This window comes from Canis lupus, chromosome 24 (genome assembly GCF_011100685.1).
Source record: "Canis lupus familiaris isolate Mischka breed German Shepherd chromosome 24, alternate assembly UU_Cfam_GSD_1.0, whole genome shotgun sequence".
Classification (NCBI taxonomy): Eukaryota; Metazoa; Chordata; class Mammalia; order Carnivora; family Canidae; genus Canis; species Canis lupus.
In genome coordinates, this window is record NC_049245.1 from 22,623,702 (window position 1) to 22,750,671 (window position 126,970).

The following is a 126,970-nucleotide window of genomic DNA, read 5'->3' on the forward strand; positions in this document are numbered from 1 at the left end:
ATCTTTGGCATGTTTCTTAATACTCATTTTTAGTCATTGGCCTATTGGTGTGCTTTTTAGTATTAGATTACAAACCCAGGAAAGCCTGAGGTTTAGTGTATCTATAGCCTCTTACCAGGCCTGGTGGAATCCCATGGAGGAAGCTCTTGGTATATTTGGTTGCCATCTGCCATTAAGTCCAGCTTGGCCCTTGATCTAACAACTGGCTTTTAAGATTGATAGAAAATGCAGGCTACATCAGTGTACTTACGGTTAATTATCTGAGCATCTAATGATCCATTTCTACAAATGCCCTTATTTCTTATTTAGAAAATTGCCTAACTTTTCTCCTCTTGTTGTTTGAAAGCAGATACATGTCTGTTTGCTTGCTGTCTGGGTTTCTTGGCCTTCATTTCATTCGTTCATTCACTCACTCAAATGGGGAATATCCACTGAGCTCTAGCTATGTGCCAGGAGCATAGTGCTAGTGCTTGGAGATGCACAAAACAGGCATCCTCATAGAGGAACAATGCCCTCTTGATTGTCACTTGTGTTCTGAAGAACCTGTTCATCTGACCTCTGGGGGTCAAGAGAGGGCTCATGTGAAGGCCCGGTTGGCATGATGGAAAGGATGGGACAAAGGGCAGAAAGAGCAGTGCCATGCTGTTTATCTGAGGATCTCCCAGAGGCCCTAAGCATGCTGGAAGGGGCACTTCTGACTCCCTGTCTTTTTTATTCTGGTGCCCTCCAACCCACCAGGATCTTCGGCTTTCCTGTACACTACACGGATGTGTCCAACATGGGCCGTGGTGCCCGCCAGAAGCTGCTTGGGAGGTCCTGGAGTGTGCCTGTCATCCGACACCTCTTCGCCCCCCTGAAGGACTACTTTGCCTGTGAATAACCCCCCAGGCACCCAGAGCCCAGTAGCACTGGGGTATGTGGGGCAGAGCCAGGACCCAATAGGTACAGCCCAAGCTCTGCCCTTCCTCTGCTCAACATTGTGGGGTCATGCCAGATAACTTTGGCGGACAGTGCCGCGTGACCCCCCTCCTGGCAGGGGCAGCCTGAGGTGCCACCTCCTTGTGCACAATTCAGACCTGGCTGCTAGGAGCGGCCAAACACGGTGCTCATTTTGTCTAATCCGAAAACTTTTAAAACTTGAAGTAGGTAGTAAGATGGCTTTTTTTTTTTTTTTTCCCTCCTGGGTTTATGGCTCAGAGAAACAATGGCTAAGATACCAAAACCACAGTGCCGACAGCTCTCCAATACTCAGGTTAATGCTGAAAAATCATCTAAGACAGTTACTGCAAGACTTTGATTTTTTAAAAACATCTGCAGCTCCTCTTTTCCAGGAGCATGCAGTGGTAGACATGTAGCTAAGGGACATTTTAAGAGCCCTGGGTATTTTTTTCCTCTCAGGCTAGCAGAAGAGGAAAGGATGCCTATGTCTTTCTTGAATTTTTATCTAGCAAGCACATTCCTCTGGCCTCAGCATAAAGGGCTGGGACCCACTACCGGGTTCCATGTAGAGTATTTTCCATGATGATGATTTCAGCAGGGATGACCTCATCATCACATTCAGGGCTATTCCCACCCCCACCCCACCCCACCACAAACCCAAGGGGGCAGACACCCTTAGCTAAATCCCCTCCCAGTGACTGCAATAGAACCCTCTGGGGAACTCAGGACCTCAGGACTGGGTGGGCTGGGTTATCTGCTGCCTTGTGTTATGCAGGTGTGGCTTCTCTCAGTCTCCCTCTTCCTCATGTGAAGGGAGCAAAGGAGGAAGCTAAGGGAAGATACCCTCCTCTGCCCTCAAAACGGACCCTACAGACTACTCTGCAGGCACAAGTCCCCAGTCGAGAAGTAGGACACCCCAAATCCTCAGCCTTTTCCTAAACTGAGCAGCAGTGACAGCTGGGGCAAAGCACATTCCCCACACTTGCCCCTCATCTCAGAGACTGCAGGGGAAAACTGCAATAACAGCTCGACTCTCCCTCCAGTGATTTTAAAGTCCTTTTGTATCCCATGAGAGAAGTTTTTAGGGGGAGTGGGAGGTCGGGAAAGCTGCATTTCAGAAATGCTGTCGTAATGGTTTTTAACAACTTTTATTCTTCTTACTGGTGCTATTTTGTAGAATCAGGATCAATGTTGACAGGTTTTGTGGGGATTGTTTTATACACTTTTTTTTTAAATCACAGACTTCTATTTTTATGTTTTAACATTTTCATAAAAAAAATTTTTTTTTAACTGGAGCCACATAACAAGTATGGGGAAAATTGTGCCTTGTTTCAACAGTTTCGCTAATTCTTAGGCTGAAAGATGACAGATGCCTAGAGTTTACCTTATGTTGAATTAAAATCAGTATTTCTCTAACAGCATGGTGTCCCTTTCCTTCTTTCTGGGTCAGTTGGGTGGGGTTTGGGAGGGCCTGGGAGTTGGAGGTATTGGTTCCTGCAGCAAGCATTTTGCCAGTTACCTGGGTGACCCCAGGGATCTTAAGGTCTTGTTCACTAGCCCTCAAACTCCAGTGTACCAGCCTCCCCTGTGAGCCTCATTAAAGCAGAGCTTTCTGGGCTCCACCCTGTTTCTGATTTTGTTGTCTGGAGTAGAATCCAAGAATTCTATGCTGCTGGTCCAGGGACTGGGCTAGTGAATGAGTTTCTAAGCCTTGGATCTCAAATCAAGGGACTGGAGCCTTTGAGTTCACTTAAGGCTTGAGGTCTGAAACAGCCACTTGACAGCTCTTGGGGAGTTGATCAAGATGGCTGACTCCAGAATGCCAGGGTTGCTTCTCCCAGTGCTCTACACCTTTGGATTCCCTTGCACCTGGTTCCACTGTCCCCAGTTGTCCTGTCTCAATTAAGTTGGGACTGGTTGGAGTGATCCCATGATTTTTTTTTAAAGATTTTATTTATTTATTCATGACAGACACAGAGACAGAGGCAAAGACAGGAAGAGGGAGAAGCAGGCTCCATGCAGGGAGTCGGACGCGGGACTCGATCCCTGGTCTCCAGGATCACGCCCTGGGCCAAAGACATGGCCCCATGATTCTAATCTAGCTCCCTGTGGCCACAGCTCTTTGGGTGGGGCATATACCCATTGCTGTGCAGTTAACTTGCACCAGCTAGGCAGGTGCCAAATCCCCTGCCCCAACCCATCCTGCCATAGTCCTGTCGCTAGGTCTAGCATTTGGTCAGGGACAAGGAGGCAATGAAGATGTCCATGCCTCTCCAGAGGTTCATACTGGTCAGCTGATGCAGACAGAGGGAAAAGGTTGTGGGAAAAAGTATGCACATGTGATGGGTTGCTTGGAGTTAAAATAGATACAGCAACTACATGTGCCTCAGTTCTTTCAAATTGTTAAGAAAGGCTCTAACACTGGCCACCTCCATGACAATAGTTGTGTACCTTATTAGATACTGGAGTGGAGGATGAGAAACTCTTCTTCACGTTCCAGTTGCCATGGTGAGACTTGGCAATTAGCAAGTGGGTTGGCACTCCTATGAGGTGTTTGGGCCCCAGGGACCTCAACTGTCCTATTAAGCCATCTTGGGTACAGTGGCTCACCAAATACCAGGACAAGATGAAGCAAAATAAACAGCCCCGGCCTCGAAACCCCAAGAGAGGAGGTGGACTATCTCTCCAGGTGAGGGGATCTTGGGTGTCTCAGTCTGTGAGGCAGGCCCAGGGTTGACTTTGGAGGGGCTGTCAAGGCAGCTCTTTGTTTTTGCAAGATGGGAGTTTGGATCTACATGATCCCAGGTACAATGCAATAGGGAGGACATGAATCCTCCCTATTCTTAACTTGTGGATGAGGTTAGGTAGGCCTTTTCTTAAGCAGTCTTCTATAGCCTGGGGCTGTAGTCGGGGAGATTTGCATCTCTAACAGGTAATGACTTCAGGTCCTGCCTGTTTCCTAGGGCTGCTGTGAAGGTTCAGGGCATGAAGTGGGTAAAGAGCTTTGCCTGGTGCATGGCATGCCATAAACCCTCATGTCTTATATGGCATTGTGCTAACAAAAGCCATTAGTCAATGCTGTGTTAATGCTTGGGTGCTGGTGGTGGTGGCATCCAGTGTTTATTCATGTTTAATAACATCTTGAAGGGCAGCACAATAATCTCTCAGGTGTCTCCCTGTAGCTGGGCTGATGCCAACTGTAGCAACAACAGCATCTGATGTGTTCATCATTGCACCCCATGTCCTGTTGGGGTCTCCTTGGTCCTTGATAGGGAGACTGGGTGGGTGTGGCTTTGGCATTTGCCACCCCCAGAGGCCTGTAGAAGGCATCTTGGTGGGACTGGTCCACAGCTGTTTGGCGGGCGGGAGTGGGGGGCAGGGTGGGTTGGGCAGTCAGTGTTAGCTGTACAGGGTCTCCTACCCTACCTTTGTCCCTCTAGTTTACCAGCTAATTTTTTTTTTAAGATTTTATTTACTCATGAGAGACCCAGAGAAGCTGAGACACAGGCAGAGGGAGAAGCAGGCTCCATGCCGGGAGCCCAATGCAGGACTTGATCCCAGGATCCTGGGATCACGCCCTGAGCCAAAGGCAGACGCTCAACCGCTGAGCCACCAGGCGTCCCAGCCAATTGCTTTTTGAATGATCCAGTGTTCAAGGCCTGTACCTGGTCCTTGATGACTCTTTGCACCCCTGCTGGGGGTCTGCCCACTAACTTGTGACCTTGGGGGTGCTCCATATCCACTCGGTGCCTCAGTTTGCCAAGTGTGAAATGAGGATGATAATATCAACCTCCTAAGGCTGACCTGTGGATCAAATGATTCAAGGCATGTGAAGCATGTGGAAAAGTGCTTGTAGGTAGCAAGTCTTGAGTAAATGGTAGCTGCTCTGTTGTTACTGGTGGAGAAGCTTCCTAGCAACCCCGAAGTGAAGCCCTGATTACCATGATTTCTAGGAAGGGAACTAAGACTCCAAGAGGTCCCATAACTTATCCAAGGCCACCCAGTCAGTGGTAAAGGAGCTGTAAGTCGGAATCTGTTCTGTGAATCCGAAGTAGTCTATTTCTTCTTGGTCCCAGCTGCACCTATTTATTTTGGTGTGTATGTTTGTGTATGTGTGTTCTGCTGGAGTTTGTTTTTGTTCTGCTAGAGCTTGAAATTATCTGCTGCCCTTTGCAGCCTGGGGTACAATTTGCCTACCTTACTTGCTCTCCCTAATTACCTTCTTCCAACCTACCCCCCATCTCCTTCCTTCCTTTCTGCCTTTTCTCCTTTTTTCTCCTTTCTGAGATTTTTTAGTGTAAAATTTCAGATTTACCAAAAAATTGCGAGGATAGTACAAAGAATTCCTAAATACCTATCACCCAAATTCCTCAAATGCTAACATTTTGCCACATGTATTTTGTCATCTTTTTTTTTTTTTTTCTGAATCATTTGATAGCAGGTTAAGGAGATGATGTCTCTTTTGCCTTTAAATCCTTCAGTGTGGGATCCCTGGGTGGCTCAGGGGTTTGGTGCCTGCCTTTGGCCCCGATCGACTGGGCCTGCTTCTCCCTCTGCCTGTGTCTCCGCCTCTCTCCCTGTGTCTCTCATGAATAAATAAATAAAATCTTAAAAAAATAAAATAAATCCTTCAGTGTGTATTTCCTAAAAACCAAAGCATTCTTTTACATGACTACAGTACATGTATCACAACAGGGAATGAACATTCATTTACTTCTTACCTAATCTGTAGACTATAAGTTTTTTTTTTAATTTTTTTTATTTATTCATGATAATCACACAGAGAGACAGAGGCAGAGACACAGGCAGAGGGAGAAGCAGGCTCCATGCACTGGGAGCCCGACGTGGGACTCGATCCCGGGTCTCCAGGATCGCGCCCTGGGCCAAAGGCAGGCGCCAAGCCGCTGCGCCACCCAGGGATCCCTATAAGTTTTTTTTAAAATATTTTATTTATTTATTCATGAGAGACACAGAGAGAATGGCAGAGACACAGGCAAGGGAGAAGCAGGCTCCATGCAGGGACCCCGATGTGGGACTTGATCCAGGGACTCTAGGATCATGGCTGGAGCCAAAGGCTGACCCTCAACCACCGAGTCACCCAGACGTCCCTGTAGACCGTAGTTAGATTTTGCCAGTTCAAGATGTCCTTATTGAGGAAGAGAAATAAAGATCTATGTTTTCTAGTCTGGTTTCCATTCCAGAACCACACATTGCACTTGGTTATATTTAATTTTAATTATTATTTTTAATTTTTTTATATTTAATTTTTAAAACTTAATTGCGAGGGGCACCTGGGTGGCTCAGTGGTTGAGCATCTGCCTTTGGCTCAGGTTGTGATCCCCGGGGTCCTGGGATGAAGTCCCACATTAGGCTCTTCATGGGGTACCTGCTTCTCCCTCTGCGTATGTCTCTGCCTCTCTCTTTGTGTCCCTTATGGATAAAAAAAATATAATCTTAAAAAAAAAAAAAGTCTTCACAGCTATTTCTCCTGCTGGGTAGAAACTTACTACTCTCCGGCCTTTTGCAGTCAAGGCCTTTTGCTAGATAACCTTGGCTAGCCCCCTCCTGAAGGAGGAAAGTAGACTCTAAGCAGATCACGTGCCCCTTTCCCATCTCTTTGGGAGCAGATCCTGGGAGGGAAATGAGTTTTATTTTGGAGACTCTTACTCAGAAAACTTAGGTGACACCCTATATTCCCAGAATCAGGTCCAAACTCTAGTCTGGCACTTGAGACTCTACTTGGCTTGGCTTTCTTTATTTGTCTCATCCCCCCACACTAAGGCTCCCCGCCCCCCAACCAAAATGGCCTTTAGGTAGTGCTGTCAACTAACTGACATTATTGAAATATTGACATTAATCGAAAGAGATTCAGAAACCACTAATATTTATTGAGCACCTACTATGTGCTAGGAGTGGTCTAAGAACTTTATATACATCTCATGTGATTCTAACTCCTAGCAGGGTCAAGATTTGAACCCAGACTTGCTGGCTTTGTTACTAATGAAATTCACCTAGCCTGTTGCAAATTTTATGTCCTCCTATATAAAATGGGGGTACTTTACATTGCCACAAAGCACTGGTGAATATTTTTACTCAGTTACCCATTCTTCCTATCAATTCCCTCTGATGCTGATACTACTATTATTGCTGTAACCATTAGGCTATTGGGTTCTTTGCTGTATCCTCTTGTTTGCCCTTTCCTACTCTAAACAGACTTAGTTGTTGGGTTAACATTTCACCTTTTAGGGCAGCTTTCTTCCTTTCTTTCTCTCTTTCTTTCTTTCTTTTTTTTCTTTTTAAGATTTTATATATTTATTCATGAGTGACAGAGAGGCAGAGACATAAGCAGGCTCCATGTAGGGAGCCCGATGTGGGACTTGATCCCGAGACTCCAGGATCATGCCCTGAGCCAAAGGCAGATAGATGCTCAACCGCTGAGCCACCCAGGCATCCCAGGCAAGTTTCATCTTTGGGAAGCCTTCTCACACTGCTCAGGGTTCCTTATGATGTACTCTTAGAGCACTACATTGGAGACAAGTAGCATTCTGGTGGTTAAAATATTGAAATGCCACCAGACTGATTGATAACTCCTGCTCCCCGTGGACTTTGACAACCAATTGGGTAAGACTTCCATCTGGAAGGAGGCCTCCAGGACCCTATTTCATTCAATGTAGGTGCTGTCACCCCTGCCACACATTGCTCCTGCCTAGCACTAAATCTGATTCATAACTTTCTTTTTAATATTTTATTTATTTATGAGAGACACATAGAGAGAGGCAGAGACACAAGTAGGCTCCATGCAGGGAGCCCGATGTGGGACTCCATCCCCAGACTCTGGAATCACATCCTGAGCTGAAGGCCGACGCTCAACCACTGAGCCACCCAGGGATCCCAGTCTGATTCATAATTAAACAGTAATTGGAGCCATCGGTTTTGTCCTCTGCCTCCCCTGCCAGACTGGAAACTTTTGTTTATTTTTATTTACTTTTTAAAGAAGATTTTATTTATTTTGTAGAGAGAAAGAGAGGGAGCACAAGCAGGGAGAGCAGCAAGAGGGAGAGGGAGAAGCAGGCTCTCTACTGAGCGGGGAGCCAGATTCGGGTCTCCTTCCCAGGACTCTGGGATCATGACCCGGGCTGAAGGCAGTTGCTTAGCCGACTGAGCTACCCAGGTACCCTTATTTATTTTTAACTGCTTATTTTTTAGGATTTTTACTTTTAAGTAATCCCCTATACTCAACATGGGGCTTGAACTTAATAACCCTGAGATCAACAGTTGCAGGCCCTATCAATGAGCCAGCCAGGCACCCCCTATACTGGAAATTTTAAAAGCTGAGAGGCTCTGGGCGCCCGGCTGGCTCAGAGGGTACAGCATGTGACTTTGATGTCGGCTGGGGAGACCCATGTTGGGGGTGTAGAGCTTACTTAGGACACACACACACAAGCTAGAGGCTATGTCTGATTTTTGCTCACTATCAAATCCCTAGATTCTGATTGACCAGGGGAAATAAATCTTTGTGGAACACATGAATAAATGACATCTAGACAAAGACCCCGCTCAAGACCTTGGTCTGCTGTGATGCTGGGCAAGTCAGTTGACCTCTCTGAGCCTCAGCTTCCTTTTCTGAAAAGTGGGTGTAACCATTCTTTCAGCAAGTCGGGCAGTGGGACACAGGACTGAGAAGATCCTCGCTTCTGCGAGACTTAAGGCCGACAATAAAGCCATAGACGGATAAACAAGATGACTTCACAGGTACTAAGAGGAAAATAAACAGATGACGAGGTCATTACAGCGTGGTCACAGAATGTGCCTCTAAGGTGACTTTTAAGTCTTTCCTCAGAGCGCCTATCAAGTATCTTTATTATCCAATAAACCCTTTTTTGTAGAAGTTCATCGCACAGCCCATTTTCCTGGCTCCTGAGGTGGAGATTTTGCAGCGGGACCCCGCCCTGTAGGAGGAGTCACAGCCGGCCTGGGGCGGGATCTCGTTGGCTTCCGCAGGCCACGTGGTTGGGCTCCTCAGCCGTCGATCATTGGCCGGGCCCCGCCCCCGGCGCGCGGCGAGTCCCTCTCTATAAAAGGAGCCGGCGCGGAATGACGAGCCCGTACGTCGGCGCGTAACGGGGGGGTGCGTGTGAGGTCATCGCGCGGGCGGGCGGGCGGGGTCGGGCGGTTTGAACGAGACGAAGACGGAATCGAAGCCGGGCACAGGCAGTGGACGCGGTCCCGCCGAGAGCCGGTAAGCCGGCCAGCGGGCACGGGGCGGCGGCCGGGGGGACGGCCGGGTGGGCCTCGGGCCGGGCGGGCGCCTGCGGGCCTCGCGGGCCGTGCCCGGGCCGCTTCCCACGGCCGTGCGGATCGGGCCGGGTGGGGGAAGGGCGGGGCCGTGACCCGGCGCGCGCGGGCTGGGCTGGGCTGGGCTGGGGGCGCGCGCTCAGTCCTGCCGGGGGCGGGGCTTGGGGCCGGAAGTGGGGGCTGCCCCTGGGCGGCGTGGGGCTTCAGGGCCGCGGCCTGGGTGCGGGGCTCGGACAGCGGTGGCTGGAGGTTCCGGGTTGGTCGGGCCCGGGTGGTGGGTGTGTGTGGTTGAAGTGAGAGCTGCCGAGAGCTCTGGGGATCCCCACTGTAGGAGGCGGTGTCGCCTGATGGTCAAGAGTTTGTGGTTTTGAATTCAGGCCTGTGTTCATTCCATGCTGTGCGACCTTGGGCAGGTGCTTGAACCTCTTGGCCTCTGTTTCTTCATCTGTAGAACGGGGACGGTGGTAGGACTGCAGGAAGCTCTTATCACAGCACGTGGCAAGAAAGTAAGCCGGCTCAGTGGACTGCTTCCTTTCTTCGCTGGGTATTCGTTGAGCGCATAAATGCTGGGCGCTGTGCTGAGCAAAGGCCTGTCTCCATGCATCTGCATTGTGGTGAGGAGACAGATAGGAACTAAGACAATGAATACCTGGGCAAGATAATTTCGTATAATTACTACGAAGACAATATAACAGGGTGATATGAACAGTGCTTTTCCCATCCCTGCTTCCAGCTCCCCTGAGGTGCTTCAGGGCAGAGTTTGGTCTCTCCCCCATTTTAAGGATGAGGATCCTGAGGCCCTTTGAAGGGAAGGTACACCAGGCCTGGCATTCACTTCCCTGTTGGGACGCTGTAAGATAATAATAGCAGTTCTTTGCTAATTGGGCACTTGCTCTGTGTCAGGCACTGTGTTAAGTGCTTGATGTGGCATTGTATCATTTAATACTACACTATCTCTAGGAGATCCTATCCTCATTTTACAAATGAGGCACTGAGACTCTGAGAAGTTATGTGATTTGCTTCATGCTGTTCAGCATTTGGCTGAAGCCACATCTGTGTTCTGAGTCCAGGCTTTTTTTTTTTTTTTTTAAAGAATTTATTTATTTATTTATTCATGAGAGACACAGACAGAGGCAGAGACACAGGCAGAGGGAGAAGCAGGCTCCATGCAGGGAGTGCGACATGAGAGTCAATCCCAGGACTCCAGGATTACACCAACCGCTGAGCACCTAGGCTGCCTCTGAGTCCAGGCTATTAACGTCTGTATTATGCTGCCTTTCTTGAGAGCTAGTGTGTTTCATACCAATGTGCCTTTGGTGGTGGTGTGTCAAAGTGCTTAGCACAGTTTCTTGCACATAGAGAGGCTTCAGACATGATGTGCTTTTCACTGACGTGTTTTCACTTAGATTCTCATTTAATCCTCACCACCGCCTTGTGTGGAGTATATTGTTCACCTTTTACAGGTGAGCTATTTATGATCCAGAAAGGTGAGGTGTTTACTCAGGGTCACATGGCTTTTTTTTTTTTTTTTTTTTTTTTGGTGGTATCTCCCGCTCTATTTTTCCATAGGTATCAGTATGGTGCCTAGAAAGTAATAGGGTGCCTCTCAGCCAGCATTCAATCATAGTGGGTTTGAGAACATGCTAGGAGAACTGCTGAAGGAGGAGAGATACCTGGGGAGGTAGGTAAGAGAGCTTTTTTAAAGGCAATTGAAACCTGGATCACAGAGCCTTTTATACACACAAATGTGTGCTTGCATAGTTGGCATGGGTCTTCCGTTGAGGTCAAGCAATGGAATCTTTATGAAGGAGGAGTAAGCTGTAGCTTGCTGTAGCTTTGAGAACTAGACTGTTTTGACTGCCTGGAAGAGCCAATTAATTGGTTGAGTCAGTGGATGTTTATTGCATATCCACAGGGTGTCTAACCCCATGTCTTCAGTGGCTGCAGAGTTTGCGGAGCACAAGGGACCAGGTATTAATGTACTGCTAATGAAAGAGTTTTAAATTATATGATGATGAAAGGCCATTAACGTTTTCTGAGCTGGGGTGTGGTCAGGAGACACACGTGGCTTAACCAGCTGCTTACATTTTATGGTAGCATGACCCATACAATACCCAGTGTATGTACGAATGTCACCAAAATAGATTACAAGAGCTGAGCCTGGAGCGTGTTTTTTGTTTGGATATGTCTCTCCTTGGTACCTGGTAATAGTGTTTTTCTTTTCTTTTTTTTTTTTTTTTGGTAATAGTGTTTTATACGCAATATGCATTTCATTTATTCATTGAGGGGTTTTAAGCAAGGGAGACTTGATCTGATTTGTGATTCAGAAAATTCTTGTGGTTGCTGTGTAAGGATAGTTTGAAGCACCGAGATTAATTTGAAGGCTGCTGCAGTGGGTCCGGATGATACAGCAGGTCTTGGGCACTGTTTTTGGTACTGGAGATAGAAGGATGAGTGGTACTAGGTCCCTCCCTGCCCTGGATCATGTTTGTTTAATGATACCACACCAGGTATTTCATGTGCCTTATCTCATTTAAACCTCACCTAATAATTTTTTTTTTTAAAGATTTTATTTATTCATTCATGAGAGACACAGAGGCAGAGACACAGGCAGAGGGAGAAGCAGGCTCCATGCACTGGGAGCCCGACATGGGACTCGATCCCACGTCTCCAGGGTCGCGCCCTGGGCCAAAGGCAGGCGCCAAACCGCTGCGCCACCCAGGGATCCCTCACCTAATAATTTTTAATAGGTAGCATTAACTCATAAGATGACTGAGGTATACTCAAGTAACTTGCCCAGGGTCATACAGTGAAAGAGTGACAGCCTCACACTCAAACCGGGTTGTCTTGGCTTGAAATCCTCAGCTTTTTTCATAGAGCAAATTGCCTCCTGGCCCAAAACTGGTCTGGGAATGATTCAGAAATGAGAGATAATGACAATCCAGTGTGATAATGCCTATCTAGAGGTTTGAATGAAGTGCTGTGGGAACAATTAATTTCCCAGTGGAGTCAGGAACTAAATTGTGTTGGCTTCTTGTATGAAATGGTTTTATCATCTGAGTTTAAAAATGTAAGAGTGTTGTTGGTTTGCTTTCTGAAAAACGCTTATATAGATATAGTTTTTCTGTCTTTGACAGTATCCTGCCAACTGGAAAACAAATAGCTTTTACCCACTATGTGCAAGGCACTGTGCCATGTGCTGTGGGGGGGATGGGTGAATGTGGGATGTGAGGGCATAGACCTGATAAGTTATTTATCTTGCCAGCCCTCAGTCATCCCACTTATAAAAAGATTGGTTGGGTAGATCTGTCTCTTCCAGCCCTCACATTCTGTATGACTCATGAGGCTTGCAGGAGATGGGTGTGGGAAGACCAATTCATGTACTAGACACTACGTGGATGGAAGGAAGTGCCACAAGAGTGATATCTCATGATGGCTCCAAATCCTAACATGATCTGGTGGCTTCTTTTCCTACTTCTGTTCCTGCTCTCCTCTTGCTTATTGGGCTTACAGCTACCTTTCACATCTTCATGTGGCTGCTTCTTTCTGATTGTTAAGGTCAGATGTCAACCCAAACTTTACCACATTCCCCACCTCCCCATTTCCTAAATGGTTGATATGAAATGATATTTGTTTGTTCATTTGACCCATGTCAGCCTTCCATTACTAGAATATGAGCTACCTGTGGACAGGCAACTTGTCTCTTTTGCTTAACCATTTCCTTGGCCCTACAACAGTGCTTGATAAACATTTATTGACTGAATGAGGATGATGATGGCATCCACATTTAATAGCATTTTAAGCTACTGTGTTTCTCTGTGTTTTGAATTTGCAAGCCTAGCAGAACAGTGAGGGGCAGCATTTTCTAGTGGCAGGGAAAGAAAGTGGCTGGCGAGGCTGAGCAGGTTTGGATGCCAGTCCTAGGCAGGGCTTCTAGGTTGAGCTTCTCTTTCCTCACCTCTCATTCTCAATGAGGAGAATGAGGTGAACCTTGTGGAGAGTTGTCAGGGTAAATGACAAGTGTCTGTAAAGCTCCTCGGATGTCTTCCTGTTCCCAGGTGGTTCAGGAGACCATTATTAGTACCAAGGACCCTTCACTGTAAGGTCATTTCCCACCATGTTCGTACTTAGGTTTTTGAAAGCTTATTTACTATTTTGATTTTAAAAGTGGATATAGTCTTTAAAAAAGAAGTTGGAAAATAGTGGAAAATATAAAGAGGAATTAATAAAAGCCCACCATCTGAAGGAAATTCTTGTGAACATTTTGACATGTCAACGGATAAGTTTTCTGAACAGAGAACATGTTTGTGTGTTGGCCTCCTTCATAGAGCATTGAGTCATCTCTTTACATAGTGTCTCTGATACCTTAAAATTTAATACTAATCATATTAGAATGGGGCTAATTTTTAGGCTGGCAGGGGTTGGGCCATTCAGTTAGGGTCATGCTTATGTGTGGCAATCCAAGCTCATGACTGGAATCCTAGTGATTTGGCCTCTTGGGGGTAGAAAGTAAGCGTTTAAAAATTGAGCCTACTACAGGTTTGTTCTGGGTTACTGACTCCAGGAAATGTTTCCTCTCCCTTGCATGCCTAATAATGTGAGCCCTTCTCTTTTCCTCACATGCTGTAGAAGATGGCAGTGAACGTATACTCAACGTCCGTCACCAGTGATAACCTAAGTCGACATGATATGCTGGCCTGGATCAATGAGTCTCTGCAGCTGAATCTGACAAAGATTGAACAGTTGTGCTCAGGTAAGAGAAATCCACTAGATCATTTTTCCAGGAAAGCCTGTAGGTCTTTCAGGAATGCACAGGCCTGTATCTGACTGCAGAGGCCACTGGTTTAGGTTCTGTGTCAAGGCTGCCTCATTTCCTTCTTTCAGCCTCGCACCAGTTCCTCTTCTGGAAGGAACTATGCTAAGAGAGTGTGCTTCTGGCCCACGTACCACCATCTTTAAATTCTGAGGCCTGCCGCTTAGCCCAGTTTCTCCATCTGCACTCTTGTGCATCCAGATTTTTCTTTTTTTTTTTTTTTCAGATTTTTCTTTTTTTTAAAGATTTTATTTATTTATTCATGAGAGACATGCAGAGGGAGAAAGCAGGCTCCATGCAGGGAGCCTGATGTGGGATTTGATCCTGGGACTCCAGAATCACCCCCTGGGCTGAAGGCAAGTGCTAAACGGCTGAGCCACCCAGGGATCTGGAGTGCATCCAGATTTGAAATGTTTTATTTGAGGATGACAGTTGTAACAATTCTAGATTTATTTATTTATTTATTTTCTGTTCTAGTTTTATATTAGTTTTATCAGTGGCATGTTTTATTCCCAAGTAGGACAAGACCAAAGTCAGGCAAATGCCATGTCAGCCACAATTTTATTGAACTGTTTTTTTTTTTTTTAAGATTTTATTTATTAAAAAAAAAAAAAAAAGATTTTATTTATTCATGAGAGACACAGAGAGGCAGAGACACAGGCAGAGGGAGAAGCAGGCTCCACACAGGGAGCCTGACGTGGGACTCGATCCTGGGTCTCCAGGATCATGCCCTGGGCTGAAGGCGGCACCAAACCGCTGAGCCACTGGGGCTGCCCTGAACTCTTGTTTAATAAGAATTTAGAGAGGTAATGACTTAAAACAAAAACAAACTTTTTTTTTTCTGTGTATACGAATTGATATTTAAAAAGTTAGGAAGAAGAAAATAAGAATTGTTGGTAGTTCTAGTATTCAGAGAAAGCTGCTGTTGGGATATTTTCTTTCACTTTTCTGTGCACATATATATTTCTGTATATCCCAGCTTTTTTCACTTAACTATATTGTGAATATTCTCTAGTGTCATTCACTATCATAAAAATAACTTATTTTTAATGGCTATGTGCTATTTCTGTGGATATGCTGGAGTTGTTTATTAATCTTCCTGATTTGGGGACATTTATGTGGTTTCTAATTTTTCCATAGTGATTTCTAGAATAGAAATGGAGTTACTAGGTCAAGGAGTATGAATTTTAGGTTCTTGATAATTATTTTTCATAAAGATGTTACTGGTTTCTATTTCCTCTAAAGACTTCTTGTCTCACCTTTTGCGGGTTCTGCTGACTGTCTTAACATGATAAGGATTGTGTTGGGATTACCAAAACTGGGTCTACCACAGATAGAGGTGGGGTCAAGAATATACCAGAAGGATGAGATATGTATCCTGCTGCTACTTCAATTCTTCTCTTGTCTGTGAGAGAGAATTAGAATTGTTCCTGGGTGTAACAATAATGGTCATTTAATTGAACACTTAGGTACCAGGGTCATGTAAATACTTTTCCAATATGGCTTCATGCAATTCTTACTATATACCTACATGAGGTAGAGATGTTTATTAACCCTAGTTTACAGATGAGGAAACGGGCTTAGAGAAATTGAGTAACAAGTTCCGGACTATACAACCAAGAACAGAATTGAGACTTGAACCTTTGTACAGATCAGCAGCTGATGTTCTTCAGTTCCCATGCCTTACTCGCTCTCCACGCTATTCCTTTACTGGTGCCATTTGGATTTATTTATTTATTTACTAATGATTTTATTTATTTATTTTGAAAGATTTATTTGAGAGAGAGAGTGGGGATGAGCAAGGGGGAGGGGCAGAGGGAGAGGAGGGGAGAGAAAAAGAGAAAGAGAGAAAGACTCTCTGCTGAGTGGGGGGCCAGACAATGAAGCTTCATCCCAGGACCCTGGGATCATGACTGGAGCCAAAGGCAGATACTTAACTGAGCTACCCAGGTGCCCCTATGATTTTATTTTGTCTTATTTTATTTATTTATTTTTAAAGATTTATTTATTTATTCATGAGAGACACAGAGAGAGGCAGAGACAGACAGAGGGAGAAGCAGGCTCCACGCAGGGAGCCCGATGTGGGATTCAGTCCCAGTACCCTGGGATCATGCCCTGAGCCAAAGGCAGATGCTCAACTGCTCAACCAGGTGCCCCTATTTTATTTTATTTTTTATTTATTTATTTAAGATAGGGCGAGTAAGAGAGAGACAACATCAGCTTGGGGGAGTGGGCAGAGGGAGAAGCAGTCTCTTTACTGAGCAAGGAGCCTGATGCAGGGCTCAATCCCAGGACCATGGGATCATGAACTGAACTGAAGGCAGACAGCTAACTGAGCCACCCAGGCCCCCATACTTCCTTTTTTTTTTTTTACTTCCTTATTTTATAGCTGGGTCCTAGTCTTGCTCTTCGTTTCATTTGGTCATCTTGTTATATCCCCTGTGAGGTTTAATCTCCACTTGCAGATGGTCATGGGGAGGCTCCATGCGAAGTTGTATAGTGAAACTATGGTGCCCATGTGTCATGATAGTTTCTCATTAGTTTAATTGTAGCAGGGCACAGGTTAGTTGTAGGCACAGGTTGTTAGCCTTAGATTTGTGCTGCCTTCCCCCAGTTTGTTTCCTCAGTCCCATCATTACATCCCCATTTGTTTGAGGCTCTTAAAGCACTTGTTTGCCCTGTGATTTGTGACTAATACGGGGATGAGGTCATCTCACTTTTCATTGGAGCTAGCTTTTTCACCAGTTTTCTCCCTAAAATTTGCCTCTTCCATAAATACACTCTGAAATATATTTTACTTAATTGCCAAATTAGACTTTTTTTTTAAGATTTATTTATTTTTAGAGAGAAAGGGAAAGAGCTTGTTGGGAGTAGGTGGGGGAGGGGCAGAGGAGAGGGAGAGAGAGAAAGACAATCTCCAGTAGACTCGCCACCAGGCTTCATCTCTTGAGATCATGACCGGAGCTAAAATCAAGCATTGGGTGCTGACTGAGCCATCTAGGTTCCCCTAAATCTCTTCAAGTGTAGATAAGTGGTAATGTGTATGATCTGGCTCCAGATTTAGCTCAGACAGGGAGCTATTGTGGATAGTCAGGACTGGGCATGGAGAGGCTTCAGTCTGCTCTGAGCCATGTGATTTTAGATGAGTCCCTTAATGTTCTAGTTTCTCTTCTGTAAACTGGGGTAGTAGGACTAAGCCTATCTGTTAAAAAAAAAAAAAAAAAAAAAAAAAAGCTCTCAGATACTGATTCTGTGCCAGACCCTGGAAATGAGTATAGATCTCTCAGGGAAGTGTGCAAATGCTCATTTTACAGATGGGGAGACTGCTTGTGGGGCACAGCTTATGCATTACAGAGCCTGGTTTTGAACCCAGATCTTTCTGACAACAGAACCTACACTTTTTCTGCTGCATACATGCTCTATCTTTTTTTCTCATGTCATATCTTTTTATTTATTTCTTATTTAAAGATTTTTATTTATTTATTCATGAGAGACCCAGAGAGAGAGAGAGAGAGAGGCAGAGACATAGGCAGAGGGAGAAGCAGGCTCCATGCAGGGAGCCTGATGTGGGACTTGATCCTGGGTCTCCAGGATCCGGCCCTGGGCTGATGGCGGTGCTAAACTGCTGAGCCACCCGGGCTGCCCATGTCATATCTTTTTAAAAGAAGCATTTGGAAGAGAGTTAAACAGATGTAAATTACATACAATTAAATACAATGATATTGTCTCATTAAAAATCCCTGTGAAGGATTTCAGCCTTGCAAGCTGCCTGCCATTTTTCTTATCTCGGATAAAGTGCTTTTCTCCTGCAGGACACTTAACTGTGATTTGTAAGCAAACTTTTATTCATTCATAGCTAGTTTTCCTCTGAGAGTTGTACGTGACTTCTCTCCAGGTATGTAGATGGTTGTGTTATGTCTCACATTGATGTTTAGAAAACTAGGTCTCTATTTTCTGTATGAGACCAAACAGGATGAGCTGCAGACACTATGTCCCTGGAGAAGGCCTGCTGCCAGGGGATTGGAGTCCTAGAGAAGGTGAGGTTCCTCAGATCCTTGCATTTTCTGAGGCCTAAGCAGCATCCCAGTAGCCTTTAACACTGGTGCCTGGTTCCTCCCGGTCTTACCTCTGATGAGCAGAGGATCAAGCTGACTAGAATTTTCTTTTTTTTTTTTTTTCTTTCTTTTTTTTTTTAATTTTTATTTATTTATGATAGTCACAGAGAGAGAGAGAGGCAGAGACACAGGCAGAGGGAGAAGCAGGCTCCATGCACCGGGAGCCCGACGTGGGATTCGATCCCGGGTCTCCAGGATCACGCCCTGGGCCAAAGGCAGGCGCCAAACCGCTGCGCCACCCAGGGATCCCTGACTAGAATTTTCTATGATACATGAGTCTTGAAGGATAGGAATAGGTTTTTCACTTGTAAGAGTGATGCTCTGAGGTCCTACACTATTAATGTGCTGGTTGCCTATGAAACGGCTGAGTTTTGTCAGCATTGTGAACCTTCCCAGTCCCGCCCAGGTCTGCACGCCCCAAAAGTAAAACAAGCCTTTGCTTGGCTTTTGTGAGGTAAGGTGAGGATAACTTTCAGTGACAAGTTGGCAGTTTGTTTCAAGATTCATTTCCATTCCATAGTCTCCCTGTTTTTGAGAGCTAGTCATCGAGTATTTTGGAACGGTAGTCTGAAGGAAAAAACCCTCTCATTTGGATGAGAGATTGCTTGTATCAGAAAAGGGATGTGGTTGCTTTTTGTTGACCAGTCTCTATTCCCTCAGTTCCATTTCATATTCAGGCCCTCTGTGTGTTTCCAAGGGCCCAGCACGGTACTTTCAACCTGTAGAGTGGCCCTCACTGTGTGTTCTTAGCTCTCCCTTGTCTTCTTGTCTTCTCCCCTCCAGCCTGGCCTTCATAGTTCCTGTGCTGCACAGAATAAGAGAGGTGTGTAGTGTGCAGACACTTCGCTGGCAAATGCTAGATTTCCTCTTTCCTCAGCTTGTTGTAGGAGCCCTTGAGTCAGTCTTGCTCGTGCTGTTCTGAGTGTGGCCACATCTCTAGCCAGGCCTCCTCTGCTTCATTTTCTTCTCAGGTTGTTACCTCCCTTTTCCAGATACTCCATTTTGGGCCATGATTCCACAATTCTTTCAGTGTTGCAGGCTCCTAAAGAGACTAATTCACCAAGCTCTATATGTCTTCTGATGGGTGTTTTGGATCTAGCCCTTTCTCCATTTGCTCACTGCTGGCACAGCGGTTGCCTCACCAGGCACGGGTTCCCCTGTCCCCACTCTCTGGCACCACAGTAGTATGCAGCCTTTCTTTCTTTTTTTAAATGTTTTTTTTTTTTTTTTTAATATTTATTTATGATAGTCACACACACACACAGCGGGGGGGGGGGGGCGCAGAGACACAGGCAGAGGGAGAAGCAGGCTCCATGCACCGGGAGCCCAACGTGGGATTCGATCCCGGGTCTCCAGGATCGCTCCCTGGGCCAAAGGCAGGCGCTAAACCGCTGCGCCACCCAGGGATCCCAGTATGCAGCCTTTCTTAGAGACCATTTTTATTGAGTTACTCTTCCCAAAGAAGGATCTCTTCCAACTTTACCTGACTCTTAAAGCACCTCCTTGGTTTTTCTTTGCCTTAGTTAAAACAAAACAAAAGACAAGGAACTTTTTTTCTAATTATAAGTTATTAGGATTTACAAAGCATATTAAGAAAACCATAGTCTGCTCTAATATCACAGTTTTGTGTGAGTTATTATCTTTTAGATGTATTTTGTCCCCTAATTATAGCTTTATTTATTGAGTATTTATCATAGGCCAGTTGCTTTCCAAAGTGCTTTACATATATAACCTGGAAGGTAAGGACTGTCATTTCCATTTTATAGATGGAGAAACTGAGGCATAGGGAGGTTAAACAACTTGCCCAAGGTCATTTCTTTCAGCTGTACTTTGAGTATTTAGCTATAATTGTTAGATATAATTGACATATGCTGTATATACAATTCTTATTTTTGAATATATTGAACTAACTGAAGGTCTGAAAATGGTTTAAAATTCAAAAGGAACAAAAAGATAAACAGTGAAAAATTTCCTCCTTAACCCTGTCAGCCAGCCACCCAGTTTCCTGCTCCAGAGAGAGCGTATGTATAAGCAAAAACATCCATCCATATTTTGTGTTCTTTTTTCCCCTTTTTTACACAGATAGTAGCATTTTTAATATGCCAGTGGGTGTTTCATATCAGTGTATCAGATGCCACTTTCCTTTCTTTTTTTAGGCTATGTAGATTCTAATTTCCTTGGAGAGCAGTCCCCTATGTGGACATTTGATTTCTTTCCAGTTTGTTGCTCTTATAGATCGTTAGGTTAAGTAACAAGCACATGTATGTGCCTGGCAGTTTTGTTTCTTGCTTTTTTAAAAAATTTTATTCATGAGAAAGAGAGAGAGAGAGAGAGGCAGAGGCAGAGACATAGGCAGAGGGAGAGGCAGGCTTCTTGGGAATCCCAATGAGAGACTCAGTCCTGGGACCCCGGGATCACACCTTGAGCCGAGGGCAAATGCTCAACCATTGAGCCACCCAGGCATCCCTGTTTCCTGCTTTTAAAAAATTGGAATGGGGGCACCTAGGTGGCTCAGTGGTTGAGCATCTGCCTTTAGCTCAGGTCATGATCTTGAGATCTGGGGATCAAGTCCCGTGTTGGGCTCCCTGCAGGAAGTCTGCTTCTGTCTCTGCCTCTCTGTCTCTCATGAATAAAAAAATCTTAAAAAAAAAAATAAGAGTAGGGATTATTTTTCCCATGTTAAAACATCTTGAGGCTGATTTCAATTTATTTTTTGAAAGAGAGAGCATGAGTAGGGGGAGTGGTAGGGGGAGTAGCAGATTCCCTGCTGAGCAGGGAACTGGGTGTGGGACTCAATTCCAGGACTCTGGGATCACTACCTGAGCAGAAGGCAGACGCCTAGCCAACTGAGCCACTCAGGCAACCCTTGAGGCTGATTTTTAATGACTGCATTAGTGATTCCTCATAGCTCTCTATTTCCAAATTTTATTCATCTTTTAAGATGACTCAAGCCTCACCTATTCCCTAAAGTCTGAACATGCTCACATTTTTTTTTTTTAAATTTTATTTATTTATGATAGTCACACAGAGAGAGAGAGAGAGAGAGGCAGAGACACAGGCAGAGGGAGAAGCAGGCTCCATGCACTGGGAGCCCGACGTGGGATTCGATCCCGGGTCTCCAGGATCACGCCCTGGGCCAAAGGCAGGTGCTAAACCGCTGCACCACCCAGGGATCCCCATGCTCACATTTAATAGTCAGTGTGTTTCCTGTGTGTTGTGTTAGAACTTGGGAGCTCTACACCTGGAGTCTTCTGATGGGGAAGTGTCTCTTATGTGTAGAATGTTGGCTACAGCTTTCATCTAATTCTCAGGGGTCTTTTGACCTGAAAGAGTTGAGTGCCAGGGCACTTGGGGTATTGTAAGCTTTTGGAGCAGGGGTTGCATTATGCCCTTGCAGCACAGAATTTGGTAAGGCGGGGCCACAGCAGTCAGTGAGGCTTGGTAGGTGATCAGTAACATACAACTGGTCCTGCCCTGCATCTGTCTGCATCCTCAGGCCACGGATTATGTGGGCCCATTCTGCCACAGATCATTGGGTCAGCAGCCATCTGAGAGGAACCCTGCTTGTGTTGTCAGCCTTTGTTATTAAGGCAGACTGGAAGGCAGGCCCCTTTTTAACCTATTCTGTAACTAGTTGGGACATTTATAGGAGTTTTCAGCCCTTTTGTGAAAAGCAGCTGATAGATTTTTTTCATTTCTTTTTTTCTTTTAAGGATTTTATTTGAGATCGTGTGTGTGTGTGTGTGTGTGTGTGTGTGAGAGAGAGAGAGAGAGAGAGAGCACAGGGGAGAGGGAGAAGCCGACTCCTTGCTGAGCAGGGAGCCTGATGTGTGGGGTTCAATTCCAGACCCTGAGATCATGACCTGAGCTGAAGGTAGATGCTTAACTGACTGAGCCACCCAGGTGCCCCAGATTTTTTTCTTTTCAACATTTGCTTTTTTTTGTGAGTGTTCTGATTTTTTTTTTTTTTAAGATTTTATTTATTTATTCATGAGAGACACGGAGAGAGAGAGAGGAGCAGAGACATAGGCAGAAGGAGGAGAAGCAGGCTCCATGCAAGGAGCCCGATGTGGGACTAGATCCTGGGACTCCGGGATCACATCCTGAGCCAAAGGCAGATGCTCAACTGCTGAGCCACCCACCCAGGTGTCCCTTTTCTGTGTTCTGATTTTTTCTTTTTTTTAAGATTTTATTTATTTATTCATGAGAGATGCAGTGAGAGAGAGAGAGAGAGGCAGAGACACAGTCAGAGGGAGAAGCAGGCCCCATGCAGGGAGCCTGATGTGTGGGACTTGATCCCAGGTCCCCAGGATCAGGCCCTGGGCTAAAGACAGCACTAAACCGCTGAGCCACCAGGGCTGCCCTATAGATAGTAAAATGGCTATTTTTATATTTATATGAAGATATTTAATTAATTAATTAATTTTTAAAAACTTTGACAGATGTCCATTTCTTCTTTTTTTTTTTTTTAAGATTTTATTTATTTATTCATGCGAGAAAGAGAGAGGCAGAGACATAGGCAGAGGGAGAAGCAGGTTCCATGTAGGGAGCCTGATGCGGGGCTTGATTCCGGGACTCTGGGATCACGCCCTGAGCTAAAGGCAGACACTCAACCGCTGAGCCACCCAGGTGTCCCAAGAACTGTGGTGATTCTTTTTTTTTTTTTTTTTTTTTTTTTTAAGAATTGTGGTGATTCTTAAAGCAAGCTTTTTTACTGAGAAGCAGATGACTGCTGTTTTTAAGTGGCTTTGATTGACTTTTGCTGGAATTCAATGGATGGCTTGAGAATAGTGTGTATTTAGTAAATGCACATTATTTTGCTGTTCCAGAAAAACATCCTTCATGTGTAAAGCAGTGCTGTGGGTATAGATGCCTAATAGATTATCATCTGTGTATGCACGTACACATGTTTTGAATTGATTTGTACACATCAGGATCCAAATGAGCTATACATTACAATTAATAAATTATGACTTTAAAATCTCTTTTAAAATATAACGGGGGGGATCCCTGGGTGGCGCAGCGGTTTGGCGCCTGCCTTTGGCCCAGGGCGTGATCCTGGAGACCCGGGATCGAATCCCACATCGGGCTCCTGGTGCGTGGAGCCTGCTTCTCTCTCTGCCTGTGTCTCTGCCTCTCTCTCTTTCTCTCTGTGTGACTATCATAAATAAATAAAAATTTAAAAAAAAAATTAAAAAAAAAATATAACAGGGGGGATGCCTGGGTGGTTCAGCAGTAGAGTGTCTGTCTTTGGCTCAGTGTGCGATCCTGGGGTTCCGGAATTGAGTTCTGCATCGAGTTCCCTGTGAGGAGCCTGCTTCTCCCTCTGCCTGTGTCTCTGCGCCCCCCCTCCCCGCCCCGTGGCTCTTCACGCCCCAGACCAAAGTTAGACACTCAACTGCTGAGCCACCCAGGTGTCCCACAAACTACCCTTTAAAAAGATATTTTATATATTAGAGAGAGAGAGAGAATGAGTTGGGGGATGGGGAGAGGGAGAAGCGGACTCCCCGCTGAGCAGGGAGCCCTGATGCAGGGTTCAGTCCCTGTTAGTTTGTTAGAGAAACTGGGTCATTGTCCTCTAGAATTTAGGAAGCTATTAGTGTCCCTCTCTATCTATCTATCTATCTATCTATCTTTATTTATTTATTTATTTATTTATTTAATTTATTTAATTTATTTTAAAGGTTTTATTTATTCATAAGAGACATGGAGAGAGAGGCAGAGAGACAGGCAGAGGGAGAAGCAGGCTCCACGCAGGGAGCCCGATGTGGGACTTGATCCCAGGACCCCGGGAAAAATGCCCTGAGCCAAAGGCAGATGCTCAACCGCTGAGCCACTCAGGCATCCCAGTATCCCTATTTTAAAAATATAAATATTGCTAATTCAGTGCCTGGTACCTAGAATTTTTTCAGTATATTTTTGTTGGGTGAGGAAGTAAATCAGGCACCTCAAAAACCAGGCTTCTACTTTCTGATGCTTCTTTCTACTCAGAATGTTTTTGATCATTGAAGTGCTTCTGCTCTTTGCATTTTTCCAAAAATAATGATAATGGCACTGTTTATGCTAGAACTGGCAGGGAGCCAGATTGGTTTGATTTAAATTAAATTGAATATGCATATGATGGCAGTCTCATTCTACAGAACACCTTTTGCTTAGTCACTGGATTTCTTGCCTCCTTCCCTGGCTGTTTCCTTTGGCACATTAGCCCTGCAAGGGCAGTAAGTGCAGTGAAGCCTGCCCTGTATTAGGAGACTGTAGTTCAGTAGGCATTAGAGAAATAACATTCATGGAAATTTTAAACACCAAGAAAATACTTCTTAGGAACGGAGATGGGGAAAAAATGGGCTAGTGCGGGGAGGGAATGGAATTGGAAAGCAAATGGGATGAGATATATGTGATAATTTTCTATAGTTGCCTTTAAAATAAAATGGAGGAACACAAAAATTTCTTCTGTTTAACTTTGTTTATAAACTGATAGGTTAAGTTTATTTAGACGTGTAAAACCTCAGGGAGACAGACATCTAAGAAAAACATTTATTTAACCTCGGTCAGAGGATAGATCTTTGAAATACTTGGGAAATCCCTACTGCCAGTGGGCAAGAGGATGTGTCCTTGCAAAAAATCAGACGAAGTCACTTGTTTCCCTTTTTTCTCTTCTAGGGGTTTTTCTTCATAGTGATTTTACTGTCATGCTAGTTTCTTACAAAGTTTAAAAATTTCCTAGAAACATTTCTTCTCTCCTCATCACAGGCTTCCAAATTGGAGGTATGTTAGATTTAGCTGAAACCAGTCTTGTTATAGATTTTGAGAAATGATTTTGACATTAAGTGGTAATGAAGCTTTGGGTTTTATAGGTCCACATTATTATTATTTTTAATTTGTTGTTGTTTTAAGTAAACTCTGCCCCCAACATGGGGCTGAAACTCATGAGACAAAGATCAAGAGTCGCATGCTTGGGAGGCCTGGGTGGTTCAGCGGTTGAGCATTTGCCTTTGGCTTAGGTCATGATCCTGTGGTACCGGGATAGAGTCCCGAATCAGGCTCCTCGTGGGGAGCCTGCTTCTCCCTCTGCCTATGTTTTTGTGCACCTCTCTCTCTCTCTCTCTCTTCCTCTGTCTCTCATGAATAAAAAAATAAAATCTTTAAAAAAAAAAAGAGTCCCATGCTCTACTGATTGAGCCAGCCAGGTGTCCCAGTATAGGTCCACTTTACAACATTTTATATTCTATGTGGGTTAAGTAGGTTTGGGTAGAAGTTCATCCTGCTTTATTTATTTTAAAGATATTTATTTACTTTGGAGAGAGAGTGCAGGGCTGGGGAGAAGCAGGGAGAGGGATAGAAAGAATCTCAAGCCAACTCTGTGCTGAGTGTGGAGCCTGACTGAGGTTTGCTCTGTCTCATGACCCTCAGATCATGACCTGAGCTGAAATCATGAGTGAGATGCTCAGAGCCACCCAGGCACCCCAGTTCATCCTGCTTTTTTAATAATAGTATGTATGTATGTATGTATGTATGTATGTATGTATGTATTTATTTATTATTTCCAGCAAAAGTGGCTCAACTTTATTACAGGGAAGCTAGGGAGGAGCAGGGCAAGTGAGGGTCTCTGTTAGGAACTGCCATCCTGAGCAGGACTGCCAGGCTCCAGGTCTGTCTGGAAGGCAGGAGAGGATCAGCGTCCTGCTTCCTTTGGTCCATCATGGGCCCAGGGGTCCAGGCCCTCACTACTTGGGGCCAAGGTAGGAAACGGCCTTTCCTGTTTTCTCCAGGGTTTCCAGCAGAATGTCCATGCTGTGCTCAAGAGTTGATGCAGACCTTCTTGTTGGACAGGTCAATGTCAAACCCACCTCCTCCCAACTTGTTGAGCACCCGACTGACTGCGTTAGAGCATCCTTCACATGTCCACAGAGAACTTGTGCTTCGGCATGACTGTGGATGGCTGGTGGTGGTGGTAGTGGCTATAGCGGCGACGCTTCTAATAATAGTTTTTAATGTCCTAAGTGTGTGTATTATTCTCTTGTTCATTCAGGGGCTGCCTATTGTCAGTTTATGGACATGCTATTCCCTGGCTCCATTGCCTTGAAGAAAGTGAAATTCCAGGCTAAACTAGAGCATGAATACATCCAGAACTTCAAAATACTACAAGCAGGTTTTAAGAGAATGGGTGTTGACAAAGTAAGTAAATTTTATTCTTTCCTTTGGTTGTTTCTTAATTAGTAACTGTTACTAAGGATGTAGATGCTGGCTTGTAATTTTGGACATTTTCTACCCCCTGCCTCACCAAGTTATATCATTATCTTTTCTCCAGGTAAAATAGAATTTACTGGGAGCAGCATTTCCCTGTACCCTCCAACCCCCAGTTCCCTTGCTGTCTTCTTCCTTTATTTTGAAGTTACTAGTATCTGGAGGAATCAGCCTGTAAAACTATACTCACAATTTTTCTTTTAAAAATAATGTTTAACGTTTATTAATTTGAGATCCAATCCTTCTTATCTCTGGATTTACTTCTGTAAAGCATACCATATGGTAGAATAAGTAGTTCTAATAGAGAAGATTCTAAATACTTGATTTTTATAGTAGGGTTCAAGGAAGATCCCTTATGTGTGCTGGCAAATTCCCTTTTGCCACTAACGGTATTTGAAAATACCAGAAACATAGTCTACCAAGCTTCATTAGGACAAATACTATCTTTGTTTTATTTATTTATTTATTTATTTATTTATTTATTTATTTATTTATTTATTTATTTATTTAAATTTTTATTTATTTATGATAGTCACAGAGAGAGAGAGAGAGAGAGAGAGGCAGAGACACAGGCAGAGGGAGAAGCAGGCTCCATGCACCGGGAGCCCGATGTGGGATTCGATCCCGGGTCTCCAGGATCGCGCCCTGGGCCAAAGGCAGGCGCTAAACCGCTGCGCCACCCAGGGATCCCTTATCTTTGTTTTAGTAAATAATGTATTATGCAAAATTAAGTATTTCCCCACCCTATTAGAATGGTTTCTATTTTTTTTTTTTTTAATTTTTTTTCTTTCTTTTTTTTTTTAAATTTATTTATTCATGATAGTCACACGGAGACAGAGAGAGAGAGAGGCAGAGACACAGGCAGAGGGAGAAGCAGGCTCCATGCACCGGGAGCCTGATGTGGGATTTGATCCCGGGTCTCCAGGATCGCGCCCTGGGCCAAAGGCAGGCGCCAAACCGCTGCGCCACCCAGGGATCCCTTTTTTTTTTTTTTAAAGATTTTATTTATTTATTAAGAGTGAGAAGCGTATGAAGGGGAGGAGGAGCAGAGAATCTCAAGCCAATTCCATGCCGAGTGTAAGAGCATGATGTGGGGCTCAATCTCAGGACCCTGAGATCATAACCTGACTCAGAATCAAGAGTTGGATGCTTAGCTGATTGAACCAGCCATGTGCCCCAGAATAGTTTATTCTTTTTTTTTTTTTTTTTTTTTTTTTTTTTTAGATTTTATTTGAGAGAAAGCACGAGCGCAGGGGGTGGGGGAGAGGGAGAAGCAGGCTCCTGGCTGAGCAGAGAGCTCGATGCAGGGCTGAATCCTAGGACCCTGGGATTATGACCTGAGCCAAAAGCAAGACACTTAACTGAGTAAGCCACTTGGGTGCCCCCAAAATGGTTTATTCTTTTAAGCCATTTATTGGGGAAAACGTTTTTTAGTAAAGCTTGTAATCACCCCTAAGTTATCTTGCTGGTGTATCTGGTCTTTATTTACTTTATTTAGTCTTTTATTTTAGTCTGTATAATATATGAAATATGCTTTTGTATTGAACGAATATCATTTAGGCACCAGTCATAGTTTAAATTAGATATAGTTTATGTGCAGTACTTTTTCTTTTTATAGAATTGTATTTTATTTTAAGAACAAGGAAAATTTATAAAGCATACAAGAGCAAATAGTGTGGTGATCCTTTATGTACCGTAAGGATTATCAAAGCATGACCAGTTTTTTTCCATTTCCCTTAACCTTATCTGTTGTACTCCCAGATTATTGAGAAGTGAGTTCCAGATAACATTTTGTTAATAAGCATTTCAGTATCATACAAAATAATTTCTTAAAATTGTATTTATTTGCTCCAAGGGGTGGATATAGTTCAGAATATTACATATATATATATATTTTTAAAACATTCATGACTATATTTTCTTTTTTTTTTTTTTAAGATCTTATTTATTTATTCATGAAAGACACACAGAGAGACACAGGCAGAGACACAGGCAGAGGGAGAAGCAGGCTCCATGCAAGGAGCCCGATGTGGGACTCGATCCCGGGTCTCCAGGATCACACCTCGGGCTGCAGGTGGCGCTAAACCGCTGTGCCACTGGGGTTGCCCCACATATATTCTTTTTTATAAAAATACCATTGCAGTTAGAATCCTAGAAGAGTTAAAGATAGTTAAATTCTGGTGAACAGTCCAATAATTTGAGGTAATACCTGATAACAGGTATCCTTGTACAATAAAAAAGTTGACAGGGTTGTATTTTAATGGGATTGGAAGTACTTGAAAAACATACCATTTTGTAGAAATCTGGGACAGGTTTATGTATCTTGACCTGTTTTTTTATTTTTTTACTTTTAAGATTATTTATTTATGCATGAGAGACAGAGGCAGAGACACAGGCAGAGGGAGAAACAGGCTACATGCAAGGAGGCCAATATGGGACTCAATTCTGTTCTGGGACTCTAGGATCATGCCCTGAGTCAGAAGGCAGACGCTCAACCACTGAGCCACCCAGGCGTCCCTTGACCTATTTTTAAGACAGAATTTTTTTCCTTTTTTTTTTTTTTTCTGGATGAATTTTTTCCCCCAGCTTTATTGGAATGTGATTGACAAGACAGATACCTGGGATTGGTTTGTGCTCTGGGCTTCATTCTTTGTGACAGGCACTATGGCAGTGTAGGTTGCATGTGAGATTTCCTCTTTATAGTGGAATGACATGTCTTACCATGTGTTTGGATGTGTGTATGTGACTAATATATGATACTTGTTCTTTTGCATTTCTGATTCCTTTTGATGGACTGGGAGGGGGGTTGACAGGTCTAAGTACTGTGTGGAAAGCAAATGAATGAAACTTGCTCTATAAACTTTCAGGGGCTTACTTACTTAGCACTAAGTTCTTGCCTCTAAAATTTTTTTTCTCCTTTTGGCAGAGCTTTTTTTTTTTTTTTTTTTTTTTTTTTTGGCAGAGCTTTATACTGATTTGATGCATGGACACGTATGATGCTTGCCACAACCTCTTGCTTTGGGCTAAATAGTCTTGATATTTTTCTGCAGATAATTCCTGTGGACAAATTAGTAAAAGGAAAGTTTCAGGACAATTTTGAATTTGTTCAGTGGTTCAAGAAGTTTTTTGATGCAAACTATGATGGAAAAGACTATGACCCTGTAGCTGCCAGACAAGGTCAAGAAACTGCAGTGGCTCCCTCCCTTGTTGCTCCAGCTCTGAACAAACCGAAGAAACCTCTCAGCTCTAGCAGTGCAGGTAAAACAACAAAACAAAAACACCATTTCCAAATAATAGTATTCTGAGTATTCATTCAGTCATTTGTGCATTCAGCCTTCATCTGGAGGTTTTTTGAGCAGCCATAGGCTTAGGGAGATGAAGGAGCACAATCCCAGCCATGTGGCAGGAGCATGGGTTGTGGCATCAGGCAGACCTGTGTTTGTTCTTAGGTCTTTGTAGCCCTGTGTAAGTACTTCATCTCTTCTCCAGTTTCTTCCTCTGTGAAATGGGAATTTCAGTACTTTGCCCAGAGGGGGGGTTCTTGAGGCCTAAATGAATTACTTATGTAATTTAATTTTGCCAGTACTCTTTAGTTGTATGGGATAGAAATTCCTCAGCTTGCAAAAGAGAGCTTTAGTTTGAACGCAAAGACTTTTCACAGGGCCCTGAGATGGGAAGTTACAACCAGACCTGAACCCCCAGGAACTGAAGGAGCTTTCTAGGTCTCTTAGGGACTATGCTTGGCCCTCTGCATCATCATCCTGTCTGCAGACCAGCTTCTTGTGCTTACTATGGCTTCTCTGCCCTCCCTAGAATTTGAGATGCTTAGAAGTGGCTTTGGCTTGCTGTGATGCCAGCAGAATCTGGGAGGCAGTTTTTAGAGACTGTCTCTAAAAGGTTTTGGCTTCGGGATACCTGGGTGGCTCAGCGGTTTAGTGCCTGCCTTCAGCCCAGGGCATGATCCTGGAGATCCGGGATCGAGTCCCATTTTGGGCTCCCTGCATGGAGCCTGTTTCTCCCTCTGCCTGTGTCTCTGCCTCTCTCTCTGTATCTCTCATGTATAAATAAATAACATCTTTTAAAAAAAAAAAGGTTTTGGCCTTGTACATTTCCCAAAACCTCTTTGCAGTTGTGTATTCATAGAACGTATGTATACTTAGGGGCAGGGCAGATGTTCTGCAGATGTTAACTTCTCCTTTTCCAGAAGTTGCAAAGAATATAGTTAAGATCCCATAGTAGTCTGCTAGGTAGAGAGAGACATTGCATAGTTTTTAATTTTCATTCTTTTTTTTTTTTTTTTTTTTAAGATTTTATTTATTTATTCATGAGAGACACACACAGAGAGATAGGCAGCGACACAGGCAGAGGGAGAAACAGGCTCCACGCAGGGAGCCCGACCTGGGACTCGTTCCCGGGTCTCTAGGATCACGCCCTAGGCTGTAGGCGGCGCTAAACCGCTGAGCCACCAGGGCTGCCTTGCATAGTTTTTAATTTTCATAACTTTATTGAGATGTGGCTCCTTCCCAAGCCAAGGGGTTGAGGTATGATTCACTTGCTGTATAATTCATTCATTTAAAATGTACAGTTGATTCTTTATAATATATTCACAGATATGTTCAACTAGCACCACAACCAAAATAATTTTTAAATTAAAAAAAATTTTTTTAAAGATTTTATTTATTCATAGAGAGAGAGAGGCAGAGACACAGGCAGAGAGAGAGGCAGGCTCCATGCAGGGAGCCCGACATGGGACTCGATCCTGGGTCTCCAGGATCATGCCCTGGGCTGAAGGCGGCGCTAAACTGCTGAGCCACCCGGGCTGCCCTAAATTTTTAAAATTTTAAAAGATTTTATTTATTTATTCCCGAGAGACTCAGAGAGGCAGAAACATAGGCAGAAGGAGAAGCAGGCTCCCTGCAGGGAGCTTGATGCAGGACTTGATCCCAGGATCCTGAGATCACACCCTGAGCCAAAGGCAGATGCTTAACCACTGAACCACCCAGACACCTCACCATGACCAATTTTAGAATGTTTTTATTAGTTCCTAAAAGAAACTTTTATGTGCCCCAAAGTGGTCACTTCCCATTTTCCCTCAGCTCCCCCTATCCCCCAACACTGGGCAACCACTAATCCACTTTATTTGGAGATTTACCTATTCTGAACATTTCACACAAATGAAATCATAGAATGTGTGGTCTTTGTATCTGGCTTCTTTTATTTAGCGTATTTTTTTTTTTTTAAGATTTTATTTATTTATTCATGAGAGACACAGAGAGAGGCAAAGACATAGGCAGAGGGAGAAGCAGGCTCTATGCAGGGAGCCCAACATGGGACTCGATCCTGGGTCTCCAGGATCGGGCCCTGGGCTGAAGGTGGTGCTAAACCGCTGAGCCACCCGGGCTCCCCTAGCGTAATGTTTTTAAGGTTCATCCATGTTGTAGTACGCGTCAGTACTTCATTTTTTTTTCTTTTTTTTTCTTTTCTTTTTTTTTTTTTTTAGTACTTCATTTTTTTTAATGGCTAAATAATACTCCATTGTACAACTATACCATGTTTTATTTTTTTATTTTAATTTTTAATGGGGGGGTGGGGACAGAAGGAGAGGGAGAGAAAGAGGGAAAGAATCTTAAGCAGCCTCCATGCCCAGTGCAGAGCCTGATGTGGGGATTGATCTCACAACCCTGAGATCATGACCTGAACTGAAATTAAGAGCTGGACACTTAACTGGCTGAGCCACCCAGGCATCCCTATATTGTATTTATTCATCAGTTGATGATGATCATTTGGGTTGTTTCCCCTCCTGAGCTGTTATGAATAATGCTACTTTGAACATTCCTGTACAAGTGTTTGTGTGGGCCTGTTTTCATTTCTCTTGGGCATAAATCCAAAGGGTATATGCTGTAGAGCACAATTCTTGGGTTGTATATGGTTCCTCTCTTTAACCTTTTGCAGAACCACCAGACTGTTTTCTAAAGTGGCTGCACCGTTACACATTCCCATCAGCAGCATGTATGAGAGTTCTGATTTCACCAATTATTGAGTGCTTAGCTTCCTAGAATGGGGATCTGTGTAGATAACCCTATGTATTTCATATTTCAGATGCTGATAACAGGCAAGTGGAGACTTGCACTAAGCATTTGGTTTTGGGGATGAACGTATACTAGAGATCATCCAGGAGAAGTGCCTGTACTTGGGGGTGAAAGGCCTTATGGTTATTGAACTGTTTGGGGTGTCAGAAAGATCAGATATTTCTAAACTTGGCATAATATATGGCTTTACAAAATAATTGCTAAATAAATGATTAAAATCATGAACGATAAATTTACCTCAAGATAGCCCATTCTTAATTATTCTTGATTGTTTTAACTTTACTCCTTTTTCCTTAACTTTGTCAGCTTTTGGCTCTGCTCACAGAGAAGTCTGTAAGTCCTAGTCAGGGCGCTGCTTTCCTCTCCTAACCCTCCTAAACACCTTCTAAAAGGTGAGCAATATGCGGGTTTTGAGGTAATTAGTGGTAAGAGCAGTCTCTACCACCCTTCTCTTCCCAAGCCAAGGAGTTTGAGGTTCTAAGATGGGGGGCATCTTACTTTCCAGATGGGAAACCTTGGGTACCTGGCAGCATCTGGGACCGTGAGCTCGTTCCTGGCATGAAGTTTGCCTTTGCTTCATGAAGTTGCCCTGTTTGTGGATTTGGTTGGAGCTAGGTTAAGATGGTCTTCGCCAGAATGACTGCGTCTCTTTCAGATGGTAGTCTTCTTTACCCCAGCGGAAAAAAGACCTCACAGAGGGAGTCCTTTCCAGCACAAAAGATGGTGGCTAAAATTGGTACTTAACTCTGCTGCCAGGTTAAAAACCACTTTGGGCAAACATGGGAATGTTGTCTTGCATGCTGGGCTCTCTACAGGAGGTCTCTTCACTGCATAGCTGTGGAGGGCAGTTGGTCACAGCCTCCTCTTGTCTGGTGGGGTTTTTTTTTTGTCTTGAAATTTCTCCTCTTAAAGAAAGCTCTGCTCCTCTCTCAGCTCCACAGAGGCCCATTGCAACACACAGAACTACTGCAACCCCTAAGGCTGGCCCGGGTGTGGTGCGAAAGAATCCTGGTGTGGGCAACGGGGATGATGAAGCAGCTGAATTGATGCAGCAGGTAGGCACCTCCTCTGTCTAAGATCAAAGACTGAAGTTTCTTCAGGAGAAAGAATGCTTGACAACACTGTTGCAGGGAAGGCCTGCCTGTCTTTTTGTAGGAAGGCCTGCCTTGTCCCTCTGCTGAAGCGGTCCTCATTATGTGTGAGCACTTTGAGTGCTGTGTGGGGAGTGGGAATGTGGAAGTGCAGGTGGAAGAGAGGGATCAGGTGTTTCTAAGATCTATTAGTGTGACAGAAACCAATGTCTTTGGAAACCCACCCATAGTAGAACCCTGTTGAAGGTCTCTGAAACACTGTCAGGGTTCTGTGGGATTCAGAGAGTGTCTCTTGACGTTTGTCTCTGACAAAAGATAAAGAAAAGTTCCTTTCTAAATAGTAAGGAAAAAAGAAGATTCCATAGTTTCTGTACTGAAATTGTGGGTCATTGGAGATGCAAGTTAGAGTGGAACTGGCATGGAAAGCCTGTTATTGATCTTCTGTTCTTACTAGTTCAGTCATTTGAAACATACTCTTTAGAATTAATTAAATATCCTGATGGTACACATCAGAGGTTTCTATGGATCCGAACAAAATTTAGACTTTATTTTTTTCTTAAAGATTTTATTTACTTGACAGAGCACAAGCAGAGGGAAGTGGCAGGCAGAGGGAGAGGAAGAAGCAGGCTGTCTGCATAGCATGGTGCCTGATGTGGGGCTTAATCCCAGGACGCTGGGATCATGACCTGGGCCGAAGGTAGACACACAACTGACTGAGCCACCCAGGCACCCAAAATTTAGACATTTTTGCACCAGTCCTTATAGTTTTGTTCTTTTGCTTTTAGGTGATTCTCTTGATTAATACCAGGTTTTTTTGTTTGTTTTTGTTTTTTTTGTTTTTGTTTTTGTTTTTGTTTTTTTAAATTTTTTTTTTTATTTATTTATGATAGTCACATAGAGAGAGAGAGAGAGAGAGAGGCAGAGACATAAGCAGAGGGAGAAGCAGGCTCCATGCACCGGGAGCCTGACGTGGGATTCGATCCCGGGTCTCCAGGATCGCGCCCTGGGCCAAAGGCAGGCACCAAACCGCTGCGCCACCCAGGGATCCCTGTTTTTGTTTTTTAAGATTTTATTCATGAGAGACACAGAGAGAGGCAGAGACACAGGCAGAGGGAGAAGCAGGCTCCATGCAGGGAACCTGATGTGGGACTCAATCCTGGGTCTCCAGGATCATGCCCTAGGCTGAAGGCGGCCCTAAACCACTAAACAGCCGGGCTGCCCCTAATTCCAGTTCTTTTTTATTTTATTTTATTTTATTTCTTCATGAGAGACACAGAGCACGAGAGAGAGAGAGGCAGAGACACAGGCAGAGGGAGAAGCAGGCTCTATGCGGGGAGCCAGACATGGGACTTGATCCCGGATCTCCAGGGTCACAACCTGGGCTGAAGGCGGCACTAAACCTCTGAGCTACCTGGGCTGCCCCTAATTCCAGTTTTAAAATGGGGGATGCTCTATGATTTCTGTGTGTTTGGGTTTGAATCCTTTAACTTTCTTGAAAACCAAGTCCTAAAACCTGGGGGCAGAGGCCTCACTTGAACCTGGAACCTCTCATAACAACCCAAGCCCTACTCCTCAGAGATCAGGATATAAGAGCCTTGCCAGAGATCACGGTTTTTTTTGTTTTTGTTTTTCCCAATTTTTGATTTGTGTGTGCCCTGTGATTCTAGGTGTCGTGGGGATGTCAGGTGACTGGGTCATCATCCCTATTAGTGTGGCTGCCTTGCGTACCCTCTTAGAACTGTCACTGTGAAGTACAGAAGTCCTGGAGAATAAGGAGACTTCCCTGTTAACTGTTGGTTTCTAGACAAGGATGTACACAGGAAGCAGTCTCAGGGAAAAACAGTGTTGCCAATGCCAGGGCTGGGTGGCTAGCCCAGGGTTGATTTTGGAATCTCTGGGAAAAGATGTGGCAGATTCTTTGGGACTGCTGTTCTTGGCACAGGTAGTGTCCTGTGTGATGGGGCACAAGCTTTGGGTTGTATAGATTTGGGGACTTTCCTAGCTCTGCCACTTCTACTTGGGGCAAGTCAGTTAACCTCTCTAAACTTACTGTGTTGTGTGAAGTTGAGCAGATTATATGAGCTAGTGTTATTTGGGTCCCTGGAGTGGTGTCTAGGATAAATGGTGAAAATAGCAATGGATAAAAGACAGTTGTGATTATTATAGTTCTTGTCCATGGTCTTAATAGAGCAAAATAGATTCTGCAGTGTCTTTTTGAAAGCTCACAGGTGTCAGATTGTCTTGACAAATGTTAATAAAAACAAAAATAACTGACATTTTTAGAGTGGTTTGCCATAGCTTTAGTGAGTACTTCAATTTCACTTTTACATTAGTCTGTGAGGTCTCACAGATAGTGACAGTGTGCTGGGGGAGGTTAAATGACCTGCCCTGAGAGTTGAGTCAGCTGCCCCCGTCCTGCTCTCTGGAGTACTTGGGCTTGTGCAGGGTTTCCATTTTGTTTTCTCTTTAATATGAAGGATTTTTTAAGTCCTCTCCAGGTTGCCAGAATTCTTACCTATAACACCCTGTTACTAACTTCCTTGGCTTATTTACCTGATCTGTCTGGCCCCTTGGAAGTATTTGAATTTGTGGCCCTTAGCAAAGGTGTGGAGGTCTAGGGAACATGACTGCAATGTGGGAAATAGAGCCAGACAGGCTTCTTGGGGCAAGAGGACAGCAGTGTATTCTCACAGATTACCTACTGGTATCCATTTCCTTAGGAGATCTGCAACAATTCTGCATTCCTAACACATCCTGGAGAAGTTTACTTTTAGTTGATTTGAGTCCAGAGCAGTTCAAAAGAGAACGTAAACCAGAGATATGAGGCACATACATAATTTAAATTTTTTTAGTAGGGATGTTAAAACAGTGAAAAGAAACACATGAAATTTCTTCTAATAACCCATTACGTGTATCCAAAGTGTTACCATTTTAACATGTAATCAATACAAATAATCATCAATGAGATATTTTACGTTTGAAGACCGTACTAGGTCGTTGAAATCCTGTGTGTATTTAATATTTACTGCCTGTCTCAATTGCATTGGCCACTTTTCAAGTACTCAGATACCCATTTGTATGGGCCAGTGCAGGTCCAAAGCATTCTTCTTGGGTTTCCTAAGTTATAGCTATTACTTTACTGCAAGAGAAGTTTTAAGAGTGACATTGATTACTAGCCACAGAGTTTTAATAACCTCAAAGGGTAAACAAGCGGGGAGTGAAAGCCAGTGACTTCATAGTGTGTACTAATTATTTCCTGTGGATACCTACTTAATGAGTTATGTCATGGAGGAATGCTGCTTTGGCCTCACAGGGAGGCCCAAAAGGCTGGGTTCTGGTGCCTTTGATGATGTGTAGGTCCAAGAAAGTTTGACTTGGTTTGTGAGGGAGGCACTAGTGAGCCATGGGTGATGGACTCCAAGGTGTAGCATACCTTTTGAAGCTCTTTTGACTTCCTTTCCCTCCTGAGTCACTAATGTGATTAGAAGGCCTCTTCCCTAGCTCTTGGGTCTTAGAACTGAAGATTTAAGGCAACTTCCTACTGCTGGGGTCAGTCAGCTCTTGTCCATCCCCCCCCTCCCCTTTTTTTAAATTTTTAAATTTTATTTTTTAAAAAGATTTTATTTATTCATAGAAACACACACACACACACACACACACACACAGAAGCAGGCTCCATACAGGAAGCCCGACGTGGGACTCAATCCCGGGTCTCCAGGATCACACCCCAGGCTGCAGGTGGTGCTAAACTGCTGCGCCACGGGGGCTGCCCCCCTTCCCCCTTTTTTAAAGAGTTACTTGTTTTAGTGAGAGAGAAAATGTGAGCTGCTAAGTGTGGAACCTGACTGGGGGTGGCTCCATCTCACGTCCCTGAGACCATGACCTGAGCTGAAATCAAGAGTCAAACACTTAATTGAACCACCCAGGTGCCCTAGGTTTTCCCTTTCCATCCCCTCGTCCACTTTGGGGCCGAGAGTTTAAAGAAGCAACAGCAGCAGTAAAATCAGGTTTGGGGAGAAGGAGAGGCAATAGATGATTTAGCTTTGCTGGCTACTAGGTGATGCTAGTATTTCATTGAAATTCTCAGTTATTTTTAAAAGTGATTTCTGTGGGGTATGCTTGGGTGGTTCAGTGGTTGAGCGTCTGCCTTTGGCTCAGGTTGTGATCCTGGAATCGAGTCCTGCATCAGGCTCCCCATAGGGAACCTGGTTCTCCCTCTGCCTATGTCTCTGCCTCTGTCTCCCGTAAATAAAATCTTAAAAAAAAAAAAAATGATTTCTGTGGTTGATAAAGGAATAATTGAAAGACTGTTTTCATCAGGCCTTTGATGATGAACATTGAAATTAAGTAATTGACAGAATGGTCCTTGTGGTTCTGGACACCTTTTCTCATTTCTGGATGCTTCTCGACTACAACTTATGAAGGGGGAGTTTTCCACCTTGGGACAGGACTTGATCCCTTTGGGTATATCTGGCTTCTTTGCGAGTCCGTGGGGGAACTAAAGAAGCTATTTGCTTCAGTTTTTGCCTTTAGTTCAGACGGCTGGACTTACATGTCTGTGGTGCCTCTCAGGCACTCAGAATTCCCTACTGCCTGAATTGTTCTCAGTAGCTGCACTTTTGATTTCCTTCCTTGGCCTTGCCTGTGGCCCCAGCCTGTGTGTCCCATGAGTATTTTATGCTGCGTGGTATGCCATGTAATTTGCATTTGTAATTGAGAGTTAAATTAAATTCACATGTCATAGAGTTGAATGTCTTGGAATGAAGATGTGCACTATGCTTAAAATGGCCATGAGAAGTCTTAGGACATTTATTAATCTTGGCTACATAGAGACCCGGCCTAAGCACTGAGATTTATTTCCTTTTGGCCTTTTGTGAGAATTAGAGCCCCTCAGCAGGATGCCTGGAGAATCCTGCAGCACATGTGGTGAGCTGGCGAAATGCTTGCTGGAGCTAGCAGTGGAACGTGCTGTGCTAGGTCTGCTCCCTGCTTCTGTGTCTTCTCTCCCTTTTGAAACTCTCTTGGGAGAGAGACAGGTGCCAAGACTCTTTCCTCTCCTTTTGAATAATGAATTGCTCCTCCCATCCCTAGCATATGGTAGCCTCTGGAGAATCATTGAGTTCTCCATGCTTGGGCCACTGTCACTTCTAGCTGTTTTTGACTAGCGTAGTCTTTTTAGTCAGTAGTCTTCTTCTGCCTTGCCATTTCTGCCTTGCTTCTCTGGACCAGACCCTTTTTTTCCATTGACCACCACGTGTAGAAAGACCTGGATTTCACAGACCAGTGCCCTGGTGAAAACTCAGTTGATGCTTGTCAGCCACTTTGCTGGGCAGGTTGTGGATTCTGCTTCTTTATTTGTCTCAGGATCCCAGAGTTTCTTTCCTTGATCTATTCTTAGTTCCTCATGATTTCTGGTGTAACCTGCCTCTTCCTGGGAGATGTTATAGTCAAGGTGGCCACGTTATTTATCTGGAGCGAAAGAAGACTGGTATTAAACTAAAGTGGGTTTTGGTCCATGTTAGTGAGTGTGATGGAAGACCATGTCTCCTCTCAGCTTAGCAGTTTGTCTGATATGTTGTTGGTACATGAATGCTTAGTATCTTATCCTTTTTAATGTCTTACGCAGGTCAATGTATTGAAACTTACCGTCGAAGACTTGGAGAAAGAGAGAGATTTCTACTTTGGAAAGCTAAGAAACATTGAATTGATTTGCCAGGAGAACGAAGGGGAAAACAACCCTGTATTGCAGAGGATCGTGGACATTCTCTATGCCACAGATGTATGTGTTGCCATTTTGCCATCTAAGACAAAGTAAATTTTATCTGGTTGGTTTCAGCGCTCAGTGCTGGTGCTCCTCATGTTCTAGGATAGCATTCATCAAAAAGACTTTGACTTCTGAAAGTCAGCCAGAAGGCACCTCTGCTCAGCCTCAGCCTCTGCCTTGAGGCCTGTGAGCCTTTGAGGCAGGAATAGGACAAGGAGGTGGCTGGCTTGCACTGCTTCTGTGGTTTATGGCCACTGATAAGTGATGAGTGCCACCAAATGCTCTTAACCCCACCATCCCTCTCCACCCCTGCAACTTGGACCCCTCAGCCTGATGTGCTGTCTCCCATTTTATCAGGGCCCCAGGCATGATATGGCCCCTTTCGGATGTCCCCTGCCCATGGCTGTATCTCTGTTCCTCCTCCTCAGGAGTGTGCCTGGTTCCCATTTCTTCATAGTACTTTATGGTCAAGTTTCTTGGGATCCATGTATGTTATTACACAGCAGAATCTGGTGATACTAATCATGACATGCTAGCTGATCAGGGAAGACTAATTTTTTTCCTACATTTAGGATTTGGTATCTTTCTATGTCCAATATTTAATGGCTTTACTTATTTATAAATCTGCATACCTAATAAGGTCTGTACCATCAAGTTGCAGTGTATGTCTGTTTTATAGTGTGTATAGCAGTATACAAATACAAGGTAATATTAATATTGGCATTAACACTGTTCTCTAAATCTACCAAGTAAATTTCAGGGAATGAAGACAGATGACTGAAGAGATGATACTTTGTTCCATAAATTCTTATTCTGGGCTTGCTCTATGCTAGCTTCAGTGAAAACAAAGATGATGAAGATGCAGAGGCCCTTGGTCTAGTCTGAGTATTATCTTAATGGAGTCTTAAGTAAATTCAGCTGTGGAGATTTAGTTAAAAATAAGATGGTGATTGAAGGAGAAGTCTGATTTTTATGGTGATCTAGCCATTATTATGCAAGAATGCCCTGGAGTGAGCATTAGTGGGAACCTCAAATCTGCTGTATTTCCATGCCACTAATGTTGGGTCAGTCTTGGAGGTTACTATAGGTATTGTGAGTGTTTTCGGTAAACCCACAACACCCACAATGGCATGCATGGTCCTGAAGTGCTGTCAAAGAAATGCATAAAGGAAAAGTTGGCTGCATAGACAGCTTATTGAGAAGAGATGATATGGTACTGAACTTTCATGGTGACATCAGGGGTTTTTGAGGGTACATTTTCTTTTTTTTAAACAAACTTACTGAGATAGAATTGACATGGACTGTACACATTTAAGTACAATATGATATGTGATATCATCACCATAATGAAGACATAATTAAGAAATCAACTTGTGCTCAGTTTTTTTTTTTTAATATTTTATTTATTTATTCATAGAGACAGAGAGAGAGAGAGGCAGAGACACAGGCAGAGGGAGAAGCAGGCATCATACAGAGAGCCTGACATGGGACTCGATCCCAGGTCTCCAGGATCATGCCCTGGGCTGCAGGTGGCACTAAACCACTGCACCACCAGGGCTGCCCTTGTGCTCAGTTTTTGACTGTTGTGAGATGTGTTTCCACTGTCTAATAAAGTAGTGGTCATGTGGCCTTGTACTATTAAACGATAAGGGTGTGGTAGAGATGGGAAGAGTCACTGACTTGAAGAGACTGTTAATATGAGACAAGTGACATCACAGTAACTGATCCTTCATTTGGTGCTGAGTAATAGCTTTCCCCTCTCGTTTTCCCATTTTAGGAAGGCTTTGTGATACCTGATGAAGGGGGCCCACAGGAGGAACAAGAAGAGTATTAACAGCCTGGACCAGCAAAGCAACATCCGAATTCTTCACTCCAAATCATGTGCTTAACTGTAAAATATCCCCTTTTATTATTCTTAGAGGACTCACTGGTTTCTTTTCATGAGCAAACAGTACCTCTTCTTAAAGTGCACTTTGCAGAAGTTTCACCCCTTTTCCAATGAGTTTGAGTTAGGAGCTTTTACCCTGTAGCAGAGCAGTATTAACATCTAGTTGGGTCACCTGGGGAACAGAGAGGCTGACCATGGGGCTCACTGTGTGGATGCTGGTAACACTCACTGCTGGAGAAGGTGCTTTTATGTCATACACTGAGGTGGAGTCCTCAGTAGAGAAATGTAAAGACTGATTTGAATTTTAAGCTAATGTGAAATCTTGGCAGAGAACGTTTTAATAAATAAATGCCTTAAGAGTATTTAAAATATGCTTCCATATTTCAAAATATAAAATGTACCATGACAGGAGAATTTTACATGTTTGACAGGGTGTCTGGGAAGGAAGGGCCAGACCTCTGGACCTTTGGAATCTGCTGTTCACAGGCCTTGCAGGGCTGCTTGAATCCTCAAAGACCTAGACCTTGGCTCAAAAGGGAAATTTAAAAAGTTGCTCTGTAAAGCCATTTGGTGTCCTTGACCAATCGTATCCCTCCTCTAAGAAGCAAGAGGCATTGTTGCCTGGATGAATAGAGGGCACGTTTCAGCCCTGAGATGTTGAAGAGCTTGAATTTCCTTGAACATTTCTCTGACGATTTTTCCAGTTATCCCTGAAATTTCTATGTATTGTGTTTTTGGGAAATGAGGTGTGTCCAGTTTCTAAATCTAACAACTACTTTTGGGGACTTGCCCACATCTCTGGGATTTGAATGGGGGTCATGTCCCATTTTACTGTCTTTTAAGTTTACATTGAACATGTTTCTCTTCTCTGCTCCCTGTGCCCACTGGGGACTCCTCTTTGGCTCCTTAAAGTTTGCTGCTTAGAGTGTAAGTTCAGCAGGCAGGTGGTCACGCTGCAAGTCTTTCTAGACCTCTGGCAAAGGGAGTGACCAGTGAAGGCCATCGCTACCTTAGGATCTGCAAGGCTGGGTGTTCTCGGTACCTGCTGTCCACCACCCTCCACTGTTATCGGAATACTTTGCCAGTGCACTAATCTCTTTGGAGATAAAATTCGTTAGCGTGTTACTAAATGTTAATTTTCTTTTGCAGAAGATACAGTACCGTGTCTGAATTAATTATTAATATTTAAAATATTTCATTCCTTAACTCTTCCTCATTGCTTTGCCCCTAGCCTATTCAGTTCCTTTGTTTGGCAGAATTCTGCAAAATGTGTGTCACCCACTACTGAGATTGTTCAGCCCCTGATGTATTTGTATTGATTTGTTCCTGGTGGTAGCTTGTCCTAAAATGTGTGTAGAAAGCAGATATTTTATGATAAAATTGTTGTGTAGTGCATGCTCTGTGTGGAATTCAGAGGAAAACCCAGATTCAGTGATTAACAATGCCAAAAAATGCAAGTAACTAGCCATTGTTCAAATAACAGTGGTGCTATTTCTCTTTTGTGGCCTTTTAGACTTTTGTTGCCCTAAAATACCATTTTATTGGGAACCCATTTTCCACCTGGTCTTTCTTGACAGGGTTTTTTTCTACTTTAAACAGTTTCTAAATAAAATTCTGTATTTCAAGAGTGTCATGTCTTCTGAAATTTGTCTTGCCCTGGGTATATTCTTTTAGGTTCAAATGGTAAGGTACTGATTCTTCTCTCTTAAATTCAGACTGATCTTTTCATCTTTCACTTTTTTTTTTAATGTACTTATTTCTAAGCCCATTCCTTTTTTCTCTGTTCTTCATATTTCATTTCTCAGCCTCCTGCTGTTAGATGTTCTCATGTTACTGTGAGAGGTCTTTGAGAAGTCTAAGGCTTGGCCCCGCAGCCTTGAAGCCTTTTCAGGTGGCTTCCTCCTGAGAACTACAGCAGGACAGTGCTTGCTGGATACCATGGGGAGATAGTCCCCCCCCCACCCCCAAAAGTATGTTTCAAAGGCAGTTAATAGTCTGACACTATGAAATAACCTGAAATTACCATCTTCCCCTCCCTTTTAAAATTCTATGCCGTAAGAAATGAGTTCAAAAGGAGACTTGCTGCCATTTTCAGTATGAAAAGAAGTTAAATGGGTAGGAATTGGTTTTCTATATAATTTTTTAGGGTTCTTATTACAATTATGGATACTCTGTAAACCCAACTTGATTTTTGCCTAGGGTTAAATCCACAAAACTTCCTCTAGAAATTAATGGTACTATACCTTCCGTGAAGTGTTGTGCACCTTCAGAAGGAATTTGACACCCCATGTGTTGGTGATCTACAGAGGATACACCTCCAGGCGTGCTTGGAGTTGGTGAAGATACCATGGAGTAATGTCACCTGAAAAATTACCTTGGAAGGAGTGAAGCTGATCCTGTGTGTACTTCTTAAGTCTATTGACCTTGTTCTTTAGGCTGAGCCCTATAAAGTCTTGATAAGACTAGTTCAGGGTAGGTCACTGGTGCACTTAACTTGAGGAAGCTTCTTGGTTTGCTTGGCAAGTTCTCTGTTGCTTGAGGAGTGGTAAACATGGGTCTTCTGGCTGGATTGGGATTTACGGTTCAGTCAGGCTGGTGTTCCTCAAGCTATTGGGCTTTAGAATCACCTGGGGAACTTGACTGACATAATCTATTTCTAAAGTCCATCTCTAGAAATTGAGTCAGGGGATTGAAAATCTGCATTTTACTTTGTAGCTCAGGTGACCTGGGCTTAATGTAACCCTCATACTTGTACTTCGGCCTTAACATACATGCCTGCATGTTCAAGTCTAATTCTGATGGGGAAACATCAGATTTGAGTTCTTGCAGGTTCATCCTAACTTTGACTTCCAAGCTATGTGATCTCTCTTGTTCTGAGCTGCCAAATGGGGATGATGCTGCCTGAAGTGCCTCCCTCACTGGGTACTTGTGATCAGAGTGAGCTGATAGAAAAAGCAGCCACAATGTTAGGAAGCCGAGCATAAGTTCTTCAGATCCAGTGGACATTCTCTAGAATTTCTAGATCAGAAGAGTTTAGAAACAGAGTTTTTGTATGGACCTCTGGCAAAGGGAGTGACCAGTGAAGGCCATCACTACCTTAGGATCTGCAAGGCTGGGTGTTCTCGGTGCCTGCTGTCCACCATGCAGGAGGGTATGCATAAGATAGGCTTCCAGTACTTTGTAAAATAAGTAACAAGTTCTTTTATTGTTTCTTTTTCAGCTTGGTGGTGGTATTGAGTCTAGCTCTTTGAGGTTTTCAGACTATGATTTTCATCCAGTTTCCTGAGTGAAATTGAAGTATAAATGCACGTTTCACCATTTTCTTTGAAATGAAAATTCAGTGATTCAGTAACTCAAATTCATTGATTTAAAAACTTGTATTTTCTTCAAGGTGTACTCTCTAGAAAATAATATGGTGTTGGGCAGGAAGCAGCTTTGTTATAACAGAGTGACTCTATAGAGTTTTTCTTTAAGTAGTATTTTACAAGGTTTGATATGAGGAGCTCCTTTTGTGATGTTTACTGCAGTTCACCACAGTACACAAACACAGCCTAGTCTTTAAGCCTGATGAACCTAATGAGATTAGTGCAGGTGATCCAAATCTAGCTGATGTCAACAGAGAGTGGAACTCGAAGTAATCACTCTGAACCACACTGACCCTGAGCTGTGGTCAGTATTGATGTAAAATTTAGGATGATGTCATACTTTTGACATACTTTCACACAGTGCAGATTAGCCATCAAAGGCTAGAACTTTGTAGATGGTATCGAGAGAGAGATTTAGAACTGCATAGTGATCTGTCAGCAGCTTGCAGGTCTGTCAGATGTCTTACCTTAAAAATTTTTAAAAATTCCCCCCTTATGCTGATTTATTGGAGTTATTTTCCTTAGTCTACAGGCATTGTTGGTAAGTAAGGGTAGGCTGCGTGCAAGCAGGAGGAAGAGGAGGAAGAGGAATTTATTTACTGAGGTCTTCAACTTTCAGTTCTGGTTGTAGAATGAGATTTGGGAAGTGCGATTTAGCCCATCTGGGTAAGTCTTAACAGAGCTGGCTTTATGGTTCTAGCTTTCAGAGGGGGCAGAGATGAGGTTCTAAGATTCAGTCTTAATGCATGACTCATTGCAGTGTAGACTATTAAGTCCAGGGTCAAGCATACAAGTGGGTAGACTGAATGTATGAAGGGGGTGTGTGGCTAGAGTCTTCTGACCTTTACCAAAATGAATGAAGGAGTTAGTGCTGTGGTCAGGAGGCCAGGGACCAGGAGTCGAGACCACCGTCCTCCTCCATGCCCTGTGTCCTGGGTTTGCAGAGTAGTTTTTCATTGGCTCATTGGGGAGTGGAGCAGGGATGGTTTCCCCAAGATCTCTTCTGGACCAGAGAGAGTTACTTAGGTCTGTGAAAAGCTGATCTACTGGATCTGAAAAGAATGTAGGAATGCTTCTTTCTGGCAAATAATGCCCCTGGGGCCAGGACAGGGATAGCTTTGATTCAGGGAGAAGCACAGTGTTTCTCAGCATCAGCGACATACATTTTGCATGTGAAAGTTTGAAAAAATTCTCAATAATGATGAAATTGTAAAGTGTACAACTTCTGTGCTCTAAGATAATTTTTGACTCTAGAGGTGCCAGGGTGGCTGAGTTGGTTAAGCAACCAACCTCTGACTTCAGCTCAGGTCTTTTTCTTTTTTTTAAGAGAGGGGGAGAGAGAACTATGGGGAGGGGGTGGAGGGAGAGGGAGAGAATCCCAAGCAGGTTCTATGCCCAGTGTGGAGCCCATTGTGGAGCCCAACATGGGGCTCCATCTCACAACGCTGAGATCATGACCTGAACCAAAACCAAGAGTTGGACCTAACTGACTGAGTCACCCAAGTGCCCCTCAGCTCAGGTATTGATCTCAGGGTTGCCTACTTAAAAAATTTTGACTCTTGGGCAGCCCGGGTGGCTCAGCAGTTTAGCTCTGCCTTCAGCCCAGGGCCTGATCCTGGAGACCTGGGATCGAGTCCCACATTGGGCTCCCTGCATGGAGCCTGCTTCTCCCTCTGCCTGTGTCTCTGCCTCTCACTCTCTCTGTCTCTCATGAATAAATAAAATCTTGAAAAAAATTTTTTTTGACTCTAAAAGAAGGAGTTTGACAGAAGACCAAGTGGTTCAACCTGTGTCTGGCTGCAAGCTGCAAGGAGAGCTTTGGTTATAGAGTAGTCCCCCTTTACCTGCAGATGATACATTTCCAGGGCCCACAGTGGGTGCCTGGAACAGTGGCTCGTACCGATCCCTAGATATACTACGTTTTTTCCTATATAGACATACTTACAATAAAATAATTTGTAATTAGTCATAGTAAGAAATTAGCAACAACTGAAAACAATAATTGGAACAGTATAAATCCTAAAAGTTCAATGAATGTGGCCTCTCAGTATCTTAATGTACGATATTCCTCCTCCTCTTGATGTGATGGTGAAATGCCTACGTGTGGAGGTGAAGTCAGATGAATGATGTGGGCACTGTGACCTAGTGTTAGGCTCCTGTTGACCTGCACATACATCAGGAGGTGGAGCATTTGCTTCTGGGCCGCAGAGACTGCAGAGTGAATCCCAGGGAAGGGGGCCTGCTGTAGCCATGTGGACAAGACTCAACACGTCGCACTGGGATCATCCGTGGCTTACCCTATTGGGGCTTGAGTGACCTGTGGGTTCCTTTCTGCCCTTGCTTGCTTGCCAGTAGTTTTATCATGTTCCTATTATTCATAGTTCTCATAGTGGGGCCCCATTGATAGATTTTGAAGTAGTTCCAGTGATTTTAAGGTCTGTCATACTTTATGGTTATTTGGATTTTAGCATTCTAAAGGTTTATAATCCAATACTGCCTTTTTGGGGGCATTTTACGTTTTTCTACAAAATGATGTGAGTTAAACATGTAATTATATATATAGACTGCTGTTTTTAGCTTAAAATTTAAATTCTGCATGGTGGAATGAACTATTTGTGTTTTTTATAGGTAGCTGTGGGCTATCCTAGCTTCCTCTATGTGCACCTCCCTCCCTATTAATTTTAAAGGCTGAGAGAAGAAATGATTCAATGTTGAATGAAATAAAAAAATTTTTAAATTTCCTCAGGATTTCTAATTCTGTGATTTACTATTTCCCCCCTAGTTTTGTTTTGTTTTTTAGATTTTATTTATTTATGAGAATACACAGAGAGGAGAGAGTCAGAGACGCAGGCAGAGGGAGAAGCAGGCTCCATGCAGGGAGCTCGACGTGGGACTCGATCCCGGTGCCCCGGGATCGCGCCCTGGGCTGAAGGTGGCGCTAAACCGCCGAGCCACCCAGGCTGCCCTCCTCCCTAGTTTTTAAGAAGTATTTCTGTTTTGAGAGAGGAGGTGGGTAAGTAGTAACTGACCACATTGAGAATCTGTCTTTTTTCTTGAAACATGGTATTCTGAAGTCTTTGGCATTTGAAGCTGCTTTCTCTTAGTGTGGTATGGATAGGAAGAGCATTGTTTTATTTATTTTTAAACTTATTTTAAAGATTTATTTATTTTAGGGATACCTGGGTGCTCTGTGGTTGGTTGACCATCTGCCTTCGGCTCAGGGCGTGATCCTGGGATCCGGGATCAAGTACCCCCTAGGCTGTCTTGTGGGGAGCTTGCTTCTCCCTCTGCCTATGTCTGTCTGTCTGTCTCTCTCTGTCTCATGAATAAATAAATCTTTTTAAAAAAAGATTTATTTATTTTAGAGTGTGAGAGGGTGGAGAGGAGTCACAAGGAGAGAACTCTAAGCTGACCCCTTGCTAAGATCGCTTCAGGACTCGCCACAGGGCTCAACGGGGGCTTTGATCTCAAGACCCATGAGATCATGACCAGAGCTGAATCAAAGAGTTGGATGCTTAACTGAGCCACCCAGGCACCCCAGGAAGAGCATTGTTTGCAATGTCACATCAGTGGGAGGAGTAGTTGACCTCAGATGAAAGTATGATCTTGATACTAATCTTTAGGGTCCTCTCCAGTTTGAGCATTCACTGACTTCCCTCTTTTTAATTCATGTTTGAAAAGGAAAAGCCTCTCTTGGCTGTCAATTTGCATCTGAAAATTGTTGACAAATTATATAAAGCTGAGAAGGATACAAGTTGTGGTTTTTCTTTATTGAGGAATAATTGACACATATAATTAGAATAGAAGTTTTAATGTTTTATTTATTTATTTATTTATTTATTTTTTTAAAATTTTTATTTATTTATGATAGGCACACAGTGAGAGAGAGAGAGGCAGAGACACAGGCAGAGGGAGAAGCAGGCTCCATGCACTGGGAGCCCGACGTGGGATTCGATCCCGGGTCTCCAGGATCGCGCCCTGGGCCAAAGGCAGGCACCAAACCGCTGCGCCACCCAGGGATCCCAGTTTTAATGTTTTAAAACCCACAATGGTAGAACTAGAGAGGACACTGTTGACTTCGCTGCTGAGTGGAATGGAGGTGCCATCCCTGGAGCAGTTTTCTTGATCCGTCATTGCAGCCCTGGCTCCTTCTGGCAGCATCCCTGGCATCTCTTGCTGTTAGGGACCAGAAACTCCTTAGGATTGACAGGGCATGCTGAACTAGTCTCAGGTAGGAGGACTTGAGCTTTTTTCCATGTATTTGTACAGAGGTTGGTCTAAGATTTTACTTTAATTTTTATTTTTTTTTTAGATTTTATTAGAGCACCCATGAGCTCGTGCAAGCATGAGCAGAGTGGGGAGGGGCAGAGGGAGAGGGAGGACCAGACTCCCTGCTGAGCGGGGAGCTCCACTTGGGGGCTGGATCCCAGGGTCCTGGGATCATGACCTGAACCGAAGGCAGATGCTTCACTGAATGAGTCACCCAGGCACACCCCTAGGATATTTTACTTCGGAACATCTCTCCCACTTGTTTTTAGTTTTTTGGGTTTGTTTTGTTTTGTCTTGGTTGAGTAGATGGTTATATTTTCACTTTTTTTAGGTGGGAGTTTTCTGAATCTTCTTTACCAAAAGAGTGGATTGCATCTTAATATTTCCCTCTTTTTCTCATGTTTCTTCCTGGGGAAGGAGAAATATATTTATTATGACAGAATTTAGCATTTTTTTAGGCCCATATCGGAAAACTGACAAGTGTAGGAACTGCTATATGTAGAAATGGTAACATTGGTTTGGAAAATGAAAGCCAAAAAATGAGTGGGAAACAGATGAGGGGTCATTAGCCTTGTTTTCTTTTTCAGTAAATCCTTCTAGTATTAATACCTAGTTTAAAAAATACCTAGTTTAATAAAACTGATTTTAAAGATCTGCACCTTTTATGACATTTCATTGAACCACTTTTATGACATTTTATGACATTTCATTGAACCACTTTTTGTTGTGGCAAAAGTGTGTCTCCATTACTGATGAAATGGGAGCAGACTTTTTTGTATGTTGTCTTTGTGGTACAGATCTGGGGAGAATGTTTGGTGGTAACATTTTAGTAACCTCTAGGTCATGAAATATGATTTAGTTTGGGTATCTTTAAAGCTGGAATCTATATCCCTGGTTGAAATCTTCCTAAGAGATTTACCTTTGACCAGGTCAGCCTGTTGTGTTGTGCCATAGACCAAGATGAACAGTGCTGCATCTAGTCCAGGCCTTTCTGAGGTTAGATTGAAGGACCCCCATCCACAATGCTCTTAGAGCCTTTCTCTTTTCACAGAATTGGAGTTTACATGGAGGACAGGGTAGAGAGCTGCTGTGCTTTCCTATTTCCCAACTGTCGGGGCCAGTTGGCCTTTTGTTTTTTTTTTGTTGGTGCTGACACCCTTTTTTGGTTTTGGTGAATCCTGCTTTTTCATAAAGCTCCCTGGCATTTTCTACAGTTTGTGTGAGAGATGGGCACTGTGCTATATATGTCTTATGGGCCATTTTGTACTCATACGTGTCCTGGCTGTGTGTGCTGTAGCTCCTGTCATCGCTGTAAGTTCAACTTTGTCAATAAAGAGAATGTCTCAAATTGGATGAAAGATGGCTGTGTGGTATGGTTTGTGGGATGGATTCTGATGTTCTGTTTTGTGTTCTGCACATGGAATTATATCTCATTTTCCTCATTCTAAACTTGGCCAACTGACTAGTCAGGTGGAAGCCCTTGGAGTTCCACAGTGACTTCATAGAGGAGCTAGTTTGGACTCAGGGACACCTGTCAAGATGTCTCAGTTGAGATGGAAGTCGAAAACCAATATATTTCTGTCAAAAATAGCCAGCAAGGTTACTTGGGAAGAACAACTTGGGTCAGGGTGAGTGAGGGTTTTGGGTTAAAGTTGTCTCCCCAAGATTGGACATGTGGGTCCTGAGATACATTTGCCTGCAACCAAAGGCTGAACAAGAGGGCATTCTAGCACAGCTGGAATGCGTTTGGTCTTAAGTCATCTGCCCATGATTTCTTACAAACTAATTCCTCAAACCAGTGACTCTCTTCCCATCCCTAGCATGCTCCCCTAGTGGCTGTTCCATCCCCCTTTGCCTGTTTCCAGGTTTGTGTCCTGCCCCACCCCTCCACTTCCCCCAGAACCAGTAAATGTGAGGGAGTAGATAAAGGCCAATGGGGATGATGTCTCCCGATCTTAACCTGTTCTCTAATGCTAAATAGAAATTTAATTTTTTTCTAAGATTTTATTTATTCATGAGCGAGCACGAGCAGGGGGGAACGGCAGAGGGAGAAGCAGAGTCCCCACCAGACAGGGAGCCCGATGTGAGACTCGATCCCAACACCCTGAGATCATGGTCTTAGCTGAAGGCAGACAGTTAACCATCTGAGCCACCCAGGTGCCCCTAGAAATTTAATTCTACATCTCAGTTTTTCCCCCCCTTCAGGAGTAGAGGGCCAATACGTTTCTCTGCTTCTTATTCTTACTCTTGGCTCTTTCTTGGGTGTCTCTTGTCCTCAACCAGTATTTTTTTTTTTTTTTTAATTTTTATTTATTTATGATAGTCACAGAGAGAGAGAGAGAGAAAGGCAGAGACACAGGCAGAGGGAGAAGCAGGCTCCATGCACCGGGAGCCTGACGTGGGATTCAATCCCGGGTCTCCAGGATCGCGCCCTGGGCCAAAGGCAGGCGCTAAACCACTGCGCCACCCAGGGATCCCCTCAACCAGTATTTTTAAACTTGTTTCAGTCCATAGACGTACACAGAGAAGTATGTTTTGATAGATACATACTTATCACTTATGAAACTTAGTAATTTGAAATAATTAAAAATATTTAAGTAGTTTTAGGAATAATTATAAAGAACTCCCCTTTGTCCAGATTGACTAATTGTAAACACTTTGCTTTATCATTCTATATGTGTGTTGAACATCTGGGAATAAATTATGTCGTGCCTCTTTGCCCTGAAATACTCGTGTGTATTTCCTAAGAACAAGGACGTTCTCATGGGACTCCTGGGTGGCTCAGTGGTTGGGTCTGCCTTTGGCTCAGGTCATGATCCTGGGGTTCCATCCTGGGGTTCCCGGATCCAGTCCTGCATCAGGCCCCCCCCATGGGGAGCCGCCTTCTCCCTCTGCTGATGTCTCTGCCTCTCTCTCTCTGCCTCTCATGAATAAATGGTAAAATCTTAAAAAAACAAAAACAAGGACCTTCTCTCTTAAAACCACAGTACAGTAGTCAAAGCAGGAAACAACATTAATCCAATTATTAACTAAGAATATAGAGTCCAGGGATCCCTGGGTGGCGCAGCGGTTTGGCGCCTGCCTTTGGCCCAGGGCGCGATCCTGGAGACCCGGGATCGAGTCCCACATCGGGCTCCCAGTGCATGGAGCCTGCTTCTCCCTCTGCCTGTGTCTCTGCCTCTCTCTCTCTGTGTGACTATCATAAATAAATAAATAAATAAATAAATCTTTAAAAAAAAAAAAAGAATATAGAGTCCATGTTCATATTTCACCAGTGGTCCTACTAATAGCCCTTAGAGCCCCCTCTTCTCCTAGCTCCCACAGCTCTAAATCCTGGAGTTCTCCTGCCCAAAGTGCTTTGAATCTGATTCTCTGTGGCCTGTTGCCCAGTGCATCATTTTTGAGGGCAGCCCACTAGGTTTGAGGTGGCCATGGAACAGTGGAGGTAAGGTGTCTTGTTGACTTGCCACCAGCCACAAGCCACTTAACCAGGGTGAGTCAGGTGTGCTGGGCGGGCAGAGGACTTGGGGGCTGGCTCTTTCCGCACTGTCAAATTCTGGCACTTAGCTGAGAAGTTAAGGAATTCTAAATCTGAACTTGGTTTTCCAGGTTGTTATGGAATGTATTTGTCAAGGTAGCAGAATAGATTGTGTTTTATTTAATAGTATATTGATTTCTAAGTACTTAAAAAGACTTGCTGTGTGGACCTATATTCTCTCTCTCTTTTTTTTTTATTATTCTCAGCCCCATAATCGTTAAATGTAGTCCTGTTTACAATTATGTGTATGTATGTGTGTATACATTCACACATGTTCTTGTGTGTGTAAATACATACCTATCTGTCATTTGTTCATAAAAATTGTTATCATACTGTGCACTCTTTTTTGCGTCTTATTAATATTTATTAGTACCTTATGGAAATCCCTGCTAGTCATCTGCTAAAGGCAAGATTCATCCTTTTGGGTGCTTGGGGGGATGTTCTGAGTGTAGGTGTATTGATGCACTCATCCATTCCTCTTCCATAGCCATTTACCTTATTTTTTTTTCTGCTATGAATGATGCTGCAGCAACCACTCCTGCCCAGTGGTCTTTCACAGAAGAGTGATGTAAATCGCTAACCACCACTTGATCTACTCCACCAAAATAAATCCTAAGGATTGCCATGAGTGTTTTCTTAATTAAAAACGGAGCAACGGGGCAGCCCAGGCTCAGTGGTTTAGCGCCGCCTTCAGCCCAGGGTGTGATTCTGGAGACCTGGGATCGAGTCCCACGTCAGGCTACTGCATGAGGCCTGCTTATCCCTCTGCTTGTGTCTCTGCCTCTCTCTCTCTCTCTCCCCCTCTGTGTCTCTCATGAATAAATAAGTAAAAAAAAAGAAAAAAATAGCAATGTAGGGCACTTGGGTGGCTCAGTCAGTTAAGTGCCTTTGGCTCAGGTCATGATCCCAGGGTTTGGGGATTGAGCCCTGCATCAGGCTCCTTGCATAGCAGGGGTCTGCCTCTCCCTCTTTCTCTCTCTCTCTCTCTCCATCTAAAATACACAAAATAAATAAATATCTTTTAAAAAATTGGAGAAATGCATAATTTAGACTATAAAAATCCCCCATAATCTCACCTACTCGAGATATCCACCATTAAATTTGGAGTGCATTTTTCCAGACATCTTTCTATGTCTGTGCCAACATATACATACATAATATTCTTAACAAGCAGACCTGTCAGTCCATTCCTGCAGCCTTTTTCCTCTGTGACCTTTAATGGCCATGTTTAGGGACCTTGTCTTTTTCTTACCATCTTGGTCCACTCTGAGGCATCTCTTCCTCCTGTCTTTTGTGTGTTTCCCCTCTTTCTATTCCCTAAATGTAGCCAATTGTCAGTTTCAGACCCCCATATTTCCTGGTATTTGTTTCTCCTTTTTCATTGGACAGCCCAGCATCACATGCATGAAGCCACTTTCTCTACTTGCTGCCTTTCCTGGAAATGTTCTTGGCATTTCCCCTAGTTACCCTGGTTCTTGAATTTCAAATCTCCTTTCCTTTGGCTCTTTTCTCTCCTTTGCTTTTTATATCTGAGCAGTTGCCAAGACAACTTAGGTTGGGACACTGTTGGCCAGTCTTCAATCTTCCCTCCACTTATGCGATGAATTTCCATAATTGCCCTTCATCCTGCTCAGACTCCCTGGCGAAATACTGGAGATTCTACATTTCTTTTTTTTTTTTAAGATTTTATTTATTCATTTGACACACACAGAGTACAAGCAGGGAGAATGATGGAGGGAGAGGGAGAAGCAGACTCCTTGCTGAGCAGGGATCCTGACACGGGGCTCCATCTCAGCATCCTGGGATCGTGATCCAAGCTGAAGGCAGATGTTCAAACTACTGAGCCACCCAGGCGCCCTGAGATTGTACATTTTGCTTCCATTTTTCTTTCATCTCTTCTCTCCCACTATTCCTCTCCTCCACGCACCTCTAGGAGCCCTTTGTCAAGCCAAGCGGGTTCATTGGCTGATGAACTGAGCCTGTTGGGGCTTGACTCTATCCTGGTCATTCCCCTGCCATCCTAAAGTGCTCTTTGGATTCTTGCTGGCTAGGCAGTTTGACACTCCAGTAATCCTAACAAAGTGCTAGCTTCCATCTTACATGGAGGAGCCACTGACCCAGCAGAAATCCGCCCTTTCTAACCTCAGAGGAGGCCTCCGTGGGCCAGACCTGTCCCATACTCTCATGTGATGCCATATTGCAGTGAGGAGGGTTCTGTCCTCCCTCCAGGCACACTGGAGGGCAGGTTGGGGGTGTATACAGTGCCAAGTGGGGCCAGCCTTCCCCACCTCTGGACTTTGTGTCTGACTCCGTGGACATGTGCCTGCCCGATATGTGAACTGTAGTAGATCTTCTAACTGCATGGCCTCCTAAGCCCCTTCGAATTTTGTACAAAGTGTGGCCTGCTTTAGGAAGCCTCTGACATTCACTTGAGAGGCCTCAGGGCTTCAGTAGGACAACTCCTCCTCATCAGGGAAATGAAGGCTCACAGGGACTGGCTTGGGAAACCTTCCTGGGGAGGAGCTCCTAGGGGAAAAGGGTTGCTTGTCAAATGCGTGCTGGGGGTATCTGTGGGTCAAGGCAGCACCCCCCTACCCGACCCTGACTTCTTTTCCACCCTCTTGGGAGGGACCTAGCTAGCTCAGCCTCTCATATGTTCGTAGAAGGTTGGAGTAAAGTGATCATGATTCCCTATTCTAGGTCAAAACCATCATCTTCTGAGGACTTAAGAGAGAGCCCTCAGTCTCAAGAGGTAAGAAAACCATTAGAGGTTGGTGAAGGGGAGGGGCGTTCCAGAGCTGCCCAGATGTCGCTCATCAGCTCAAAAGTCTTATCAGTTATCAGTCTCTGCGCCAGGGTAACAAACTCAGATATTCACAAGGCCACGTAGGTAACTTACCTGTGCATGGCAGCAGGCAGGTTTTCCCTTTTAAAGCAGTATATTGGCCAGGTACAACAAATCTGAGGCTACCAATTTGCAGTCTCTATAGGGACTATCCTTAATTTTGTCCAGCTAAGTTGTGGCAGTGGTGGGATAGGCTGTACAAATTACCATCATGCCTGAGATAAGTATTTAGTGTTTGTTGTATGCTTGAGGCTGGGAATAGAGGGATTATTAATACAAATTAAGATTAAATTAAGATAAATTAAATAATGCCCTTGCCTTCAAAGAGCTTACTAGGAGACCAGAGTAAACACAAGAGCCATCATTTAGTGTGTAACTACAGCCTGTGGAGCCTGCCAGTATATTTGGGGGTCATTTAGATACCACTGCAACCCTGCAAGGTGGGCACTACGGGTCTCTGTTTTGCAGATGAGAAACGCGGCTCAGAGAAGTGATATGATATGCCCAAGGTAAATTAGCTTGGAAGTAGGGAGCCAGGCAGAATTCTAACCCAGAACTCTTTACAGCTATGTGTTTCCCATCACACTGTTCTGTCTACACGTACAGACTGACATTCATGCATGTATGGCAGATGTGAACAGAGTTTAGGAGCATGGAGTTGGCAAGGATGATGGTCCCCTGAAAGTTATGGAAAAACTCCTTAAAGGAAGTGTCATTTGAGCCAGGCTTTGAAGAGTGGGTAGGAGTTCACATCAAGGGGAAGTGGTCTGCATTGCATAGAGGGAACATGTGAGTAAGAGTGGAATGCTTGCTGTGTTTGGGGAGGGTGGAGAGCATTTGGTGTGCCCAGACCATGGTGTGTGCAGTGAAACTAGAAAGATCAGGGTTACGATGCAAAGGGTTTTGAATGCTACACTCAAGAGTAGGGTGTGGCGGTAGTTGCCTGAAAAGTGTCAGAGGTGGGGTAAAGATATAATCAGATTTGCCTCCCAGAGGGTGATTGATCTCAATGTGGGGAGGTAGAGTGGAAAAGAAGGCCAAACTCTAGTCCCAGTTTGGGAACATCCTTGTACTTGTTCCAGCACAAGGCCAGTGTTTGCGGTGGACCAGGAATGTAGGGGAGCACGGCTTATGTGTAGGAGAAGTATCACAGTAAGAATCAGCAGGAGGGACAGTAAGAATGCATAGGAGAAGGGAAGAGCCAAAGATGGTACTGAGATGTCTAACCTGGGGCCTGCGTGGCTGCAGGAGTACAGACTAGCTCATATACTGGGCTCCGGGAAGGCCAGTCTTCACTATATTCACTCGTGTATCCACAGTCTGTGGCACTCAACAAATGTGTGCAGACCATAAGAGAATGAATAGAATTCACTCACATGAGGATGAGCACGTTTGCTCATTTAGTGGGGTTGGAGTGGGGAGAGTGAGCCACCCAACTTCCGCCTTGGTTTTGGCTTTTTGAACTAGTCTTTTTGAATGCCTGAGACTCAGTGCAGCGCATTTCAGTGAGCAACAAACACTCAATGGTTATCCCATGGTCCACTCCTTTAGAGGAAAGCAGCTTTTGATGACCTGAGCTTTTGGTGACCTGAAGAAGCATTGTGCTAAGTGTACGTAGGGCTACTGAGAGGAGGCATTCATTGTTGAGGTTGGGATAGGCTATGTGGGGGGTGTAGGGAGACAAGTGGGAAGAGGAAGCGGAATGTCCCTGTCAGGAGCTTTGATATGTGTGCAGATGATCTGATCTGACCCTGACTTAGGTAGGGGTCTGGGATGCTCCTGGCTAAATCAAACTGGCTGGAGAAGATGGAGCTGGATTCCTTAGGGTCTTGAATTATCAGCACTGAAGACTGAAACAATATAGTTATAAATGGAAGCACCTTATAAATTGGAGTCCTGGTCTGTGTGAGATGAGACCTTGGCTGTGTCTGCTAATCTCGCTGAGCCTCAGTCATGGCATCTGCAAAAGGGGAACAGTAGCTCCCCAAAGTCAGGAGAGCTTTCTTGGTCTTCCTAGGTCTAAAAGTGGTTAAGATTTATTTGTTTGCCTCACTGTAACCCTGCATACCCTGTCCTCCCCCAAAGAGTCTTTATTTCAATAAGATGTGCTTAGAAGTGTTTAGCTCAGGAAATCAACCCTCTCCCTCCCCAGTTTTTGAAGTCTTCTTTGTTTCAGGCATCCACCCCAGGTGGATTCCAGAAGAATGAGGAGGTTCTTAGCTCCCCAGCATCAACTGTCACTCTTAGCCATCATGAGTCTCAACTGTTTACCCAGCTACACATGGTCAAGATGGAGAAAATGTTTGAGGATGATGTTGACTCGACTGGAGGTAAAGCTGCCTTGCAGGCTTAGTTTCTGGTTTTGGCACAGGGTAGGAACCAAAACCTGGGTGTGTGGAGGGTTCAGATTTGGCAACCAGTTTTTCATCCGGTGTCTTAAAATTTTAAGACTTTCTGTCATTATGTATATTGTAAGCATATCAGAAGCTATTTCATATCTAGAGAAACAATACCCCTAATCTAAGCACCCAGATGTAACCACTGTTAGCATTTCGGTATATTTTCTTCCAAACAACTTCATATGTATGGTTATCTATTGCTGTGTGACAATATTATTGTACACTTAGTGGCTTAAACCACACATTGATTATCTCATAGTTTCAGTGGGCCAGGCATCTGGGCAAGGTTTAGCTGGTTCCTCTGCTTAAGGGTCTCACTAGGCTGAGTCTGTGGTATCATCTGCGGCTTGCCAGGGAAAGGATTGCTCCCAAGTCCACTCAGGTTGTCGGCAAGATTCAGTTCTTTGCAGCTGCAGGACTGAGGCTTCTGTTTCTTCCTGGCCTTTGGCTGGTGACTGCTTTCAGCTCCTACAGCTGCCCACTGTTCCTGGCCACATGGGACTCACCAACATGGTGGATTTCAAGGCTCAGAGTAGCCATGAGATAGCAGCTCCAGCAAGATGTGTGCTACAATCTTGTAAGTATGTAGTTATGTACACGTAACCCCATTCATCCTGTCACCTTTGCCATATTCTCTTGGTTAGAAGCGAGTCACGGGTTCTCCAGTCAGGAGGAGGGGATCACAGGAGGGCATGAACAGCAGGAGGCGGACACCACCTTAAGTATGTCTGCCACAGGTGGCTGTGTGTTTTCACATGTTTGTAATTGCCTTACACAGGTAACTTCAGATCCTTCTCTTCTTAATGTATAATACCTTAAGGGCTTTTACATATTGCTGTGTTATCTTCCAAACCATCATTACTAATGAATGCAAGTATTCTACTTGGGGACTGAGCCATTCCCCTATAGTTGGATATTTAGGTTTTACTGCGTTTATTTTTTTAAAAGATTTTGTCTGTCTATCTATCTATCTATCTATCTATCTATCTATCTATCTATCTATCTATCTATCTATCACATAGAAAGAGAGAGGCAGAGACATAGGCAGAGGGAGAAGCAGGCGTCATGCAGGGAGCCTGACTGGGACTCTATCCCAGAACTCCAGGATCACGCCCTGAGCCGAAGACAGACGCTCAACCGCTGAGCCACCCAGGAATCCAGGTTTTACTGCTTTAAATAACATGATGATGAATATCCTTTGTACATCAAACTTTTTCTGTCTTTTAGAGCTTAATTTTTTTCTTGGGGATGGTACACATAAAGCCAAATAATAGGAATACTTAAAGGCATCTTTGTTTATATCCAGCAGACTGAGTACCAGCTCTGGGGCATAGCTCCTTGTCACATTAATTTGAATTTTACAACCATACTGTGATGTGGGCTGGAAAGGATAACAAATCCTCAGTTCACAGATGAACAAAGTGAGGGCAAGAAGGGATGGTGTGTGTCTGAAGATCAGATGGCTCCTAACTAAAGTTATTTGGTATTGGTGTTTGACACCTGGGAGTCTTGGAGGACCCCAGATGTACCAGTTGTGGCCACAATTTTTATTGTGTTTAAGTTTTGAGTAGGCAGTGCATTCAGGCAGTTCAAAAGTCAAAAGGTACTTTTCCCATGATACTTTTTTGATAGAGCAAATGTCTCCTTCAGCCCAACCCTAGCTGCCCAGTTCCATTTCTTCAAGTGGTTACTTACTGCTTTTAGTCATCTGTGATCTGGAGAAACACAGACACACATGTGGTCACTTCCCTTTTGTATGCAGTGGCAGCCTGCCATCTGCACTGTTCTGTGCCTTGCTTTCTTTTCCTCAGCTTTATTGAGCTATAGTTGACAAGTAAATGTGTAACCATGCTGATTCGATGTCTGTATACGTTTAGAATGGATCCCCACAATTGTCTACTCCTGCTTTTAAGAAAAATAATTTTTATCAAGTTTCCCCTTTTGATTTTTTACCTAATTTGTCCTGAAACCTTTTCAGATCAATATAAAAAGAGCTTCCTCGTTAAAACAAACAAACAACAAGCCAGATTTTAAATGGAGGAAAGGAAAATTTACTATGTATTTTTGGTACATTGGTACTTTTTCAAAAATCTTTTGAAGATGTGGATCATGGGGGTATCTGGGTGGCTCAGTCGGTTAAGCATCTAGCTCGTGGTTTTCAGGTTGTTGATCTCAGGGTTGTGGGATTGAGCTCTGCATTGGGTTCCACACTCAGTGAGGACTCTGCTTGAGATACTCCCTCTCTGTCTGCTCCTCCTGCTTATACTCTTTCTCTTTCTTTCTCTCTCAAATCAATCAGTCTTTTTAAAAAAGAAGTGGATCACAAACATGGGCTCTATAGCATTTCTTGGGAACCTTGACCTGACTCCTCATCAGTGCCTGTCTCAGAGGGAAGAGGGGAGATACCAGAGTTCTCCTCTCTGTTCTACAAGTTCTCTTTCAGGGCCTTAGTTGTTTTATTATTATTATTATTATTATTATTATTATTATTATTTGTTTATTTGAGGAAGGTCCATGTTGTTGGGTTTGGTTTTTTTAGATTTTATTTTTAAGTAATCTCCACACCTAAAGTGGGGCTCTAACTCACAACCCTGAGATCAAGCGTTGCATGCTCCACCAGCTGAGCCAGCCAGGTGCCCTGAGGGTTGACCCTTCCTTCCTTCCTTCCTTCCTTCCTTCCTTCCTTCCTTCCTTCCTTCCTCCCTTCCTCCCTTCCTCCCTTCCTCCCTTCCTCCCTTCCTCCTTTCCTCCCCTCCTTCCTTCCTCCCTTCCCTTTCCCCCTTCCCTTTCCCTTTTTCCCTTCCTTTTTCCTTTCCTTTCCTAGGCAGAGGCACAGGAGGAAAGAGTACTAAGCAGACTCTGTGCTGAGTGTGGAGCTGGATGCAGGGCTCCACCTCCCAACCTGAGGTCATGCCTTAAGCTGAAAGCAAGAGTTGGATGCACAATTGACTATGTCACCCAGGTGCCCCTGGGTCTGTGTTTTTTTTTTTTTTTTTTTTTTTTTTGAAGGGATGGGTCTCTGGTTCTTAAAGGGGAGTGCCCATGCATCTCCTGTGAGGACTTAAAAGTGTCCATGTGCCCTAGTCCCCACCTCTGGGGCCTGTGTGTGGGAGCTTGTGGAGGACTGGGGTGGGGATCAAGAGAGAGCCACTGAGCTGGAGGCCCTGTAGCCTCAAGCCTGCAAGCCATTGTAGCACTGACCTTCTATGCAGATACTCCTGAGGCGACATGAGGGGCTCACATACCAAGTGTGCCCCTACTTTTGCCAACTGACATTTCATCCGGCGCTGCTGGGCATGGTAAGAATCAGTATTGGTACAGAGTTTCATGTGTTACCAAGCCCTCTGTCAGATTTGATTCAGTTGTTATGAAGCCCTGTGGCTTTCCGTGTGACTTTACACAGGAAGGGCCAGACACTAACAACAGGCCCAAATGCAGTGATCAGGTGTCCCGACATGGAAACTGTACTTCTGTGGGCACCCCACACCAAGTGTAGCACTTCAGATGCAAAGTAAATTAAAGAAGGCCCTTTCTGGGTGAGCCGGGGGCATGACCATGCAGTGCTCATGCTTGATCAAGCCTGTGCTCTAGGAAGGCAAGCACTGTAGGGCACACACATACTCCTACCCCTAAATGGCAGAGGGGAGGCTAGGAAACATTTTCTTCATAAATATTTTAAATATTGCATTTATTTAAAAAATACTTACAAGTCTTTGGGGATGCCTGGGTGTCTCAGTGGTTGAGCAACTGCATTTGGCTCAGGTCATGATCTGGGGGTCATGGGATCGAGTCCTGCATCGGGCTCCCCACAGGGAGCCTGCTTCTCCCTCTGTCTCTGCCTCTCTTTCTATGTCTCTCATGAATAAATAAAATCTTAAAAAAACATACTTAAAAGTCTTTTAAAAAAATAGAGATAAATAGTCCATAATCCTACCTCTTGGTGTTACAAAGAAAGAGAAAGGTAAAGTGGGAGTTTCCCAGAAGGGGGAGGGCAGTTCTTAACAGGGGATGGCAGAGGAGAGGTATACTGGGCCTTGCTGCGTTGGGGGAGCAAGGGGTGTCCTGGGGCAAGGCTGGTGGGGAGGTGACCACAGAGGATGGGGTGCACTCGGGTCAGGGGGTGCCCTGAGACCCAGCAGTGGGGCTGACAGGGAGGTGACACATCTAGAGCTGCTAAAGAAAGGGAAGTGTTTTGGCCAGGAGGGGATTGGCTCCTCCCATGACCAGTCACCCTACAGAGGTTGGTGAACAGTATAACGGAGATGAAGGAAGCCTTCTGGTTTCAAATCCTCCTGGTGCCATTGTGTGTTCTTGGGCAAACCACGAAGCCTCTCTGTGCCTCTCTGTCCTTATCTGTAAGATGGGGAGAATGACAGTACCCATCCTCTAGGACCACAGGGTTCTTGTGAGGATTCAGGAGGGAGGGCATTGGAAACCCCCTTCAGGTCTTCAGCCTGGATGACTGGCTGGAGGTGATGCTATTAGCAGAGATGGTGAACACAGGAAAGGCCAGCATGTATTGGAATAAAGATAATAAACCGGATTTTATTTTATTTAGTATTATTTTTAAGATTTTATTTATTCATGAGAGACACACACACACACACACACACACACACACATACACAGAGGGGGAGGTAAACACAAGCAGAGGGAGAAGCAGGCTCCATGCAAGGAGCCTGACGTGGTCTCCAGGATCAGGCTCTGGGCCAAAGGCGGCACTAAACCGCTGAGCCACCGGGCTGCCCTAAACCAGATTTTAAACATGCTGAGTTGAAGGAGCCAGGGGAATGGGAACACTTGGGAACAGTCAGAGACACAGGAGAGGTATTCTCTCCTGAGATGCAGAGATAGGTGAAGAGGTGAGGTCACTCAAGCAGAGAGTCAGAAAAGCAAGGGGACCATGATGAGGAGAGCTGAGGCAAATGCCAAATGACAGGGCAGGGTAGACAGTGGAGCCTGGAGGAGACCGGAGTGACCTGTGGGGTCACTGCTTGAAGGCAGGAGACCCCAAGGGCAAGGAAGGGCACCATGAGATGTGGTCTGATGTCTCTGGTGGCTGAGGAGAGTGGGTGGGCACAAGTAAGGGAATGGTGGGTGGAGGTGCGTCCAATGCTGGGTGCTGAAGGGAACGTGCCAGTGGGGCAGGCAGAAGAAAGAAAGGCAGGAGTGAGGATGGACCTTCATCCCTCAAGGAAAGAAAGGGCCCAGGACCACCCAGGCAGGGGAGAGTTGGCTGTCAGAACACCCCTCTTACCATCTGAGCTGGAAGGGCTGGCAATCAAGCGTTATGAGATTGAGTCCCACATCAAGATCCACACTAGGTGTGGAGCCTGCCTAAGAATCTCTCCCTCTCCCTCTGTACACTCCCCTCTCCTGCTGACCTGTGTTCTCTCTCTCTTAAAAAAAAAAAAAAAAAAAAAAAAAAAGGTGAGAGAGCTGGCTAAGCTCAGAGGCGCAGGAAAAAGCGGTTAGAAAGTTCACTTGGAGTGTAATTTAGAAGTAAAATAGGCACTTTTACAGTGAGGCATAATTTACCTCCCATAAAATGCATGGGTATTGGGGCCCAGCTCAAGGAATCACATGCATACATTCATGTAACTACCAGATCAAGTTATAAAACATTTCCTGCCCCCCCAAGAAAGTGTCCTCCTGCCTGATCCTGCTTGTGATCCCCCCTCCCCCCTCAAGGAAGTGATATATCACTTTGAGTGGTTAATTAACCATCTGGCTAGAGGTGGGTGAGAGTTGTTTTTTAGAGGGGAAAGGGGCCCTGCCTGGACCCCACAGTGTATGTTTCCTTTCCAAAATACCTTTGTGTCTATTCTCTTGCAATTTTCAAAAAAGTGTTTGGTAAACTTAATAAAAAATGTATTAAAATAACATGGTGACAAATAATCTATATGACTTCTTAGACAGCCAGCTCCTTTCTTGGGTGAGAAAGGAGCTGGTTGATCCCTGTAGTGCTCTCAAGAGGGATTTGTTCATTCATCGCTACACAAAGGCTCTTTGGCTCCTGGCTCCCTCCCAAGGGAAGACTCTGTGTCATGATGGCCATCTGACTGACACCCAACTCATACATGGAAGGATCAGATTGTGAGGGTCAGCCTCAGGCACCACCCCGTGACCCTGGACACATGACCTCACCTCTGCGTCCCACAGTTTTCTCATGAGTCTCTCTCATTAAATGGTCAGTGTGAATAAACACAGAGAAGCACCCAATATCGTCATGGCCACATCCTAGTGCCAACAGCAAAACTCGGGAACAAGTGTGTGTAGTGTGCCAAGAAACCAGTCACAGAGGGCACAGGCTCATCCTGTACTCGTGGAACTCATGGGCTAGAGCAGTGATGAGGAAAGTTGAGGAGGGGGGCAGTGGAGCTGGGTGCTGGGAGTAGAGGGCCTCCCTAGATAGTTCTCAGGAAGGCTTCCTCGTGAAGGGGCCCAGATGGTGCAAAGGCCTTGAGGTGGGAGTATGCTTGGTGGTGTGAGAAACAGCGTGGGGACATTATGGCTGGAGCCAGGAATGTAGGGGATGGTAGTGGGAGGTGAGGTCTGAGCGGAACCAGAAAATGCACTGCCTTCAGATTGTGGTGAGGGTTCCAGATATTTGGAGGGAACTCTAGAAGCACTTTTTATAGACTATGATTATTAAAAAAAAAATCTACGGGATATTGGCACATTGGCAGACAGATTCCCTTATAGTCACAAAACCCAGTGTGGAGAGAGTATTTTATCCCTACCCTCTGTTCCTCTCCTCTCCAGCTTTGCCTCTAGCCAAAGTTGGCATTTTAATTGCCTTTAAGAGACGCACTTCACCTCTTTATTTGTATATTTGAATTAATTTGTGTCTCTTTTTTTGCCATCATTAGTTTTCTCTTTCTTTCTTTTTCTTTTTTCTTTCTTTTTTGAATTTTCACCAGTTTTTTTTTTTAAGATTTTATTTATTCATGAGAGACACAGAGAGAGAGAGAGAGAGGTAGAGACATAGGCAGAGGGAGAAGAAGGCTCCCCATGGGGAGCCTGATACAGGACTCAATCCTAGGACCCCAGGATTATCTGAAGGCAGATGCTCAACCACTGAGCCATTCAGGCATCCCTCATCAATTTTCTTTGTCTCAGTGCCTGGCCTGTCTTAGAAATGGGATCTGATCTTTTTTTAGTATCCCCTCACCCAGCAGTGCTGTGGGGCCCACACAGTCCTCTGGCGTGAAAGGTGTGCACTGAATCAGGTGGGCTGATTGCTGAACAGATAGAGGAGATTCAAGGGACAGCAAACATTCTCTGTGTCCTCCCTCAGCACCCAGACATCCAAGGGCACCGTGGCTGCTGACAGGCCCAGTGATTTGCCATGGAGTGGATGATGTTTTTTCTTCTCTTTTGAAGCCCTGGACATGAAGACTTTCATTAAGGCCATAAAGAAGATTCTGAGCAATGCGTCAGATGAGATGCTAGAGGCGCTGTTTTTGAAGGTGGACACAGACTGTAATGGCTCCATTACCTGGGTGAGGAGGGTGCCTCTGCTGCCTCAGGTAGCTGGAGGGAGCCTGAGGGATCCAGGTGTGGCTGACCTGTAGAACATGTGGAGGGTTGAAGATGGGGAGGTGGTCAAGCCATCAGAAAGCCTCCTGTGGATTCTGGGGTGCTTGCTGGGTAGAGGGAACCTTTCTAAGACTTCTGTAAGTGGGGCTACTTGCAGCTCATTCTTCTCCTAGGGAATGGGAGGGTGTATGACAAATGTTAGTAACTTTTGCCTGAGGCCTCCCAGCACACAGGGAAGCAGCAAGGGTACCACCCACCTGCCAGGTGGCTCTCCTGCACACCAGCCCCCATTCAGTTCTGGAAGATGCCACAACCACCATAATAGACGGTTTCTGATCACTCAGCCAACAGACAGACCTGTGGCTGTTCAATCCCAAAATGTCAGGGTTCTAGAGCATTACCCCCCTCGATTCTATATGTTCTATGATGAGTAGATATACCATTTAAAAATATGAAATACAGAAGGATACAGCAAAGTGCAAAAAATTAGTCTGACGTATTGACATAGCAATGCTGACAATGATAACTAGCCTTGATGCCAAGCACTGTGCTAAGCACTTTATGTATTATTTTACTTAAACTTTGCAGGAATTGTACAGGGTGGGTGTTGGTATTTGCCTTAATTTGACAGATTGTGAAACTGAGGCATGAAGACGTTAAGAAACTTGCCCAGAGTTACAGAGCTAGTTAGCAGCTGAGCTAGTCTTCAGACCTGAGGAGTTTGCTTCAGGAAGCCTGTGTGTTAACTACTCTGTCATTCCTCCCCCCGGCTCAGGCAAACATGCTGTTTTGTTTTTTTCTTTCATTTCTCTTAATACTCTTTTTATTCTTAATAAACCTGTTTCCAGAATTCTTTGCTATCTACACAATGATCTTAATAACTCCCTCTTTCTTTATAGGTTCACGTGGTGGTCTGTTTTGGCCTTCATGAGGCATCAGTAGATTCTAGAGTTGCCGTAGTTGCCTGGCTTCTGGTCTTTCCCTGCTGTTAACTTGTTATATGAGCTGGGACAACTCATCTCTATTTTTATGGGCTCAGTCCTATTATCCATAAAATGTGGGTGAAAAAAGAGATTCAAACAAGATGCTGGATGTGGAGATGATGCAGACACGTATTTAGCATTACAGAAACGCGTTAAGGAGGGCGGTGCTGCTATGTACTTGTTGCTAGGCCCTTCACACGTCCCAGATCCCAGAACAGCTCAGTTGCTTGGCTACTCTCTTTGGCCAGCCCCAGGAAGCAGCAACCAGAGAGCCCCTTAGAAGAGGCTAGGAAAGATGAGGGAAGAACTGGAAGCCAGGCATGGGTTCCCAAAGCCCAGTGCTCTGATGGCTCAGCCAACACTTTCCTGTCTTGTGTTACTTCCCGAGGCAGCAGGAGTACGTGGATTACGTGATGCGGGAGTTACAGAGAAGGGAGAGGATGAGAACAAGCCAGTACCGCCTGCACTTCCACCTTCCCATGAGGATCATTCCCCTGTAAGGAGTGTTTCCCTGGACTGAAGGGGTGTGTACAAACAAGAACAAGGTAGGGACAGGCTCTGTAGTGAGTGCCCCTCCCTAAATCCCTGAGTCACTCCTTGTGGGGCCACCAGGGGTCTGGCACTCACTTCAGCCACTCAACCCTGTAGGCAAGCCTGAGCATTAAGGTAACCGTGTCCCCACTTTACAGACAAGGAAACAGGTTTGGAGAGGTCAAAATGAAAGTGGTGGGGTTGCCCTGTTTGACTCTCCCTGTCCCTGCAGCATATTCTGCTCCCCCTGCTTGCTTCCTCCCATTGCTGGTGCTAAGTGGGTCTGGGGGTTTCATCCAGAGTGCAGATGGCTCACATGGCAAGGAGTAAAAGCCATCACAGGAAATTGCTCCTGGAGGCTGCAGTGGGCCATAGGTCCCTCCTGGAGCATGTGGCTCTGCCTTTGCCTTGATTTCCTCCTCTCCCTGCCTGCTTGCTCCTCCTCATGGCTCTTCTCCACTGTGCCCTCTGGACCTTCATGTAGTCTCCTTTCTGTGCATGGTTCTGTCTACCCCCACCCCTCTGAACTTCCTAAGAAAAAGCAGCCCTCCAGTGGATTCTGGCCAGTGGCCCAGGCCTGTTCCCGGAGTTCCTTTCCCAGAGATCACTGGGGGTTTGCACACCTCCTGCCAGGTGCAGGCAGCTGAGGCCAGGGAGCCAGGTCCTGTGATCCAATGCTTGGTGGCCTGCAATTGTGGCCTGGTTAGGAGGGGCTGTGGCTGGGTCTGTCCTTGGGACCAGCCCCAGAGCAGGCTGTGGGGAAGACTGTAAACCTGAAGCAGTCTGCCCTGGAGCACCTGGAGATTCAGAGAGATGATATAATGAAAACCAGGAAAGGGCAACTAAAACAATTTTGGTCAATATTTAATTGAGGCCAATATATATGAAAGATGAAGGATTTTATAACCATACATTTTGACCTAAAAACTTCGCTTGACATAGCTGAGCCCTCACAGGTCTTTCTATTATTTCCTTGGAACATTTAGATTTCCAAGGGTGCTTAAAGAGCCAGAACCAAAAATGTCAAGAAGCCTGTTCCTTTCTTGTCCTTTTTATTTGTTCAACCTTCAAACCCGGAGAGCATTTCCAGCTTGGCAGAGAAAATAGCCAAATAATACTCAATTACCTTCATGAAAGGGTCATCTTAAAAGTTGGCTGCTCTTTCCTGATCCTGGGCCAAGATCATTGAACGACCCTCTCTGGGATCTGCTGCAGTCCAGCAGGTGGAGGCGCTGGCCTTCTGGGATAACACCTCCCGAGGGCTCCTCTCACTTTTCATGGCTTTTACCTTTCACCCCTCAGACCTGTGGCCCTGACTTGAGAGGTGGCAGTGGGAGAGGGGAGGGAGGGTAGAGAGAGGAGCCATGTTCAGACATACTGTCACCCTCTCTTCTGCTGAGACTGTTTCGAGGTAGAATTTCACAGTGATGTGGGTTAGCCTTCAGCCACAGGTCACACAGTGTCCACAGTGACATTTGGAAAAGGTTCTGGCTGGAGTAGGGATCGAAGTGCCTACGTTCTAGTTTATGGACAGAACTCCAGGCAAATGCTTCTCCCTGGGTCCCTGTGAAGTGAGGTAACACTACTGGCCCTGGTGGGGCCTGAAGGTGTGGGAACATCAGGTGGGGGAGCATGTGCCATGCTGTGTCCAGAAATCAAAATGGTGCTGCCAGCCAGCTTAGCCAACTTGGAGCAGGAAAGAAACCACTGGAATGCATCACTGTAGCTTGCTGGGAAGGCCACAGGAGCCGTTTCCTATGCTCAGGGCATGGCCTTGTTGATGAGGAGGCAGGTACACGGGGCTCTCTGTTGGATACATTGCCCCTTGTCCACTTTTATCTCATGCTTGCATTATACTCCCTTCTCCGAGTTGCCAGAAACTGTTATCATGAAGTTTTCAGTTGCAAGCCACCCCTCCAGTCACCACCTTCTGTAAGAAGAACTTAAAAGAAGGTTTGCAAAAGACCTCCATTCCCTGCCTCCTCTGACCCCATCCCATCACGAGGAAGTGTACTGGCTGTGTGATGGGAGAAGCCCATGGCTGTGGAACCCTATCTCATACCAGCGGCCTACTGGGGGAGCTTTCTTTCGGCCACAGCTGCTAATGGTAGAAAACTGCTTGGCAGAGTCATGCATCGTGTGCTTGCTAGTGGAGCCCCCCTTGCTTGCTTTGTCTTTCCTCCTCTGTGCTCCTCATTCCGGATTCGTTTGAATCCTTCTCTCTCCTGTCCCCTTCCTCAGGAACCATGGATGCGAGATTGTGAAGGTGCAGTTCTTAACTCAGCGGTTCAAGAAGATGGGGCACCTTCTGACTGTCACCAAGGACGGGATCTTGCAGATCTGGTCTGAATCCTTCTCGCTGCTTAACTCCTTTAGGGTGAGGGGGGCCCACCTGTGGAGCACATATGGGGTGGTCGGAGCACCTTTGCCTTTGTACCCAAATAGTGAAGGTGACCCGGATCCAAAGTGTGCTTATTCTTGGGGTTCCTGGTCTAAGCACCCCGCATGTGCAGTCACTGCTTCTGAGGCCAGGATTCTGGCTTCACTGTGGGACGGAGACCCTTACAGTTCTCTTCTGTAAGCAGGATGACATCTCAAAGTTGCATTCTACTTCGATGTCTAACAGAGACACCTTATACCCATTTTGTCCAAATAGAATGTCACTGGAGCCCTCCCTGGCCGCCAGGCTTCCCTCTCCTGGGCCCCAGGTCATCACCCACCAAGGTTTCTGGGTTAGAGATCAGTTCCCTGACCTTTCCCTGCCACAACGGCTCCATCACCAAGCACCACTGATTTGAATCCTTCCCTGGTACCGGGCAGGAAATCACAGCAGTTGTGAGTGTGGGCTCTGGAGCCCATCTTAGAACCTGACTGTGCCACCTTCCAGCTCTGTGACCTTGGATAGTTAGTATATAGCCCTCCATGCCTCAGTTTCCTCATCTATCAAATGGGGTCATGTAACCCCCTCAGGCTGTTGGGAGGATTTAATGACATAACAATGCCCATATGGCAGTCAGAGTAGGGTAAGGCTCACAGCAAGTACCAGACAAATTCAAGCTGACATCATCATTGTCTTTGTGCGGTCACTTCCTGACCAAAAGCAGTAAGTGAGAAAATGTTCAGGAAAGCTGGCTGTGTACTTAGTGTTGCCAGGCTAGTCCAGAATTGTCCAAAAAATGAAGGCACAGCTCCCCCGAGAAGGAAGGCTTACTGAGAAGGCTGCCAGCAGGAGGAAGGCTTTCATAAGCCTGTGAAACAGCAGTGTTTTGTAGATGCATTGGAGGGGGGGGTGGGGGGGTGGGGCGGGATCTGTATCCCAGGGGGCCAGACGGCTCTGGTTGGTCCCTTTTCAGTTGCCTAGGGAGACAACTCAGGTCCGTGGAGGCCCAGTGACTCTCATGGGTGGACTTGGTAGCCAGGACCAAGGCAGACTCACACCTGAGGTCCCGAGGCTAGGGTTTCTGGCATCCTCCACCCTCTTTTTCTCTGTGCATTTCTTTTGGTATTGAGGGGGCACATTATAGCCTGAACTCCTGGTTGTGGCTGCTACTCGGTCACGTTGGTGCCCCTCAGAGGCCAAGTCTGAGAGAGTTGAGGACAGAGGGAGGCTTCCTGGACGGCCCAGCATTCCTCCTTGAGGGGCTCCTTGGGCAAGTGGTTGTTGGCAGGAGCGATCTAGCAAGCACCTTCCGTGAGCACCCACTGCATGCAGATGGAAAACCCTGGAATCTGGGGGAAGAGGGGCTGGGCTTCGTTTCCCAGCTGTGCGACCTTGGACAAATCACTAGAACTCCTTGGGGCTCTGGGCTTCTCAGAGGAACATGGAGGCAGTGGCCTTACCACCCCCTCTCTTGTGTGTGGGTTAGAGGCCCATTGTCTTCACTGCACAGCCACCAGCACAGGCCTCTATGTTCTTGGTGTCTCTGAGTTGTGATGGAAAGGTCCACTTCCTGCTCCTGCCTCTGCACACCCATCTGGAGGAGCTGCCCTAAAGGTCCCCTTCCTTTCTGTGTCACACTGTACTCTTCTCTGCTTTCTTCAGTTTGGAGTCCGTGGCCTAATTTGGGGAGTAAACTACAAGTTCCTTAGCTGGCCAACCCTACCTCAGCTCTCGTCCTCTCTGACCCTGAGCCTGTTGGGCTGGCCTCCTGTTTCCTTGGCTTCCTCTTTCCCCCAAGCCCGCTACTGCTGACAGGCGTCTCTGTGTGGCCTCCCCTACCTGGAGTGCTGCTCCAATTCTGTCTGCATGGCTGTTATGTGAGCACGGAAAGGCACCTCACAACCTGGCGGGACGATTTCTTGTTCAAGCCACTTGAACCAGGCGACACCTGCAGATGGTAGACAAGATTCAGACAAAACAAAAACAAATACAATGTTATATGTCCCTTGTATCTCAATAAAACTAGGGTGGGGGAAAGATTCAGACCCACAGAGGGACAATGGAAAGTCCATTGCCCAGACCCTAATTCTATCCTGAGAGACAACTGCTATGACCAGTTTTGGGGTGCTTTCCCATGGTTAGCCTGTATGTACATCTCCCACCCCCTCTTTTAAAATATACACATGATAGTGCTGCGTTTTTTTATTTAATGATAGATCCTGGTGACTATTCTCTATGGCAGGTGCACACCTCCCTCATATGTAATGTCTGGGTGGAGATCTGTGGTGTGGATTTATATCAGCTCTCCTTTGCAGTCAGTCCATGGCCTGTTGCTATCCTAGCAGTGTGGCAGGCCCCGTCCTCACACACACTTCTTTGTGAGTATGTGTGAACACATCCATAGATATGGCTTGGAAATAGATCCTGGGATCATAAGCCATGCACATTTAAATCTTTGATGAGTGGGGCACCTAGGTGGCTTAGTTGGTTAAGCCCCTCACTTCAGCTCAGGTCATGATCTGAGGGTCCTGGAACTGAACCCTATGTTGGGGTTGGCTCCATGCCCAGAGGGGAGCCTGCTTCTCCCTCTGCAACCCCCTCCCCCACTTGTCTTCTCTCTCTCAAATAAGTAACTAAAATCTTTTAAAAAATACTTAAAATTTTTAAGTATTTAAAAATTTAAATACTGCAGCCCTGGTGGCGCAGTGGTTTGGCGCTGCCTGCAGCCTGGGGTGTGATCCTGGAGACCCAGAATCGAGTCCCACGTCGGGCTCCCTGCGTGGAACCTGCTTCTCCCTCTGCCTCTCTCTCTCTCTCTCTGTCTATGAATAAATAAATAAAATCTTAAAAAAATAAAAATAAATGTTAAAAAATACTTAAAACTTTGTCATATGGCTCTAAAAAGGGTTTGTAAGGATGAGTGTTGTTTAAGCCCATTTTACAGATGTGGAAACTGAGACTCAGGTTAGGGAACTTACCCAAGGCCCCATTGGTAGTTGGAAGGGGCGCTGGGCTCCATACCAGGTTTATGGCTGGCTCCAGGCCCTTGGGTGGCAGGAGAGGGTTCATGGGATCCTGGTGTGTTCTGCTAGCCAAGCCTCTCTGGCCCAGATCTCCTCTGCCTTTCCTCTGGCCAGCTTAACCAGATCCATCAGCCCTATAACCAGCAGATGTGGGTCACTGATATGGTGTGTCTCCATAACATGAACCTGATTGCGATTGCATCAACTGACCAGAAAATAGGTGAGTCCTTGACAGCTCCCTAGGCCTGCTCTTGGCCATTGGAGGGCACGTACTTGCACTTGGAGAGAGACCTGTCACCAAGCCAACTACGGGCATGGGTTAGAGTCCTCTGGGGGTACTGCAGCTGGGAAGCAGATGATGCATGTTGTCACCAGAGACCCCCAAGACTTGGGACATGGGCTTGGGTTCCATGCATGCCTCCCTTTCTGTCTCTTCCCCAGAGTTCTTTGATATTACCAACCATAATTGTGCCCGGGCCTTCACCTTCATTGATCTGGACAGCTGTGTCCTGACCATGGACTATTGGTGAGTCTCAGGGGAGATTGGTACAGTCTTGGCAGCCACATCACCCAGCAGCGTTGGGACTCCCAGAAAGACTCTTTGGAAACAGCCCAGGAAGGGTTCCCACCCAGTGTGCCTATGTCCTCTTTACCAAACTGACTCTCCTAGGAGGTCACTTGGTCATTGGTCCCTCTCTCTCCCATGACCTGACCAAGTCAGCCATCAAATCCTGGCAGAAACTTGTCCCTCTAGGGCCAAGGACTCTGGGAATAGCACATCCATCGGTAAGGGTGAGTTGATAATGAGCATCTGGAAGACCAGGGTTTCATTTGTTTTGGTTTTATTTACTTATTTATTTTTAAAAATATTTTATTTATTTATTCATGAGAGGCAGAGAGAGAGGCAGAGACATAGGCAAAGGGAGAAGCAGGCTCCCCATGGGGAGCCCTATGCAGGACTCAATCCTAGGATCCCCAGGTCATGACCTGAGCCGAAGGCAGAGCTCAACCACTGAGCCACCAGCTGCTCCCATTTGTTTTGGCTTATTTATTTTTTAATTTTTTAAAAGATTTTATTTATTCATAGACACAGAGAGAGAGAGACAGAGACAGAGACACAGGCAGAGGGAGAAGCAGGCTCCATGCAGGGAGCCTGACGTGGGACTCTATCCAGGGTCTCCAGGATCACACCCTGGGCTGCAGGCGGCGCTAAACCGCTGTGCCACCGGGGCTGCCCATGTTTTGGTTTAAAAAAAATTCATGATTGCTTTTGGACCTGGTTCCCCGATGATCTGGATCAGGGTGTTTAGGCCCATGTTTGTCAGCTGGTGAGGGCAAGGCTGGAAAGTTGTGCGGGAACTGCTCTGGCTCCCGGGTGGAGGAAGGTTGTTGGAGACTGGGAGCGTGGAGGGTTGTAGCTGGTGCACCCAAGCTGGCCTCTGTCTCCCCTTCCCTCAGGTCCGACTATCACAGAGGTGTATTCTGCTACGGGGACACCAAAGGCAATGTCATTGTCTTCACCTCTGACAATGTGACCCACGGGCTGTTCAACCCTCGAATCCTTCCCAGGACCTCCAAATGGGGTAGCTAAGATGCTGGGGAACTGGGGGAGGGGGAGGAGATGGCTCTGGGCCCAGGAGCACTTCTTTCTCCTGTCTCTCAGTGCAGGAGCCCCTGGCCTCTTCAGAAGCCCAGGCAGCAGTTTACCCATATGCTCAGCTTAGAGTGGCCTGGGGGACAGGGGGTGGTAAGGTTACAGAGGAGCCAGAGGGGGCTCAGGAAAAAGGCAAGCTCTCTGAAGGTGAGAGGTGACATGGTTGAGGGTGAGGGTGAGGAGGGGAGAAGCTTCAGGGCCCACTCCATTCCAGCAAGAAAGAATTTGTGCCAGCTGTGTGATCCTGGGGAAGTCGCTCACCCACTCTGGGTCTTGGGATGACAGCACTATCTATCTCCATGGTGGTGAGGAGGGTTCTGCTCTCCTTGTGGGGAGGGGGCACTGCCTTTGTGCGCGTGGGTGGGAGTGCTCCGTGAGGCCCAAGGGAGAGGCTGGTTCAACGTGGATATAAACATGCATAAGCACAGTGACATTTCTGGAACACTTGTGTGCTGAGTGCTTTGGGCACATCACCCCCACCCATGGCCAGGAGGGAGCTGCTGCTGTTACAGCCCATTAAGAGGAGAGGAAGGGTACTTTAGGAGGTGAAGCACTTGCATAGGCCCCACAGGGTAAGCCGCCTGATGAAGCAGGCAGTCTGCCCCAGAGTCTGAACCTTAGCTCCTCGCTGGGCTGTACCCCAGGGTACTGTTCGGGGCTGCTCTGCCAAGGGCACTAGATCCCAGCTCTGGGGCCTGGGGCTCTCGGGGCCTTGGCTGAGCTGGACCGCATCTAGAACCGAGACTTTGGTGTATACTGTCAGGTCTCTAGGTTGCATCACATCCATCTCGAGGAGGCCCTGGGCTACCAGGGGACCCAGCCCATGGGGACACTGACTCCCCTTCTATCCAGGACGCCAGAGCAGCCCCTTTGACTTCCAGTCAGAGTTTCTGAGCAGGACACTCTCCAGGGGTTCCCAGGCCTTGGTGATACCTCCTGCCAAGCTTGACAGGGCAACATTCCCCCCGACTGGCTGGATGGAATATGGATCCAGCCCCGGACACAGCAGTGGGCTGGCACCCGGTACATTCCTGCCTCATCAGCCTCTGCCCCTGGTGCTTGCCCTGACCCAACCAGGTTGGCTGCCTGGCTGTGGTCATGCTGCACCGCCCTGGGAATTGGCATGGGAGGTGGTGGTGGTCTTGGAGCTGAGTGTTAGACAGGAGATTGGAGCAGGTACAAAGGAAGCTGGAGTGTAGGATGGGAGTCCTTCCATGCCACATGCTGCCTGAAGGCTGCTATACACACCAAGGGGGCCATCAGTGTGCTGACTTAGGAGGAGCTGGACAGACCAGCTCTGTGTGACCTGAAGCCAGTTGCTTAACCTCTCTGTACCTCAGTTCCCTTATTAAACAAGGATGAGCATCCTCAATTCATGGCTTTTCTATAAGGTGGAAGGAGAGCCTGCAGGGTAAGGCATGCAGTAAGGACACAGTGACTACCTCCTCTGACCTCCCGGGGCTCAACCAGCCTCATGGGAGAAGCAGACAGGCAAACCTGCCTGCAGGCAGCCCGGCTAAGCTTCCTCCCTCCTGCACCCACAGAGCCTGCCCCACTTCAGCAACATTCCACCCCTTGGGGCTTCCTTTCCAAGCTTCTTCCTGCCCCTACAAGGTGGGGCTGGTGAGTTTGCAGCAGTGAAATGCTTGTCACAAGCCCCCAGGCCCCTGTTTCTTTATTCCATTTTACCTGGGAGTTTCTAAGACTTGAGCCCAGACTGTCTCAGTCCTGATCAACCTCTTTAAGCCCGCTCTGCAGGTTGACCTATACTTGTCCCTGTCACTGCTGGCTCTGTCCATTTCAACCCTTCCCGCTTGCACCGGGGGCCTTTCCTTGGAGGATCCTGGGCCTGTCCGTTGGCCATGAGTGGTTTCTTAGGTGCTTAGGGCGGTTGTTCCAGGCATGCTTGCTGGATGCTTCTCTTGGAACGTGTCTTTGCTGGACAAGGTGGGGCGTATGTTTTGAAGTGTGATAGTAAACTTCCAGATGATCCTTTTGAGAACAAATAGAGCCTAGGGTCTCAGTTTGTTCTCCACTCTAGTAGAGTTGGAGCTCCTTAAATGAGAATCAACTTGTGTAGATCACAGTACACAGGGGAGAGTGAGGAGCCCGAGATATGGGACCAGCTTTGTGCACACTGGCAGAGGAGCTCTGGGCAGCAGTGCTTATCTGCCTGGGTCTGTGTTCTGGGTGTCAAGTTCCCCCCACTCAACCCACCAGAACACGGTGAAGCTTGAACGAGCATTTGAATGGAAAAGACTTTTGAGACATACAGGAGCTGCAAACCAACTCAAGGTGTCCTCTGGGGTTTTGCTGCCAGGCAAAGGCAGGGTGGACCTTGGTCTTCTCTCCTATCAGATCACTGGACCAAAGTTTCTACACGGAAGCTTCTAAATGAGAAGTCTCCTTTGTACAGGAGTTATTGGCTAAAGGTAAGTTGTATCTTTGCTTGGCCCCTTACCATGGTAGTTATGTGGACATACACACACCCTTCAAAAATCAATACAGAAAAAGGATTTGCCCCCTGGGTTCAGTCTTAGGACATGGGGCTTGGTCACTGTGAGGGAGGGAGGCAGCTGTTGGATCCTGTGGCTCTCTCTGCAGAGAACATAGATATCCTTGGCATGGCTTGTCTCTCTCCCCACCTCGGTTGCTCCAGCCTGGTCCTGGCAGACTCCACCTCTCTGTTTCCTGGATAGCTGCAGTGGGTTGTCCCTTGTGGCTGGTTCTGCACTTCCCTTTTCCATGCAGTGCTTCTCTCCCTCCATTCAGCAGCCAGAGGAATCATGAGCTAGAACCAGCCTTGTTACTCCTTTGCTCAACCGCACCCTCCACCCCTCACCACTGCCGCCCCAGTAGCTTCTCATTGTGTTCAAACAGGATCTCCAGTGCTTACTGTGACCATCAGGATGTGAAGTGATCCGACCCCTGGCCTGTTGCCCATTTTGCTTCTTCGTATTTGCACCACCGCAGAATGCAAGTGACCTTGCTGGTCTCTCTGAACACGCCAAGCCTTTCCCACCTCAAGGCCTTGTTACAGTCTATCCTTCAGCTGCTGTGCTCTTCTCTGGGTCCCTGCACCCCCCTTTCTCTGCTTCCTCCGGGGCCCTCAGCAGCCAGCCTGGACCAGGCCTGTGTCCCTCCACGCAGCAGCGCTTCTAGGATTCTGACACCAATACCCAAGTGCTTTTCCCATACCACCATGCAGTTCTTGGACTTCAGCTGGGTGACCTCCAATTCAGCTCAGTTCTGACACTGTCTACCTGGAGATAGCATCAGAGCCTACAGGTTGAGGGGTGTCCCACAAGACTGCCCTTCTGCCTCGCAGGCCAGTCACACGTTCAGGATGTCACCTGGGCTTCTGACCCATTGGTCATAGATCAGAGGTTTGCATGAGCCTCTCTTTGGGTTTGATTAACTTGGTAGAGTGGCTCACAGAACTCAGGGAAATGTTTTACTCACGAGATCGCTGGTTTATTATAAAAGGAAACAACTCAGAACAGCCAGATGGAAGAGATGTGTAGGGCAAGGTATGGGGAAGGGGGGACAGAGCTTCCCTGCCCTCTCTGGGTACAGGGCTCGCCCCTCCACATGTTCACCAGCCTGAGGCTCTCTGCACTCTGTCCTTTTGGGTTTTTAGGAGTGGCATTACATAGGAACGGCTGATTAAATCATTGTCCATTGGCAGTCAATTCAATGTCTAGCTCCTCTTCTCTCCCGGGTCAGGAGGGTGGGACTGAAAGGTCGAACCCTCCAATCTCATGGTCGGTTCCCCTGGCAACCAGTCCTCATCCTCAGGGACTTTCCAAAAGTCACCTCATTAATGTCAACTCAGGTGTGGTCAAAAGAGTTTGTTATGAATATTAAGATACCTTTGTCTCATCACTAGGAAATTTCAAGGGTTTTAGGAGCTCTGTGCCAGAAATGGGCATGAAGACCAAATATATATATATTCCTTACTGTAAATCACACTATCACAGCTTACCAACCTCCCAACTTTGTATCGTCCACCTATTGCTTCCTTGTCCGGTCACCCTCATGGGAGTGGCAGCTCCTAAGGACGGGCACTTAGGGTCTCCCTGGGACCCTCTCGGGTACAGAAGCATAGAAGCTGGCACATATTGTATGAGTACCTTCTTTTCCATCTTCTGTAGGAATCTCATCTTGGGCTTGGTTTTCCACCCCAGGTACATGTCCCATGTTCTGTTAGGTGCCCTGGATTCGGTGTCTTCACTGTGATAGACCCTCGGTGAGGCAGTGCATGCAAAATCTAGCTCAGTGCCTAACAACCTCCTCCACGCTTGTCTTGAAAAGGAGACTCCCTGGATTGGGAGGCCAAGCACAGGGCTAAACCGCAGAGCCGGAGCTAGAGAATTGAGAGCCTATGCAGTCAGGCCACCTCCTTTATTGCTGGGCCTCAGCCTTTTGTTGCTCAAGTTGTACCAGAACACATTCACACATCAGGTCCTGAAGCACAGTGGGCAGCAGTGGGCAGGGAAGCACCTGCTCCCCCATGGTGGGGCTCCCTGTGGATAAGAGGGACTGTGGCCCTGACTGACTCCAATCCATCCTTTCTCCTGTGTGGGATGGGGTGACAGGCAGTGATGTCACATGGGCCTGACCTTGCCTGTCCTCTAACTTATAAACAAGAGTTCACATGCTAGCAGACTTGGCGCTTTTCACCTATCTCACTGACAAGTGATGGGTCAGGACTGGGCTGGGACCGGGAGTGGGGGGGCATGTCGCTGTGTTAGAACTGTGATCACTAGAGAGCATTAGACATGCTGACCTCCTGGCCTTGCCAGCCTCTACCGCTGCCACTCTCTTTCTAGGCTCTCCATCCCAACTGGTGCCAACAGGTCAAGTTCATTCCTCAGCTGAACACAGTGGCCTCCTGTTCGGCCATTGAGAAGTCCTCTCTGGTGCTAATAGCATTGCCATCTAAAGCCCCAGAGAGCCCCAAGTAAGGAGCACCTCTCTCTGGGCTGGAGTTGGGAGGGGGAGCATTTAGGAGAGGGGGGATGTGATGGTACAGTGACGGAGGCTCTGGCTTCATCTGAGCCACATGTGGCCACCCCTGCTGAGAGTGGGCCCACCTCCAGGACAGCAGCATCCTGTGGATCTCGGTGGGTCCGAGGAAGCAGCAGTTGTCCTGTGGGCCAACAGTGTGGTATGGTGGTTCACACCTGGGCTCTGCAGTCTTTTCTTTTTTTAAATTAAGATATAATTGACATATAACATTGTATTAGTTTCAGATGTGCTATATAATGATTTGGTTGGTATTTGTATATATTGGGAAATAATCACCACAATAATAGTTAACAACCATCCGCACACAGTTACATTTTCTTTTCCTGTGACAAGAACTTTTACAGAGTCTGGTTTTAATCATCACCACCAGCAGCAAAAATATAACAAGCCTCTTTTATCTACCAATACATACGTAAGTAAAACTCAGCACAGAAGCTGGCACATAGTGTAAAGCAGGCAGTCAGAAAAGTATTTTCTGGATGGAGGAATGAATGTAAGTTGCTTTATGTCTGTGCCCCTCAATGTCCTCGTCTGTAGAAGGGGGTGATAGCAGTGTTTCTTTCCCTTATCCCAGGGCTTACTTGAGTGACTGCTGTTTGTGGTATATGGTCAATAATTGGCAGCATTTACTCTTTGGAGATGGTTCTAATCTCTTTCCTTTATTCCGAGTTCCTCTACCACAAGATGGATTTTTTTCCATCTTTCCTCCTTGCTTCCCTCCCTTCCCTCCCTTTCCTTCCATCCCTCCTTCCCTCTCTCCTTCCTTCCTTGCCTCCCTCCCTTCCTTCTGTTCCTCCTTCCTTCCTTCAATCTGTCCTCCTTCCCTCCCTTCTTCCTTCCATCTGTCTTCCCTCCCTCCCTCCTTCCTTACTTGTCAGTGATTAGTCACACTAGTAAGTCCATGTACATGGGTTGACTCTGTAAAAAATAAAACATAAATAAAGCTCAAGCCTTCTTGCCCAATCCCCACTGTCTCACTCTGTTCTCAAGTGTCTTACTTCTATCATTTTCATGTGTACCTTTTTAAAAGTTATTTTTAAATTTTTTGGGGCACCTGGGTGGCTCTGTCATCGGTTAAACATCTGCCTTTGGCTCGGATCATGATCCACAGGGTCTTGGGATGGAGCCCTGCTCAGCTGAGAGCCTGCTTCTCCCTCTTGCTCTGTTGCTCACCCTGCTGGTGTGCTTGCTGTCTCTTGTGTGCTCTCTGTCTCTCTCTCTCCTCCCCCCACCCCTTCTCTCTCTCTCTCTGTCATAAAATCTTTAAAGAAAACAAAATTATTTTGATTTATTTATTTGTTTTAGAGAGAGAGGATGGGCAAGGGCAGAGGGAAAGGGAGAGAGAGAAGCTTAAGCAGGTTCCACATCAATGCAAGGCTCAATCTCATGACCCCAAGATCATGATCTGAGCTGAAATCAAGAGTCTGATGCTTAACGACTGAGCCACCCGGGTGCCTCTTATGTGTATCTTTCACTGTGCATTTCACAGTAGATATTTTCTCCTGAGGAATTCCCGCCCCCCCCCCCCCCTTGCCTTTGCTGTTTTCCTGTTTTCCTCCTGAGGCAGGTCTTTACCCCCTGGGCCCTTTGGGTCTGTGACATTTTGTTCCTGGGCAGGTTGAACCGTGAGCTGCACCCCGTCTTCTCTGGAGAGCAGCAGGAGATTGGATGCCTGTGTTGGGGGAGCAGCTGAATGAGACACAGCAGGACGACTGAGGCCATTTTGGCCCTGTCTCTGTCTGTTCCTTCCTGCCCTGGTTGTTTTCCAGAGGGAAATTCAATCCTGGGACGATAGGGCTAATTCATTCCAACTCCTCGTTTTACAGATCGGAAACTTGAGACTCGGGGGTGGGGTGGGGGGAGGAAGTGCCTGTGTTAGAGCAAAGGTTTGAATCGGGGAGCCTCATGGTTACCCAGAGTGCTCTGCACACATCCCCCTGCCAAGCCCTGGCACCAGTTGCTGGTTGGAGGGGGCCCCAGTGAAGGCCTGATGTAGTGAGGGAGCTTCAGCCTTGGCTTCTGTGCCTTGGGTGAGGCTGTGTGCTGCGATTTTACTTGGAGTTGATTTGCAGCAGGGCTCATGTCTTTGACTTTGATACCTCACGTCTGTGATATGTGTTTCATTGAGCTTCTTGTTTTATTTATGTATTGGGTCTCAGTGGCAGGTGGTTATCACAGGATCACCTCCTCCTGGCCATGAGGGTCTCCATTATCTGTCCCTGCTGCTCTCCTCATCTCACCTCTTCTACCTTCCTACTCCAGCCACACTGGTCAGCCACCTTGTGGTTTGGGCACGCTCAACTTCAGTTGTCCTGTGGGCCAACAGTGCCTTTGAATTGTTCCTTCCTGCCTGGTATGCCCTTGTTTCTTATTTGTTTTTACTTTTTAAACATTCTCATTACTAAAATTTTAAACACAGAGAAGTAGAGAAAATACTATAATACTTTAATGTCACTAGTACTGAGTCCAAGTTAATCTTCCCCCAGTTGACTCAAGCATATTTTTTTATAATTATGTTGTAAGAAATATAAACAAGTCTTTAGGTTTGGAGTACAGGAATGGCATGGTCTGATGTGCAGGAGCATCCTTCTGGCTGTTCGGCTGCAAGTGGAGTGGTCAGGTGCTGAGACGGGGGACCCCAGTGATGACGCCATTGTAACAATTCAGGCCACCTATGCTGATGGCCTGGAATCACCCAGTGGGGTGGAGATGGAGGGATTTGAGATGCATTTGGGGGACAGGTTGGAGAATGTATTTATACACATGCAAGCACGCATGCCCTTGGGGTTGTCTGCACGCAGTACACTTGCCAGCTGGCACCACTGACTGCTTGCTGCCCTCTAGTGCCAGGCCAGGACCTCTCAGCGCAGCCTCCATGGGTGGGGTCTGGCATTGTCACCCCAAACTCTGCCTCTAGAGTCAGACTCAGCCTCCAAGGCACTGTGGGCCTGAGAGCTTAGCTCCCTGGCAGCCAGCCCGAGCTAAATTTTCAGGCGCTTGCAGCCAGCAGTGAATCTGAGCAGAGGAGCAGGGTGGAGTTGTAGGAAACCTGTGCTGGGTGTGTGGACTGACTTATAGTATGTCCCCTGCTTTCCCCCTCTTCTCTTACTTCTGCCCCCACCACCAAGTCAAAGCCACCTGAACTGCTTGCCATGGCCTTCTTCTCTCTGACCTTCTGGTCCCTTCTCTGCACAGCAGCCATCTGCATACTGGTCCCCTAAAGCGACCCTGTCAAAGCAACCTGTTTATTTCCCTGCAGGACCTGCCACAATCTGTAAATGTCCGTCTCCTTTTCTCTCTGTTTATTTACTTTTCCTGCTGTTTCTCTCTGGAAGGAAAACTCCATGAAGGCAGGGACATCTCATTTATGCCCCTGGTAATCTGGAAGGGTGTAGATGCCAGGAAATCTTTGTTGCATGAGTGAGTGAATCAGCCTGAAGTAATTCCTAGTGACATTTTGGTGACCATTCTTCCAGAAGATTTCTCTGTGCATAGATGCATGGAAGGAGATGTATCTAGTTTGACAATAAATGAAATACATGTGTTTGATGTGTTCCTCTTGAAGTTTCAGTTTTTCGAGGAATCCTTCTTGTAATGGAAGGGAGAGCAGATTTGCAGTGGGAGCGTGACTGGAGGTTGAGAGACCTGCTGGGAGGCTGATGCAGACATGAAGGGGGCCTGACCTGAGCAAAGGCCAGGGCCCTGGTGGGACAAGGGCAATGAGGGTTGGGCTTAGCTGGATAATGGGAATGCTGGCGAGGGAGCCTCCAGGATGACCCCAGGCAACCAGGTTAGGCCCCCAGGGAGTGGCAGAGGAGCCAGTTCAGGGGCAATTCAGTGGAGGGCATACTGCATTAGAGGGCTGGGGAACCCTACAATGAGGGCCTCTGAATTGAGTTTTGAAGGGTAAATTTGAGTAGAAGGAGCTGACAGGTCAGGATGTATGGATAAGAGGGAACAGCATGTGCAAAGGCACAGAGCTTCCAGTACTCTTAGGCCTGACCTTCCTAAAACCCCTGCCTGGGTCACCCTGGCCCTTCTGAGCCCCATTTGGATGTACCTATTCCTTCCAGATGGAAAGATGCACCTATTCTTTTCCTGGACCACTGGTGACTGAGCCCCCTGCCTCTTCCTGCCATGCCCACCCTGGGTCTGAATCTAGATGCCCCATGCCTTTCTGCTTTCCGTATTCTCACTGTGGCATAGGGCTGATGACACTCTCTAGGGTTATGGGAGGAGTCCAGGTGATGCACGAGACAGCACCCAGCACAGAAACCAGCACAGAACAGCCAGGGGCACAGCACCTGGGAACTTCCCCTCCTCTGGCCCTTCTTTTTAAAAAGTTCGTATCATAGGTAGGAGGACGCATATCTCAGTATGGTTGAAGTGAGGATTAAGAGCACCCTTGGGATGAGGCAGATGTATTATAGTTGTCAGGAGTTGCTGCTGCTTTGGGGGTGCTCTCACCTACAGGGGAGAGGTGGGCATCTCCTCCATGGGCTTCTGGTTTTGGGCTGAGCTCCACGGCGGCCGCCCTGCCTCTGGTGCTCAGCCCTGACCCTTCTCCGGCTGCCCTGCTTGGGTGCTGCTTCTCTCCCTGAGTGGAAACGTAATGGCTTCTCCCTGGCCTCCCTGTGGCCCTGACTCCAGCTCCTCTCACTCCAGCCTCGCAGGCTTCCCTGTGGCCCTCCATCCCAGCCTCCAGCCCGACCCCTTTGTTGTTGTAGGTTTTCAGTGCTGAACTTAAGAAAAGGGATTCTTTGCTTCGATTACTGCCCAGACAAGAACTTAGTGGGTAAGCGATCTTCATATTCTGCAGAAGCCGCTGCAGAAGGTGAAGGCTGCCAGGGTCATGGGGATGAATAGAGCTGAGGAGGGGGCCCTGCAGTATCCAGCCTCTGTCCGGGCTCCGCTCCTGCCACTCTGGTCCCTGCCCGTAGGTAGGTGCCTGGGGCAGTGTGGTGACATGGGCTCTGCTTGGCATGATGGTATAGGCTGTGGGGGAAGGAGCAGCAAAGGGGCAGGTTAGAACCCTAACTCCCCACCTGCCACACTTGCTTGGGGCTCAAGGCCCGGTCCTAGGAGAAGGTCCCAGCACCCACCCCCTAGTGGTTGACACCCATGTTTTGACCTCAGTGACTGGTGGCTATGACCCCCTCATCCGCCTGTGGAACCCCTTCTTCTCAAAAAAGCCTGTGTGGATGATGAAGGGGCATCAGACTTCCGTGACGCACATCCTCGTGAACAGCAAGAACAGCAGCATCCTCCTCAGCATCTCCAAGGACAAGGTGCTGCTCTCTGGAGCCGGGCTCTCCCACTCCCACTGGCTCCTGTTCCCGGCAGAGGCGCTGGCCCCTGGGTAATAATGCAGTTCGGCCAAGCCAGACGCTGGTGTTGGCAGCAGCCTGTAGCCCAGGCGGGTGGTGTGACCTCCTGGCCCCAGGAGGTCCTGGCCTAGGCACAGAGGGAGCTTCCCCAGGTGGAGTCCTGCACCCCACTGTGAGCGGTCCAGCAGAGCTGGGTTCCCATAGAACCCAGACTGGCTTCTTACCCCGTGGGCCTTTTCTGAGCCTCAGTCCCTTCATCCACAGGATGGGGGTTGAGAGGTTTAGAGGAGAACTGGGCGGTAAAGCAGCAGTGTCGCGTCTGGCACATAGGAGGTATACAATACGTGTGAGGCACTCCCCTGCCCTCCCCCTTCCCCCAGACCCAAACTCGCACCTCAGCTTTCCTGGTGACCCTTCTCCGGCTGCCCTTGCTCTCAGGGCCTGACTAGACCTTCTCTCAGTGCCTGGGGCTTCCAAGTTCAGGGCCTGTCACTTTGCTCATAGGCATTGATTGGTTCAGGGTACCACCCCATCTGCTGGGCTGCTCGAGTGTTCTGGCCAACGTGGTGATGCAGGCCAACAGCTCAAGGTTCGCTCCTTCAGGGCACATTTTTGTGTCTTTTGGGACTCAGTAGGTTGAAAGTTGTCAGGACCCTTAGGTCACTGATTGCCATGTTCCCTGACACAGCACACACTTGCTATTATCTGGAACTTTCCTGGTAGCCCCAAGAATTGGGCGTCATGGCCTTTGCTGCAGGAGCCGAGGCTGGAGGGGTGGGGGACCGGGATGGGCTGGCCCAAATCCTCACAGTAATGATAGGCAGAGGCAGGGTATGGATCAGAGTCTGGTCGATTCCAGTCCAGGCCGTTCCCTGCTTACTGCTGATGTTTCCAAGCAATGAGCATCCTGGAGGGACTTCAACTTGGGCTGAACTCAAGGAGGCTGCAACTCTGTTGGTAGCCACTGTGTGCTATGGCTAGCTTTAGTTGAGGTAGGCTGCAGGAGGAGCCTATGAGGGTCTGCAGGGGCTCATGCTGTCTTGCGTGGTCTTCGTCCTCAGGCATCGAGAGGCAGCTGCTCCAGGAGGAGGCCCTGGGGGAAGGCTCTGAATAGGGGATGCCTCAGTTTCCTCTCTGAGTATAAGAAGAGCATCTCTATTGTACGGTTGGGACGTGTGCAGTAGGCATATGTCGAAGTTCTTATGCCAGGTGCCACTGGCCCTACTCACATCCTAAGGCATCAGGTGCCCTCTGCATCCCTGAGCACCCACTCTTAGCCTCTTTGCCTGTTTCTCACCACCTTCCCTAGAATATCCGTGTGTGGGACATGCAGGACTACATATGCCTCCAGTCCTTTTCCGGGAAGCTTTTTGCCCTGGGAAACTGCCCCATCACCAGTGTCTACTTCCACAAGAATGAAGACAGTCTCATCTGTAGCACCTTTTCAGTGAGTGCTGTGTGCGAGGGAGCAAGCCCCTGCTCCTGGGCAGGAGCAGGGAGTGTATTAATTAGACATTGCCTCATCCCTCAAGGAACCTAGGAGGTAGAAGAAGAACAGAGAATGTCAGAAGAAAATCCTCCATATTGTGATGGAGATTTATGTCAGGTGCTTCTCAGAGCGCAGAGATCCTTAGCCTAGCTTTAGGCAGGGCTTGGTCAGAGAAGGCTCACTGGAGGAGGGGTCACCAGATTGAGGCTGTAAGCTTCCCAGAAGTTATGAGGGTACCTTGGATTTCCATGGAGTAGGGTTGAGAGGTATCAGTAAGCAGGCTGACAAACCAAGAGGCCTCGCTGGGGTCAGGTCCATGCGCAGTCAGGATGTCTTGATGTTGCAATTTATTGGAAGTTTTTCCCCTGGGGCCAGTCATTGGGGGCGAGCTCTTCCAACTGCCCAGCTGTCTGCCCCTCTCCTCACCTACAGATTGGGATCCTAAAAGGGTACTTGGAGACTGAGGGGCCTGGGAAACCAAGGGAGAGGACCACAACTTATAGCACACCCCTGTGCGCTGTTCTCTACAGCAAGATTTTTAAGCAGGTGAGTAGGCTGGGGCTGGTGGTCTCTCAGGTTGACAGGAGTGCCGGGTGACATAGGGCAGGACTCAGACCTCCCGATGTGTCCAGAGCTGCATCTAAGGAGCAGTCAGCACAGTGGCAGGGTGGGGGTAGGATTTATAGCTTTGAAGGTGGTGTGGGGCAGTGGCCTATGGATGAGAAGCAGCCCTGCAGAGGGGTCAGCGGCATGAGGTGGGGTGGGAGCTCCACCACTTGGCCAGAGGATCACCTTACTCCTCTGAGCCTGTGTGCTCCTGCCCCTGCCTCAGCTCAGTGCTGGACACACAGTCTTCTGTACACAGAGGGTGAGAGGGAGCACCGGGTAAGGGCTGGTGTGAGATTCTCAGTGTGGGTGCTGTTCCTGGATGTCATTAAACAGGAAAGCCCCAGTCCAGGGAAGATCGGCACCCTGGTCCTGAGTAGAGATCTCTGGGTGGGGTGGAACAACCGAGTACATGGTATGGTCCCAGAGGGGGCTCCCCTTCCCTCTTCCCACTTCCATGGGGACCCCTTTTCTGGCCTGGGCTCTGGGCAGGACAGGCTGTATCTGCTGCGGGGTGGCACGAGGCCATTTACCTCTCTGCTCTCCTCTCTCAGGCCTGCTCCTGGCACCACCATCCTGCATACCTTAGGGATCTGGGATGCTTTCAAACACTTAAAATCCCCAGCTTTTCTAGATTATTCTCAGGAGGGTTGGTCTGAAATAGGCCCACCTGTTCCTGTTGCACTGACGTGGAGTGGCCTTCCCTTGTTCTCAAGTTTCTTTCTTGGGGACAATGAGTGGCTTTCCTATTGTCACCGCCACCCCAGTATTAATGATGCTTCAGTAAATATCTTTTCTGAAGTAGAGATTATTTTCTATGGAGATTCTGATAAATGCCATTTCTGAGTTAAAGGGGATTTCACCAATATGGTTACTTCTAAAAGAGTTGCGCCAGCTGACACTGGCCTCTGCTAAAGAGCCGAGGAAGGCCTGTCTTCGAGGGCTCTTCTGGCAGCAGAAAGGCCCCAGATGCCTGTCCTCAAAGTGCTTGGTGGGGAGGTGGGGGACTGGGCTAGTTCCAGTCACGACAGGTGGACGCCACCATCAGGAGTGAGGATGCTCTCACTCTAGGAGCCCCGGCTGTGTGCTCCCCCGCAGGTGGTAAGCGGCTGCCTGAGCAGCTTGGTGAGTGTGTGGGAGATCAAGACAGGCAAGAGGATGATGGAGTTCTCTGTGACTGGCGACCAGCAAGTGGAGCTGACCACCATGTGCCTGGATGAATCCGAGCGGTGCCTGCTCACGGGTTTGCGCGACGGCACCATAAAGATGTGGAACTACACTGTGGGTGAATGCCTGCTGACCTTCCCCAACCCGGACCAGCTGGAGGTCCGTCTGGTCTGTCAGCCGGGGCCAGGGGTGCTGTGTGAGAAGTGAGGCACAGCTCTCAAGGCTCTAGGCCTCCCTTGAAGGCTGTGACCATACACTGCTTGGCTTCAGGCTTTCCTGAGCCTTTGTGTTCTCCCCTATAAAGTGAAGATAGCCAACAGTGCCTGGCTTTATTAAGGATGAGTGCTAGCTACTCTTGTCCTTTCAGTTTGTTAGCAAGCCTTACCCCGGGTATGAGAGCTTCAGATGGGATTTTTTTTTCTTTTTTAAAGATTTTATTTATTTATTCATGAGAGACACACAGAGAGAGGTGGAGACATAGGCAGAGGGAGAAGCAGGCTCCGTGCAGCCCAATTCGGGACATGATACCAGGACCCCCGGGACCATGCCCTGAACTGAAGGCAGATGCTCAACCATTGAGCCATCCTGAATGGCATTTCTAGCAGTGGGGCCAGGTGAACCACATACTCACTCCTTTTTGGGAAATGTCTGAGAGCATCATAGGGATGTGTGTCTGTGGGGGTGGCTCAAAGCAAAGCCTATAGTTCCACTTTGGACCTAAGCCCCTTACTAACTCTTATGAAAGTCCTTTAACCAACTCCAAAGGAGCCCTTGGCCAAGTTGCTAGGGATCTGAGTACTGGTCCAGGTCCTATCACTTAGTTATTTGACCTTCTAGGTCAGTAGGTATCTGCATATTAAGTGGACATGGATACCTACCCTCTCTTCCTCCTCCAAGTCTATCAAATGGGATATTGTGAGCACATTCTGAAAAATATATGGTGGTATCGCTTCTAGGGAACTCTTATCATTATGGAGAGGTTTGACTTCTTGCTTGGTATGATTAGGAAGACATGCGGGACCCAGAGCCATTTCCTCTGAGGTGCCTTAGGGCTCTGTTTTCTTTCATCTTCACTAGATTAGCGGGATTGTCCATATGAACAAAGTGTTCTACGTGACTGGATGGAGTAAGAGAATCACCTGTTTCATGTGAGTAGCAAGGGCAGCTGACTGTTCTCTACTTCACATGGGGTCCTCCATTCCTAGCTCCCCTAGTGGTTGGAAGACCAAGCAAGAAATTCATGGTGAATAACATTCAGTGCTTCATCTGCTTACCCATCCATTCCTTCATCAGTCCGTGAGGCTACCATGTTCTAGATTTTGTGCTATGTGCTGGAGATGGGTATAAACAAGAATGATGGGGTTTCTATCCTCCTAGGGGGAGGCAGATGCTAATCAAATGACTTCATTTATGATGATAAAGTCTTTTTTAAAAAAGATTTTATTTATTTATTCATGAGAGACAGAGAGAGAGAGGCAGAGATATAGGCAGGGGGAGAAGCAGTCTCTGTGGGGGACCTGATGCAGAACTCGATCCCAGGACCCTGGGATCATGCCCTGAGCTGAAGGTATATGCTCAACCACTGAGCCACCAGTGCATCCCGATGATAAAGTCTTTTGAGTGCTGTGGGGAAAAAAACGTACAACTTTCTATGGGGAGGGGATGGAAATCTGATTTAGTCTCGGGGCAGTCCGGAAAGGCTCATCTGAGGATGTAGTGGGTGGAGTGGGATCTTCTCAGTGAAGCAGCAAAGGGCTTGGGGTAGGAGGGACATTCTAGGCAGAGGGAACAGAATGTGCAAGGCCTCTTCCTTTTTAGAGGGCTTTGTTAGGGCCATGGCTTCTCTCCTTTAATCCTTACTCAGATGTCTGAACAGGGCAATTCTGGAAGATTAGTTTATATAAAGTCCCTGGGACAGAGCCTTTGTAGTTGGCACATAGTAGGCGCTTAGTAAATGAGGTCAGTGGGGCAGAGCTTCAACCTGACTGCCTTCTCCCAAGTTGCCTCCCAGAATCAAAAGGCCTTGGTGTTTCCTTCCTGTGGAGCACTGAAGGCCAAGTTCCCTGCCCTCCCCGTTCTGGCCCTCTGTAGGCTCCATAAGACCAAGCCAGTCCTCCTGTGCTACCAATGGCAGAGCTTCCACAAGGAAGATGTTCTGAGCATGGCCAAGTACCAAAACCAGTTCCTTGGGACCTCTTCCTACAATGGAGATATTCTCTTCTGGAACATCAACCTGTTCAAGCCCATCCTCAATTTCAATGCTTCTAAGAGCCCCTGGCCTTTGCTGCCCAAGAAGGTATGGTCTGTCTCGGCTATGGGTGAGAATCAGCTGGAGGGCCTAGGGCGGGCAGGAAGCATTCCTGGGAAGGGGAGGGCACGTGATGACTTTGGAGGCAGTTGGAAGCTAGATAGTTGGGTGCTAGTTTCTATAATTATTCTTGTTTGACAGACAAGGAAACTGAGGCACAGGGAGGTTAAGCATCTTGCCTGAGGTTGCACAGCTAAGAAGTGATAGGTCCAGACCCAGGCAATCTGACTGCAGAGGCTGTGCTGCTGGTCGTGTTCCTCTGTCTCTCCTTGAAGGCGGTTCCTATCTTACTCATACTGTTAATCCGGGCTCACTGAGCTCATGGGAGGGATCTAGGAAACCCACACTATCTCTGAATTATGCTATCTTTGCAGATGAAAGCTGGAAGGGGCCTTCAGGGTCACCTCATCCAGTGACTTTCCAAACATGTTGGGGAGAGATGCTCAGAGGCTACTGTAGCAGCTTCCCCTAGAGTAGTTGGGCTTTTTACCTATTTTATACTTCGGAACTTCCCTTAAGATTAAAAATGACCTCACAAATATTTGGAAACCATTGTCCATTTTACAGATGGAGAGACCTAGTCCCTCATGAGAATAGTATCTGCCTGTGGGTACTCAGGGCATTCATGGTTGGCCCCGGGACAGGGTTATGAGCTCCTGTTTGATGACTGTAAGGGTACTCGGTTTCTAGGGAGCAAGCCCTGGGGCACCTGGAGGGCCCTTACTGGGCTGAGGAGGCCCTGCATTTCTCTCTGGGACATTACAGTGTCACAGGGGTGGTTGTCTCCCTGGCATAGATCCAAGAAGTGGACAACTCCCTGGCTGAGAGCCTCCAGTCCAGCAAGCTTTGTGTGAAACATAAGGAGTGGGCGTACAAACCATCAACGCAGCCCCTGGGCCCCAGAGCCAGGGCTGTAGCCAATGCCAACCTGCAACGGAACCTGATGTCAGCTCCCCCAGTGATGAAGCGCCCCAGAGACAAGGAGCCAGAAAAGCCCATGCCCCCGCAGGTGGGAGCGGAGGTGAGGCAGGTGACTACCCTCATTTGCTAGCTACCTGTGTGCCTATTGTGTGTTTGTGTCCTTATATGGAGCAGTTGATGGAGGGTTCATCAACTTGCTTTGAGCCTTGCAGTGAGGCAGGCCACCTCCCTGGTTAGATTCACCATATGCACCCCACTCTGCTGCCTCAAGCCTGGGCATGCTCCTTTCTTAGAGCATGGCCAGTACCAGACTGCAGTATTTACAAGCTCAGGGGCCAGACCTGGAGGGCAGACCACCCAAAGAACCTGGAATCAACCATAGGCTAGTTGCTGGGGCTACTTTTTCAGTCTCCCAGCAGGTGTGACTTGGCGCAGATGAGCCACTGGGGCCTGCCTACTTCTGCCGCTGAGCCTCATCTCTCTGGAAACCAGGCTTCAGGGGTCTGAGGCCCAAGTAGAGGCAAACTACTTCCCTTTCCCTCTGACCTCTCATCTCTGCCCCAGGATTAATGCTGGGGCAGCCTTGACTGATGATCCCATTGTGAGGGGGTAGGGAGAGAGGGGGATTTGGCTTCTGCAGTGAGTACAATATCTCTTGTGTGGGGCCAGGGGAGCCCATCAGACTGCTTCAGCCCTTGAAGCCTGATTCCCATTCCTGGAAACTGAGGTTTGAAAGAGAGTTCCCTCCCCTGCCCCCCACACCCTTCCACCAACACATGACACTTGTCAGGAGTAGGCAGAGTAGACCTGGAGCCCACGTGGCCTGCTCCAGCAGGTTCTACTCTAAGGTGCTCACACTACACTACTACAGGATGCTCGGAGCACCTCTGGAGTATCGGGGCTGCACCACTGCACTAACATCTTCTAGAGCAACCCTAACCCTCTCCTTTGACCAGCGGTCTCTTCCAGGACAAGGCTGGGGTGGGGGTGTACTCTAAAGGCAAACTCAAGTCTCTACCCTGAGAATGGAAGCTTCTGGTTACTTAAAATGGAGACTCCCCAGCGCTGGAGTGTCTTTACTGCAGAATCCTTTACATACTTGGCTGGGCCTTTTGCAGGGCAGTGGATCTACTGAGGAGGGCTGGGCTGGCTGTACTTCCAGCATCTGCCTCTGGTCTCTGTTCCCCCACAGGGTAGGGAGACACTCCCTCACCATGATGATCTGGGAGGCCCATTTTTCTTTCCAGAAACATGTCAGTTCACAAAGCCCCAAGCTGTTAAGAATGCCCCATGGCAAACAGTCCATCATCAGAGACGCTCAAAGGAAAAGAGGGGAATTCCAGAAGAAGATACTACTGCAATCCAACACATCGGTGGAGAAGGTGAGCCACGTGTAGGCAGGGTCTGGTCTGTGAGCTGGGCATGAACAGTCGGGTTGGGCTGGGAAGGGCAGGGCCGACAAGCCTAGGGGGCCAGCCTGATTCTCCCCAGGACCTGGAGAGGCGTAGTGGAGGTGAAGGTACCATTCAGGATTCTGGCTTGAGGGCTGCTGTGGTGGGGGTGTGGGGAAGCTCCTTGGGTGTGCATGGAGGGCTGTCAAGAGTCCACTTCTGGTTGGTGGGCTGGACTGGGAAGTAGGAGAAACAGCATTGCCAGAACCCACTATTAAAATGCCCTTCTGAGCTCTAGTAGGGTGTTTTGTACAGCATGTGAGTAGGGATTGGGTCATCTCTGTTCTCCCTCTTGCACCTTTCCCCTCACTGACCCTGGGTGCCCCACACTGTGTTGTCACCACTAGATGAAGTCATCACTAAGGTCCCTTCTAGTTTTTATCCACAAAGATAACAGTAATTCAGAGACTACTTGGGTTCCCTAAGTCCCTACCAGGGGCCTAGTGAAAATACACATCATAGTTGTGTCAGGGTGTGGCAGGACTGCCCCCTTTCCCAGCTCTAGGACACTGGGGACCTAGGAATAGGGGAGCAGTGCCCTGCAGAGCTGGGTCCTGCAGTGGTGGAGTGGAGAGCTGTGAGTGGTTGGACTGTCTGTCCTCCAGATTCTGAACGTACTTCTGTCTCTTTTAGAAACTGCCTTGGGGTGCCTGCCTGGCTCAGTTGGTAGAGCATGCAATTTTTGATCTCGGGTTGTTAGTTCGAGTCTCACATGAGATGTAGAGATTACTTAAAAAAAAAAAAAGCCTTAAAAGAAAAAAAAATTTCAAAGTAGTAACACTAGTTGGTTAAAAAAAAGAAAATAAAAGAAATGTGTATAAAGCAAAATATAAAGGTCCTAAACATGTCTCATTCACCCCACCCCACCCAATAAAACAGTAGCAGCCACAGTCACTTCTAGTGGATTGGTGAACTGGGTTTGCCTTTATCCTTTTTATTTTTAGACCAGTGATATGAAATTATAGTTATGTCCTACCATGTACTTTTTAGAAATTTAACTATGTGGCATGGAGATGTTTTCATATCAGTAATTTAGATTCATCTTATTCTTTTGTTAACTTGTCTTATTCTTTGTAATAATTGCAGAGTGCCCGTAGTTTGAATGTGTCACAAACGATTAAGCCAGCCTTCTCTTGATAGACATGTAGGTTAATTCCAATTAACTTTGATGAGCAGCTCTGCATTGAATGTCCTTGTATATATGCTTCTGTGCACTTTTGTAAGTGCACTGAAAGGATGGATTCCTGGAAACAATTGCTCAAAAGATCCTATCCCTTTCAGCCTCTGAGTCTGACCAAAGTAGATGACTCAAAGTCTGACCTTTGGCTGTGACCTAGTCCCATCAGGGCACAGACAGTTATTCATTGAGTGTTTACCACATGCCAGGCTCTGGGGGTGGCAGCAGGGAATAAAAGAAACAAAAACCTGTGCCCTCATGGAGCTGACTTCTAGTTGGGGTGAGACAATTAACCAGCAAGTAAAATAAACGGTAGGTCATGGGTGAGTAAATACAGTGGAGATCCAGAAAACTGAGGCTAGAGTAGGGAGGATGGCAAGGGAGATGGAGAGGTGTGGCTGTTTGCATAGGGTGGTCAGGGAGGGCTTCACAGAGGAGGTGGCATTTTCAGAGTTTGAAGCTCTAGTTATTTGGAAGGATGGTGAAGCAGGCAGAGGGAGCAGCGGGTGCAAAGGCCTCACAGGAGAGCTTATTTGAAATGTTCAATAAAGAGCACTTCTCTCTCTCTCTCTAATTAGAATATGGTACATGTCCTTCATTAAAACTGAAAACTTCAAGCCTTACAGGAGTGTATAAAATAAAAGAATGACTTGCCTTCTTCCTCAATCTCCAGGGGTAACTAGTTTTAAGGCATGTGGTATCCTCATAGATGCCTTTCTGTGCATACACAAGTACATACATATATGAAAATATATGTGTTCCTATAAATATTTTTTAGCCAAATAGTATCCTCTTATTTATACGCTACTCTGCAGGTTGCTCTTTTTCATCGACACCTCATGACATCTCTTCCTGCAGTATCTGTGGAGCCCTGGCCTCTCTTTTACTAGCTACATGGCATTTTGGTATATGCTATGCCTGACCTGTCCAGGCTGGCCCACTGTTTCTGCTAGAGGGGTAGATTTATAGGCTCTGCCTTTATAGCAACATTGGATCCTTTATAGCTTAAACATTTACATGAATTATTTTTCTTTCTCAAACAGCCCTGGTGGGTACGTATTATTACTATTCCCATTTTATAGATAGAGACTGGGGCTCAATGAGGTGAAGTGACTTGTGCAAGATTCTCATTGTCAGAAAATAATTGAGCCAAGGCCTGATTCCAGATCTGTTGGTTTTCAAAGTCTGTGTCCTTGACTCTTTGTCCTGCTACCATTGGGAATTCCTTGGGCTTTTTATCTGGACTGGTGATCTGTGTGTAATATACATATTTCTAAAGATTTTATTTATTTATTCATGAGAGACACAGAGAGAGAGAGAGAGAGGCAGAGACATAGGCAGAGGGAGAAGCAGGCTCCCCATGGTAAGCCTGATGTGGGACTTGATCCCAGGACCCCAGGATTACACCCTGAGCCAAAGGCAGATGCTCAACCACTGAGCCACCTAGTGCCCCAATCTGTGTGTAATATGATTTGTGTCATGAACCTTGACAAGAATCTTTGGAGATTGCATGCAAAGGGCTGAATGTCTATTGGTGAAATTTCAGGCACTGTGGTTTGTGTGTGTGCACATGTCCTGTGCAAGGCTGGTCCACATCTGATGTTGACCTTGCTTCCTGGCTTCTAAGTGCTCTGTCTTGTACCTCCACTGTTTCTGAAACAGCAAAGTCCTTTCCCTCTGGGGAATTGGGTGGCAGACAGAGTGGAATGTCTCAGGATGGTGCCCTGGAGAGGGTCCCGCTTGGTCCAAGCCTTTCCCTAGTGGATGAAAGTCAGGTGGACGGGGTAAAATGGGGAGTTTTACCTGGCAGGCTTCCTGCAACCATTTCTGTCTGGCCCTTGGAGGGAGATAAGGACATAGATCCAGGTGCAGCTGTGTCTCTTATGGTCTGTAGATAAAGGCCCAGTCCTTGACCCTCTCCTTTGCAGTGAGGGACGAGATGGGTGGGGAGTAGCAAACCCCTCCTAGAGGCATGAAGCCCAGCCCAGGTGTAGCTTGAGCTTCTTCTGCAGGGGTCCCAGGTAGACCTTTAGTTGCCCTGCTATTGAGAGCTGTCTGGGACCCCTGGGATGGGTGAGGCTGGAACACCAACCTCAATCCAGAAGCTCTTTCCAAATTGGGCAGGAGACTCTCTTCAAAGTCTCCGGGGCCACGTGCAGAGCACAAAAAGAATAGTGTTGCTTACCTGCCTTCCAACCCCACGGATCCTGCTCAGTCCTGCCCAGGGCAGGGCATCCTACTGTGTCCACTCCAGACACTGGCCACAGCCCTGACTATGTCCTCCTGCAGACCCATGGCCCTCTCTGAGCCTGCAGCAGTCTCTGGCCATCATGTACCTTCAGTCTGCCTGTTCAAGCTGTCCCAGGGGTGGTGCAGGAAGGATTGGGAAGGAAGCCTCAACTTTCCCCAATTCAGAAATGGGAGATCTTGGTGGCACATCATTTTGGTGAATCCTGTGTTGGTATGAGGAATCACATTTTATGAGAATACTTAATGATCTGGAGTCACCTTATGACAAAATTATCTTTTTTTTAAAATTTTTATTTATTTATGATAGAGAGAGAGAGAGAGAGAGAGAGGCAGAGACACAGGCAGAGGGAGAAGCAGGCTCCATGCACTGGGAGCCCGACGTGGGATTCGATCCCGGGTCTCCAGGATCGCGCCCTGGGCCAAAGGCAGGCGCCAAACCGCTGTGCCACCCAGGGATCCCCAAAATTATCTTTAAAAATGATAAATAGGGGATCCCTGGGTGGCTCAGCAGTTTAGCGCCTGCCTTTGGCCCAGGGCGCGATCCTGGAGTCCCGGGATGGAGTCCCACGTCGGGCTCCCGGCATGGAGCCTGCCTCTCCCTCCTCCTGTGTCTCTGCCTCTCTCTCTCTCTCTCTCTTTATGTCTATCATAAATAAATAAATATTTAAAAAAATAAAAATAAAAATGATAAATAATGATTACAATAAAAAATTAAGTGTGCCTGTTTGAGATTTATTTTTATATGCTTATTTGCTATATATACACACAGGTGTGTATGGGTTTTTTTTTTTTAAGATTTTATTTACTTATTCATGAGAGACACAGAGAGATAGAGAGGCACAGACACAGGCAGAGGGAGAAGCAGGCTCCATGCAGGCAGCCCGACGCGGGACTCGATCCCTGGTCTCCAGGATCACACCCCAGGGCCAAAGGCAGCGCTAAACCTCTGAGCCACCCGGGCTGCCTGTGGTTTTGGTTTTTAAACAAGATTGAGAACATTTGAGACTACAATCCAGCTATTTGCTTTTTTATTTTTTAAACCTAGCAGTGTAGAGCGGACAACTTTTCCTCTCTGTACTTATAAATCTATCTACTCCATTCTTATTAATGGCTTTATACAGAGGGCCAATCTTTGCTTTTTTGAACCTAAAACTTGCATAACTTGGTAGGCATACCTTATGAAAAATAACACAAAATTATGAATAAAAAACTCGATACAAAGGTGAAAATTTATTTAGAATGAGAAAAGAAATGACAATTCTAAAACTTATAGCTGACAATTATAACAGTCATCACATGTTGCTAATCCCTCCCTTGGAAGGGCTTTGAACTTGAGCTTGAGTTTTGCCTTAAGCTTTATGAACTTCACTGGCAGCCTACCCCCGGCTTCAGTACTTTTCTTTGGATTTGCCATGACTTATTTAATGAATGCCCAAATGATAGACATTTAACTTGTTCTTAGTTTTTTGCTATTATAAACAATGGTGCAACTGAGATCCTCATAGATTTGTCTATGCAGTTATGCTAGATTTTCCAGAAGTGGGATTGATGGATCACCAAATGAGCACAATTTATATTTTGATGGATGAAGCCAATTTGGTCTCTAAGAAGGCCGTGATGAACTGCCCTCCCTCCAATAGTGTGTGCATCTACCTTTGTCCTTACACTAAGTCAGTAATGGATACTAGCCTTTTCTTAATTTCTGCCAGTCTGGTAGGTAGAAATTTTTCTAAAAAATATCTCTTTATTTGTAATACTGAGCTTTCTATATGTTTGTTAGACATTTATCTTTTCTTTCTTTCTTTCTTCCTTCCTTCCTTCCTTCCTTCCTTCCTTCCTTCCTTCCTTCCTTCCTTCCTTCCTTCTTTCAGAGAGTGTGGGCATGTGCATGAGTGTGGGGGGCAGGGGCAAAAGGGGAGGCAGAGAGAGAGAGTGGTTTTTTTTTTTTTAAAGATTTTATTTATTTATTCATGAGACACACACACACACACACAGAGGCAGAGACAGACAGAGGGAGAAGCAGGATCCATGCAGGGAGCCCGATGTGGGACTTGATCCTGGGTCTCCAGGATCACGCCCTGGGCTGAAGGCAGATGCCCAACCGCTGAGCCACCCAGGCGTCCCAAGAGAGTTTTAAGCAGACTCCATGCCGAGCACAGAACCCACCCCGGGGCTTGATCCCATGACCCTGAGATCATAACCTGAGCCGAAATCAAGAGTCGGACATTTAACCAACTGAGCCACCCAGGTGCCCCTAGACGTTTGTATTTTTTCAATAAATTAAACATTCACTCATATCCTTTGTCCGTTGTTTTTCACATTAATTTCCTAGAGCTCCTTAAATGCTTTGGAAATGAATCCTTTGCTTGTTGTGTGTGTGTGTGTGTGTGTGTGTGTGTATATATATATATATATATTTTTTTTGCCTGTTGTATATTTGCAGATACTTTTACCTCATCTGCCTTTGTGCTATCACACTGAGGTTTTAGTTTTTATCTAGCTTTCTTTATTATTTTCCTTTGTGACACTAGAAAAAGTCATTGTTTATCTCAAGATCACAGAAAAGTTTGTTATATTTTCTCCTGGATACTTTTTTTAAAAAAAGATTTTATTTATTTATTCATGAGAGACACACACACACAGAGAAACAGAGACATAGGCAGAGGGAGAAGCAGGCTCCACGCGGGGAGCCCGATGTGGGACTCGATCCCCAGGACTCCAGCATCACGCCCTGAGCCAGAAGGCAGACGCTTAACCGCTGAGCCACCCAGGCGTCCCTCTCCTGGATACTTTTAAAAAGATTTTATTTATTTACTCATGAGAGACACAGAGAAGCAGACATAGGCAGAGGGAGAAGCAGGCTCCCTGCGGGGAGCCCGATATGGGACTTTATCCCAGGGTCCTGAGATCATGCCTGAGCCAAGAGGCAGATGCTCAACCACTGAGCCACCCAGGTACCCCCTCTCCTGGACATTTATAATTGTGTCTCTATTGAGTCATCTTTCTGTCCCATCTGAGTAGTTTTGTGTATGGCGTGATGTATGAATCCAAAAATTTTTTTCTAAATTAATAGCCAGTTTTTCAAATGCCATTTATGGCGTAGTTTCTCTTTTCTCCACTGACTTGAGAGTCTATCATTCTTATATAGTATTAGAGTCTTCTATAATCTGTTTCTGGGATCTCTCTTCTTCCATGAGTATTTTTGTCTATTCTTGCATGTATATTTCATAATTTAAAAAATTTTTTATTTAAATTCAGTTTGCCAACATATAACACCCAGTGCTCATCTCATCTTGTGCCCTCCTTAGTGCCCTTCACCTAGTTACCCTATCCTCTCACTTACTTCCCCTTCTGTGTATTTCATAATTTTAAAGTGATAAAAGTCTTTATAGACAATGCATTAAAATCTTCATGGAGATTATTTCTGGGTATTGGGATTCTGTGGATGATTTTAATTTCTTCTCATCTGTCTGTGCTATCCACATTTTGCACTGCATGCAAGTATACTTGCATAAAGTGGGGAAATGCCTGCCCTTTGTCTTTGGTTTAGAGACTCCTGGTTCTGTGGCCCTGGCACCTGGGCCAACAGGAAGCAGGTTAATTTTGTTTTGGACATGTATGATGATAGAGGGATAATCAAGAGTTTTTGTTGTAGGTGAAGTGTTTTGGAACACATAAGCCACCACACTGTAATTTTTTTAAGCTTTATTTGTTTAGGAGAGAACGAGCAAGCAGGGAGAGAGGAACAGAGAGAGTCTGAAGCAGACTCCTTGCTGAGCACAGAGCCCAAAGTGGGTCTTGATTTTACAACATTGAGATTATGACACTGTGAGATCACAACCTGAGCCAAAACCAAGAATTGGTTGCTTAGCCCGCTGCACCACCCAGGCACCCCAAACCACACTGTAATTTCTGACATAGCAGGAATGGGGCAGAAGGGGAGAGCCTCAAGTGGATTCCCCGCTGATCATGGAGCCTGACTCAGAGCTCAATCTCAAGATCCTGAGATCATGACCTGAGCCAATATCATGAGGCCACTTAACCAACTAAGCCACCCAGGTACCCCTTGTATGTCTTTTTTCAATAAACATTCACTGATCATGTACCACATGTCAGGCGCCATTACAGTTACTGAGGATAAAATAATGAACAAAAAAAGACACAAATCCTTGTGCTCATGAAGCTCATAGTGCACCAGAGCATTCCTTGGTTTCAGCTAGGAAGGAAGAGTGGTAGATGGTCAGCATTCTCACCGGGCATCTAGGAAAGTGCGGAACTGGGAGGGGGTGGTGACCTACCCAGGGCCCTCGGCACCACATGACAGTGGCCAGGGCGAGTCCCAGCTCACAGCACTGCTGAGTGGGCCTGCTTCTTTCCCACAGATAATCTTCCTGCAGACCAGGCCTCGCCTGCCACACATAGCTGCCCTGCTGAGCAGCTGCATCGATGGCTACATCTATGCCTGGTCCATCCACGGGAGCGGAGGCCTGTTGGGGAAGTTCCCTGTGGACTTCAAAAACCAGGGGGATGTGGGTGTGGGTGCCATGGCCACGGATGAGAAAGACTTGATCCTTGTCACAGGAGATTGTAAAGGGCACATCAAGGTGAGGAAGAACTGGTTTGAGATTGAGGGGCTGGCACCAGCCAAACTGTGGCCACATCTTTGCTGCATGTGGCGCCAGCCTAGTCCCTACTTCCCTGGGTACTGGTTTCATTCATACAACAGTGGACAGTAGAAGTCATCTTCTGCTCTGGTGAGCCCAGGAAATGAGTGAGGACATGGCTCCAAAGGGCCCTCCAACAAGCCTCTCCCAGTGGGTCCCCTGCAAAATTGTTCTCTTCCTGCAACCCCTCACCCCCAGCTGTGCATCTCTGCAATTAGGTGTCTCAGGAGCTGACTTCATGCGTCGTGGTGAGACGTGAGGCTAGAGTGTCTTGTCATATCCTCTCTGCATGCCCACAAAGGGGTCTGGCCTAGGAGATGCCCAGGGCCCCTTCTGACCCTGAGCATCTGGGTATTTCAGAGGTGTGAATGTTCACACCTCAGAGTGAAGAGAAATAGAGTGGGAGGGGCCCACAGTGTGAGTTGGTGTTGGGGTCATGGGGCGTTGGGCCACTAACCCCCACTTTATGCCTAGATTTGGGACATCGAGGATTATTGCATGTTCACCGACAAGACACCACTTCAACCCAGAGGGACAAACAAGTTCCAATTCTTAATTCCTGAGCAGGTCCAGATCAACCTGCCACACTACATCCCCTTGAAGGAGAAGGAGGTAGGAAGATTACCAGGGGAATTGGAGCCACACTATTGAGCTGGGGCCAAGGTTCTCTCCCTGAGGTTCTGAGTCTTTCATGTTTCCTGTTCAAGGTAGTCTGGTTGATGTAGAAAAGCTTTTAGCCAGAAGTCACCATTAACCAGTAAAACACAAGTATACACACACCAAATATACCCACGTGAATACACACACACATGTAGCCATGTATCCCTAGCCACCCCTTCCGTGGGCTTTAATTTTTCCAATGAGGGTCCTGAGGTCATGAATTCTTTTTAAAATAAAGAAAATATTTGGGATACCTGGCTGGCTTAGTCAGTACAGCATGTGACTCTTGATCTCAGGGTGGTGAGTTTGAGCCTCACATTAGGTGTAGAGATTACTTAAAAAATAAAATCCTTTAAAAAATAATGAAAATACATATATATTTTGTTGAGTAGGTAATATATTTACGTAGTCCAAAAATCACTTAATATTTCCCTAATAACGAATGAAGTCGAGCACCTTTTCCTTGGTTATCAGGAAAATGCAAATTAAGACCATAGTGTGATACCACTACACACCCACCAGAATGACTAAGACTAAAAACATAGGCAATACCAAATGTTGGCAAGGATCAACTGGAATTTCCACTGCTGGCAGGAATGTAGATTGGCATAATCCTTTTGGGGAACTGTTGGGCAGTAACTGCTAGACCTGAATATATGTCTACACTATGATCCATCAATTCCACTTTTAGGTTTATACCTAAGAGAAGCCTCTGCTCTGAAAGATAATGAATAAGAACATTTGATAGAATTACCATTTGTAATAACTCTACATTTGCAACAACCCACATGCCCATCAGTGGAAACTGAAAAAATAAATTGCACTGTACATACTGTATGGAACAATATCCAGCATTAGAAATGAATTATTTGCAACTTATTACAAAGTGGGTTATTATTTGAACAATATAAGTGAAAGAAGACAGAAGACATATTGTAAGTTTTATAGTTCCATCTATATAAAATACAAAAAACAGATAAAACAGACGTACCCTATTAGAAATGATTATTTTTGTGTGGGGCATGGAGTAGCTGGAAGGAGTCAGGTGGGGGGCTTTGTGGACTGACGATGCTCTGTTGCATAATCTGGGTCTGGTCATGCAGTTGTGTTCAGTTTGTAAAAATTTACTCTGGCATTTTTCTGTATGTATATTATATATCGATGAAGATTTTAAAACTCAGGAGATGCAAAAAGGCTTATAGTGAGAACACTTACTCTTGCTTCTGCCCGACCCCCCAAAATAGTTCTTGTTTCACTTCTATTGATTTTTTGTTATTCCTCCAGTATTTATTTATGCAAACAGAAGTGCAGAAAGTCCTTTCCTCCTTATTTTTATGTAATGGTAGCAGGTCATATGCACTGGTACTCATCTTGCTTTTCTTATTCCATAATGTATCTTGGAAATCTTTGCATATGATTACACTATTCTCTATAGCTGTGTAATAAGCCATAGGATATATTAATTATATAATTCCCTTTGAAGGGAAACTGAGGTTGTTTTCAATCTTTTGTTCTTAAATGAAAGTGAGTAGTGCATGTTATTTCATATGCGTGAAAAATATGTCTGAAGGATAAACTCCTGGAAGTGAGATTTCTAGGTCAGAGAGTTGTATGTGTTTGCAGTTTTGAAAGCCATCTTACAGTCTTATGTGCCTTTTGAATCTCTGCACAAAGATATTATGTCTGGTCTGGTTTTAGTAAGAAGGAAATTTCACTGCATTCAAATCTGTTGGCAACCAGTCACTCATAGGTTCAATATATGAGGCATCTGTAATATTAATGCAATCATTTTAGTAACAGCAAGAAGTGTCATTTATTTATTGCTTACTGTGTCTCAAGAATTGTGATAAGTACTTTCATGTATTCTCTCACTGACTCTCCATAATAGCTCTGTGAGGGAGTTGTTACTTTTCAGATAAGGAAGATAAAACTGAAGACCTGGGTAAGTTCACATGACTGTCAGTGCTGGACCTGGGAGTAAACCCAAGTAAACTCAAGAACTTGTGCTCCTGACCATGTTAGAATATATTTTAAACATATTTGGATTATATTGTATGTAACTAGAATTTCTTCTAGTTAATTCTAGATTCTAGAATCTAATTCTAATCCTATCTAATTCTAGATAATTCTTCTAGAATTATCAAACATTCTTAAAATCAGACTTTCTAATGGTTAAGTCATATTTCACTTTAGAGAGGTACAATCATTTATTTAACTTATTGTCGGACATTAGAACAGTTTTAAATTTTTTATTAGCAAAAAAGTTGTCAGAAAATGGATTAATTCTTAGAAAGATATGAACTACCAGAGTGCGCTCAAAGAGAAATAGAAAATCTAAAGAAATTGAAAATTTGAATATTGTCTATAAAGAGATTGAATTAGTAATAAAACTTTCCACAAAGAAAAGCCCAGGTACAGATGGTTGTATTGGTGAATTCTACCAAGTAATTAAAGCGGAATCATTGTCAATTCTTTAAGAAGTCTTGCCAGAGTTTTCCAAGAGGCCAATATTATCTTGATTCTCTAACAAGACAAGGACATCACAAGAAAATAAAACTACATCTCTTATTAATATAGATGCAAATATCATCAATAAAATACTAGCAAATTGAATCCAGCAACATATGAAAAGGATTACACATCTTGACCAAGTGAGACTTCCCAAGAATGCAAGGTTGATTTAATACCCCAAATCAATTAATGTAACACATTTTATTACATGAATAAAGAATAAAAGACACAATCATCTTGATAGATGCAGAAATAGCACTTGACAAAATCCAACATCCTTTCCTGATAAAAACATTCAATTAACAAGGAGTAGAAGGGGGCAGCCCCAGTGGCTTAGTGGTTTAGTGCCGCCTTCAGCCCGGGGTGTGACCGGGGATCGAGTCCCGCGTCGGGCTCCCTGCGTGGAGTCTGCTTATCCCTCTGCCTGTGTGGGTCTGTGCCTCCCTCTCTCTGTGTGTGTGTCTCTCGTGAATAAATAAATAAAATCTTAAAAAAAAAAAAAACAAGGAGTAAAAGGAAACTTTCTCAACTTGCCAAATTCCACCTGCAAAAAACAGCTACTATCATACTTAATGATGAAAGATTAAACTCTTTCCTCCTAAGATCAGGAACAAGACAAGGATGTCTGCCCTTGCCACTATTACTAATGTTTTACTGGAAGGTGAATTTGGCAAGAAAATGAAATAAAAGGCATCCAGCTTACAATAGCATCAAAAAATTATTTAGGAATGAATTTACAAAAGTCATGTAAAATTTGTACTGTGAAAACTTCAAAACACTGTTGTTAGGTCAATGAAATACAATTAGGAGTGGAAAAATAACTCTCACATTTCTGGTCAATTGATTTTTGATAAAGGTGCCAAATCAAATGAAGGGAAGAATAGTCCTTTTAAACAAATGATGCTGGGAAAACTGAATATCCACATCAAAAGAATGAACATATAACACAGAGAAAAACATATCTTATAGCATACACAAAAATTAACTTCAGTGGTCATGGACCTAAATGGAAGAGTTAAAATTATAAAACTCTTAGAAGGAAGCATAGGGAGAAATTTGCATGACTCTGAGTTAGGCAGTATTTCTTAAGTATGACACCAAAACCACAAGCAACAAAAGGAACAAATAAATTGAATTTTGTCAAATTTAAAAACTTTCAGCCTGCAAAAGATTCCATTAAGAAAGGGAAAAGATGACATATAGAATGGGAGAAAACATTTGCAAATCATATGTGTGATAGGGGACTAGTATCCAGACTATTCAAAGAATTCTTACACATCGACCATAAAAAGACAAATAACCCAATTAAAAATGGGCAAAAGGGGCAGCCCCGGTGGCGCAGCGGTTTAGTGCCGCCTGCAGCCTGAGGTGTGATCCTGGAGACCCGGGATGGAGTCCCGCATCGGGCTTCCGGCATGGGGCCTGCTTCTCCCTCTGCCTGTGCCTCTTTCTCGCTCTCTCTGAATGAATAAATAAATAAATCTTAAAAAAAAAAAAAACGGGCAAAGGATCTACATAGACATTTCTTCAAGAAGATATGCAAATCCCAATAAGTATATGAAAAGATGCTGAACATCACTAGCCATTAGGGAAATTCATATCAAAACCATAATGAGATCCCATGAGTGTGAACTCATTAGAATGTTTGTAGATAATAAATGTTGGCTAAGATGTGGGTAAATTGGAACTCTCGTACATTGCTGGTAAGGACACGGTGCTACAGCCGCTTTGGAAAACAGTTTAACAGTTAAAGTTAAACGTAGAGTTACCGCATGACCCAGCAATTTCACCTCTAAACATACAACCAAGAGAAATGAAGATATGTCCACACAAAATCTTATATACAGATGCTTATAGCAGCATTCATTGGAATAGCCAAGAAGTGAAAACTACCACATGTTCACAATGGATGAATGGAATAAAGTAATGAAGTACTGATACAGGCTACAACATGATATACCTTGAAAACATGCTAAGTGAAAGAAGCCAGTCACAAAAGACCGCATATTGTCTGATACCATTTACACCAACTGTGGGGTGATGAAATCGTGTAAAATTGATCATGGTGGTGGTTGCAAACTCTATGAATATACGAAAAACCACTGAAGTGAGCACTGTAAGTGGGTAAATTGTATGTGACTTATATTGCAATAAAGCTGTGTTTAAAAGCTGTAAAAATGATAGAGCACTTTTTTCCCCTACAAATCTTTTTGTTGTTGTTGTTTGTAGTTCTTTATCTGCATGTCTGGTAACTTGTCTCATGGAAATAGTATGTAAAACAATATAAATCTTTCCAAGGCCTTTAATGTATACTGCAAAACTGCACTCCAGGAAGCTTATAGAGTTTTGCACTTCTAATATTTTGCTTTATCCTTGCCAGGATAAAATATTTATTATTAGCAGTATTCATCTGAGTGGGGGTTCCTGGGGTTGATAGAATGCCTTGCTTATAGAAGGCATTAAATAGATAAATATTTGAAGTGAAAAAAAACTTTTGGCTGATTTTTAGATGCAAATTATTTCCTTTGATTTTAATGAAGATATCTTTGCTTATTAGTGATGTTGACATCTTATTTTATTGGCCATGTATAGTTTTGTGAATGATCTCTTCATGTACTCTGCCTATTTTTCTTTTGTCATAACTATCTTTTGTAAGTAATGTATGATCACTTTAAAACATATTTAAAATATTAAATTATCATATGTATTGCCGATATTGCCCCCCAACAGGTCATTTGCCTTTTAATTTTATTTATGACTATTTTGAAATTGCAACTTTATTTTGTGTCAATTTTTCTTCCCATTGTGGTATTTCCCATTTCTCTCACTTTCTTATTAAGAGGTAAGCTAAATGTTCATTCACATTTTCTTTTAGATGTTTTACATTTCGTTAAAAAGAATTCTTTGACCCTTTTAGTGTTTCTTTAGTTGTTTTTTTTTTAAGTAAAATTTTTTTTTATACTGGAGGGTATTATGCTGAATGAAATAAGTCAATCAGAGAAGGACAAAAATTATATGGTCTCATTCATTTGGGGAATATAAAAAATAGTGAAAGGGAATAAAGGGGAAAGGAGAGAAAATGAGTGGGAAATACCAGAGAGGGAGACAGAACATGAGAGACTTCTAACTCTGGGAAATGAACAAGGGGTGGTGGAAAGGGAGGTGGGCGGGGGGTGTGGGTGACTGGGTGACAGGCACTGAGGGGGGCACTTGATGGGATGAGCACTGGGTGTTATGGTATATGTTAGCAAATTGAACTCCAATAAATAAATAAATAAATAAATAAATAAATAATAAATAAATAAATAATAAATAAATAAATAAGATTAAACAAAGGAGGCTCCATGCCCAACATGGGGCTCGAACTCCAGACCCTGAAATCAAGAGTCACATGTTCTGCCAAATGAGCCAGCCAGGCACCCTAGTGTTTCTTTATTTTTAAGAAACACAACAATGATTTAAGTTTCTCTTGATAGTTTATCAGATATTCCAGCACTGTTTATGAGTCATCTCTCTATTACCACAGGTTTTCCTGCCACTCTTACATACCAATGTTTTTTATATAAATGTCTGTTGGTTTCCAAGCTTTTTTTCTATTATCTCCCATTGCTCTGTTTAAAGTTGTTATATTGTTTCTTAACATACTTGAGTATGGTAAAATACAACTCCTTTCAATACTGTTTTATTTAAAATAGTCCTGGTTATTTTTACTCATTTTCCAGTTAAGTAGAGTTCATCCTTTCATAGTGTAATGTGATCTATCACTCCCTTGCTCACCCTGTTCTATTCCCAGTGCCCAGCTGAATAACTTTAGAAGAAGACCTGGTTCTTGTCCTAGCCTCACCACTTTCTAGCTATGTGGCTTTGGGCTCACTTTTCTTGTCTGTGAAATGGTGAGACTCATACACATCCCATAAGGTTGTTATGATGTTCAAATGGAATAATCTGTATAGATGCAGTTGGTAAACAACATAGCAATAAACAAATGCTTTTTAAAAAATGATTATACCAAAGGAGCCAGTGAGTGCCAGAGAAGTGCCAGGACTTACTTAAGTTAATGTGGGAACATGTCTAGAACTAGAACCTTCCAGAAGGCTCTGCTGCCTCCAGTCCTGGGTGCCCTCTGATGAACCTGTGTCTTGGTGTAAGTAGTTCTCCTGTGCTGTCCCCTGTAGGTCATGGCTGGCCAGACCATTTCCCTGGTTCCCCCCAAGCTTCTGAATGCCTGGAAGGGCCATTTGGATAGTGTGGCAGACATCCTGTATGTGGATAGCTTCCAGCTGATTATCAGTGCTGGCCACGATTGTGACGTCAAGGCTTGGAAACTCTCCGGTGACACCATTGGTATGGGTCCTGCTGAAGCTCAGCCATGCCACATGGCCCATCATGCCCCTGTCCCTGTTAGAACATAAGCTGGCATAAACATTATATCTTGTGGGGTAGGGTTTCAGAACACAGCTACTTTCTTTGCTCAAACAGGATGTGAGTCTTTCCAATTGTCCATTCAATAGTCTGTCCATTTATCCATCAACTGTCTCTCCACCCACTCACGCACCCAAAATCATTTGCCTGTGTATATTTTTGCAAATCCTATATCTGAGGAGGCACACTCATTTTTCTTTTCAAAAATAAACTTGCTTGTTGAGTTATACATAAAGAAAAGCACACAAACCGAAAGGGTTCAGCTTGGTGAGTTTTCAGAAAGTAATCATATACCCATATAGCCATCATATAAAAAGCATCTTATGTGTTCTTACACTTAGTACTTGCATGGCCTATCTTGGCGATCCGCTGGCCAGCAACTTTCATTGTACTGCCACCATGTACCCTGTGGAGACCTGACGGAAGGATTGGTGGGTAGCTGCAGACTTGCCCTGTGGCTGGAACATCCTGTATTATAATCTGTCATGTCATGGAAGGCAGTTAAAAGTTCATGAATGACTCATCTGGTTTCCTCTCTTCATGGAGGGTTCATACTCCTCTCATTATTCTGTCAGGGTTGAAAGCAGCCTTGGTCTCTTGTCTCTTATCAAAGGCTTATTCCTTTCTGAATTTTCACTTAGGTTTCCTTGCATTTTCAGCTCTTCAAAAACTTATTGACTATTTTTAAATTAGTCCTGTTCTATGATGAAATTCCTCATTTTTAATTTATTCCTATTCTATGATGAAATTCCTCATTTTATACTTTATGTTCTTGAACATTTTGATCAAAGTTATTTTAAAATTTTGATATTTCTAACACCTGGTTCTCTTCTGGGTCTGTTTCTATTGCCTATCATTTCTTTTGGTTCCAAACATGACAGAGTAACGGGGACTGGATTTACATTCCCATTTTTTAAAAAGATTTTATTTATTCATGAGAGACACAGAGAGACCGAGACATAGAAAGAGGGAGAAGCAGGCTCCCTGTGGGGAGTCTGATGTGGGACTTGATCCCAGGGCCCCGGGGATCACGATTTGAGCCAAAGGCAGATGCTCAACCACTAAGCCACCCAGGTGCCCCTATGTTCCCACTTAAGACAACTAAAAGCACTAACAAAATATATGTAACAGTTTCCAGACAACAGATACTAGGCAGCAAAGAATAGTAATCCCTGAGGTATACTTTACAACATAATATATTAGTATATACTCTATATATACCATACACATATAATTATATATAATATTATATACTGTATAAGTACATTTGTAATATTATAAATTATATGTAATATAGTAGAAATAGATATAATATAATCTATAATGTATATAAATATTATGATTATATTTCATAATATGTTACAAAAGGTAGAAGAAAATGTAGCATGTTAAAGAGAGAACTGAATATATGTAAAAAGACCCAAATAAATTAGAAATTAAAAACAATAATATCTGAGATAAAAATACACTAGATAGGATTAATAGCAGATTAGATACTACAGAAGAAAAGAGTAGTGACTATGAAGACATAGTAATAGAAACAGAAAAAAAGACCATGTACACTGACATTTTAAGTATATGACCTGATGATTTGGTATATGCGTACATTGTGAAATGATTACTACAATCAAGATAATTAATATGTCTATCACCTTACATAAGTCACTGGTTTGTTTGTTTTTTGGTGGTGAGAATGCTTAATATCTACTCTCTCAGCAAATTTCAAGTATGAAATCTAGTATTGTTAACTGTAGTCACCATGCTGTACATTAGATTCCCCAGAACTTAATTCATCTTCTAATTGAAAGTTTGTACCCTTTGCCAACATGACTTTTCAACCTATCTCCATCCTTATATTTAAATGTGACTCTTTTGAACGACATTGTATTGAGTCTTATTTTTTTCATCTTGACAATCTTTGCCTTTTAATTGGATATTTAGTCCATTCAAATATTAATGAAATCACTTATACAGTTGAAGTCTGTCATCTTGATATTTTTTTCTGTTCTTTGTTCCTTTATTCCTCCTTTTCTGCCTTCTTTTGGATTAATCAAATATTTAGAACAATTATCTTGTTTAATTCCTCTATTTGCTTTTTAACTGTATGTTTTGATATTATTCTTTAGTGGTTATCCTAGAGATTGTAATATGCACTCCTTATCTGATGCTTGTGCAAGAATCTTACTTTCTTCTTCTCACTGTTTATGCTATTGCTAGGATATATTTTACTTCTACATGTATTATGTATTCCCACAAATCATTTTTGTTAATGTTACTGTAAGCAGCCTGTTTCTTTTTTGTATTTACCCATATTTACCATTTTTCTGATGCTCTTCATTCCTTCCTGAAATACTAGGGTTCTTTTTTTTTAAGATTTTATTCATTTATTCATGAGAGACAGAGAGAGAGGTGTAGAGACACAGGCAGAGGGAATAGCAGGCTCCATGCAGGGAGCCCGATGTGGGACTCCATCTCAGGTCCCCAGGATCATGCCCTGGACCAAAGGCAGCGCTAAACCACTGAGCCACCCAGGCTGCCTGAAATACTAGGGTTCTATCTGCAATCATTTTCCTTCAGTCTGAAGAACTTCCTTTATTTTTTCTTTTAGAGTGGGTCTGCTAGTGATTAATTCTTTAAAAAAATATTTATTTTGAAAGAGAGAGAGAGAGAATAAGGGCAGAGGGAGAGAGAGAATCTTGAGCAAACTCCCTGCTGAGTGTGGAGCCCGATGTGAGACTCAATCCCATGACCCTGAGATCATGACTTGAGCCAAAATCAAGAGCTGGACACTTGAGGTGCCTGGGTGGCTCAGCTGATTGAGTGATCAACTCCTGGTTTTGGCTCAGATTATTATTTTTTTTAAATTTTTTTTTTATTTATTTATGATAGTCACAGAGAGAGAGAGAGAGGCAGAGACACAGGCAGAGGGAGAAGCAGGCTCCATGCACCGGGAGCCCGATGTGGGACTCGATCCCGGGTTTCCGGGATCGCGCCCTGGGCCAAAGGCAGGCGCCAAACCGCTGCGCCACCCAGGGATCCCCTTGGCTCAGATTATTATCTCAGGGTCCTGGTACCAAGCCCCATGTGGGGCTCAGTGCTCAGTGCAGAGTCTGCTTGTCCTTCCCCTTCCCCCTCTGCTTCTTCCCTTGCTCACATTCTCTCTCTTAAATAAATAAATAAAATCTTTAAAAAAAAGTCAATTGCTTAACTGACTAAGCCACCCAGGCATCCCTGATAGTGATTAATTCTTTAAGCTTTTATTTACCTGAAAACATCTTTATTTTGCCCTATAATGTTAAGATTATTTTATTGAGCATAGAATTATCAGCTTGAGGCTTATTTTCCTTCAGTATTTAAAAAAAAAAAAAGATTTTCACATCATCTCTGATTTCTGTGTTTTCTCTTGAAAAGTCAATTGTAAGATGATACTTTTTTTTTTTTTTTTTTTTTAAAGAGAGAGTGTGAGTGGGGTTGGGGGGCAGAGGGAGAGAGGAGAGAGGAGAATCTCAAGCAGACTCCATTCTGAGTGCAGAGCCTGTCACGGTGCTTGATCTCCTGAGATCATGACCTGAGTTGAAATCAAGAGTCTACGGTTTAGCCAGCTGAGCCACCAGACACCCCATAAGTTGATACTTTGAAGGTAATTTTTCTTTTTTCTCTGACTGCTTTTGGTTTTCAGCAGTTAGGCTATGATGTGCCTTAGTGTGGTTTTATTTGTGTTCATCCTGCTTAGAGTTCACTGATCTTTTTCAACCCTTGGGTTGGTATTTTTCATCAGTTTTGAAAAGTTGTCAAACATTATCTATTCAGTAGTGCTTTTGCCCATTCTCTCTCTCCTCCCATTGTGAGGTTCCAATTACATGTATGTTAGATCATTTGACTCTGTCCCCTATATCTCTCTATTCTATTCTCTCCATGTTATTTTTTTTTTTTTCAATTTCTGCATTCCAGTTTGGATATTTTCTGCTGACCTGCCTTCCAATTCATTAATCCTGTTTTCTTCTCTATGCAGCTGGCTATTAAATCCATTCAGTTAATTCTTAATTTTGTCACTAGAAGTCCAATGTGCTATCCATTGCGCCACAGAGCCACCTTAATTCTTAATTTTGTATTTTTTTTTTAGTTCTCAACTACTCATTTGGTTCTTTCCTATAGAACCCAATTCATTGTTGAAATTCTCCTTCTTTTCCTTCATTTTGTTCATATTTTCCTTTATTTTATTAAACTATTTACAATAGTTATTTTAAGATTTATCTACCATTTCCAATGTCAGAATTACCTATAGTCTGATTCTAATGCTTATTTCTTCCTTTTATTATTGGTTATATTTTCCTGTCTTTTTACATATCATATGCATAAAAAGATCCACTCTGGGGTGCCTGGTGGCTCTGTTAATTAAGCGTCTGCCTTCAGGTCAGGTCATGATTCCAGGGTCCTGGGTTGGAGCCCTGTGTTGGGCTCCTTGCTCAGTGAGGAGTCTGCTTCTCCCTCCCTTTACCTGCTGCTCCATCTGCTTGTGTTCTCTCTCTTTCTGTCAAATAAATAAAATCTTTAAAAATTTTAAAATAAAAGATCCACCCCTCCAAAACCCCCCAAAACAAAAACAACCCCCCAACCAAAACCAAAACCAAAACCAAAACCAAAACTAAAACCAAATCCAAAACTAAACCCAAGACTTGTCTAGAGTTTGTATAAAAGAACTACAGAGACTAAAATTGGTCTGATTTTCTTCCAGTTTATGTGCTCATTCCTGTGTACAGGGCTGTTCATCTCATTGCAGTCAAGAGCTGAACTGGGTTGGGTCTAGACTGAAGCATTAGGTAGAGAGACTCAGCTTGCTTCTGTCTTCCATTGTGAAATCTGTCTCAAGGGCAAGGTCTGTGAAAGGCTTCTTCCTTGGGGGATCCCTAGGTGGCTCAGCAGTTTAGCGCCTGCCTTCCGCCCAGGGCGTGACCCTGGAGTCCCGGGATTGAGTCCCACGTTGGGCTCCCTGCATGGAGCCTGCTTCTCCCTCTGCCTGTGTCTCTGCCTGTCTCTCTCTCTCTGTGTCTCTCATGAATAAATAAATAAATAAATAAATAAATAAATAAATAAATAATCTTTTTTTAAAAAAAAGGCTTCTTCCTCTTTGTCTCCCAACAATCTTGTTCTATCTGTCTAGCTCAACTTCCAGGCCCTCAGCTCTCCTAGGGCTTAGCAAATGTCCTGTGGAGAACACAGCCATGCATGTGGAACTCCACTAGCTTGATCCATCCTGCCAGCCAGAATGGCTGTCAGAAGCTCTTATGTTTTCTTTTTCTTCCAGTAGCTTCTCTCTGCCTAAGCAGAGCCTGATGCTCACCCAGCCTGTGCCCAGAGTCAGAGAATGCTCCCAGAGAAGGAAGCAGCTCTCAATTTTAGTTCTTCTAAGAAGGAATCTTTTCTTTCTGTAATTTCAGTTCATCTTCTCCTTTTTCGCTTCTGCAGCTCTCTAATTACTGTTTAAAATGGGATTTTTTTTTTTACTATATATATCTTTTAATTTTTAAAAAAATTCTGCAGCAGGAGAATGGCCTACTCCTTGCTCTGCCCTGCCCCAAAGCAGGACTCATGTTTCTCTACTCACCCTACCTGCTTTCTCTTCCAGCCCTGTTCCTCCCCAGTGCCACCCCAACCTCACAGCTGATGGACACCTGATCATTTTGTGTCATTGCTACTTTATACATGAGCTATATAAGCCCACCTGAGGATCTCTTAGTCATCACCACAGCACTCGTTCCATCTCAGCCTACATGTGGGGCAGGATTCATTGGCCTGAGCTCCAAGCATTTTTCTAGGGCTAGTGTCTGGTTCTTTCAGGTATTTGTAGAGTAGTCAGCATAATGCCTGGCATGTGGTAAGCATCATGAGGTGCAGGCCAAGGGTAAGGGGTTGCTAGCTGACTCTTGAGGGTGGAGGGTACAGGGCAGAAGGTTCAGAGGAGGGGAGGTAGACTGGTTCTTGTTACTGAGATGGATCTGGTTAAATCACAGGGACGTTTGGCGTGAGTGTTTGGAAAGGGTTGCAGGATATTCAGACGGTTGGTGATCTTGCACTAAGAAAAAGCTCAGAGGAGGAGGCTGACTCTATAGATGCTGCCCAGAAGGCCTTCCGTCCAGAGCTGCAGTGAGTTATCACAGCCTACCTGGTCTTTGCTGGCTCAAGGAGGGGGGATGTTGCAAGCCTCTCTAGGTCCTGGGAAGCCTCATCTGGGTTGGGTAGTGCTGGGCATCTTCGGGGAGGGCCTTCAGAAGGCCAGAGGCTTGGGACCTGCAGGAAACTTGACTGTACAGGTGGCAGTGGTGGCCTAGTGGAGCCCAGTTCAGCTGGAAGTTTGAGTGGTACAAACCAGCAGAAAATATACAAATGCAAGCCCTTAGATGATCCCCTGCCCCAGAGCCAGGTTCAGATTAGCCAGGGCTGGCTTCCCTGTGGAGGCCATTTCTATGTGGCTAGAGGTCCCTGGTAGGAGAGTGCCCAGGGTCCTGGTCCTGAACAGATGCTTGTCCATTTTCCTGATTCATGGGGAAGTCAGGCTGCTCACTACCTCTTTCCTCTACAAGTTCCTCTCCGCCCACATTCCACTCTTATTCCTGACCAAGTCTCAGATAATTTGAGGTCATTCCAAAAGAATTTTTATTGAGGTCTTGCTGACTGCCAGACTCTGTGCTAGGTTATAGAGATTCAAAGCACAGGTCCTGCCTCAGAGAACTTACGGCCCTCTTGTGGAGATGGATGTGTGAACTCGTGGCTGCCATTTTATGTGACAACTGATGGGACCATTAAAAGCAGGAAAGGCTTAAAGGACAGTCACCTCCTTGGGTGGATCAAGTGAAAAAAACTTCATAGGAGAAGAGATTTTGGAGTTGGGTTTTGATATGCAAGTAGGAGTTTTCTGGGCACCTACGGTCCTTGTGGCTCCACTCTTGTCAAGGCATACATCTTTACAGTCCTGTGTGGGGTTCACAAATGAGGCAAGGACAGGGGTTCCCTGGGGGGGAGAGGATGTTTAAATATTCCACAAGGGAAAAAAATATTCCACAAGGGGAGGCCCAGGTAAGATCAAGATGGGGTGTCAGGCCTCCATGGGGAAGAGCAGAGGGAGGTAGGAAAGGTCACAGGACTTGTTGGGGGTCAGTTTAATCTGGACTTTGCTAACATTCACTGGACACTTGTTTAATGGTGGGTCCTGGGCAGTATGGCCTCAGGGGAGGGATAAAGTTGAGAGAGGGTCGGGCCCAGAAGGGAGAAACCCTCTTGGGCTCCATGGGAAGGCCACCCCATTTTGTGGTGCAAGGGCATCTTATGAAGGAAAGCCCCTCACATCAGGGAGGAGCGGGCTCTTGCCGAGGCCCTGGTGTACCAGCGGCGGGAGCAGGTGGCACTCATGGCTCTCCTGAATGGGAAGGCAGACGCGGAGGCTGAGGCTTGGGGTAAGCTGCAGAGGATAACCCAGATGTCCCCATGGGCTGGAGAGCACTACTCAGAAGACGTTGAGCACAGCTGGCTCGAGTGGGAGTCCAAGGGCAAGCAGGTGAGGCTGCATGGGGGGTCCAGGGGCATAGAGGGGCCCGCAGCTGTCTGCCCAAGGCTTCACGCTTGCTGCGACTCCTGCAGGTGAGCAAAATCGTGGGAGGAGCATACAAGGCCAAGGACCGGTCTCGGAGTCCCGGAGTCCTGTCCACTAATGTGCAGTATGGCTGGATGAAGCACCAGGTGAGGCAGGGTGGTGCTTGCTCCCTGAGATGCTGGGGCTGGAGGCTGGGGAGCCCATCTCCATCAACAGCCACCCTTGTGCCCTCAGGGCCCCCTGGCGGGGGGTCAAGGGAGCATCAGTCCTTTGACCGAATTCTGGGGCCCCAGGCAGTTCTGGGATGAAGCTGGTCTGGCTGGTTTGTTTGCACAGCCGTGGTTAAGGCCATGGACACAGGTTTTGTCTTTGAGGACACACCTCATTGGGCCATGGGAGGAGGTTCTCTGTGGGCCTGGTGCTTCTGATAGACTTCAAAAAATTCCCAGAGTCTGTGGCTATTCCTTGGGCTGTTTGTCTTCATACTGTGGGCTGCTCCAGAGTGGACACAAGGTCTCATGGTGCCATGTAAGAGATGGAGGGAATGGAAGGGGGCTCTGCTTGGGGAAAGAAAAAGGGAGCCGGGGATTGTGCAGAACAGCTTTGAGCCCAATCCTGCCTCTCACTTGGGCAGACTCTGGCCTCTTGCAGAGGCATCTGCCATAGGGGGCATTTATGAGAGCTTTCTCCCTCTGCGGAGAGCACTTGAAGTGAGAGCACCCCTCTGTCCGAAGATGGGAGCACTCTCGCCTCTTAGAAATGGGCCTCAAAATGCAGCCTGATGAGTGCCTGGGAGAGATGGGGGGCCCCCCTCGGATCCAGCTTGAGGCCTCACTCTGAGATAGGGGCAGTCCCGTGCTGACCACAAAATGTTGTTGGAGAGGGGCTAGATGCCAGGCCTGGCACACAGCGGCTTGCAGCTCCAGTGGGCTGTGGTTATCGGTGAAAACCATGGTACTCTGTAGACTTCTTTTATACAGGAAGACCCCAGGGCCCCTCCTTCTGTGAGCCTGCTCTTGGTCCTGGGTGAACCCCTGAACTCCCCTGCTCTATTCCCCGCAGATTTCACCTCAGATCTACCAAAGCCTGCACTTCAACCAGCTGTCACCCACCCACACACCTGACTTCCTGGTGCACAATATCCTAGGGCATCACGGCCAGCACATCTACCTGGTGACCCACAATAGCCAAAAGGACCTGGATCCCGAAGAGACCAACTCGTCTACTGCCTCTGTCTCCCCCAGCGACACCCTCACCCCGAAAGCCTCAGGCTCCGGGTTCCTGGAGTCCGCCTTGTCCACCTCCCCGTACCTCCAGCCCTCCCTCTCCCTCCTGTCCCAGCCATCCAGGTATGTCACGCAGAGGTCGGCGCCCCCCATGCCTGTTGCCTCATCTATCAAACTGCTCTCAAGACCTCTGAAGGCCGCCCTTTCATCCTCCATGAAGAAGAGCCACGGCGTCAGGTTCTGAGGTGGCCTGGCCTCTCTCCAGTCCTGCAGCACAACGCCCAGGCCCACGGGGGTCCTGTCTGTCCCTGGCTTATTACAAATGCTGCCAGACCCACAGGCTATAGCCTTTCTCCTTTGGACCTCCTTCTTCACCGGAGCCCCAGAGAAGAAAATAAATATTTGCTGATATCTGAGTCCCATAGGCCAGGAGGTTGGGTTTTGTGTCCCTTGCCCCCTTAGATACCAGGCTGTGTCTGAGATTGAGCCATGTTCCCCTCAATGGGGCCCCGGCTGGATGCAGGGGAGAGTCCCCTCCCCCAGGACACCTGGTGCAGCTGTCTGGCAGTGAAGCACAGGCCCAGGGCCTCGAAGGTTCCTTGGTGATGTGGATGTGGCTGGTGGGTGGTGCTGCTGGGATGAGCTGTTTGCTTCTGAAACTTGGTTCAGCCTCATGGCTGGAGTGAGGCCCAGCAGCCATCTGAGCTGGTAGCGGCTGTATGTCTCCTGCCCTGCTGCGTGCCTGTCCTCCTCTGCCATCAGGCACTCAATAGAGGAAATCCAGAATTTACAGACTGTTCTGTCCCTCATGCAAGGGAGGCTCAGAACCATGGTGGAGGGCACTTCGGCCTGGCCCTGCCACTGGCACTCTGGACCTGGGTTCTCCAGAGCCAAAGCCTCTTGATCCTTCCACTATGTGCTGCTCTGGGCAATGTCTTGGGTGTAGAACTCAGGGTGGCGAGGGCAGTGGTAAAAGCAGTGGCCCAGAGGTGGAGAGAGAGGGGTGGGGATGGGATGTTACAATTACCAGGGCTCAGGGGATTTTCTTAAAGGCCTCTGTGGAGCCCTTGCCTGGAGGGAGATTCAGGTCCCCTTTAGGATCTGAGATTCTGCATTCGGGGCCATCTGGCTGGACACTGGGGGTCAGGACAGGTCAACCTCGGGAAGCTTCCTTCTGACTCTGTGTGAGGCCTCCCTTCCCCTCGAGGACCTGGCCCCGTTACAGCAACATTTTCCTGCCTCTGCCCACACATTTTGGTTTAGGCGCATGGTAGGTACCCAAGAAAGTCTGAGTCCTACCTCCTACTCCAGCAGCAGCTAACCATGGGGATCTGTCTCTGCCGAGGGAGCCTGCGGGCGGCCCCTCTGACTGGCAGGCACCCCTGGCGCAGAATCCCAGGCCCAGAAGGCACCGCCACGGTGATGTGAGCCACCCTTTGTCTCTCCTACTGCTCACACTGGCCCCTCCTGGTCAGAGCCCTAGATGGGGTATGGGACTGATTATCCTGGAGCATCAAGGTCAGAAGGAGCTTAGAACCCAGCTGAGGAACTGGAGGTCAGTGTCACATAGAGTTGGTGAGTGGGTAAGCTGGGTTGGTGGCCTGGGGTCCTGTCTCCTGGTCACTTGTGCTTGCCTGAGCCCCACAGCATCCCCCTCCTCTCCCCAGGCCCAGGCGCCGCCGGCACAACCACCCCAGTCTCTTCTCTGCCTGCTATCTGCCTTCTGCATCAATGGCCTTAAAAAAAAAACAAAACTTATATTTAGCTCTCTTCTGATTCTAAAAGTAGCACAGGCCGAGTACAGAAAAATCAAAAAAATACCGAAAAGCATAAAAGCCAATAAAAACCATCTGGATTCCATCTCCCAGAGATCAGTTTGGTGTATTTTCCTCTAAATGGTTTCCTGTCTTTGCACACACATGTGCTGACCTCACATACAACACATGCACTCATGCCCTCGAGTCCCTCACACTCATTCACTCCTCATACTCTCACACCCACACAGCCCATGACCTGGGCGTCCGAGCTTTGAATGCAGCCTTCCTCACGTGATGGGCAAGTGACCCTTGCTGCTGTTCCCCATGGCCCCCCCAGTGATCGCTGTGTCCAGCCCCTCCCTGGTTCGCCTTCTGCAGGATGGAGGGCCGCTGCCAAAGCCGCTCTTGACGGGAGCAGGAGGGCACAGAAAGAGGCTGAGGAGTCGTGCCCCCCCACTGGCAGACTGAGGGTGGATGTCCCCCCCCAGGAGATGGGGCCCAAGGGCACGGGGGCGGGGAAGTGTGGGGACAGCCTTGTTCTCAGAGAAGAGCCATCACTGACCTTGTTTCTGTCATCACTTCCCTATTTCACGCTTGTTCAACACTTGCTGAGCGCCCACTGCGTGCCAGGCACCGCCCTGGCCACTGGGAACGCGAGAATGAGGAACGCGCAGCCTTCGCCTACTGGGGACACAGGCCGCTCCTCGTAGTGTGAGTGCATCTCCTCGCTGGTTTATCCCACAGCGTATCTTACTGAGCACAAGCATCGGGCATCCAGGGGGAGGCAGGTGGAGCTCATGGGACAGTGTGCAGATGCAGTGTGGACCAGGAGAAGCAATCTGAAGTGGCTTCCTGGACAAGGGGGTCTTTAGCCCAGAGCCAGCCAGGACCTTTGTGTTTGCTGACTTCTCTGCCCGAGAAGGGCTTCTGTTGGATCAAAGGACCTTGCCTTCAGGCGCCCCTCATATATCCCTTCAGTGCCTGAAACCCCGGCCCTCTCTACCCTGCCCTGCTCTATTCTCCCCGCAGTATTTCTTTGTGTGTCTATTTACTACTGTGCCCCCCGCCCTGGGCAGGGCCATGTCTATCTTGCTCCCAGTTCCCACGCCTGGCGCAGAGGGCAGCGGACCCCGACAGCCGGGAGATGGCGGTGGGAGGTCTGAGGTGGGCGGGAGAGGAGCTCTGGGCTGCTTGGCGTTGCTTTTCCTTCAAAACCTTTTTTTCCCCTTTTTACTTCAAGAGCTTTTATTTTTTTTATTATTTTAAAGATTTTATTTATTTATTCATGAGAGACAGAGAGAGGCAGACACAGCAGAGGGAGAAGCAGGCTCCCTGCAGGAAGGCCAATGTGGTACTCGATCCTGGGACCTTGGGACCGTCCTGGGCCAAAGACAGATGCTCAATCACTGAGCCGCCCATGTGCCCCTCTTCAGGAGCTTTTAAAAACTATCATATTTCCTCCATTCTCAGACAAAATTAAAAAATCGTATTAAACAGTTTTAAAAAGGTTTCAGTGATGGGGATGTGTGTCAAAATTGCACGATTTTTTCCCTTTGGAAAGCTGTTGGCACCACCCATAGGGACAAGGCAGTGAGGACACGCCTGCTGGGGATGGAGCGCCCCCTGGTGGAATGAGATCCCGTCACAGCCCTGAGCCAGGGTCTAGTTCTTGCAGCCGGGTGAGCAGAGGTGACAACGGGGCTAAAAAACTTTCCAATTTGCCAGATGTTTTACATGTTCTTACAAAGTCCCTATGCAGCAGGCTATTTATCCCCATTTTACAGACGAGAAAACAGAGGCTCACACAGGAGGCTGAGTTGCCCAGGGTCACCCAGCCAGGAAACATCAGAGCTAGGTTTCCAATTGGGGATTTCAGGTGTTCCTGCCCCTTCCTGGCCAAAATGCTCAGGATTCGGGGGTTCCGCATTTGGGAGGGGGCTCTCCCTTGAACACTGGAGACAGAAAAGTGGTAGAAAGATTCCTTGTGACAGGAGACCCCACCTCATGTGGCAGGCAAGGTCAAGAGTCAGGAAAGGGAGTGTCCCGCTGCCTGGACACGCTGTTCAAACTTTCCAGCGTGCTGGGTGAGCAAGTCACTCACTTTCTCTGAGAGAGCATTTTGTCTGTCCTCCTCACCTGTAGGCTGGGGCACATACCTTGGGGTGCGGGGCTGGTAGGGAGTGGGGTCACGGGAAGTCTTGATAGCTGGAGACGCTGTCCCATGAGTCATTTCCCTTAACGGAAGGGCAGCAGGGCTCTGAGTCCCGCTAGTTTAGTGAGCACATCACCACTACGATGCTGGAACTCAGTCCCCCTGGCGCGGGATACAATGTGCCTCTGTCGTGGGAATTCAATGACATGATCACCGGGCCTGGCCTGGAAGAGTAACCACTTTTTATTGAGTAGTTATTTTGCCCCAGGCATGACCACATATGATCGTTGTGGTGATGGGACTCAGAGAAGTTGAGTAACTGGCTAAGGTCACACAGCCAGGAAGTAGCTATATTCCTAAGCAGCCCTCCGTCTCACCTCCGCCTTAACAAGAATGACTGACATTTATTGAGCACTTAGCATGTGCCAGGCACTGTTCAAAAGACAGTTCTGTTTACTTTTAATCCTCACCACAATTCAAACAACTGGCTACTGATATTAACCCAATCTGCCAGATAAGGAAACCAAGGCCCAGAGAGACACAGAGAAGTGTCTTCCTGGTTAATGGTGGGGTTGGGTTTTGAACCTGGGAAGAAGCCTGGCTGCAGAGCCTGTTTTTTTGTCTTTGTTTTTCCTCTTCTCTCTCTCTCTTTTAAATTTTTAAAGATTTTATTTATTTGAGAGAGAGAAAGAGCAAGCAAAGGAGCACGAGCAGGAGGGAAGGGCAGAGGGAGAGGGAGAAGCAGGCTCCCCTGATGAGCAGGGAGCCTGACCTGGGGCTTGATCCCAGGACCCTGGGATCATGACCTGAGGCCGAAGGCAGATGCTTAACTGACTGAGCCCTCCAGGCGCCCCTTTCCCTTTTCTTTTTACAGAGCCGATGTTTTTCTTTTTTTTTCTTTTTTTAATTTTTATTTTTTATTGGTGTTCAATTTACTAACATACAGAATAACACCCAGTGCCCGTCACCCATTCACTCCCACCCCCCGCCCTCCTCCCCTTCTACCACCCCTAGTTCGTTTCGTTTCAGAGCCGATGTTTTTCATCAGTACTTTATCTCAAGTGTCTCTGGAGGTACTTGATGCCCAGGACTGGTGAGCTATTGTTGCTGTCGCTGTTACGACAGGCCCACGCTGGACGCCAGGGGAGAGGGGTGCAGTGACCCCACGGCCCCTGCCCAGTGAAAGCAGCATCGGGTGCCTGGGCGGAAGATGGTCCCCGGCTCAGGGCCGATGGACTTACCAGCTCCTCTACGTGGCTGGTGGAGGAGCCACATCCTTTTTGGAAAGAATTCCATCAAGATAGGGAGAATAAACAGGGACGTGGCACTGGACCCATGCCAGAGCTGGACCCACGAGGGCAGGAAATCGACATGGGGGACGCCTGCCAACGCCCCTCTGACATTTGTTGAGAACACTGTACCTCCTCACACGGCCTCAGGGCCGCAGTCTGGTCTGAGCCTCAGAACAGCGCATGCCAGGCAAAAGTGACTGCTCCATTTTATGGATTAGGAAACTGAGGCTCAGAGAGGAATTTGACTTGTCCAGTGACACTCTGGCTCCCTGCCCTGATCTCCACCCTCAGGCTGGAATGGAAAGCTCACATACCCAACGTGGGGTACAGTTACTCCGATCTCACAGGCCTGGGGTACGCAGGGGCCTGGGTCATTGCCTCCGGTGCAACCAGTTAGTTTTGAGGCCCAGACAGGGTTTGGCTGTCAGCGCCTTGCACGGTCAGTTGCCAGACTTCTTAAATCTTTATCCCCGTGGTAGAATCATAGGAAGAAAGGGCCCAAGGAGGTCTGGCTTCATGTCCAGGTTTGCCAGACATGCTGGGTGTCCTCAGACATGCTCTGTGCCTCTCTTCGCTTCAGTTTACCACGTGGGGCTTGGGTTAGATTCTGGTTTCTCAAAGGGAGGACCTTGAACCATCTATGGTATGTGAGATGGTTTTAGGTGGATGTGAGGTTAAGTAACAGTCGATGTACAGTTAGAACACATATTTTGCTTTTTAGTTTTCTCATTTAAAAGATTTGCATAGAATTGGTATGTCTTTTCTTTCTTATTAAGGTTTTTATTTTAATTCCAGTATAATAACATACAGTGTTCTATTAGTTGCAGGTATATAATATAGTGATTCTACACATCTATACATTTCTCAGTACTCATCATGATAAGTGCCCCCTTAATCCCCTTCACCTGCCCCCCCACTCCCCCCACTCTGGTGACCATCAATTTGTTCTCTAGAGTTAAGAGCTTGTTTCTTGGTTTGTCTATCTATCTCCTTTTTTCCCCCTTTGCTTGCCTTTGTTTCCTTTCTTAAATTTCACATATGAGTGATATCAAAAGGTATTTGTCTTTCTCGGCTGACTTATTTCACTTAGCATTATACTCTCTGCATCCATCTATGTTGTGCAAATGGCAAGATTTCCTTCTTTTTCTGGCTGAATAATATTTCATTTATATAGATACTGCATTTTTAAAAAATTATCTTTTTTAAAAAGTTTATTTTTGCTTCTGTTTCCCTTGCCTCAGGAGACATATCTAGAAAGATGTTGCTACAGCCAATATCAGAGAAATTACTGTCTGATCTCTCTTCCGGGATTTTTATAGTTTCACGTCTCGTATTTAGGTTGTTTAATCCATTTTGAGTTTATTTTTGTTTTTGGTGAAACAAAGTGGTCGTCCAGTTTCAATCTTTTGCATGTAGCTGTTCAGTTTTCCCAACACCATTTATTGAAGAGACTTTTTCTCATTGCATATACTTGCCTCCTTTGTCAAAGACTGATTGACCATATAACCGTGACTTTATTTCTGAGTTTTCTATTCTGTTCCATTGACCTATGTGTCTATTTTTACATGACACTGTTTTGATTATGACAGTTTTGTAACACAACCTGAAGTCTGGAATTGTGATATCTCTGGTTTTGCTTTTCTTTTTCAAGATGTTTTAGCTATTCGGGGTCTTTTGTGGTTCTATACAAATTGTAGGATTGTTTGTTCTAGTTCTGTGAAAAATGCTGTTGGTATATTGATAGGGATTGCATTAAATCTAAAGATTGCTTTAGGTAGTGTGGACATTTTAACAATATTTGTTCTTTGAAAGCATGACCATGGAGTATCTTTCCATTTCTTTGCATCTCGAATATCTTTCATCAATATTTTATAGTTTTCAGAATACGGGTCTTTCATCTGTTCAGTTATTTATTCCTAGATATTTTATTGTTTTTGGTGCAATTGTAAATGGGATTATTTTCTTAATTTCTCTTTCTGCTGCTTCATTATTAGTGTATAGAAATGCAATGGATTTCTGTACATTGATTTTGAATCCTACAACTTTACTGAATTCATTTATCAGTTCTAGTAGTTTTTTGGTGGAGTCTTTAGAGTTTTCTATATATGGTATCATGTCATCTGCAAATAGTGAAAGTTTTACTTCTTCCTTACCAATTTGAATGCCTTTTATTTCTTTTTCTTGTCTAATGGCCATGGCTGGGACTTCCAGTACTCTGTTGAATAAAAGTGGTGAGAGTGGATATCCTTGTCTCATTCCTGATCTCAGTTTTTCACCGTTGAGTATGATGTTAGCTGTGGGTTTTTCATATAAGGCCTTTATTATGTTGAGGTATGTTCCCTCTAAGCCTACTTTGTTGAGGGTTTTTCATCATGAATGGATGTTGTTAGAATTGGTATTTCTTCCTTAAATGTTTGATACATTTCACCAGTGAAAACATTTGGACTTGAAATTTAATTTCTTTGATAAATGACCATTTAAAATTTCTATTTCTTCTTAAATCAGTTTTGGTCATTTATACTCTTGAAATTTGTCCGTTTCATCTAAGTTATTGAATTTATTATCATAAAATTGTTTGTGATATTCCCTTATTTTCCTTTTCATGTGTGTAAGATTTAAATTTAAATATTGAAATTTTTATATTGGTAATTTGTATTTTCTTTTTTCCCCTTGATCAAAAGAGTTAGAGTTATTCATTTTCTTTCTTTCTTTCTTTCTTTCTTTCTTTCTTTCTTTCTTTCTTTCTTTATTTATTTATTTTTTGAGTTATTCATTTTCAATTTTCCTTTAATCCTTTTCATGAAATTGAAAAGATAGTTTATATTTGGTGCTGACAATACTTAAAAATAGTTCTGATGTTCACTACTTACCTTTAAAGGAGAGATGGAGGGAGGGAGGGAGCAGGGGAGGAAGGGCGAGTGAACAAGGGAGGGAGAGAATGAGAGCAAGCAGGTCAGGGTCTTTAGCATCCAGCCACAGTTTGATTACATTTTGGGAATGTTTATTAACTTTTCAGTTGTTTTGTCTCTGGAGAATTCTAATTTTCCATTCATAGTAGGCAGCTATAGTTCCCTTAAAAATAAATTTATTTGGGGATCCCTGGGTGGCGCAGCGGTTTGGCGCCTGCCTTTGGCCCAGGGCGCGATCCTGGAGACCCGGGATCGAATCCCACGTCGGGCTCCCGGTGCATGGAGCCTGCTTCTCCCTCTGCCTATGTCTCTGCCTCTCTCTCTCTCTGTGACTATCATAAATAAATAAAAATTTAAAAAAAATAAATAAATAAATTTATTTAAGTAAAAAAGGGAAACATTCAATATAAAAAAACCCCTAGTAAGTTAGCAAGAGGAGAGCTCACAGACTTGCCCCAAGGAATTGCTGCAGTAGGGCCCACAAGTCAGATGGCCTTACTAGCCAGAGCCAGGAGTCATCGCAGCTGGGCACCCTGTCTCCCACCTGGGAAAGGGCAGGATGTGGGTTTGCACCAGGAGACCCTGAGCCCTGAAGACAGTGACATCAGCTTGTCCCCAATAGTATCTTCAGGATGTTCTCTGCCTTGGTAAGTGGGTACTGGGCCCCTGCCTGAGGGGTTAGGAAGAGGTGAAAGGTTTGTGGGAGTCTAGAGGGTGAGGTGATGATGGGAGAGGTAGTTCCAGGTGTGAGAGAATCCCAAGAAGGGACGTCATTAGGGGAGAAAAACCCACCTGTTATTCTTGACTGAGCACACTACTTGGACTCTACTTTCATGGATGTTTTTATGCTCCCTATTCTTCAGATGAGGAAACAGACTATGAGGGGTTATATAGGTTTTGTCTGGCTCTCGAACACATTAGAGGTGCTGAGGGCGAGGGAGAGGGAGGTGGGGTCTCAGGATTGAGTTGGTGTTCCACAGAATGTGGGCTGTAGAGCTGGCCCAACTTGGGTTCAGATCTTAGCTTCTCTACCCATTCCTGTAGACTCTGGGTGTGACTCTGGGCAAGTGTCTGAACCTCTCAGAGCCTCCATTTTCCATCTTTATAAAATGGGGATAAATGTTTGGTGGTTGGATCCCTGGAGGGCGGAGGACATGGCCTGGCAACAGAGCCTCTAGATTCTTACAGAACTTGAAGGTGGCAGTGGGTGGCCCTTGGTGCCCTTTATGTCCGCTGTGGGACTTTGCTGCTGAGGTGGATCCTGCAGGAGGAGAGTTGGTTGATGGTGAAGATATGCGCCCTTGGGAAGCCACTGCTGAGTGCTAGTGCTTGCCATTCCCACTGCTCAGACACCAGGTGGCGAGGGCTGCACAGGGCACCCTGTCTCCTGCTCCTTCCCTCCCCATCCTTGCCTCAGTGGCTCTTAGGAAAGGTACTGCTGGGCTCTTCCCCACTGAGGTGTGAGGTACTGAGAGCAGCACGGAGCAGGCACAGGGAGCTGCACTTCCCAGAAGATCGCAGGCAATCCCACAGGGGCTGGGGCTGGAGGGGCCCTGGGGGGTGGGGGCATCACGGTGGAGCCTCTCTGCCTGGCCCTGCCCTCTCCTGCAGGACCTGGTTCTCCAAGTCATGTGTACGGTTTATGGGCACAAACTCATGGTCACTAGGGACATGTCCGTTTCCAGACCTGCCTCCTGCCTGCCCCCTCACTGCCTGAGTCCCAGGCAACTGGGACTTAGGAGGAGCCATGTGTCCTTCCAAACCTGCTGAGAATGGGGATCCACTGCAGGGTATCAACACTTCAGGAATGCAGGGTCCCATCTTGATGCCACTCACAAAGTTTTGGTGGGGGTGGCTGGCTTTGGGTCCTTCTGTGGCTTAAGAACACAGGCTTTGGGGCCTGCATGACCGAGGTCCAAATCCGGAGTTGCTATGTGACATGGGAAACTTACTGCCTTTCTATGGACCTCAGTGGCCTCAGCTGTCAAGGGAAGAAAAGCAGAAGTGTCCACCTCCTGGAGCGGGAGCTAAGGCAGGTGATAGGCTTGGCATGTCACAGTGGCAGCCACTCATTGTCAAGAGCTGGGCAGGGCATTGTCAAGAGCCTGGTTCCACCGGCACCAACACCCTTCCTTTGCAGGGTGCCTGATGCCAGGGATCCTTCTGGCCCATGTCCTGGGTATGGAGCTGGCGGTGTCACCAGGAAGATTATCCAAATGAGCCCCCTTGGCATGGGCACCCCCTGACTCCTGGCCTGCTTGCGTGGAGCTGTCCTGGGGCCCTGGCTGTCCTGGG

At 45.9% G+C, this 126,970-nt stretch overlaps 3 protein-coding genes and 1 pseudogene across 23 annotated transcripts in view; 3 read left to right on the forward strand and 1 right to left on the reverse strand.

Moving 5' to 3' along the window:
- The window catches only part of DNMT3B (DNA methyltransferase 3 beta), a 44,304-nt gene extending 41,947 nt beyond the window's left edge, over nt 1–2,357 (forward strand). For all 9 annotated transcript variants that reach the window (XM_038571973.1, XM_038571972.1, XM_038571974.1 and 6 more), the window contains one exon: nt 739–2,357. In XM_038571973.1, coding sequence (XP_038427901.1) covers nt 739–880 — 142 coding nt within the window. In that variant the 3' untranslated portion in view covers nt 881–2,357. The remainder of the gene's footprint in view (nt 1–738) is intronic.
- A 6,748-nt stretch (nt 2,358–9,105) lies between these two features.
- On the forward strand, nt 9,106–42,868 carry MAPRE1 (microtubule associated protein RP/EB family member 1). Its single transcript, NM_001251946.1, has 7 exons — nt 9,106–9,178; nt 13,864–13,987; nt 26,192–26,337; nt 29,457–29,664; nt 33,429–33,550; nt 39,213–39,365; nt 41,128–42,868. The coding sequence occupies exons 2-7, from the start codon at nt 13,867–13,869 to the stop codon at nt 41,182–41,184; spliced, it is 807 nt and encodes a 268-aa protein (NP_001238875.1). The 5' UTR covers nt 9,106–9,178; nt 13,864–13,866; the 3' UTR covers nt 41,185–42,868.
- LOC477192 (ATX1 antioxidant protein 1 homolog (yeast) pseudogene) lies at nt 25,774–26,190 on the reverse strand (annotated as a pseudogene).
- A 5,651-nt stretch (nt 42,869–48,519) lies between the features above and the next one.
- Nucleotides 48,520–118,425, forward strand: EFCAB8 (EF-hand calcium binding domain 8). Of its 13 annotated transcripts, none has more exons than XM_038571984.1 (27): nt 48,520–50,500; nt 55,111–55,162; nt 57,432–57,585; nt 65,041–65,159; nt 66,572–66,675; nt 68,952–69,087; nt 72,228–72,333; nt 72,555–72,639; nt 73,572–73,696; nt 76,126–76,199; nt 78,600–78,730; nt 83,526–83,593; nt 83,935–84,086; nt 85,435–85,572; nt 86,047–86,160; nt 87,319–87,546; nt 88,465–88,535; nt 89,479–89,683; nt 90,492–90,725; nt 91,864–91,998; nt 99,877–100,098; nt 100,633–100,770; nt 107,505–107,673; nt 113,763–113,895; nt 115,099–115,303; nt 115,387–115,485; nt 116,402–118,425. In XM_038571984.1, exons 1-27 carry the CDS (start codon nt 50,412–50,414, stop codon nt 116,807–116,809), a joined length of 3,894 nt encoding a protein of 1,297 aa, XP_038427912.1. In that variant the 5' UTR covers nt 48,520–50,411; the 3' UTR covers nt 116,810–118,425. The 13 variants fall into 13 exon arrangements, with proteins under 13 accessions (XP_038427912.1, XP_038427913.1, XP_038427914.1 ...); XM_038571985.1 differs by having other exon boundaries at nt 90,492–90,716; XM_038571986.1 differs by having other exon boundaries at nt 90,492–90,704.
- The last annotated feature ends 8,545 nt before the right edge of the window (nt 118,426–126,970 follow it).

Coding starts and splice junctions, on each gene's coding strand:
- MAPRE1 (NM_001251946.1), top strand. CDS start 13,867: ATGGCAGTGAACGTATACTCAACGTCCGTCACCAGTGATAACCTAAGT. Junction 29,665..33,428: donor TCTCAGCTCTAGCAGTGCAG/GTAAAACAACAA, acceptor CTCCTCTCTCAG/CTCCACAGAGGCCCATTGCA. Junction 33,551..39,212: donor CAGCTGAATTGATGCAGCAG/GTAGGCACCTCC, acceptor TGTCTTACGCAG/GTCAATGTATTGAAACTTAC.
- EFCAB8 (XM_038571984.1), top strand. CDS start 50,412: ATGTCTCAGTTGAGATGGAAGTCGAAAACCAATATATTTCTGTCAAAA. Junction 50,501..55,110: donor GAAGAACAACTTGGGTCAGG/GTGAGTGAGGGT, acceptor TCCCTATTCTAG/GTCAAAACCATCATCTTCTG. Junction 89,684..90,491: donor GGCCTTTGCTGCCCAAGAAG/GTATGGTCTGTC, acceptor TCCCTGGCATAG/ATCCAAGAAGTGGACAACTC.